Source organism: Pleurodeles waltl, chromosome 9, assembly GCF_031143425.1.
Source record: "Pleurodeles waltl isolate 20211129_DDA chromosome 9, aPleWal1.hap1.20221129, whole genome shotgun sequence".
Classification (NCBI taxonomy): Eukaryota; Metazoa; Chordata; class Amphibia; order Caudata; family Salamandridae; genus Pleurodeles; species Pleurodeles waltl.
In genome coordinates, this window is record NC_090448.1 from 950,903,082 (window position 1) to 951,047,260 (window position 144,179).

Sequence of the window (144,179 nt, forward strand, 5' to 3'; positions counted from 1 at the left end):
TTGCATTCTCATAGTTCAGCCTTGGTTGCTCTGCTACAGCTACCTCTATACAGCCTAAGCTGCTAGACACTGCCTGCATTTCACTAAGGTGGATCACTGGACCTTGTATAAGGTGTAAGTACCTCTGGTACCCACTAAAAACCAGGCCAGCTTCTCACAGCCTGCATGCCCCCTCCACCAGAAAAACCAAAACAGTCGGCCCCAGTGTAGCATTTTCCCAAGCCTGGGTACCCGCCAATGACTATGCCACACATGGAACTGGGTATATGTAGGAAAGTACCATCTTGCCTGGCATGTTACCCCCATATTTCACTGTATATATGTTATTTTAGTTGTATGTGTCACTGGGACCCTGCCAGCCAGGGCCCCAGTGCTCATAAGTGTGCCCTGTATGTGTTACCTGTGTTATGACTAACTGTCTCACTGAGGCTCTACTATTCAGAACCTCAGTGGTTATGCTCTCTCATTTCTTTCCAAAATTGTCACTTACAGGCTAGTGACCAATTTCACCAATGTACATTGGCATACTGGAACACCCTTATAATTCCCTAGTATATGGTACTGAGGTACCCTGGGTATTGGGGTTCCAGGAGATCCCTATGGGCTGCAGCATTTCTTGTGCCACCCATAGGGAGATCTGACAATTCTTACACAGGCCTGCCAGTGCAGCCACTTACCACTGCACTTAAGTAACTTATAAGTCACCTATATGTCTAACCTTTACCTGGTAAAGGTTGGGTGCTAAGTTACTTAGTGTGTGGGCACCCTGGCTCCCACATTGTTCTGGGCAAATTCCTCGGACTTTGTTAGTTCGGGGACACCATTACACGCGTGCACTATACATATGTCACGACATATGTATAGCGTCACAATGGTAACTCCGAACATGGCCATGTAACATGTCTAGGATCATGGAATTGCCACCCCAATGCCATTCTGGCATTGGGGAGACAATTCTATGTTCCCCCGAGTCTCTAGCTCAGACCCGGGTACTGCCAAACTGCCTTTCCCGGGGTTTCACTGCAGCTGCTGCTGCTGCCAACCCCTCAGACAGGTTTCTGCCCTCCTGGGGTCCAGCCAGGCCTGGCCCAGGAAGGCAGAACAAAGGACTTCCTCAGAGAGAGGGTGTTACACCCTCTCCCTTTGGAAAAAGGTGTTAGGGCTTGGGAGGAGTAGCCTCCCCCAGCCTCTGGAAATGCTTTGATGGGCACAGATGGTGCCCATCTCTGCATAAGCCAGTCTGCAGCGGTTCAGGGATCCCTCAGCCCTGCTCTGGCGCGAAACTGGACAAAGGAAAGGGGAGTGACCACTCCCCTGACCTGCACCTCCCCTGGGAGGTGCCCAGAGCTCCTCCAGTGTGCTCCAGACCTCTGCCATCTTGGAAACAGATGTGCTTCTGGCACACTGGACTGCTCTGAGTGGCCAGTGCCAGCAGGTGACGTCAGAGACTCCTTCTGATAGGCTCCTTCAGGTGTTGCTAGCCTATCCTCTCTCCTAAGTAGCCAAACCTCCTTTTCTGGCTATTTAGGGTCTCTGCTTTGGGGAATTCCTTAGATAACGAATGCAAGAGCTCATCAGAGTTCCTCTGCATCTCTCTCTTCACCTTCTGCCAAGGAATCGACTGCTGACCGCGCTGGAAGCCTGCAAAACTGCAACAAAGTAGCAAAGACGACTACTGCGACCTTGTAACGCTGATCCTGCCGCCTTCTCGACTGTTTTCCTGGTGGTGCATGCTGTGGGGGTATTCTGCCTCCTCTCTGCACTAGAAGCTCTGAAGAAATTTCCCGTGGGTTGATGGAATCTTCCCCCTGCAACCGCAGGCACCAAAGAACTGCATCACTGGTCCTCTGGGTCTCCTCTCAGCACGACGAGCGAGGTCTCTGGAACTCAGCAACTCTGTCCAAGTGACTCCCACAGTCCAGTGACTCTTCAGTCCAAGTTTGGTGGAGGTAAGTCCTTGCCTCCCCACGCTAGACTGCATTGCTGGGAACCGCGTGTTTTGCAGCTGCTCCGGCTCCTGTGCACTCTTCCAGGATTTCCTTTGTGCACATCCAAGCCTGGGTCCCCAGCACTCTAACCTACATTGCACGACCTCCTGAGTTGTCCTCCGGCTTCGTGGGACCCTCTTGTGCAACTTCGGGTGAGCTCTGGTTCACTCCACTTTGTAGTGCCTGTTCCAGCACTTCTGCGGATGCTGCTTGCTTCTGAGTGGGCTCTTTGTCTTGCTGGACACCTCCTCTGTCTCCTCACGCAATTGGCGACATCCTGGTCCCTCCTGGGCCACAGCAGCATCCAAAAAACCTAACCACGACCTTTGCAGCTAGCAAGGTTTGTTGGCGGTCTTTCTGCACGGAAACACCTCTGCACAACTCTTTATGACATGGGACATCCATCCTCCAAAGGGGAAGTTTCTAGACCTTGTCGTTCCTGCAGAATCCACAGCTTCTACCATCCGGTGGCAGCTTCTTTGCACCCACAGCTGGCATTTCCTGGGCATCTGCCCACTCCCGACTTGATCGTGACTTTTGGACTTGGTCCCCTTGTTCCACAGGTACTCTCGTCTGGAAATCCATCGTTGTTGCATTGCTGGTGTTGGTCTTTCCTGCAGAATTCCCCTATCACGACTTCTGTGCTCTTTGGGGAACTTAGGTGCACTTTGCACCCACTTTTCAGGGTCTTGGGGTGGGCTATTTTTCTAACCTTCACTGTTTTCTTACAGTCCCAGCGACCCTCTACAAGGTCACATAGGTTTGGGGTCCATTCGTGGTTCACATTCCACTTCTAGAGTATATGGTTTGTGTTGCCCCTATCCCTATGTGCCCCCATTGCATTCTATTGTGACTATACATTGTTTGCACTGTTTTCTATTGCTATTACTGCATATTTTGGTATTGTGTACATATATCTTGTGTATATTTGCTATCCTCATACTGAGGGTACTCACTGAGATACTTTGGCATATTGTCATAAATATAAAGTACATTTATTTTTAGTATATCTGTGTATTGTGTTTTCTTATGATATTGTGCATATGACACTAGTGGTACTGTAGGAGCTTCACTCGTCTCCTAGTTCAGCCTAAGCTGCTCTGCTAAGCTACCTTTTCTATCAGCCTAAGCTGCTAGACACCCCTCTACACTAATAAGGGATACCTGGACCTAGTGCAAGGTGTAAGTATCTCTTGGTACTCACTACAAGCCAGTCCAGCCTCCTACAGTATTACATGTCTTTATTCACCTGCATGTAACCGCAAATTCAACATTCTAAATTTGCATTCATTCACCATGCTCTAACACTTACGTCAAAGTTCTACATCCATCAAAAGCCAAAAGGGTTCCATCATGAATAACTCATATAACACAACATCTCCCTCTCTGTCAAATAAATAAATTAACATTTCTTACAAATATATACACAATCATAATTCTTTGAGCCTTACTGGCACTGTGATTACTCATCCGGATTGTGTCTTCAGAGACTGGGAATCTGCAATAGAAGTGTCCATGATCTGCATTGGCCATGCAGGAGCAACAGCAGTCAGGGGCTTTTTAATTGTCCTTTCAGAACCAGTCTCTAAATTGACATCAGTATCTGACGAGTGGTGTGCTACATGTCAGGAATGTGAAGAATTTCATGTAATGGACTTGCTTGGACGTTGGCCAGTCACCATGTGTCCTTTGCTGGTTACAACATGGAATGGCTCAACATTGAATGGAGCACCAGACTTATGTTTTCTTGACTGACAGACAGGCTCTCTATCTCCTCTGCTGAAAACAAAGGGGCATATTTATACTCTGTTTGTGCCAGATTTGCATAATTGTTTTTACGCAAATCCGGCACAAACTTAACTCCATGTTTATATTTTGGCGCTAGACATGTCTAGCACAAAAATATTGGAGTTAAAGTCATTTTTTTCCTGCAGAAAACGACCTTGCGTCAATGAGATGCAAGGTAGGTGTTCCCAGGCACAAAATGACTCTAAGGCCCTAACGCCTTATTTATCCTCCCATGCAAAAATCATGCACGGGTGGAGGAGGGATCAAAAAATGGTGCAAAGCTTGCTTTGCATCATTTTTGAATGCCTGGGTCACTGCAGACGTTAGGGGACGTGTGGACCTATTTCCATGGTGGAGCACCATGGAATAAGCCCACAGGTGCCCTCTCCAGGCCCCAGGGACACCCCTGTCCACACCAAAGGGACAGCGGAGGATGGGGGACCCTATCCCAGGTAAGTATAGTTAAGTATGGTTTTTTTGTGTTTTTTTTTAAAGTGCCATTGGGGGCCCTGAAATGGGCTCCCCTACGTGGCACTGGGTGCAATGGCCATGCCCAGGGACCCTGGTCCCCTGTGCTGGCCATTGGGGTGGTGGGCATGACTCCTGTCTTTTCTAAGACAGGAGTCATGTGGTAAGGATGGTCATTTTTTTACTCTAACCTGCCTAACATCATTTTTTTTGTGCACAACCCCCTTCTTCCATACTGCAATCCCCACCTGACTAACGTAATTTTATTTGTTACGCTAGCCTACCCTTTGCACCGGCTTGCACCATTCCTTAAGTATGGTGTCCACAATGGTGCACAGAAATGGTGCTAGCCGGTGCTAAACATTTTGGTGCAAAACTGCGTTATTGCAGTTTTGCACCAAAAAGTATAAATCAGGGCCAAAATCTTTTGCATGTCATTGCTTGTCTGCATAGGCCTTCATTTTTCTTTTATGATCCAAGGGGCATATTTATACTCTGTTTGCACCGGATTTGCGTCATCTTGTTTTACGCAAATCCGGCGCAAACTCAACTCCATATTTATATTTTGGGGCTAGACATGTCTAGCGCCAAAATATTGGAATTAAAGTCATTTTTTGCCTGCGGAAAACTACATTGCATCAATGAGATGCTAGCTAGGCATTCCTGGGCAAAAAATTACTCCAAGGCCCTAGCCCCTTATTTATCCTCCCTTGCAAAAATCACACATGGGGGAGGAGGGGTCAAACAATGGTGCAACGCTTGCTTTGCAGCATTTTTAAATGCCTGGGTTTAGGCAGGCGTTAGGCGACCTGTGGGCCTATTTCTTTGGTGAAACACCATGGATTAAGCCCCGGTGCCCCCCCAGGTCCCAGGGACACCCCCACCCACACCAGAGGGACATATGGATCCCATCCCAGGGAAGTATAGGTAAGTACAGGTAAGTATGTTTTTTTATTAAGTGCCATTGGGGGCCCTAAAATGGGGCCCCCCTACATGGCACTGGGTGCAATGACCATTCCCAGGGGACCCTGATACCCTGTGCTGGCCATTGGGGTGGTGGGCATGACGCCTGTCTTTTCTAAGACAGGAGTCATGTGCTATGGATGGTTTTGCATCAGAAAATTCTGTCTGGGCTGATTAGAGTCATTTTTTTACTCTAACCTGCCTAGTGTCATTTTTTGCTGCAAAACCCCCTTCTTCCATACTGCCATCCCCACCTGACTAATGTTACTTTTTTTTACGCTAGCCTACCCTTTGCACCGACTTGCACCATTCCAGAAATATGGTGCTCGGCTAGTGCATATAAATGGTGCAAGCCGGTGCTAAACCTTTTGGTGCAAAACTGCATTAGTGCACAATTTAGTTCTGCGGAGGACTCCTAAACATCCAGAGAGAATCACCTCACCAGCCCCCTGGTTTAATGATACATTAAGGCTGGAGATAAAACGCTGCAAAGCTTTAGAAAGAAGTTGGAGGAAATCTTATGACACAGGCTCAAAAGCCCTATAGAGGAAAGCGAATTCCCAGCATCATGGGCTTTGTTGGAAGGTGCACAAGTTATTTTACACTGAGAAAATTAGCAAGGCCCATAACTGCCAAAAGACTCTTTTTAATGTGGTAAAAGAGCTCTTTGATCCCAGCCAAACTTCCCTTGCACCACCACTCTCACCAGTCCAGTGTGAGGCATTAGCTTTGTTATTTTAAAAAAAGGTTTCTGATATTCAGTTTGTAGCTGATGAATGACTAAGGCTTGCTCTACTGCGCCTAAACTTGAGAAACCAGATATCGATGCTATATCCACCCATAGTCCGTCGACTAGGGTTTTCCCCTTGTCCAACTGTTTGCAGAGGAAACTGGAGTCTTGGACCCTGCTTGATGTCACCTTCCTTCTGGGCATCCCATAGTTGTTTAAATCTGTCTCGCCATTAGACACTCTACCACTTGATAAGGTCGGCTTGATTGATATGGAACTTCTAAACTTCTACACATTGTAGTGAACCTTCTCAATTCCTCTCTTCATTAGGGTGTTGTCTCAGCATTCTAGAAACATGCCATGGTGCCTCCTCCTGTAAAGAAACCTAACCTTGACCCTAACATGTGGTCAAACTATCAGCTCATATCTCTGTTGCCTTGAACTTCAAAGGTGTTTGAGAAACATGTAAATGCCTTGCTAACAGCACATGTGGAGAATTGAAAATCTCTTCAGTTTTTACAATCAGGTTTCAGATCAGGGCATAGCACAGATTCGGCCCTCCTGGGAGTTTCAGAACATCTCAGAAAGCTCCTAGATGATGGTGGAACTGGGGTGCTCATTGCTCTTGATCTGAGCGCAAAGTTTGATACAGTGTCCCACTACACTTTGAGAGACTGACAGCTTTGGGTCTGGAGGGATCTGCACTGTCTTGAAAAACCTTTTTTCTACAAATCTCTCCTTTCAGGTATGCTCAGCCAATGCTATGTTTGATAGGCAGCATCTTACTTTAGGGGTTTCGCAGGGTTCTGTACTCAGCTCCTTGCTTTTTGACATCTATATTGGCCCGCTGGCTGATGTGGCAGAGAGTTGTAGCCTGACCCTCTTTTCCGATGCAGATGATACCCAGATTGTGTTCTCATTGTTATTTGCTCAGGAGCAGGGCCCATCCAATCTTAATTGCTACCTGGATGAGTAACAACTCACTTAAGTTGAATGGAGGTGAGATGGAGGTGATGATCTTGGACAAGAACTACCATCTTTGGGGCCCTCAGCACTGGCATACTATTTTGGACCCCCTCCTACTCCATCTTCCAGAGTTAGGAATCTGGGCTTTTTACTGGATGTAAATATGTCATTAAAAACTTAGATCATGAAAGTGGCTATATCATTGATCCATTTTAGTTTACTTCGGTATAGGGTTTTAGCTTGGCTTCAGCTTGCAGGCCTGTGCCCTTTTACCTAGATAAATATGTTCTCTTTTATTATTAATTTTTATTCATTTCAGCACTACTTGCAGTTCTTGCATTTTATAAGAAATGCCTTTATTTTTTAACCAGTTGCCATTTTGTGAAAGCATCATTATCAATAATGTATCAGTAATGTACTTCTAATGAGAAAAAAGGATAAGACTTGTTGCACTGTGATTTCCCTGAGAAAATTTCAGAGTCGATGTGATAGGCTGCCAGAAATCACCTTTACTGTTTGGGTGAGGAGCTGCTAGAAAGCCTGAAGGGTTGGGCCAACGGTTACCAACTGGTGTAGGAGGGACTAAGCTCCCTACAATCAGAGGTGATGCCACCCCAAATCCAGCAGTCTTGTAGAGACACAAAAGTCCTTACGACAACTACTTGTTTTTATATACTCAAGTGGCTTAAGAAGATCATTTGGTTTCTTCCTCTGTCTGCCCAAAAGATTTTCATTCAAGCTCTAATGACTTCCAGATTGGACTATGGTAATATCCTCTATCTTGACGTGGACCAATCTTCTATTTGCCGCTTGCAGATGGTTCAGAATGCGGCGGCGCGTCTTGTTTGTCCTTTCAAAATGTATATTGGTCACCCCTCTCCTGCAAGAACTTCACTGGCTGATCTTGAAGCTGATCCACCTTAAGGTGTTGTGCTTTGTGTATGAAGCTAGAGCAGGGGCTGACCCCCATTATATACAGGAACTGATATTGCCTTACTCGCCTGCCCGCTACTTCGGATCTCAGCAGCTGGATCTGTGCACATTTCTGAGATTTTGCCAGGTTTGGGTAGCAGGTCTTTCATTCCCAGTTCTGGGTCCTAAATTCTTGAACTCTCTGCCTGTCACCATATGAAACTGCCCCACACTGCTGCCTTTCACAAGTATCTGACGATGTGGTTATTTTAACCCAGAAGTCAGACTCTCACTTTTTCGGTGGTGTAGTGGCAGGAAACCCTATCTGGTACCTGCACGCTTTACAAAATACATTGCATTACATGTCAGCAATGTGCCGATCTGGATGTCATTCGCTTTCAAATGCCTTGTTCAGTTGATGCATGTCCACACCGATGCGTGCAGCTCCTTCACCGTCCTTTTTGGGAATTACCTCTAAGGGAGAAACCATGGCGTTGGACCAGTAGAATGCTCAATGATATTATGTTTAAGAAATTATTTGAGTTTTTTATCAACAGCTTCTTGTAAATGAAATGCTATTTGTCTGTCTTTGACAACAGGCTGGACATTCTCATTAATATGCAACTGTACTTTCATAGTGTTAATTTTTTCTAACCTATGAAACGACAAAGGGAACTGACTTACTATTTCATGATGAACATTCATGTTGTTGTTCACTGAGATCAGTCCCATATCAGCAACCATGTTGAAAGTGAGCAAACAAGCACTTATCACCGTACATTCAAGCACATGAATGAGCGCTTCCACTTTTGTCGTCTTGTGTTTCAATGTCACTACGAATGAACCTTGACTTTTCAATGGTGTCAATACAGCCTCTATATATATATATATATATATATATATATATATATACACACATATATATATATATATAATATATGCATATATATATAATATACAATTATTCTATATATATATATATATATATATATATACATACTTTAGTTTCTGATGGTGTCAGTCTTGGCAAAGGAGATAGTTCATCATATTTCTCTTCAGGCACGTTTATCGATGCACCACTGTTAATGAAGCTTATTGAACAACCCTTCATTTCAGTGTAATCTTAGGACAGTGTTTGAATACCCTTGATGCTGTTTCATGTCGACTTTTCTTTGACTGGTATTTCTCCTCACATGCGGCCAGTCTAACATGTGCATATTTTTCTGAGGCAAACATCAACATTGTACAATCATATTCTTCACTTTCACTTGATATTGCCACTGAAGGACTTTTTGATGATGATTTAGATGATGATAGACTTCATTTGGTGATTATTTGTCTCAACTGGTGTTGTCGCTTGGCCTTGTGGGCATGTCCCAAATGTTGCTACATGAACGTACGGGCGCCCATTCAGTCTTCTTGCCGTAATATGTAAATCAAAAAGGTATACACAGTTCCACTAAAGGGATGGAATCCTACATATCAAGGGTCCCTGGAAATCCAACTTGTTGGAACAAGAGCCCTCACTCACCATTTGGTGACATGCTTCATCATTGGGCTATGCTCCTCGTCAGGCTGGCACTGCAATGCCTGACGGGCCCCACGAGGGGGATCTTTGCCAGAGATCTTTTGATGATGGATAATAGCCGGTCAGTGTATATAGTGTGTAGGATTGGTAAAGAAAAAAGAGTGCTGTTAAAAATGACTAGAGGTGAAACATATTTTATTGGGATATCTAACCTCTGGTATGATTAAAAACAGATGTGGGGGGAGGGAACAAGATAAGGTCTAGTCTCCCCAACAATATAAATAACTGCCATCAAATCTCTCAATTTAGAGTGTGGTGTATGTATGTACAGGATCTCCTGTACTAATATTGAATCAAGGTAACAGGTTTCTCGCTTTTTAGTCTATACGATTTCGTGCAATTTTTCAGGAGCCTTTGAATATCTGTCCAATGGCGGGACCTTTACGTATGTATGGAAATGAAAATCCACACCTGAAACACAACTTATTGTTCTGGGGAGACATCACTTTGGGGGTCATTCCAAGAACTAACCCCGTCAAATGACCCCGTCAGAAGACCGCGGCGGCCATTCCGACTTTCCCACCGGCCCGGCGGGCGCCCGCCAAGGGAGCGCCCGCCAACCCAGCGGGAAAGGCCCTGCAACATAGAAGCCGGCTCCGAATGGAGCCGGCGGTGTTGCTGGGGTGCGACGGGTGCAGTTGCACCCATCGCGATTTTCACTGTCTGCTATGCAGACAGTGAAAATCATGCTGGGGGCCTGTTAGGGGGCCCCTGCACTGCCCATGCCAGTGGCATGGGCAGTGCATGGGCCCCCAGGGGCCCCACGACACCCGTTCCCGCCATCCTGTTTCTGGCAGTGAAAACCGCCAGAAACAGGCTGGCGGGAAGGGGGTCGGAATCCCCATGGCGGCGCTGCATGCAGCGCCGCCATGGAGGATTCTCCCAGCCGGGGGAAATCCGGCGGGAAACAGCCGGACCCGGCTGGGCAACCGCGGCTTTACAGCCGCGGTCGGAATTCCACATGAAGCACCGCCAGCCTGTTGGCGGTGCTTCCGTGGACAGCCACCCTGGCGGTCAATGACCGCCAGGGTTGGAATGAGGGGCTTTGTGTCCTTCAGCCTTTTGCTTCTGCTTACTTTTCATTTTCATGACTGATTCACTTTAGACACCTCCGGCCTCCATGTCAGCAGTTTGTTGACCAGCATGCTCTTCAGTTCTGACAGTCATAAGAATTTGTTTCAGACTAAGGCCCTCATTATAAATATAGGCGGTAAACACACACCTCCAGTGTTGGTGGGAACAACCGCCAACAGACGTGCGGTCCGAACCGCCAAATAATGAACAAACTGACACACAGGCATCCTGAAAACCACTCACCGCCAGCAGAGGAGTGGTGACAACGACGGCAGAGCCCACTCACAGGCCGACGGAAAGGCCCTACCCGCCCATCAAATAATGAAGCACTAGACCACCGTCAGTTCTGGGGTGGGAACCACTGCCATGCAAAGCCAGGCGTAAATAAACTAAATATAAGGTTACACTCACCGGAGGCTCACACAACACACCGAAGCAAACATGGAGAGAGAGTTGCAGATCATGCCAGCCCTTCTCCTTGCCATATACATCCACGACTGAGACCGCCAACGAAGATGACAACGGTAAGTACCGCAACCTACTAAACAAGGGAAGAAAGGGTACAGTTACCCACCCACTCCACCCACCCTGCAACGCTCCCACAACCCTTCACAGCAGCACAAGCCATATACCCCACAGCAAGAGGTACTTACCCGACACAAGGCAAATCCAACCTGCCCAAAGTACATACATGTGGCCAACACCCCCAAACAATGAAACAAGAGACTATGGATCCAGAGTTTGTCTCAAACAACACAGGCCACACATTAACCTTTATTCTGCTCACTGAGCAACAGACAAGCATAGAAGGCCAATGGCCAGTCCAAAGTAAAAGAAGTCCGATGGGCCACAATGGCCCGAACTTGACTCCCACAAGTGCAATGGTACTCCACCTCATAGGGGCAACAATGGGGCATCCAGGCACCTCAGGGAACAGGGGCAGGGGGTGGTGGGAGTGGGGATTTACGACTGGGAGAAGGGAGGCTTAGATTTCCGTTCGGAAGGTGGAGGGGGCTTAGGTTTTGTCACAGCGGCTGGTGGAGCGGATTTGGCCTGGGGTGCAGCAGATGTTCCTGGGCCAGCACGGGATCTCTTTCTCACAGGGGAGGTAGCACGGGAATGGGAAGGTCAGACGGGGTGGGCTGTGAAATGGGAGGAGTGGACAGGGTAAGGAGGTGAGCACGTTTAGGGACAAGAAGGGGTGAGCCAGTGGGTTCAAATAGGTCAACACTGGATGGGAAAAGTTTCCTAGATGCAATTGGGGTGGACCTGGAGGAAGGCGGGGGAGTGGAGGTAGAGGGAGTGGTTGTGACAGGTGTAGGTGTGCGTGACGTGGGTGCAGTTGACTGGACAGTATGCTGAGGTTTTTGTGGATTTGTGATGGGTAGGTGTTTTTCGGTGCGTTTGTGTGTTTTGGGAGGAGGGGGGTGGACACAGTGGGACAAGACAGGCTGCCAGTATAAATGGACGTTGTCTGGGTGTCCGTAAGTCTGGTGAGTGTGCTGCATGTGTCAACTAAAGTTGTTGTGGTGAGTGCAGTTGTGGTGTCTGTGATACATGAATGGATGTGTGCTATTGTTGTGACTGCAGGAATATGGTCATCAACATAGAATGAGGGTGCAGTGCCTGTGGGTGTACTTATACAGGGGACAGACAGCGAGGTGGAAGAGGTGGACACACTGGGGGAAGTGGATGTTGGTGTGTGTGCATGTGTATGTTGGCTGTGTGTATGCTTGTGGTGTTGTGCTTGTCTTTAGAAGCGTGCTTCTTGTGTGTTGAGGTGTGTGCCTGCGTGTCAGAATGTGTGCTTTGGATGGGTGAAGGAAGTGGGGTGCTGGAAGGGGTAGAGGTGGTTGGAGGGGGACGGAATGACCAGGGGCACTGGCTGCCATCAAAGAGGAGGCCAGAGCCTGAAAAGATCTCTTTAGGCCAGACATGGCAATGTGAATGCCATCCAGATAGGCATTGGTCTGCCGCACCTCTGATGCTAGTCCCTGGATGGCATCAACAATGGTTGTCTGCCCTACAGAGATGGTTCCCAGGAGGTCAATAGCCTCCTCCATGAGGGCAGCAGGGCTGACTGGGGCAGGGGAGGAGGTGCCTGGGGAGAAGGAGGCGCCCACCCTTCTGGGAGATTGGGCACGGGCAACTCTGTGGGGAGCAACTGGGAGGGCAGTGATGGCATGTGGGTGGCAGAAGATGACACAGTAGGGGTGGGCCCACTAGGTATCAGAGTCACTACCTCCAGTGGTAGTTGCCTCCCCCATGGTACTCCCCTCGCCCTCCAACCCACTGGTCCCCTTGGTGTCAGACGACTCTGCCTCCGAGGATCTGTGGGCCGCAGCCTACCCACTCGCTGGTGTCTCAGCTCCCTCGCCAGATGATGCTTATGTACACAGACAACACAAGAGAACAGGGATGGGGAGACAAAACAGGAGAGACACTTGTAAATAGCTGAATTGAGGTACTTTAGTGGTACACACATACACCCACCCAGAAAATATTCCACCAGGCAGCACCTCCCGCTATACACATGGCTATGCCCCTGACTAGTGGCCAGAACCCTGCTCTACAGCCATTCCCCAACTAACTTAAGGACCTGATGTACTGCAGACTTGACCCAAACACCCCTATTCCCCACAGGGGCCATTATGTAGATGGACATCAGTCAGAGTCCCTGCCACTAGATAGCATTAATAAGAACGCACACACACACACACACACACACACACACACACATCCATCAAGGAGCCAAAATATGGTATATGTACTCACTCCCCTGTGACTACTGTGCAGCCTTCAATCGGCCATCCAGGTCTGGGTATGCCACCGTCAGGATGCATTGCATAAGGGGGGTCACTGCCCGAAGGGCACCCCTTCCTCGTTGGGAGGACTTCCCCAGCTGGGCCTCACACATCTTCCTCGCCCAGCGCAGCAGGTCCTCCCACCTCTTCCTGCAGTGGGTGCTCTGCCGGTTGTAAACCCCCAGGGTCCGCATCTCCTTGGCAATGGCATGCCAAAGTCCCTTCTTTTGGTGGGTGCTTACCTATAAGGGACACACAGAAAAGTAACACTGAGGTCAGACAATAGCCAATCACATACAGCTGGCTATACATCCACTATTGGATGGACATTTAAAACAGCCTAACAGCACACACACACGCAGCATGTCAGAACCCTGGCCCACACAGTGTCACAAGTGCGCACATGTATGCATTCAGTAACCACCATTACGCACATCCATGCACCCCAATCCTCCTACTCACCTGTACCTTTGGCAGACCGTAGAGCTTGGCGTACAGGGGCAGGACCCCGTCCACGAGTTTCTCCAATTCCTCGTTGGAAAAGACCGGGGCCCTATCCACTGCAACACGTGCCATTTTCATGACCAAAGGCAGGGCACAGCAGTACACTCAGTGGAGTACCTGCATGCACAAGGTCAGGGAGTCAAGTGAAGCTGGTGTGACGAGTTCGGGTACGCTCCACAGCGGTGTGCACTGTCACCACTGGCGGCGATCATGATACGCTAACAATGCCCATTGACAACCGCCTTACGTTATTACATCAACCGCTAGCGGTATGAGGTCACTTCCACCACAACACTTCTGAATAACAGGTGGCAGACATTTTGGCCTTAACTATGCAGGTGTAAAACCCTCATCAGCACAATGCTGGCCCTATTGTCCCCTAAACACACAAAGGCATGAAACAATATATATTACCTAAGCGGACCAGTCCTGATATTACATTGTGGTCATGTTGCTGTAATGTCACACACACTAAGCATTTGTGTCGTCGACAATCATGCCAGCAGTGCTGAATGCGAAACAATGTCTGCAGATGTATGTGTGTTCCTCACACGTGTTTTTAACTCCTCCTAGGTGCAGACCCTTGTGACAAGGGAGGGCCCCATCGGAGTACAGACCACTTGTTGATTTGTGGACCATGGTGGAGCGTCACATCATTATCAATTATAGACTCACTTGTGCTACTATTGATGAACTTTGGACATTACTGGATCCAGCACTGAGACTGGCTAATCGTAATCAGCATGCCATCCTTACTGAAGTGCAGGTGCTCTCTGCACTCCATTTCCTGGCCACGGGCTCATTTCAAGTGACAGTGGGCATGGGTTCAGGTTTTTCACAGCCAATGTTTAGCATTATACCGTCCAGATTCCTGAATGCATTTGTACGACACCTGCAGTCCTATATGAGGTTTCACCCAAAGTGCTGACCTCCCTGCCATCAAGTCGGACTTCTATGCCTTTATCAACATACCCCATGTGATAGGTGCCATTGATGGCACTCACATAGCTATCATCCCCCCAAGAGTCAGTGAACAGGCATACAGAAACAGGAAGAACTTTCATTCCATGAACATTCAATTGGTGTGTACTGCAGACCAGTACATCTCAAATGTGAATGCCATGTTCCCTGGATCAGCCCATGATTCCTTTGTGCTGAGGAACAGTAGTGTGCCACACAAGATGAAACAACTACAAGAGGACAGATGATGGATCATAGGTAGGTGTTTCTGACACCTACTGCCACATAGCAGACAGCCAGGCTTTCTTCCTCTGAGGGTTGTCAATGACAGTCCTGTTTTGCACCATTTTCTAGGTGATTCTGGCTATCCCAACTTGTGGTGGTTCCTGACACCAGTGAGGAATCCTGGAACAGATGCAGAGAGGAATTACAATGAGGCCCATGGATATACTAGGGTGTGATAGAGCGCACAACAGGTCTCCTGAAGGCTAGATTTCGTTGCCTACATATCTCTGCTGGTTCCCTGGCCTATGGGCCTGAAAAGGTGTGTAGAATAGTGGTGGCCTGCTGCATGCTGCACAACATGGCTGTGAGAAATTCTATCCCCCTCTTGGAGGAAGAGGGTGCTGTATATCCATACCAGCTTCCTCAGAGAGGGGATGAGAGTGATGGTGATGATGAGGAGGGGGAAGATGTAAATTCCAGGACCCAACTGATACAACTCTACTTCCAGTAACTCTGTGGGACAATTGGATGAGATTGCTGTCTGTGCAGCATACTGTCAGTTTGCCTTGTCATCTAGGGGGGTGTTAGGTCAATACTCATTGCCACTGTGACCAGGTTTGCATAGGACAGGTTACATTATAGTATAATAGTTCAACACATCTGTAGGCACAACAACATGTAATGCATGTGGTGCATTTCCTGCTACTCAGATGATAATAAATGAGTCATCATACAGTTGCATCCATACTTCACTTTGTTTCTACATAATGACAGGGGACATTAAAACAGGTGCACTGTTGTTCTATTTGGTGCCGGGGTTAAATCATGCAGATTACAATGATGGGAGTGGGCTACTCATGGTTGTACAATATGGCAACATGGTCACAGCATTTGTTGGCAGTAGTGGTAGGTCCATCTATGTTTACAGGGGTTTGTTGTAGTTTTCACACGGTTTGGTCGTTGATTCAGTGGGACCCTTGGAGGACAGTTCTTGCCAGAGTCACTTCTTTGAGGAGGCCTTGGTCTTGGCAGACATTCGAGTGCCATACCTGGGCCTGAGGGTCCATTTAGGTATCTTGTGTTGGTCTGTACAGGTTGAGATGGATGTCCCCTGTGTGTCCTGAGAGGGTGGAACATGTGCAGTTGCCGCTGATGCTGTTGTTGTCCGCTCTGTAGCCTGGCCTGTAGTAGGGGCTTCCTGGTCTGTGTGGGCCCCAGGCTGTGTTGGGACAAGGTGCAGCAGCGCACCTGCTATGCTGGCCATTGTGGCATTGTGCAGTTTCCACTGCTCCATGGCCTCTTGGTGGTGTGCTAGCTGCATCCTTTGACTCTGCTCCAGGGTGGATACTATCTGGGCCAATCTGTCCTGGGTATGGTAATATGCTCCCTGGACCTCAGAGATCACATCCTGGGCTGCAGCATCCATCCTGTGGCCTCCCCCCTGGGCCACTGATGCCCTCCCACTGGTCCTATCCCCCTGTGCCTGTGTCCCCTGCACAGGTCTGGCGGTACCCTTGTACTAGGGGCCATCATCTTCCTGCCTGTTGGTAGAGGGGGACTGGGGCCGCTGTCCATGTGTTCCACCAGTCTTTGGCCTGGATACACAGGTGTGGGGACGGTTGCCCTGGGCTGATGTTGTCGGCTGGGCAGTAGGGGTGTCAGTGGTATCCTGGGTGGGGCTGTTGGATGGTGACACTCCAGGACTGTGTGAGGGGCCAGGGTGATCGTCAGTTTCCAGGGTTCCATCCCCAGTGTCCTGGGAGGTGCCTCTGTCTCCCTGTGGGGCACTGCCACTCCTTGTCCTGTCCGTCAGGGTGGCATGGGTGGTGGTGCCTGATGGGGGAATGGACATGTCTGTTACAATTGCATGATCAGATAGGGTGCACAGGACTGGGCAGTTTTGTGCAGATGTTCACACTTTGGGGCCATGCAGGATGCTTTCATGAGGTTAGCATTGCTTTTTGCTTAGGATGTGGAGGTGCATTGTGGGTGCTGTAGGCCATTGTGATTCCTTGCAGGGGTGGGTGGCTGTGCACAGGGGGAGGGATGTGGGCCTGATAGTGGGTTTGTGGGCATGCAGGGGGACTGGATGTAGTGATTGTGGCCTGGGTGGGGTTGTGGTCGTGGTGGTAGTTGGAGGGGTGAGGTGGTGCATGCATTCCAGGTGTGATGGATATGGGGTAATTGTAGATGACTTATCCGAGTCCATTCCTACAGTGAGTCCAGTGAGCCCTCAGGGTGCAGGATGGCCGGTACTTTTTCCTCCCAGTCAAAGTAGTCGGTGGTGTTGGTGGAGGTCCTCCCCCAGTCTTCTGGACTGCAATGAGGTTCCTGGATGCCATGGACCTGACCTTCCCACGCAGGTCGTTCCATCTCTTGTGGATGTTGTCCCTGGTGCGTGGATGGTGTCCCACTGCATTGACCTTGTTGACTATTTTCTGCCATAGCTCCATCTTCCTGACGATGGGTGTGTGCTGTACCTGTGCACTGAATAATTGTGGCTCCACCTTCAGGATCTCATCCATCATGGTCCTTAGCTCCCTTTCTGTGATGCGTGGGTGTTTGTGGGGTGCCATGATGAGTGTTGTGAATGGTGTCTTGTGTGGATCTAGGTGAGCGTGCTCTTGTGTGGTTGGGTGTATGTATCCTGTTTTGTGGTGTTTGGTGTCTGCTTCTGGGGTTCTCTGTATTAGTTGGCCAAATTTCATTGCAAAGGATTGTGGGGTGTGTCTGTGAGTGTTTTATAGTGTTGTGGATGTGTGTCAGGTGTGTGGGTTTCAAAGTTGCCAATGTATGCATTTCTTGCTGTTGTGTCCACTTGCCGCCCGTGGTGGTCTGTACCGCTAATGGTCGTTCGGCTTCCACTGACCGCCACGGTGATTTGCGCTTCATTATTTGGAGGGCAGGGTGTTTGTGTGTTTGGCCGTGGCGGGGTGAGAGGTCCAGCATTTCCGCCGACAAGGTCCTGGCGGTAACTGGTGGCAGGGAGAGTTTTGTCGGTTTTGTAGGAAAGTACCATCTTGCCTGGCATGTTATCCCCATTTTTTTTCTTATAGGTATGTTTGTTTTTGCCTGTGTCACTAGGATTGTGAGTGTGGGGACACCATTACACGTGTGAACCACATATAGGTCAATACCTATGTGCAGCGTCACAATGGTAACTCCGAACATGGGCATGTAACATGTCTAGGATCATGGAATTGTCACCCCAATACCATTCTGGTACTGGGGGGACAATTCCATGCATCCCCGGTGCTCCAGCATGGACCCCGGGTACTGCCAAACTAGCTCTCTGGGGTTTTCTCTGCAGCTACCGCTGCTGCCAATCCTCAGACAAGTTTCTGCCCCCCTGGGGCATGGGCAGCCCAGTCCCAGGAAGGCAGAACAAAGGATTTCCTCTGAGAGAGGGTGATACACCCACTCCCTTTGAAAACAGGTGTTAAGGGCCTGAGAGGAATAGCCTCTCCTGGCCTCTGGCAATGCTCTGAAGGGCACAGATGGTGCCCTCCTTGCATAAACCAGTCTACACCGGTTCAGGGAGCCCCCAGCCCCTGCTCTGGTGTGAAACTGGACAAAGGAGAGGGGAGTGACCACTCCCCTGTCCATCACCACCCCAGGGGTGGTGCCCAAAGCTCCTCCAGTGTGTCCCAGACGTCTGCCATCTTGAATGCAGAGGTGTGAGGGCACAATGGAGACCTCTGAGTGGCCAGTGCCAGCAGGTGACGTCAGAGACCCCTCCTGATAGGCTCTTACCTGGTTAGGTAGCCAATCCTCCTCTGAGGGCTATTTAGGGTCTCTCCTGTGGGTTCCTCTTCAGATAACGAATGCAGGAGCTTAGCAGAGTTCCTCTGCACTTCCCTCTTCAACTTCTGCCAAGGATTGAACATTGACTGCTCCAGGATGCCTGCAAAACCGCAACAAAGTAGAAAGAAGACTACCAGCAACATTGTAGCGCCTCATCCTGCCGGCTTTCTCGACTGTTTCCTGGTGGTGCATGCTCTGAGGGCTGTCCGCCTTCACCCTGCACTGGAAGCCAAAAAGAAATCTCCTGTGGGTCGACGGAATCTTCCCCCTGCTAATGCAGGTACCAAACTTCTGCATCACCGGTCCTCTGGGTCCCCTCTCATCCTGACGAGCATGATCCCTGGAACAAAGGAGCTAGATCCAAGTGTCCCCGATAGTCCAGTGGCCCTTCTGTCCAAATTTGGTGAACATAAGTCGTTGCCTCCCCACGCCAGACAGTAATCCAGTGTACTGTGTGAACTGCAGCTGTATGGCTTCTGTGCACTTTTGCAAGACATCCTTCATGCACAGCATAGCCCAGGTCCCCAGCACTCCGTCCTGCATTGTCCAACTCGCTGAATTGATCTCCGACTTCGTGGGACCCTCTTTTGTTGTGCTGTTATGACTGCCATGCTCAGATCTTCTGAACACCAGTTCAGGCACTTCTGCAGGTGCTGCCTGCTTCTGCATGGCCTCTCTGTGTTGCTGAGCGCCCCCTCTGTCTCCTCCTCCAAGGGGCGACTTCCTGGGCACTGGCAGCATCCAAAACCTTCACCCGTAACTCTTGCAGCTAGCAAGGCTTGTTTGCAGTCTTTCGGCGTGGAAACAACTCTGCTTCCTCCAGCACACCGTGGGACATCTTCTGACCATAGGAAACGTTCCTGCCACCTTCCGTTGTTGCAGAATCTTTGGCTTCTTCCACCCGGAGACAGCCCTTTTGCACCTTCATCCGGGGTTTAGTGGACTCCTGCCCGCCCTGGACACTTGCGTGACTCTTGGGCTTGGTCCCCTTCCTTTGCAGGTCCTCAGGTCCAAGAATCCATCTTCAGTGATATGCAGTCAGTTGTTGTCTTTGCAGAATCCCCTATCTTGACTTTACTGTCTTTCTGGGGTAGTAGGGTAACTTTACTCATACTTGTCAGGGTCTTGGAGTGGGTATCTTGGACACCCTTAGTGTTTTCTTACACTCCCAGTGACCCTCTACACACTACACTAGGCCTGGGGTCCATTTGTGGTTCGCATTCCACTTTTGGAGTATAAGGTTTGTGTTGCCCCTAGGCCTATTGTCTCCTATTGCATTATATTGTGTTCTATAGTGTTTGCACTACTTTTCTAAGTGTTTTACTTACCTAATTTTGGTTTGTGTGTATATTTTGTGTATATTACTTACCTCCTAAGGGAGTATATCCCCTGAGATACTTTTGGCATGTTGTCTCTGAAATAAAGTAAATTTATTTTTAGTAACTCTGAGTATTTTGTTTCTTATGATATAGTACTATATGATATAAGTGGTATAGTAGGAGCTTTGCATGTCTCCTAGTTCAGCCTAAGCTGCTCTGCTATAGCTACTTCTATCAGCCTAAGCTGCTAGAACACTTATATTCTACTAATAAGGGATAACTGGACCTGGCACAAGGTGTAAGTACCATCAGGTACCCACTATAAGCCAGGCCAGCCTCCTACATTGGTGGTGCAGCGGTGGGATAAGTACTTGTAACTGCTTTACCACTTTGTCATTGATACATTTCATAAGAAAAACATATACCAAATACTACAGAATATACACAGTAACCTAAACAGTTTAACTTTCCTCCTCTAAAACTTTCTAAAACGTTTCTGAAAAGTTTCTGAAAACTTTTACAAGTTTTCAAAAGTTTGAAAGTTTTTCTATGTTCTTTAAAAAGTCCCCAAAACGTTTCTCTCTCTCTGTCCTAAACCTTTTCTATCATGTCTGCAGTAGAGCTTACTCCCACAGTTGTCCAGGCAACATATGGGAATCTAAGCTCTAAAAGTTTGAGGGATCTCTGCATAGAAAGAGGTTTAGCAATTGGTAAGAATCCTACAAAAGATCTTCTCCTTAGCCTTCTCCTAGAAAGTGACCAGAACCAGTCCGACCCATCCCAGGATCAGGAGGTAGATGAGTGGGGTACCCAGCCAGACTCAGAGTAGTCCCCTGAGAATGCTGGGGAGGGTGCTTCCAAGGACCTGTCAGCTAACAGGCCACCTAGTGACACTGGTAGTGGGAGGGGGTCACAAATTAGTAGGGGACCTTTCACTCCTAAAGGCCAGGTTACTAGAGTCCAGTCAGTTAGGGACAGGTCCAACTCTGCCAATTCCCACATTTTTTCTGTGTCTCACAATTCCCAAGCCTCCCACCCTGAGGATAACTTAATGGAAAGGGAACTCAGAAAGCTGAGGTTGGAAGAGGCCAGGCTGAAGCTTAAACAGCAGCATCTGACCTTAGACAGGGAATCTCTGGATGTGGAAAGGGAAATCCAGAGGTTGGTGTTAGTTCCCCATGGTGGCAGCAGCAGTGTTTTGGATAGCAACCTGTTAGAGAGCAAGATTCCAGATACCTGCATAAGATAGTTCCCCCCTTACAAGGAGGGGGTTAACATTAACAAGTGCTTTGCTGCCCTTGAGAGGGCTTGTATGGTACAGTTGGTCCCTCAAAGGCAGTGGGCTGCTATCTTGTGGCTATCTTACACTGGTAAGGGTAGGGATACGCTCCTTACTGTCAGAGAAAGTGATGCTACTAACTACAAAGTTTTGAAGGATGCCCTCTTGGATGGATTTGGCTTAACCACCAAACAATACAGGATTAAGTTCAGAGACACCAGAAAAGAGTCCTCTCCAGACTGGACAGACTTTGTAGACTGTTCAAGGAAGGCCTTGGGGGGTTGGTTACATGGCAGTAAGGTGAATGACTGTGAAAGCCTGTATAATCTAATCCTGAGAGAGCATATTTTGAACAATTGTGTGTCTGATTTGTTGCACTAGTACTTGGTAGACTCAGATCTGACCTCTCCCCAAGAATTGGGAAAAAAAGGCAGACAAATGGGTCAGAACAAGAGTGAACAGAAATGTTCATACAGGGGATGACAAGGATGGCAAGACGAAGGATGGTAAGTCTTCTGACAAGGGTGGGGACAAAGATAAAAAACATTCTGAGTCTTCATCAGGCCTACAAAAATCCTCTAGGGGTGGTGGGTCCAAAATCTCTTCTCACAATCAGAAAAAGCCATGGTGTTATTTATGTAAAGTAAAAGGCCACTGGGCAAGTGATGCCACTTGACCAAAGAAAAACACCACGGCTCCCACTACCACAACCCCAACTGCAACCTCTAGTGCCCCTAGTAATAGCTGTGGTGGTGGGAAGTCTACTACAAATAACAAATCCAAGGGTGTAGATGGGCTCACTATTGGCAGTGTAGTTGGGGTTGGTCTTGTTAGGGAGACCACAGAGGCTGCTTTAGTCTCTGATGGTGACATTGACTTTGCCACCTTGGTTGCTTGTCCCCTTAATATGGGTAAGTACAAGCAACTACCCCTAATTAATGGTGTTGACGTTGAGGCCTACAAGGACACAGGAGCCAGTGTAACTATGGTTTTGGAGAAACTGGTTCACCCTGATCAACACCTACTTGGTCAGCAGTACCAAGTGGCTGATGCACACAATAAAACATCTAGCCACCCCATGGCTGTTGTGAATCTCAACTGGGGGGTGGGGTTACTGGTCCAACGAAAGTTTTGGTAGCCACTGAATTACCTGTAGATTGCTTACTAGGCAATGATTTGGAGACATCAGCTTGGGTTGAAGTGGAGTTGGAGGCTCATGCAGCAATGCTGGGCATTCCTGGGCATATTCTTGCTTTAACCAGGGAGGAGGCCAAAAAGCAAAAAGGACAGGGAAACTTGGATCCTGGAACAAGTGCTCCCAAAAGCTAGGGGTAGGAAGGGTAAATCCTTGCCCACTATCCCTCCCTCACCAGAAGATTTCCCTTTTGAGGAAGAGGAATCCTCTCCCTGTGCAGAACCTTCACCAGAGGAGCTGGCAGCACAAACATCTGAGCTTTTGGGTGCAGGTGGGCCTGCTAGGGAAGAGCTGAGTGTGGCACAGCATACCTGTCCCACACTAGAGGGTTTAAGACAGCAAGCTGTCAAACAGCAGAATGGGGATGTCAGTGATAGCCATCAGGTGTATAGGGAAGACAACCTCCTGTATACTGAATCAAGGGACCTTAACCTGGAGCTGCCAGGAGATTGGTCATCCCTTTGCAATACAGATAGTTTCTTCTTACCTTGGCACATGACATTCCTTTGGCTGGGCATTTGGGCCAATGTAAAACTTTGGACAGGCTTGTTCCCCTGTTTCACTGGCCTCATATGTCAAAGGACACCAAAGAGTTTTGTCACTCTTGTGTGACCTGCCAAGCCAGTGGCAAGACTGGTGGCACTCCAAATGCCCCCTTAATTCCACTTCCTGTGGTTGGGGTGCCCTTTGAATGGGGAGGGGTTCACATAGTTGGCCCCCTTGACCCTCCAACAGCTTCATGCAATAGGATTATCCTGGTGGTAGTGGACAATGCCACTAGGTACCCTGAAGCAATTCCCTTAAGGACCACTACAGCTCCTGCAGTGGCAAAGGCCCTCCTGGGAATCTTTTCCAGAGTGGGCTTCCCTAAGGAAGTGGTGTCAGACAGAGGTAGTAACTTCATGTCTGCATATCTCAAGGCAATGTGGAAGGAGTGTGGTGTAACATGCAAGTTCACTACTCCTTATCATCCACAAAAAATGGTCTAGTTGAGAGGCTTAATAAAACTCTCAAAGGTATGATAATGGGACTGCCTGAAAAACTCAGAAGGAGATGGGATGTCCTGTTACCTTGCCTCCTTTTTGCTTACAGGGAGGTACCCCAAAAAGCAGTGGGCTTTAGCCCCTTTGAACTCCTCTTTGGGCACCCTGTGAGAGGTCCCCTTGAACTTGTTAAGGAGGGTTGGGAACAACGTTTAAAAGCTCCTAAAAAGCACATTGTGGATTATGTACTTGGCTTAAGATCAAGAATGGATGAGTACATGAAAAAGGCCAGTAAAAACCTTCAGGCCAGCCAGGAGCTGCAAAAGCAATGGCATGACCAGAAGGCTGCCCTGACCCAGTACCACCCAGGACAGAAGGTGTGGGTATTTGAGCCGGTGGCCCCAAGAGCACTCCAGGACAACTGGAGTAGACCCCATCTAATTGTTGAGAAAAAGGGCGAGGTTACCTACTTGGTAGACCTGGGCACTGGCAGGAGTCCCCTTAGGGTGGTTCATGTCAACCGCCTAAAACCCTACTATGACAGCGCTGATCTCACCCTGCTCATGGCAACTGATGAGGGACAGAAAGAAGAGAGTGACCCTCTTCCTGCTCTCTTTAACTGTCAAAAGTAAGATTTATAGGCAGCCTGACCATGTCAGGGACTGCATTAAACAAGAGGTTCAGAAAATGTTAGACTTAGGAGTGATTGAACCTTCAGAAAGCCCTTGGGCTAGCTCAGTGGTGCTTGTTGCAAAACATCACAGTAAGGATGGTAAAAGAGAGATGAGGTTTTGTGTTGACTATAGAGGGCTCAACCAAGTAACCAAGACAGATGTTCACCCTATACCCAGGGCAGATGAGCTGATTGATACACTGGTTTCTGCCAAGTATCTGGGCACTTTTGATTTAACTGCAGGGTATTGGCAGATTAAATGATCAGAAGATGCTAAACCCAAGACTTCATTTTCAACCATTGGAGGGCACTATCAATTCACTGTGATGCCCTTTGGTCTGAAATATGCACCTGTCACTTTTCAAAGGTTGGTGAACACAGTCCTGCAGGGGTTGAAAACTTTTAGTGCAGCATATCTGGATAATATTAAAGCAATCTTTAGCTCCACCTCGGATGATCACCTGGTCCACCTGTGGACAGTTTTGGAGGCCCTGCAAAAGCCAGGCCTCACTATCAAGGTCTCAAAGTGCCAGATAGGGCAGGGGAAAGTGGTTTATCTGGGCCACCTGGTAGGTGGGGAACAGATTGCACCACTGCAGGGGAAGATCCAGGCCATTGTGGAATGGGCTCCCCCTACAACTCAAACCCAGATGAGAGCCTTTCTATGCCTCACAGTGCACTATAGGAGGTTTATTAAGAATGATGGCTCCACTACAGCTCCTCTTAATGACGTCACTAGTGAAAAGATGCTTAAAAAGGTATTGTGGACAGCTAGCTGTCAAAAAGCTTTTGATGAACTCAAACAGGCCATGTGCTTTGCACCTGTCCTAAAAATCCCTTGCTACTCCAAAAAGTTCATAGTCCAGACTGATACTTCTGAATTGGGGTTTGGGGCAGTGCTATCACAGCTTAATACTGAGGGCCAGGATCAACCTGTTGCTTTTATCAGCAGGAGGTTGACCCCTAGAGAAAAGTGTTGGTCTGCCATAGAGAGGTAGGCCTTTGCTGTGGTCTGGGCACTGAAAATGTTGAGACCATACCTGATTGGTACTCACTTTACTGTTCAGACAGACCACAAACCTCTACTTTGGCTAAAACAAATGAAAGGTGAAAACCCTAAATTGTTGAGGTGGTCCATCTCCCTACAGGGAATGGACTATACAGTGGAACATAGACCTGGGAGTACCCACTCCAATGCAGATGGACTCTCCAGATATTTCCACTTAGACAATGTAGGTTAGATTTATTGTCCCTCGTTTGGGGGGGGGTTGTGTAGAAAAGTACCATCTTGCCTGGCATGTTACCCCCATTTTTTACTTGTATGTATGTTTGTTTTTGCCTGTGTCACTGGGATCCTGCTAGCCAGGACCCTAGTGCTCATAAAGTGTGCCCTGTATGTGTTCCCTGTGTGGTGCCTAACTGTATCACTGAGGCTGTGCTAACCAGAACCTCAGTGTTTATGCTCTCTCTACTTTTAAAATTGTCACTGCAGACTAGTGACTAATTTTACCAATTCTCATTGGTACACTGGGACACCCTTATAATTCCCTAGTATATGGTACCTGATACCTAGGCACCCAGGGTATTGGGGTTCCAGGAGATCCCTATGGGCTGCAGCATTTCTTTTGCCACCCATAGGGAGCTCAGACAATTCTTACACAGGACTGCCACTGCAGCCTGAGTGAAATAACGTCCATGTTATTTCACAGCCATTTTACACTGCACTTAAGTAACTTATAAGTCACCTATATGTCTAACCCTCACTTAATGAAGGTTAGGTGCAAAGTGACTTAGTGTGAGGGCACCCTGGCACTAGCCAAGGTGCCCCCACATTGTTCAGGGCAATTTCCCCAGACTTTGTGAGTGCGGGGACACCATTACACGTGTGAACTACATATAGGTCAATACCTATGTGTAGTGTCACAATGGTAACTCCGAACATGGCCATGTAACATGTCTAGGATCATGGAATTGTCCCCCCAATACAATTCTGGTACTGGGGGCACAATTCCATGCATCGCCGTGGCTCCAGCATAGACCCCTGGTACTGCCAAACTAGCTCTCTGGGGTTTTCTCTGCAGCTACCGCTGCTGCCAATCCTCAGAAAGGTTTCTGCCCCTCTGGGGCCTGGGCAGCCCAGTCCCAGGAAGGCAGAACAAAGGATTTCCTCTGAGAGAGGGTGTTACACCCTCTCCCTTTGGAAATAGGTGTTAAGGGCCTGAGAGGAGTAGCCTCTCCTGGCCTCTGAGAATGCTTTGAAGGGCACAGATGGTGCCCTCCTTATATAAACCAGTCTACACCGGTTCAGGGAGCCCCCACCCCCTGCTCTGGTGTGAAACTGGACAAAGGAGAGCGGAGTGACCACTCCCCTGTCCATCACCATGCCAGGGGTGGTGCCCAGAGCTCCTCCAGTGTGCCCTGGAGGTCTGCCATCTTGAGTTCAGAGGTGTGAGGGGACAATGGAGACCTCTGAGTGGCCAGTGCCAGCAGGTGACGTCAGAGACCCCTCCTGAATGGCTCTTTCCTGGTTAGGTAGTCAATCCTCCGCTGAGGGCTATTTAGGGTCTTTCCTGTGGGTTCCTCTTCAGATAACGAATGCAGGAGCTCACCAGAATTCCTCTGCACTTCGCTTTTCGACTTCTGCCAAGGATCAACAACTGACTGCTCCAGGACGCCTGCAAAACCACAACAAAGTAGCAAGAAGACTTCCGGCAACATTGTAGCGCCTCATCCTGCCGGCTTTCTCGACTGTTTACTGAAGTGCATGCTCTGAGCCTCCTACAGGTTTCTGATTTTTTTCACCATTGTATGGTAGGTTTCTGTTCACCACCAATGGCGGTCTTCTGTTTGCCATCACCACGGCGGTCAACGGTGTTTACCGCCGTTTTCATGATGAGGGCCTAAGTGTTTCTATTATCATTTGTCATCTGAATGAATCTGACAAGCATCTGTTATTAACTCTGAGACGTATTGCTTCCTCATTATTAAAGTCATTGAACTTAGTGTTTGAGAGTATCCAGTCTCAACAAATGTTTCTATGGTGTCACCAAATCTGTCGTTCTTGAGTGAAAATGTACCTTTTGTAATTTACAATCAGCCATGGACTGAACTTGAGATTCTAAGCTTCTTTAAGTTGACGCAATGTAACTTCATCAGTTTGCAGCTTTTTCTTTATGACTTCTTTTACACCCTCACCAGCAAGATTCTTAAGGTATTTGATAATCTTTTTGTTATCTGTTTCTTCTAGCGCATCAAATAAATCATCTGTTGTCTCTATCCAAGCAGTCTATCTATCTCCAATATTATGCTTTTTGGCAGTATTAAATGGTGGTGGTGATTTCAGGAAGGTGGCAGCAAAATTACTATTCATGGGATTGGCTGACACTGAGAATGGGGTTACCACCGATACTGTCTGCCGTTGACTAGGACCCACTTTGTCTGTGCCAGCTCTAAGGCCCTGTGATGTGCTGGCCTTTGGGTCATCTTGGACGGTCTGTGGAACTGTGACCTCCTTCTTGGTCTCCAGTGAAGCCCTACACTTTTCTGGAGTCCTCTGGAGTTGTTAAGAGATGCCACCCAGCAGCTCTGGTGGTGTGCCACTTTAGTTGTTGGACAGCTCAGTAAGCGCAACCCTGTGCTTTTTACTGGGTCTCTTCACCCACTGCTCAGGTCATGGAGCTCTTCTTATCGGTGCTCTAATAGGTGCAACAACAGTATGATTTATTATCAATTATTCTGGCATCTAGCACTTTTGTGTCTGACTATGTTAGTTTTCAGCGCTTCTTTTCAGTCTCTGCTTGTGTCTGCCTTTAGCATTATCACTCCATATGATGTATAGCTTTATGCTGCATGGTAGTGCAGCACTTCTCTATGGCCATGCCAGCACGTTTTTGGCCAATGACTTATAGACTTCAGTGAAGCTTTTGTTATCTTCAAGTGCTTCACACTGGCTGGAGTTGCGCTTTGACTCCACATACTCTAAACATGTATTCCACCTTTGATAGAGACACACCTGGCATGCACAGTTTTGTTTGGACCACGGAAAAGTCTCTGGGAGAGCACTATCAATCTTTGGGTTACTTATCCCCTGTTTCTCACCAGTTGTAGTGTCCAACAGCCTGGGTACCTGGCAATGACTATGTCAAACGGAGCTGTGTATTATATGTCTTTATTTGTCTGCATGTAGCCGTGAACTCAACATTCTAAACCTGCATTTACTTCCCCTGCTCTAACACTTAGGTCACAGTTCTAGGAAGTCCATCAAGAGCCAAAGGAGTTCTGTCATTACTAAAACAACACTACACCCAGGAATGGTGGTTGTGGGGCCTAAAAAAGGCTCACGGAGGGCACTGCATGCCCTCATACCAATTCTTTTTAAAGGTTGCAGCAGGGGATGGAGTCCCTAGGGGCCTAAAGTGGCTCAAGGTTGGGAGCTGCATGCCCCAGCTATTTAAATGTATAAGCACCAACGCTCCAAGCCCAGGCCCAACCCAGAGGCTTAAAATTAAAAAGGGCAGGAGCCCACCTTTTCTTTTTTCTTTTTTTTATTGGCACTGAGGATCTACAGTACAGCAAAATAAAAAATGTTGGTCCTAGGGTGTAGGAGCATCCATCCTGTACAGCACCCCCCGCCCCAACCAGGCCTATGGGTGCAGAGTAATCTTCCCTGCCTCTCTTTTTTCCCTTTTACTTTGACGGAACTGAGTTCCCTTGCCCTAAAATAGCTACTGCCACATCTCTGTTGATATCCATTCAATGAGTCACCAACGGCATGAAAAATATATATATTTTGAACCTCAGGTTTTTGTTTTTTAATTACTGAACGTATTTACATCAAACAGAAAGCATTCTTTCTGGACCAAAGTCAAGCTTTCTGCCAAGTTTGGCATAATTGTGTTCAACTATTTTGACTGTAGCTGTGTCTAATTTTACTATGAAACATTGTTTAGTAAAAGCTAGTTTTAGTGCCCCTCTTTATCTTGGCACTTGCTTGAAGGAACACCACAAACCTTTCTAGGAAGGAGCTGCAGTGGATGAGACTTGTGATTGGAAAGTTTTGTGAAAAAGGTGTGAAAGTTATAAGCAAACCATTAGTTAATATATGTGTGCACCTGTTTGTATATAAATTCCTAAAAAAAAAAAAAAATCAAGGTTACAGAGACAACATAGTTAGGTTCAGATTTTACACGCACAAAACCATTAAAATTCAGCTGTTATTGTTAGTTATTTCAAGTAACTATACCTCATGCCCTAAGGTAACTATAACTCGTGCCCTCCCCGTGCACAGTTGTCATCAATAATTTTACAGCAAATGTTACAGAGATATTATCAATGTCATAGAAAATGTCATGAGTGATGTAATATCTGGGATGATTAGCAGTGCATGGCGAGGATGCAGAACAGCTGAATTTCAACAGTTATCTGCGTGTCAAATCTGAACCTAACTAAAACGTCCTTGTAATCTTTGTTTTTTTGGTGAATTTGTAAGGTGTTTTTTTATTCTATTTCTTAAATTTATGTCCCTACAACCTTTGTTTTTTTTCCAGTGAATTTCTAGGGCTTTTAGAGAAAAGATGCCCATCACAATGCACAGTGGGGAGGGTTTGGACACAGGGCCTGGCCTGGCTTTGTGCTGCCCCCACCCAAGTTTTTTGCTCCTGAACCACTTCTCCTTGCCGTCCAAGTCCATGCCCCTGCTTTGTCATTACAGCCCTTTGTGGCTGTTGTTTTGCCGCTGACCTTCCCAACTGCCCTGAACAGTTAGCTGGCAGCCCCATCCACCTCACTGCCCTCTGTTGTCCGAGTCTGTGCACCAGCCCCCTTCCTCCTGCCCTGCATGGTCCAATGTGCTGCCAATTTCCTCCATTTAGCTTGATTTCCCTTCCCACTCCACCTGTCCTCCATTTCCCAGTTCTATGCCTCATCATTGCCCTCTTGCTTAGCCTCTGTACTCAGCTTGCTGCACCTCTCTTTACTCCCCTTGCCCTCCAGTGTCAGTGTGCATGCCCCTGCTTCCTGCTTTTTGCCCAACACTTTTCATGGACCTGCCCCTCCTATCTACTATGAAGGTTCTGTTACCCTGCCACTGCCCCTCCTACCTACCCAGCATGGTCCGATGGCAGCTGCCGTCCCTGTCACCTCCACCCTACTTGTCTAAGTTCTATATCCCTATCCTATCCCTCCTATCCTCCGGGGTCCATTTTGCTGCCACTCCCTTCTGCCCTCCATACTCTGTGTTGCAACTGCTCCTTCTGCCTGCCCTGTCTGGTCTGTGGTGAAGCCCCTTCCCCCTCTTGTCTGTGCCCAGCCCCTACCCCTCCCTTCTGCCCTCCATGGTCCTTTGTGCATGACACTGCCCCCTCCCATATACCCTATGTGGTCAGCTTCCTCATTCCCTCCCACCTTCCCTTCAGTGTCTGTGTATGCCACTATAGTCTCACTGTTGCTCTCCATGGTGTGTTGTTTCCAGTGTCCATTCCACCTGCCCTCCATGGTCAGCTTGCTGCTCCTGCCCTGTCTCCTCTTCTGTTTTCCATATGCAGGCTCATATCTCCTCTCTACTGCCCTTCATGATCTGTTATGCTGCAACTGACCCTCCTGCCTTTCCTGTATGGTCAGCATGGTGCCCTTGCCTCTTTCCTCTCTGCTCTCTGTTGTCCATGTGCATGGCCCTGTCACTTTCCTATTTCTTTCAGTGGTCTGTTGTGCTGTACTGCTGTTCTGCTTGCCCTGTGGGATGTATTGTGCTGCTGCAACCCCTGATGCCCGCTCTGTAAGGATGGTTTGAGGACTCTGCCTATCTCCCTCCTGCCCTCTGTTACCTGAGTCCATGTCCCTACTACATTCCTGCTTCCCTTCGTGATCCAATGTTTCATATTTCCCAACATTTTCAGCTTGGTCAGAGGGAGATTTTGGAAAAAAAAACACAGGAATCGATTTTTGCCATTGACTTACACTGAATTTAAAAAAAAACCTTTTGGGCTCAAAAACATCGGGAGTCTCCTACCTGAATTGGTTCTATTGGCATGTTTGGTTGTAATTCCCTGCCTCTTCCTTCTGCCCTTAACTGCATGTTATATTGCCACAGACTATCTTGCCTGTCCTGCATGATTGGTTTGTTGCCCCTGCTCCCATTCTCCCTACCCCCATTCCCACTGTCCTCTATGGTCCATTGTGCTGCCACTGTCCCTCCTGCCTGCCCAGCATGCTCAACTTGTTGCCTTCGGACCCTCCTCCCCTCCATCAATTATTCTAGTCTATGCTCCTGACCTCTGCTTCCCTACAGCATTCTAATGAACAACTGGATTGCTAACATTCTATATTTATTACAAAAGTGTGGCACGCCTGGCATCATCCTTTAGGAATTATAACAATGATAGGGTCCTTTTTCCATAGAAATTATGGTTAGTGCTCTAAAAACTAAAATGAGGGCATATTTTCATAGTTCTCAAACAATGACAAAGCACTTTTAAATGATTTGCTACCTTTATGGAATTTTTTATCCAGTTGATCACTTGATTATCTGTGACACTTAGGGAGAGGATGTAGTGTTACGGCCAGAGCTGCAGGCTTTGGAACTGGGGAACCACATTTGTGTTTTAGCATCAGCTAAGCAACCTCTGATTCTGGACAAATCACTTAGGACCTCATTACGAGTTTGGCAGTCCGTGGACTGCCATGGCCATGGTGGCAGTCCAACTGCCATCAGTTTAGGGGTTGGACTGCCGTATTAAGAGTCATGCAGGCCTATGGAGCAAAGACTGCCGTGGTTCTGCTGGCACTGCCAGGGAGCTCACATCGCTGTGCTCACGAGGCAGCACAAACAGACCAGGGGAACCTGTGTTTCCGGCTGAACATATTATGAGATTGGACACCACAAGAGTGACCGTGGCAGACCAACCACCATGTTTTGGCAGACAGAAATGGACAGTATAAAGTGAGACTCTCACCTGTAGGCAACCTTACACATCCAGTGCCGCCATGGAGCCCATCACACATGACTTCCTGCTGATCATTAAAGTTGCACAAAATCCACGCTGCAGTGAACGCAACCACCCATAAGTACACACACCTGCCGGTGTCATTACACTCCACAACAGATCATCGTGCCGTCAGCCGCATCATATGGGAGCCACACTACGGGCACAAAGTACACAAGTCATTGTGTCCCAGTTAGGAATCATTCACAAAGGACACATTCCCAGTCACAAAACACCCCTTTTGGGCAGGTCACTCACACTGCACCAAAACACTACACAAAACACGTCTGCTAATCCCAGGCACAGGGACAATAAAGTGTACGCAACATTGTGTCACACAACACCAACAACACATCAACATCAAATCTACAAGTACAACTGACACATTCACATTGCACACATGTCATGGACTATCATCACATTCAACACACGTGTATGGATGAGGCATGGAACACAAACACCACTCCCTTCAATGACCACATATCACCCACAATGCGACACAATGGAGGAACAATGGGATGCACAATAGTCAGACAAATATATCCAATGCTCACTATGAAAACAGTACCTGCAGAATAGGGATGGGGGCATCAGGAGCACTCGGGGAAGGATGCTGCACCGGGACATATCACTTTGCACATGCCCTTTAAACAACATTTGCACAGGAACTGGCCATACATGTATCTCAGGGACAAATAATACTAGAGTCAAGTGACATGCCTAGCTGCACAAGATGGAAGTGCAAGTCAACAAAGCCAATACAAATCCAACTGCATTAAACATGCATCTACATGAAGTAGTTGCAAGGTATACACAGCTAAATGGACACATGCACAGTCAAATGCAAACAATGGTAGCACAATGGAACTTACTCCTGCCTGCACAAACAGAAAACTCTAACTAACACACATTAGATGAATCTACAATCCATATCAGGGGGACCAATCTAATACCATCCATGCTCACATTGGACTACACAAGATGAAATACTTACCATACCAAACAGAACACAATGTAATGACACCATGATTGCATTATCAACCACATGTCCATACAGTCAACATCTACCTTTGTCTTGGGTGACACCAGCACTACCCATAGTGCAAACAGCAAATGGATCAACAAGCAGACAAACACCCACAAATGTAGGCTGAAAACACAAGTTACTCAGGAACAACATGAAAGTAGAAAAGGAATTGCGGGACGAATGTGTACCCATAAAAAAAAAATATTTGGGTTTATTAACTTGAAATGCTCAAAAGCAAAGGCCATTGGCCAGGCCATGTTGAAATGGCCATGCACATCATTATGCTCACACTTGACTCATTTACTGCCAGTGAACCTCCAAAGGAAGGGGCATCAAGTGGGCAGGGCAGGCACCTCAGGGATCATCCTTGGGGGTGTTTGATTTGGGATGTTTGGGTTTGGGAGGGGTGCACTGATTCTTTGGAGGGAGAGGTACGAGTGCTTGCAGGGGGGCAGGTGTGATGGGAGGACTTGGAGGTGGAAGGGATTGGTTGGGATGTGGGTCGGGAACTCTTGAGTGTGGGAGGAGGTGGAGGGAACAGGGGAAAGGGCAAGGTCAAACAAAAAACTTTCCTTAGGAACACAGGGATGGTCATCAGAAGAGTGTGGAGATTTGAAGGTTGAGGTAGTGGTTGTCTACTGCGTTGGTGTTTATGTCTTGAATGTGTGCGTGTGTGAGGTATGCTTATGTTTAGGTGGTGTCTGTTGTGTGAGTGTGGGTACTTATGGGTCTTGGGGCTGGGAGGTGGAGTTGCTGGTGATGTGGGAGTGATGGATGTATGTGTCTGTTGGAGTTGTGTCTGCAGGTTTGCTTGTAGTGGTGGATGTGTGTGTATGTTGGGGTGATGTTTGCAGATATGGTGGATGTGGCAGATGTCTGCCTCTGTTGGGGTGGTGGCTGTAGGTATGCTGGATGGGTCACTGCCTGTTGTGGTGGTGCCTGTGGATATGCTTGGTATGTTGTGTGGACCAGTGGGGTGTTGGGAAGTGCTGGCTGATATTGTGTGCATAGGTGTCTGTTGAATGCCTGCATGCTGGTGTGTCTTGTGGTGTTTGTGTTTATGCATGCTTCTTTTGTGTGTTGAAATGGGTGCATGCAGATCTGTTTGTGTGCTTGTGATAGATAGAGGAATGGGGATTTGGATTGTGAAGAGGGAGGTGAGGGGGGTACAGAACGTGGGGGGTGCCTGGATGCCATCTGTGAGGAGGGCAGAGCATGAAAAGATCTCTGTAGGCCAAACATGGCACTATAAATGCCTTCCAGGAATCCGTGCCTGCTGAAGTTGGGTGGACAACTCCTTGATGGCATTCACAATGGCAGTCTGACCCACAGATATACCACTCAGAAGTGCAATAGAGCCTCCTCATTCAAGGAAGCAGGGGTAAGGGGGGAAGAGTTGCCTGAGGCAAAAGAGATGCCCACTGCAAGAGATGCCCACCCTCTTGCGTGAGCGGGCATGGCCCTCAAGGTGGGGAGCAATAAAGAGGGTGTCTGGGGTGGCAGACAAAGATGGTACAGAAGTATGTCCCGAATGGTCCACCACCACTAGGGAGCGGCCACTGGAGGAAGAATCCTATGATGATGAGGATGTAGATCCGTTCTCCCCCGTCCCCTGTGTCGGTGGTGTCTTGACCCGAGGTCCTGTGGCCAGATGCTTTCCCACTCGGCTTTTCCTTGTCTCCTTCATTTTCCTAGGCTGATGCTGAAAATACGAGAAATAGGGTCATCACGTGTCCATGATCACACTTGAACAACTCTGATTAGCAAACATTACCATGATGTCATGTATGCTCCAGCAACAAACCCCTCATGTACCATTGTAGGAGGCTGGCCTGGTTTGCAGTGGGTACCTTGGGTACTTACACCTTATACCACGTCCAGTTATCCCCTATTAGTGAAGTGGTAGTATTCTAGCAGCTTAGGCTGATAGAGGTAGCTATAGCAGAGCAGCTTAGGCTGAACTAGGAGACATGCAAAACTCATCCAATACCACTTATAGTTACACAGCACGTATACACAAGTAAAGACAATACTCAGTGTTACCAAAAATAAAGGTAGGTTATTTGGGTGACACAGTACCAAAAATATCTTAGAGGCAATACTCGTTCTGGAGGTAAGTATTATACATAATATATACACTAGACACCAAAATAAGGTAAATAATTAGACATAGGACAGTGCAGACAATAGTAAATGCCATAGAATGCAATGGGAGAAAATAGGTCTAGGGGCAACACAAACCATATACTAAGAAAGTGGAATGCGAATCACAAGTTCTCCCCTAGACAAGTGTTGTATGTGCAAAATCGCTGGGAGAGTAAGAATACAGTAAAGGTTAGTAAATTAGCCCAACCCAGAGCCCAGAAAAGCAGGAGTAAATTACTGCAAGTTTCCTTAGGATACACCACACCTCGTTTTGGGGATTTTGCAGTAAACAACCAAGTCTGCAAACAACAACTTCTGGATTTCTGGACCTGAAGACCTGCAAAAGAAGGAGACCAAGTCCAGAAGTCGAAAGAAGTTCCAGGAAGGGCAGAAGCCCCTGCCAACCCAGTAGATGGTGCAAAAGAAGAGACCCCAGTTGGATGAAGACTGCAGGAATGCACCCTAGGAAGATGCCAGCAGGTTTCTGCATGATGCAGAAGATGTCCCACAACAGGAACATGGATGCAGACATAATTTCATGCTGGAAGCCATCAACAAGCCTTGTGTAGTGTGTTCCTTTCACCATAAAGATGGATGACACTTTTAGACAGAGAAAGAGTTTGTTTGATTTATTTATTTAAGTGTGTCTTTTTATATTTCTATGTTTACTTTTTCTATCTCATTTCAGTTTCTGCTCTTTTTGAGTCTTTCTTTGTCTTTCTGGATTCTCTTCCTTACTCTTTCTTTTCATTATTTCTCAGGTGTGGTTTCAGTTTCCCAGAGCAGAGTGGCGTTGATGGCGTTTTCGCCAGAGAGAAGAGAGAGAGAAGTAAATAAAGGTAAGGGTCTTGTCCTTCAGACCTTTTTCTTTTAGGGACAGGGGGTGGGGGATGTTTGCACCACCGGAAAACCCAATAGAAGTGTCTCTGTAGATAGGTTTCAGCAAGTATTTTTTTTAAGGGTTTGAAAAAAGAAACAAGCCTCTGACGAATCCTAGCTAGGGTTATTAGATTTTATTTAGACTTTCAACCCCGTATTATGGCTCGAATTCCTTTTCACTTTGCAGCGGTGTGGAAAGGAAAAAGGGTAAAATCAAAATGGAAACATACCCAGTGTCAGTGCGAAACAAATAAAATAAAATTCAAAAAAACAGAGCAGTGTAAGTGGTAAGGAGCTGCAAAGCCCTTTTACCAATAGTACCCCAAAGGGGTGAGCATGCAGGCACGTATCTGCAAAAGCCACGTCCCTCCAGGGACGAGGCTGGCACTGTGGCGTATGAACTGCTCCCATGGCGGTTCTTGTTCGGGAATCGCCGTGGCTGCCGGTGTTTTGGTTTCTCCCTCCTCCGCTCCACGTTCCGTTTTCTGCTCCAAAGTCTCTGTTGATCCTTGGCTCCTTGGGCGTCTCGGTCCTCTCCTCCTTTCTTCCGCATTCAGCCTCTCGCTCCGGCTTTGGATGCGCATCCCTAGATTCTGACACGCTCTGTTTGCAACGGAGCCGGAGCGGCTCCGTTACACCTTGGTCATGACAAATATGTGTTTTGCATCAAAATGGCGCTGGCCCCTAAGACGGGGATTGGCTACCTTATCAGGTAAGGCCCTATCAGGAGGGGTCCCTGACGTAACCTGCTGGCACTGGCCACTCAGAGCCCTCCAGAGTGCCCCCACACCTTGCAAAGAAAGATGGCTAAAGTCTGGGACACACTGGAGGAGCTCTGGGCACCACCCCTAGGGTGGTGATGGACAGGGGAGTGGTCACTCCCCTTTCCTTTGTCAAGTTTCATGCCAGAGCAGGAGACAAGGGGCCCCTGAACCGTTGTAGATTGGTGTATGCAAGGAGGGCACCATCTGTGCCCTTCAAAGCATTTCCAGAGGCTGGGGGAGGCTACCCCTACCCAACCTGTAACACCTATTTCCGAAGGGAGAGGGTGTAACACCCTGTTCTCAGAGGAAATGCTTTGTTCTGCCTTCCTGGGACTGAGCTGCTCAGACCCGAGGACGGCAGAACCCTGTCTGTGAGGTCACAGCAGCTTTACCTGCAGTGCAATCCTCAGAGAGCTGGTTTGGCAGTACTGGGGGTCCATGGTGCATCCCTAGGATGCTTGGAACTGGCTCCCCAATACCAGATTTGGAATTGGGGGACAATTCCATGATCTTAGGCATGTTACATGGCCATAGTCAGAGTTACCATTGTGAAGCTACATATAAGTGTTGACGTACATGTGGTACACGCATGTAATGGCATCCCTGCACTCACAAAGTCCTGGGAAATGGCCCTGAACTATGTGGGGTCACCTTTGCTAGTGGAAGGGTGCCCTCACACTTCGTACCTTTGCACCTAACCTTCAGCAAGTGAAGGTTAGACATATAGGTGACTTATAAGTTACTTGAGTGCAGTGAAAATGGCTGTGAAATAACATGTGCGTTATTTCATGAAGGCTGCAATGGCAGGTCTGTGCAAGAGTTTGTCTGAGCTCCCTATTGGTGGCAAAAGAAATGCTGCACCCCATATAGATCTCTTGGAACCCCAATGCCCTGGGTACCTAGGTACCATATACTAGGGACTTATAAATGCCAATTGAAATTGGTAAATGAAGTCACTATCCTACAGTGACAAATTTAAAAGCAGAGAGAGCATAAGCACTGAGGTTTTGATTAACAGAGCCTCAGTGACACAGTCAAGCACTATACAGACACACACATTAGGCCATAAACCATGAGCACTGGGGTCCTGACCAGCAGGACCCCCGTGAGACAGGCATACACATACTGACATACAGGTAAAACATGCCAAGGAAGATGGTACTTTCCTACAGCCATGCCATATGCATGCCTGCCATATGAACTGTCAACAATTACCCATAGGAAAAGCAGGATCTCAGACAACTACAATTGCATGGCTGAAGTTGTACAATCATAGTAACCATTGGACACGTAGATCACCTTCAATGCATTGCCTCTTGTAGCATACATTACTTACCTGTTGTAATACAATAGTAGGCCAATGGCAACTGCATTTCCACAGATCCCCCAGAATATCATGCAGACATCTGTTTGTCACAAACACAATAACACAACAATAAGAACCCCCTATGATGCTGACAACAGTACAATATCCTGGAGAAGGTGACCTTGAAATACTCATGTCACACTGAAAACATTTCAAGAGTGCACACGTCACCAAGTGAAATTTGTCCCAAAAGTGGCATGGAGGTAGTACTAATGTTGCTCAGATATGCCCCATGATAGAAATGGGGTCTTTGGTTGACAGTCAGGTTACCCCCTGTTCAAGCAAGGACCCTCACTCTAGTCAGGGTAAAAGAGAATCAACCTCAGCTAACCCCTGCTTACCCCCTTGGTAGCTTGGCAGAGCAGTAGGCTTAACTTCAGAGTGCTAGGTGTAAAGTATTTGTACCAACACACACAGTAACTTAATGAAAACACTACAAAATGACACAACACCGGTTTAGAAAAATAGGAAATATTTATCTAAACAAAACAAGACCAAAACGACAAAAATCCGACATACACAAGTCAAGTTATGAATTTTTAAAGATTAAACTCAAAAATAGCGCTTAGAAGCAAAAATGCTTCAATGAGATGTTAAAACGGCATCGTGACGGAGTCGTTCCCAACAAGCCGACACCAGCGGCGACAGACACAGAGTCGTGTAGACCCCCAAGTACAGTACCTTTGGTGAAGAGTGAAAACAAGCCGATGCGAGAAGTCGGGAATCACGGCGTCTGTGCGAAACGTTGAATCCGTGCACTTCGAGCGGCGTCGGTCACGACGTGGTCCGGCGACTTCCACGGAGTCGCGGACTTCAGCGGGGCTGCTGCGGCGTCGTGCCTGCGAAGAGCGTCGCGTTCCAGCGAAGGTCACGGCGTCGGGTGCAGGCGGCGTTACCGGATTCAGCAGCGGCGTCGGTCCGAAGTCATCCGAAGTCGATTTCCTTGGATTTCCACCAGCTTTCCTTTCAAGGGCCCAGGGACTGGATAGGGCACCACTTGTCGGGGCAGGAGTCTCTCCAGAGACTCCAGGTGCTGGCAGAGAGAAGTCTTTGCTGTCCTTGAGACTTCAAACAACAGGAGGCAAGCTCTAAATCAAGCCCTTGGAGATTTCTTCTCAAGATGGAAGGCACACAAAGTCCAGTCTTTGCCCTCTTACTCTGGCAGAAGCAGCACTGCAGGAAAGCTCCACAAAGCACAGTCACAGGCAGGGCAGCACTTCTTCCTCAGCTATCAGCTCTTCTCCAGGCAGAGGTTCCTCTTGGTTCCAGAAGTGTTTCTAAAGTCTGTAGATTTGGGTGCCCTTCTTATACCCATTTTAGTCTTTGAAGTCACCTTTTTTCAAAGGAGACTCACACCTACTTGTGAAATCCTGCCTTGCCCAGGCAAGGCATCAGACACACAGCAGGGGGCTGGAGCCGGCATTGTCAGAGGCAGGCACAGTCGTTTCAGATGAGAGTGACCACTCCACCCCTCCCTCCTAGCAGAGATGGCTAATCAGGAAATGCAGGTTACACCCCAGCCCCCTTTGTGTCACTGTCTAGTGCGAGGTGAAAAACAATCCCAACTGTCAAACTGACCCAGACAGGGAATCCACAAACAAGGCAGAGTCACAGAATGGTTTAAGCAAGAAAATGCTCACTTTCTAAAAGTGGCATTTTCAAAAGCACAATCTTAAAACCAACTTTACTAAAAGATGTATTTTTTAATTGTGAGTTCAGGGACCCCAAACTCCACATGTCCATCTACTCTCTAGGGGAATCTACACTTTAATCATATTTAAAGGTAGCCCCCATATTATCCTATGAGAGAGACAGGCCTTGCAACAGTGAAAAACGAAATTGGCAGTATTTCACTGTCAGGACATATAAACCACATTACTATATGTCCTACCTTATCCATACACTGCACCCTGCCCTTGGGGCTACCTAGGGCCTACCTTAGGGGTGCCTTACATGTAAGAAAAGGGAAGGTTTAGGCCTGGCAAGTGGGCACACTTGCCAAGTCGAATTTACAGTGTAAAAATACACTTACAGACACTGCAGCGGCAGGTCTGAGACATGATTACAGGGTTACTTGTGTGGGTGGCACAACCAGTGCTGCAGGCCCACTAGTAACATTTGATTTACAGGCCTACCATGCAACGACATGCCAAATGCCAAATGACATGCGATGATGGATGATTGTACATGTCAGCCAAGAATCATTTGAGACACACTCCAGTCTGTGACACTGTTGGACCTGGTTCTTTTTTCTGGTTCACCCCAAACTTTTTGCCTCCTTCTTCCTATTTTTTTCTGACCAGTGTTTGTTGGTTTTAGGACTCTGGGCACTTTACCACTGCTAATCAGTGCTAAAGTGCATGTGCTCTATGTAGATTGTATTGGTGATTGGTTTAGCCCTGATTTGCGTATTTGATGTATTAGTAAATCCGTAGTAAAGTGCACTAGAGGTACCCAGGGCCTGTAAATCAAATGCTATTAGTGGGCCTGTAGCACTGGTTGTGCCACCCACATGAGTAGCCCTGAAATCATGGCTCACTGCAGTGTCTGTGTGTGCAGCTTTAAACTGCCAATTCTACCTGGCAAGTGTACCCACTTGCAAGGCCCAAATATTCCCATTTTATACATGTAAGGCACCCCTAAGATAGGCCTTAGGTATCCTCATGGACAGGGTGCTGTGTATGTTAAAGGTAGGAAAAATACTAATGTTTTTTACATGTCCTTATAGTGAAATACTGCTAAATTCGGTTTTCACTATGGCAAGGCCTATCTCTCCAATAGAATAACATAAGAGCTGCCTTTAAGTAACTTAAGTGCAGGTTCCCTTTGGGGGCAGATAAAAATGTGGAGTTTGGTGTCTCTGAACTCACAATTTGAAAATACAACTTTTGGTAAAGTTGGTTTTTAGATTGTCAGTTTGAAAATGCCACTTTTAGAAAGTGGGCATTTTTTTGCTTAAACTATTCTGTGACTCTGCCTGCTTGTGTATTCCCTGTCTGGGTCAGACTGACAGGTGGGCTGTTTGTGAATCTCCACTGGACAGTGACACAAAGGGAGCTGGGGTGTAGCCTGCATATTCTGGTGGGCCATCTGGGCTAGTGTGGAGGGAGGAGCTGATATTTACACCTGAATGGGCTGTGCCTACCTTCACACAATGCAGTCTCCAACCCACTGGTGTGTGTCTGGGGCCACGCCTGAAAGAAAAGGGTATAAGTGGTAGACCCACAAACCTCACATTTTTAGATTAATGCTGGACTCAGGAGGAACCTCTGCCAAGGGGAAGAGCTGAAGAGCTGGATAAGGAGTACTGCCCCTTATCCCGTGACTGTGTTTTGCTGGGTTGGCCTGCTGTTGCTGTTTCTGCCTGAAAGAGGACAAAGACTGGACTTTGTGGTATATTCCTGCTTGTGTAATGTCTCCAAGGGCTTGGACTGAGTTTGCCTCCTGTTTAGAAGTCTCAGGGCCATCGAAGACTTCCTCTGCTGAGACTCCTATCTGCTAAGTGGTACCCACTCCAGTCCCTGGGACCGTGAAATATGAAGTTGGTGGAACAAAGACTGAAATCCATGCACAGGAGATGTGCTGAGAAAAGATTGATGCATGACCTGCATTGCGGATGAAAAAGTGATGCACTACCTGTATCATGGCTGGAAATCGCCGCATCTATTGAGTCACGACACAACACCAGCTTGCGGCTGCTGAAAACAACTCAAACCCCAGGCAGCGTGGATCCTCATCTTCGTGCTGCTGGATTTCGCATGCATCATTGCTGGGTGTCAAAATCAGCGTGAACCTGCTTGGATCCAAGGTCTCTGTTACAGTGGGCAGGTGATAGAAAGGACTCTGAGACTCAGGTAAGTGATAAGGTGTATTTATTTAAAGGTTCTTATAATTGTCACAGTGTATCGGTGTCCTCTTAGTCCGTATTCTCTCTTTGTCTTTCTCACAGCTCCCTGTTTGACTGTCGGAGATCATCTGACGCGTCTCCCGACGTACAGGAAAGGAACGAAAGGGAAGGTAAGTCAGAATAGGTATTTATAGGGAGCGTATAAATGATAGGTAAGAAGGGGAGAGAGCGAGAGAGAGAGAGAGAGATAGAGAGAGAGAGAGAGTAATCCCAGGTGCGTATGTGGACAGGAATGAATGATAGGTCGTGATGATAGTCACCCTCAGTGTCTGGCCAGAGCAATGTCAAAACGTAATATCTCTTTACTATTATAGCTATACCCCACAATAGAACTGTTCTTCTATTTCAGTCCTTCCTTGTTTCCTCACCGCCCTACCCCCTCCCAGCTGCTCCCCTCTCCAACCCCTTTCTCCACGTCCCTACCCTCTCCCCTCCTGCCATCCTTCTCCCGTTTTAAGAGCTGGATGTCCCTCAGAAAGGACCGTACCTTGGTGAGCCACGTCCCTCCTGGGACGTGGCGGCTTTTCAGCGTGTCCTCACTTGGTTCCTGGTTCTCTGCGCCTCCTGCGTCCCTCACACCGTCTGTGGTTCCTGCTCTTGTCCTGGGCTCCTCCTGGTATTTTCTCCCCGTCTCCGTGGTTCCGTTCGGTTCGAAGTCGACCGCGTCCGGCTCCTCTGACGCGCGCTCTCGTCCGTCCTCTATTTTTTTTTCCTTTCCGAACCCGGAAATCTGGGTTCACGTCACTGACGCCGGCCCCCCACGGTCGTCAGGGCAACGAGTGACGCCGATCGCGCGACCGCACGAACAGCGCCACTCGGATGCAGGAGCCGCGTCGAAAGACAACCGGCTACAGTCCCCTTCTGGAAAGCGATGCATCGCTCTCTTGCAGGAGAGAAAACGATGCATCACCTTCCTGACCGGAAAAGAAATGCCACATGTTCTCACTTGCAGGTAAGGAAGTGACGCATCGCTGACTTTTCTGACGCACCCTCATCCGTGAGGCTTTATTTTTTATGCAAACCAGGTACTTTGTGTAGCAACAACACATCCATTGTTTTCTATGGAGTAAGACTCTTTTTAATTTAAAAAATCATAGCTTTACTTGTATATGTTGGAATTTTGTCATTTTGGTCTTGTTTGATTTAGATAAATTCTGGCTATTCTAAACTGGTGTTGAGTCCTTTTGTGTTGTTTTCACTGTTATTGTGTGTATTTGTACAAATACTTTACACATTGCCTTCAAGATAAGCCTGATTGCTTGTGCCAAGCTACCAAAGGGGTGAGCAGGGGTTATCTGAACTGTGACTGAACTAGAGTGAGGATCCCTGCTTGGAGTGCAAAGTGACTGACAACCAGAGACCCCACCTCTAACATTGGTGATCACCGGGTAGGATAGAACTTGTATTAGTACTTGATATACAGTGATTGGTGTACACTACTGTTTTGTGTGGAAACCATCACGTAACCACATACTGTTTTTCCCTCTTATGTTCTCTGGTGTCCTCCTGGAGGATGTTGGGATATTTTGGACTCTGGTTTGTGGGTGCACCTGTGAAGCTTTTGCAGAATGGAAGTTAACTTCTGGCAGCTGGAGATTTATACATTGAAGGAGCTAAAAGTTTTCTGCAAGGAAAGGGGGCCGGCTGTGAAGAGAAGGTCACAAAGGTGGGTTCTTGAGACAGCCCTGTTTCAGTATGAGATTAAATGCTAGGAAGCAACCATACCAGAAAATTCTGAGGAGGAGGACTACTTTGAGAAGGGCAGTAGCCCCGAGAGGGAACAAGAAAGAGAAAAATGGAAACTAGCTTGTGAGCAGAGGCTGAGAGAGCTAGACGAAGAGCTTGATAGGGATGAGGATCAGAGATTAGCACATGAAAAGGAAATGTTGGGGGCTCTTGAACTGAGCCATGAAAAGCTGAAGCTGGAAGCCACAAGGGCCAAGTCCAGTTCAGATGGCAGTAGCAAAAGTCTTTCTGTCCAGTACTGAAGAAGTGCACATGCCCAGAGACTTGGAGCCCAACTGGAAGGAGGGGGATGATGTACACCAGGAGGTTCAGGGGTATGAGGTAGCTCAAGTGGCGTGCAGGGTCCCTGAGGTAGATTGGGAAACTGGCATGGGGAGTCATATATTCCTTGTGTTGGGAGGGATGCTCTACTGGCTCTAGGTGAGTGACAGGAATATTGGTTCCCTCCAGGTAGAGGTCCTGGTTGTGAGGTACTGAGTCACCCCAGAAGAACAGAGAAGAGTGTGGGTTGAGTGGGTGGCAGAGACAGTGAGATACTGTCTCACCAGTCTCAGGAGGGTGATGTGGGGTACTTTTTCAAGGCACTGGATGGTGAGGTGGAGGGTAGTTTGGTCAACCCATGTAAGGGGCTGTGTGACGTGATTGCTGGAGAGCATACGTCCAGTCCTTATTTTCCAGAGCTAAGCCACCACCAGGTGAAGTGTGAGTTCTCTGACCCCAGGGAACTTGCACTGGAGGGAGACCTCTGGGTGAGTACCAGTGGGTCTGAAGAGGCAGTTGTGGGTGCTCCTGAAGGGAGTGGCTTAGGTATTTCCCATCCAGGTGAGGTGGGGAAGGCTTTCAGTGTCCCAGGTAGGTTCCAGTTTAGTAGGATGGGTGAGGGATCCCATGTCCAGTCTCAGAGGAGAGGGAATGGGGGTGGGCTGAGTCCCAGAATAACCAAAATCCAGTCCCAGAGCCTGGAGGGTTCCATGATGGAACACCAGGAGGGGTTCCTAGCCTGTACCATGGGGCTGAGGGGGGCCTCATAGTGTCAGAAGAACTTGGGGTGAGCCGGCTGTCACCAGCATCCCACCAGTTGCGGTGTCTGGCAGTACCACTCCTAGTGTGGGGATGCAGTAGTCCAGAGGAAGGGGTGAGGGGGGAATGACACCCCCAGAGGAGAACATATAGGGGCAGGGGTCTGCTCTGAGGTCAGGAATGACCCTGGTGATACCACTTCTGGTCTGAGGGGACTCCATGCCCTGCCAGGAGAAAAATGACACATCACCTACCCGACCAGAGAAGAAACAATGCACGGCCTCACTTGCGAGTAAGGAATCAATGCAAAGCTGATTTTTCCAATGCACGCTCGCCCTTGCAGCATTATTTTGGACGTTAACCAGGTACTTTATGTAACAACAATGCATCCATTGTTTTCTATGCAGTAAGACTCTTTTAGATTAAAAATACATGTCTTTACTTGTGTATGTTAGATTTTTGTCGTTTTCGCCTGGTTTGATTTAGATAAGTATTTGCTATTTTTCTAAACTGGTGTTGAGTCGTTTTGGGGTCTTTTCACTGTTACTGTATCTGCATGTACAAATACTTTACACATTGCCTCTGAGATAAGCCTGACTGCTTGTGCCAAACTACCAAGGGGGTGAGCTTTGTATCTCCCTTATCCTGACTAGAGTGAGGGTCTCTGCTTGGACAGAGTGCAAACTGACTGCCAAACAGAGACATAGGTCCTCATTATGAACATGGCGGCAATCACGGCCGACCGCCGTGGCGACAGTGACCAGAAGACTGCCAGTGGCGGAATACTGGACACCGCCGAATTATGATGCCAAAAAGACAAACGTCCAAAAATTCTGCATCCTCTACCCACCGCCAGGGCCTACGATGGTGGAAAGGCAGTACACCCTACCCCACCCTGCCAATGCCATGCAGACAAATCCTCCGTCTACCAAATAATGATGCACAAATCAGCGTGGCATATAGAGGATGCCGAATGACCATTGGCGGTACGAACCACCAAGGTCAGCAATGGGACCCAAAAAAACCAAATGCACACATTGGCAACTTTGAAAGCCACACACCTGACACACGTCCACAAAACTATAAAACACTCACATGCACACCCCACAATTTTTGCATCGCCAATAGCACGAATGAGACTGACAACGCAACACACACACACACAGGCCTATCCATCGGGGTGGCTTGGGTGGTGCTGCCTGTGGGGGGGAATGGACATGCATGTGTCATGTACTATTTCGGAAATTGATGCAGAGCTCTGTCCTATTTTGTGCTTTCATTCCCCTGTTGTGGCATGCAGAGTCCTTTTGTGTACTTATCTTTGCATTTTTTGTGGGGCGTGGAGGTGCATAGTGGGTGCTGTAGTGCCACCGTGAATCCTTGCAGGGGTAGGTGACTATGCACAGGGGGAGGATGGGGGCCTGTTGTTGGATTGTGGGCATGCAGGATAACTGGATGTGGGTGTTGTGGACTGGGTGTGGATGGGGTCCAGGTGGTAGTGAGAGGGGTGGGGTGCTGCATGCCTTATAGGTGTGGTGACTGTTAAGGTATTGTAGTTGACTTACCCAAGTCCAGTCTTCCAGTGAGTCCAGTGAGGCCCTCTGGGTGCAGAATAGCCAGTACCTTCTCCTCCCAGTCGGTGTAGTCGGGGTGTAGGTGTAGGTCCTCCACTAGTCTTTTGTACAGCGATGTTGTGTCTGGATGCCATTGACTTCACCTTACCATGCAGGTCGTTCCATCTCTTCTGGATGTCCTCCCTTGTGAGTGGATGGTTTCCTACTGTGTTGACCTTTTGGAAAATCGTCTACCATAGCTCCATCTTCCTGGCGATGGGTATCTGCTGCACTTGTGCCCCGAATAGTTGTGGCTCGACCCTGAGTATTTCGTCCACCATGGTCCTTAGCTTCCTATCTGTGAAGCGGCGGTGCTTAGGGGTTGTCATGGTGTGTGTTGTGGGTGGGGTGTTGTGGGTGTATTGGTGAGGGTGCTGTCACATGGTTATGTGTGTGGCTTATGAGGGTGTTTGGGGTTTGTGTGTGTTTTGTTGGTGTATTTGTGCGTGGGACTTTTGTTCTGTTGTGTTCAGTGTGTGTGTGTGCGTTGTCACCCTCCAGCAGCCCCAACCAGGATACCCCTGACAGCCCTACCCCCCAGTCACCAACATCAGCTCTGGCCGAACAACCCCACACCAGTGTCTCCTGGACACAGACTGGCGGCCCACATGTACAGAGGCCCAAGTCTCCACCCACCAACAGGCAGGATGATGAAGGCCCCAGTGCAAGTGGGACTGCCAGACCTGTGCAGGGGACACAGGCACAGGGGGCAAGGGCCAGTGGGAGGACATCAGTAGCCCAGGGAGGAAGCCAAAGGATGGATGCTGCAGCCCAGGATGTTATTTCTGAGGTCCTGGAAGCATACCACCATACTCAGGACAGGATGGGCCAGTTCCTGGCCACCTTGGAGCAGAATCTAAGGCTGCAGATAGCGTACCACCAAGAAGCCATGGAGCAATGTAAACAGCTCAATGCCACCATGGCCACCATTGCAATGGTGCTGCAGCACCTCTACCCTAGCCAGCCTGAGACCTCAACCCACGTGCAAGCCCCTACCACTAGCAAGGACACTTTCCTGCCACGTACATCTGCAGCAGCTACTGGATTGGTGGCACTGCTAGAGGACACACAGGAGACCAGCACCCCTAGCCCTGCAGCCCAGCTCCAGTCACTCAAACGTGCCTTCAGACCCAGAGATGCCACTGGAACACCAGCCACGACCAAGGCCACCGCTAAGAAGTGACTCTGCCCTGAACTGTCTCCCTTGTGTGGCACTATGCTACCTTGTTGACTTGCCACTACCAACACACCATCTACAAAAGGACACATGGAACAAAACCCAGTGCCACCAACAGATGAGCACCTGCACCAGAGTATGGAAATACACCATGAGCCGAATCCCTATCACTGTACAACGATATACAAAATTTGTGTCACTTAATAAAAACACCTATGCACTCAAATCATATGTCCCTCGTCAGTATGAGATAAAAATTGTTAGTGTGTATGCATTAGCCAGTCAATTTCATATTCATACTTTTATTGCAGGAGGGGATCCCACGCACTGTAGTATCCGAAGTAAGTCACAATGTACACAATATTGGGTTCCCTGGCACATCCCACTTCAGTCTTCAGTTAACAGTGTCAATGACTATAGACACCACATTACCAATTACATGAGGCAGACTGAAACTATGCAGTGAAGACAACAGCATAATTGAACAGTACCTTAGGGTCACTGGTAGTATAGGCGGATCAGCTGGGTCCTGGAGTTAAGATCTTCCACCTCTTCTTCCTCACCATCACTCTCATTCCCTCTCTGAGGTTGCTGGGCTGGTTGGACAGCACCCTCCTCTTCTAGAAGATAGTTTTCTAGGGATAGTTTTCCTCACACCCAAGTGCAGCATGCAGCATGCCACCACTATCTTACACACCTTGTCAGGGACATAGCACAGGGATCCCCCAGAGAGATGGCGGCAACAAAATCTAGCCTTCAGGAGACCTCTGTCACCCTCCTAGTACTTCCATGGGCCTCATTATAATTCCCCTCTGCATCTGTCCTGGGATTACTCACTGGTGTCAGGAGCCATTGCAAGTTGGGGTAGCCAGAATCACCTGCAAAAGTGGACATAAACAGGACTATAATTATCTGACTGCACATGCATATTGGCTGGCTGTCACCTATGTACAGAACCATTGTCGTACACACTCACCTATGAACCATCCTCTGTCCCCTTGTAGTGTTCCCATCAAGTGTGGTGCTCCGCTGTTTCTCAGGACAAAGGAATCATGGACTGAGCCTGGGAACCTGGCATTTACAAGTGACGTGTACTGGTCAGCAGTACACACCAATTGCATATTCATGGAGTGGAAGTTCTTTTGATTCCTGTACACCTGTTCATTCGCTCCTGGGGGTATGAGAGCTATGTGGGTTCCATCAATGGCACCTAGCACATGTGGGATGTTAACAAAGGCATAAAATCCAGATTTTATGGCAGGAAGTGCAGCCCTTTGGGGGAACTGCACATATGTCTGCAGGTGCTGGACGAATGTATCCAGGAATTTTGACAGGATGAAGCTAAACATTGGCTGTGAGACTCCTGCACCCATGCCCACTGTCGCCGGAAATGAGCCTGTAGCCAAAAAATGGAGTATAGATAGCACTTGCACTTCAGTAGGAATGGCATGCTGATTCCGATTAGCCAGTCTCAGTACAGAATCCAGTAAAGCACAGAGGTCATGGATTGTAGCACGATTGAGTCTGTAGGTGACAATGATGTGACGTTCATCCATGGTTTCCAAATCAACCAGAGGTCTGTACACAGATAGGGCCCTCCCTCACCACATGGGTCTGTACCTATGGGAGAGGAAAGAACACATAGGAAGGGCACACATACACCTGCAACACATGATGTTACTGTATCAATTAATGTGTGACACGTAGGTTATACACAAAGACGCTAATTATTAAGTACACCTTCAGGCAAATGTGTGCAGGGACAACTCTGTTGTAATGGCATCCCAGTGTGAACACATTTCCAAAGATGGGTGCTTGTGAGGATCAGAAACTCATGTCAGCAAGCGACTAAGGTTGGAGATTAGGAGGCCCTGAATGAGGCCCCTGGCCAGGCTACGATGACGTGGTGGTAGCAAGATGGCAGCCTCCTGTCCTCCAGGTATGATGGAGTGGAAGTGACATCATTCTGCTGGTGGTAGTCATCATTGCGAAAGGCGGTGTTTCCCGCCATGCACCCAATCATTGGAATACATGGTTGTCAATGGGGATCCTGGGCCTATCATGATCACCGCTGGGGGTGACAGAGCACACCAACGCAAAATGTACGCCATGTCATCAACCCCTTGATACTTGACTCCTGATTCCCGTGCAGGGCAATACTCTACTGTGTGTGCTGCTGTGTCCTGACTCTGGTCCTTGAGATGGCGTGGGTCACAGGGGAACGGGCCTCGGCCTTCACCACCGAGGAACTGGAGAGGCTGGTGGATGGTGTCCTACCCCTGTATGCCAAGTTGTATGGGCGACCAGAGGAGCAGGTGAGTTGGCGGCTGTCATCCTTGGATGTGTGTGATTGCGGTGGATGCATGTATGCATGTGTGTTCAATTTGTGACTGCCCAGCCGTAGACTGTCTGACATGTATGTGAGTTGATAACATGGCTTTCAATAATGGCCGTTCAATGGCGGACGTCATGTCATCTGTATTCGGCGCACACACACTAACATCTGTTTCTTGGCTCTGTGTGTCCCATGCAGGTCAGCGCCCATCAGAAGAGGCGACTGTGGCAAGCCATCGCCAAGGAAGTGCTGGACCCTGGGGTCTACAACCAGTGGAGCACCCACTGCAGGAAGCAGTGGGAGGACCTGAGGCGCTGGGCCAGGAAGACCGGAGAGGCCCAGCTGGGGAAGGCCTCACTACGAGGAAGGGGTGCCCATCGGACCCTGACCCTCCTAATGGCCTGCATTCTGGCGGCGGCCTATCCGGATTTGGATGGGTGCTTGAATGTAGCACAGCAGCCACAAGGGGGTGAGTACCAACACTGTTGTGATACCGCTTTGATGGATGTGTTTGTGTGCTGTGGTATGTATGCTGTCTAGTGCCAGGCACTTGGACAGGTGTGTTCCTACAGTCATGCCCCCTCAAAGACTCGGGGTTGGTGTGAGGGCATGTTTGGGAGGTCCGAATAGGCCCATGGGGGGTCCCCTTTCTGTAATCTGGGATGCTTTGTGGGCTCATTGACTAGTGAGTGCATTCGCTGGCCATGGTCTCCCATGTGTGTACTCCACACAGTTTATCGGGTCCGTGTTTCCTCTGGGTAATGTGGTGTAATCCGGGGCAGTGGCCACTAGTCAGGTGCACAGTTATGACTATTATTGTAGGTGCTGCGTGTAGGTGTGTGACCTGGATGGGACTGTGTGAGAGCCAGGGATGTCCATTCATTCAGGTATTTACAAAGTTCTCCCATGTTTTGTCTCTCCACCCCTGTACTCTTGTGTCCTTTGTGTACATCAGCATCATCTGGCGAGGGAGCAGTGGCACTTGTGAGTGGGGATGCAGCAGCCCACGGTTCCAAGGAGGCAGAGTCGGCAGACGCCAAGGGGCCAAGTGGGTTGGAGGGCGAGGAGAGTACCACAGGGGAGGTAACTACCACTGGTGGTAGTGACTCTGATACTTCCTCCGATGGCAGCTCCCTGGTGGTGGCAGACCCTACTGGGCACACCCATTGTATGTCATCTTCCGCCACCCCATGCCATCTTCGCCCTCCCAGTTGCTCCCCACTCAGTTGCCCATGCCCGCTCACCCAGGAGGGTGGGCGTCTCCTTCACCCCAGGCACCTCATCGCCTGCCCCAGTCAGCACTGCTGCCCTCACGGGGAGGCTACTGACCTTCATCGTGAATGCCATCAGGGGCTAGCCTCCCAGATGCATCAATGCAATGCATACCTGGAAAGCATTCACTGTGCCATGTCTGGCCTACAGATATCTTTTCAGGCTCTGGCTTCCTCTTTGATGGCAGCCAGTGTCCCTGGTCTTTCCGTCCCCCCTCCCACCCCCTCTTCGCCTTCCAGCACCCCACTCCCTTCACCCATTCCAAGTACATGTCCAGACAGCCATGCACACAGATCAACACACAAGAAGCACTGAGAAACACAATCACCACACTTCCCACCACAGGCATGCACACACCCAACATACCAACATACCAAGGCAGATACAACATCCTCTTAGCGCTGTGTGTCAACCTCCCCCACCACCCTGTCTGTCACCTCACCATGCACACCCACACATACTTCACCCTCAGTAACTGCTGCTGCCCCTATTCTTGCAGTCACCACAACATCTGACATCCAGACATGCAACCCAGACACCACACCTGCACTCACCACAACTACATTGACAGACACTTGCAGCACACTCACCAGACCTGCAGACACCCAGACAACATCCTTGTACACTGGCAGCCTGTCTTGTCCCATTGTGTCCACCGCCTCCTCCCAAGACACTCAAACATTTATAGACATCCACACCACACACATCCACCACACATCAGCATACTTTACAGTTGAGTACCCTGTGCACATGTGGGAGTCAAGTCTGACCTATTTTGGCCCTTTAGGGTATTTACAAAGGACTGACCAATGGCCTTATTGGTCAATACTATTTTTTAGTTTTAATAAACTTTGAGTGCCCAGTAGTGTTGTTGGCACAATATGGTGATGTTGTTCATTGTTTCACTGTGGGGGTGTGGTGTGCACATATGTGTAATTTGGTGCAGCTCTTTGTTGCCTTGTGTCGGGTAAGTACATCTTGTTCTGGTGTGTATAGTGTGGGATGGTGGGAGGGGTTGGGAGTGCGTTGCAGGGTGGGTGGGGTTGGCAGTTGTAAATGTGCCCTTCCTTCCCATGTATACTAGGTTGCGGTACTTACCATTGTCATCTTCGTAAACGGTCACGGTGGTGGAGGTATATGGCAAGGAGCAGCACTGGCATTATTTCCAACTCTCTCTCCATGTCTGCATCAGTGTGTTGTGTGTTCCTTCGGTGAATGTTTATTTTTAATTTTTTTTGTTTATGCCACGCTTTGCGTGGCGGTGATTCCCGCCCCGGAACTGCTGGCGATGTTGTGCTTCATTATTTGGTGGGCGGGTAGGTCCTTTCCGCTGGCCTGTGGGTGGCCTCCTCCATCCTCGTCAGCACTACAAAGATGGCAGTGTGTAGATTGGCCGCTACTTGTTTCTCATGTGCTTCATTATTTGGCGGTCCGGATCACAAGCTTGTTGGCGGTAATAACCACCAGTGGGATGGCATTTACGGCCATGTTCATATTGACCACCATAATTTCTCACATTCACCACATGAAATGTACTCCTGTTGAAAATGTCCTACTCCACACAAAGGTTAGCATGCACATATATGTGAGGGAATACAGAAATTATCCCATCACAACAGGTAGATCATGCATGACACAGCAGCTTACAAATGTTTTTCGAAAGAGAAAGGGACACATGCTGAAATGTAGACACAAGGAAGGTTGGCAACAGTGATGGTACATAAAACATGTTAATGGACATTCCTCACTTACCAAAGGAAAGTACTGATCTATAGCTGCAACACAAAAAAAAAAGTATGCTCTGTCAAATGTTTGCTGGCCATCTTCACATTGTAGACAGAAGGGAGGCACCAGCACTCATCATACGTGGAAGACAAGTATCCTCTAGATGGCAGATGCCAATATACTCATTTTACGAGGCACATGGCTGATGACAGTGATCATCACTACTTTTCTTTTGACCTATAACACTGCTGAGTAGTGATCTGTTGCATAGAATTCACACCCACTACAACAACAAACAGTACTTAATTGATCAATGTACACAGCCATTTGTTGTCTCTGGAGAGCAAATTGCTTGTGGACTGTACACAGTTGTGTCCTAGGTCCCTGGGCCAATAGGCAAGGCACATCAGTGTGCATCTCATAACATATCTACACAATCGCTCATCCACTGTGTTACATATGGCTCATCCCTAAACATCAGGGGAAGCCATCAGAACCTGACATAATCACTTTGCAATGTGACAGGAAGGAATATGCCCTGTATTCACCCCTTTGTGGCTGCCATGCTGTCCTCAAACGCCCATAAAGTTCTGGGTATGCCATCCCCAGAATATAGGCTAATAGGGGTGGGGTCATGGTCCGACGTGAGCCCCAACCACATTGGGAGGACAGCCCCAGCTGGACGTCAGCGATCTTGTGTGCCCAGTGTCTCAGGTCCTCCCACCGCTTGCAACAGTGGGCGCTCTGACAGCTGTGGACCCCCAGGGTCTGCACCTTCTGGGCGATGGCTCCGAATAGCTTCTTCTTCTGATGGGAGTTTACCTGCATGGATGCAAATGACAAACCAAGAGATTACAGTCACAAGTTTTGGCACAAATGTTTGAGTCACATACATGTTAGAAATAGCAAGCTAGAACTTTTCATTTTGTGAACACTCCACAATTTGAAACACACAAGTCAATGAGCACAGGGACATGACTAAAGACATATGTATTTCCATCTGCAGACTTACCCACTATCCTGCTCAGGGCATACAACGATTAAGCACGCTTACTGATATCAGGTAGACCATGCCCCAGCAACGTGTAGTGTGATGTGAGCCACAATGAAACATTACACACCTATGTGGCTTCTAAAGGGTAAACTGTATAAGCCTGAATGGACCAACACATTCACATTCTGTGAGATTGACTCACTGCATACAGTCCCTACTGGCAACCTCAATAGTACAAACTTCACCATTACACTTGAGCGACAATCAAGGGGCTAGCATGGTGGGTGTAGAAAGGGTCTTCCTTGTCCATGTGTGGACATGTGGCCTACCAAATGCAGACTCATGCCACTTCATGAAATGGGTTATATGGTACGTACCTGTAAAACAAAACTGCCATTTGGACATATGTCTATCTTACAGAGATGGCATCCAACATTTAAAGGTATGCATTGTACAATTTCTGCAATGTGACCAAGCTATTGGCTCACATATCATGGCCTCTCGGAAATCAACATACTTTCTGCACTGTGAGACTGTTTTTTGTGCAATAAGCCTGTACAGGACAAATATGATCTATGTAATGGTGACAAAAGAGCTGTGGGAGTAAGGTACCTGTCATGACTCAAAGACACACATTAACGATGATGCAAAATGCACATATGGACTAGTTTTGATTTACCTCTGTACACATCCCTAATATAGTTAAAGGACTGAGGCATTCAGGTCAGGTTTTGCCACTAGAGCATCATATTGATAGTATTGTCCACATGTCAGGGTCTGCTGGTGTACAGGGAGTGGGCAAAGTGCCACCATTGCATAGCCATAGTGACTTCCCCACAGCCTGGATTAGGTCCCAAATTGGGAGACACATTTGACAGGTCCTGGACTCTGCAGGCTAAGCAGACAGAACCTACATGGCACTCCATTTCCATCACTTCCATGACAGTACATTATGTGGCCATCAGCAATTTGGCATGCAGTTTGTGTGTCAACCTGAAGGGCAGAGTGAGTCATGATATGCCTTCCACACAACAGATTTGTCAGGCCAGATGTGGGTTGAAAGATATGTGGCACTATGCACATTGCTTACATGATTCTCAAATGACTCATACAAGATGCATACACAGCTCATGCCGTCATGCACATACAAACTGTCCAACATTTACAACAATCATGGAGAAAGAAGTGTCATTGGATGGCAGTAATATCTCCTTACCTAGTTATGTTCATCCAACACAAGGAGGATCTAGGACTCCAAAAGCCTCACGAAACACAATGAGACTGAACTTAACATATGGTACTGGCCACCAACACCTGCACATTGTACATCCCATTGATGCCACACAGACTGCAACAACAGGTGGGCAAGAAGTCTAACTGGCACACAGGGGCACATTGTAGCCTGTGAGGAGGAAAAGTATTTTGAAGTACAGATAAAATTGTGCTAATGAGGTACTTATCTGCTCCTCTGGTGAGCCATAGAGTGCTCAGACAGGGGTAGGACCGCATTAAGAAGCCTCTCCAGCTGCTCTGGAGAGAAGGCAGGGGCCCTATCAACTGCTGAATGTGGCATGATTGCTCCCAGAGGTGGCAGACATCAGCTCAGGTCATGGAGGTGTTGCAGACAGCAGTGTCAGGAGTTAAGTGAGTGAATCTGCTGAACATGGCGGCCACGTCCTCAACGTACGTGGTCATCACCACCGGCAGACACACCCATTGGGCTGTCGCCACCACTGGCAACAACATTAGCCTATGGCTGTGTCAGTCGTGGGCGGTTTCTAATGTCCAGTAGTAGTGAGTCAGGCATCTGCCATTTTGGTGGCCTGAAATGCTGTATTGTGCTTTCTAAACTGTGTTACACCTACAAAACATGTTTTGTTACCTCACAAACATCCTTATCCTGCCTTGTTATGTAGGTCCTCCTTCCAAACCACCATTGTAGTATACTGCAGTGCACAGATGGCATTTAACAGGTGTGCACAATCCACTACTGCCGACAGTCATTTTTGCGGTCGGAATTTACAGACACATTTCGAGGGGCAATTGTGTTGCACACCTTTGAGTTTGGTCCAAATCCATGTTGTGGACATGTGTCAAACCATCGGGTTCACATGTGATCCTTTTGTAGCTGCCAGCTGTAATGTGTGCTGCGTGCCATGCCTACACAGTCAGAAATGCTTTGCCACAAGATATAATTGGCATGCATTGTGTATGATGATGTGGACACACTGGCCCTCATTACAATCCTGGCGGTCAGTGATAAAGTGGCGGTAATACCATCAACAGGCTGGCAGTAAATACTGCCAAATTATGACCATGGCAGAAAGCGCTCAGACAGACAGTCACTTTAACACACGGACCGCCAGGGTGGAATCAACAGGCACCACGGCGATAGCCACCTACAGCCAAGGCAGACGTCAATGTTCCGCCCACCGTATTAAGACCCTGCAATCTGCCACCATTTCCGGGGAGGTACTTACGACATCAAAAGCTTGGAGGAAACACTGCGCAGAAGGGAAACGACTCACCTGTAGAGACTCAGGGAAGAACCACAACGTCATGGAGCCTGAACTGCATATATTCCCAATGCTGTTCTACGTCCTGCTCCACCACGAACACCAATGACGGCGAAGATGGCCACAGTGAGTACAGCAGCCTAGCACACAGGGGAGGAGGAGGAAAAAGAGAGTGACACACACACGCAACCCACACACCCCAACACCATACACACAATCAGATGCAGTAATAAAACATATACACCCCGTACCCCTCTGGGAAAATGCAAGTACAACACGAAAAGATAAAAGTGAGTGTAATAAGATAAATAAAGTAGTAATACATGCATCTAATCTAAAAGCATATACATATTTACAAATCAAGGAACACTGCCCAGTCCTCATTGCTCTTGGGCCACAGGGCCACATCACAAAGTCCAAGGCCCCACTTGACTCCTGCAACAATACGGAGAGAACACTGCACTGGTATCAGTTTGAAAATAGGCAGGCACCTCAGGGGGATGGGGAACGGGGGGCACCTCAGCTGGCAGATGGAACAACACCACTGGTCCTGGAGGGGGCAACATGCCCTGTGCTTGGTCCTGGGGAGAGCAAGGCCACAGTCTCTCAAGTGGGTGACTTGCCAACATGCTCTGGAGGTGTCAACATGCCCTGTGCTTGGTCCTGGGGAGTGCAAGGCCACAGTCTATCAAGTGGGTAACTTGCCCACATGCTCTGGAGGGGGCAACATGCCCAGTGCCCTTCATCCTGGGGAGGATGGGGTGAGTGGATGGCTGCTCCACTGGTCTGGAGGGGGCTTCGTGCCCTGTGATCTTCATCCTGGGGAGGATAGGGTGAGTGGATGGCTTCTCCACTGGTTCTGGTTGGGGCATTGTACCCTGTGATCTTCATCCTGAGTAGGATGGGGTGAGTGGATGGCTTCTCCATTGGTTCTGGAGGGGGCATCGTGCCCTGTGCTCTTCATCCTTGGAGGATGGGGTAAGTGGATGGCCCTCCACTGGTTCTGGAGGGGGCTTCGTGCCCTGTGATCTTCATCCTTGGGAGGATGGGGTGATTGGATGGCTTCTCCCCTGGTTCTGGAGGGGGCATCGTGCCCTGTGCTCTTCATCTTGGGAGGATGGGGTGAGTGGATAGCTTCTCCACTGGTTCTAGAGGGGGCGTTGTGCCCTGTGATCTTCATCCTGGGGAGGATGGGGTGAGTGGACGGCTTCTCCACTGGTTCTGGTGGGTGCATTGTACCCTGTGATCTTCATCCTCGGGAGGATGGGGTGAGTGGATGGCTTCTCCATTGGTTTTGGAGGGGGCATCATGCCCTGTGATGCAGGTCTTGGGGAGTGCAAGTCACAGTCTCTCAGGTGGGTGTCAATCCCACAGGATTTGAAGAGGCAGCCCGCACAATAGCCCCTGGACGCAGGACTACAAACTGTCTGCTGGCGGTGACGGCTGCTCAGTGGTGGTGATGGTGATGGTGATGTTGCTGCTGCTGGTGGGGGGAAGCTCCTGCCCATCCCCTGCAGCCTCAGATGGCTGCCCACTGGTGCTGCTGCTGCTGGTGGTGGTGGTTGTGGGGGGAAGCTCCTGCCCATCCCCTACAGCCTTGGACGGCTGCACACTGGTGCTGCTGCTGCTGCTGGTGGTGCTGGTGGTGGTGGGAGTGGGGGGAGGCTCCAGCCCATCCCCTGCAGCCTCAGATGGCTGCACCACCATGGTTGGTGGTGGGGGCTTCGACTGAATCCCAGCACAAGGCCCCTTGTCCTTTCTGCCTGCGGGTGCTAGCCCCTTGCCGTTCCTGGCAGAAGCTGGGGATGGCTCCTTGCTCATCTTGGCAGCAACTGGGGATGGCTCCTTGCTCCTCTTGGCAGCAGATGGGGTTGGCACCTTTACCTTCTTGGTAGAAGCTGGGGGTGGCAACTTGACCTTCCAGGCAGCACTTGTGGCAGGCACTCTTTCCGTGTGGCTGCCTGGTGCCCGGGATCCCTTCCCAGCACGAGTTGCTGTGGACACTACTGGGCCCGCGGACTGGGTGGCTGAGGTGCTTGCCTGGGTTTTACACACCCTGGCCAGATGTGAAGGACAGGGGGAGGGGTAGGGAAGAGGTCAATGGAGGAGAGGAAAAGCTTCTTAGGGACATTGGGTGCGGGAAGAGGGAGAAGGTCTGGGAGTGGAGGAAAAGGGAGTGGTTGTAGGAGGTGTCTGTCTGCTGTGTTTGGGTGCAGGTGCATGAGCTGGATGCTGTTCTGAGGTGGATGGCGGTTGGGTGTCTGAGTGCTTGCGTTTGTGTACTTTGGGATGAGGGGGCACAGACACAGTGGGAGAGGACACAGGGGACGTGTGCATGGCTATTGGGGTGGTGACTGCCGGTGAGGTGTGTGTTCTGATAGGTATGCTGGTGATGGGAGTAGTGGATGAGGATGTAGTGCATGTAGGTGTGAGTGTAGACACAACTGGGAGGGAGGTGGAGGAGGAGGAGGGGGCCACAGTGGAGGCAGTAGATGTTTGTATGTCTACATCTGGATGGTGATTGTGTGAGTGCCTGTGGGATGATGTGTGGTGCCTGTGTTTGCCAGTGCCACTCTTGTGTGTTGTCTTGTGTGCATGCTCGTCTGCCCGTGTGCTTGGGATAGGTTGAGGGGGACGGGATTGGGTAGAGGAAGTTGGAGGGGGAGGGTGGAAACAGGGACAATGGCTGCCTTCAGCGAGTATCCCAGAACCTGGATTGATCTCTGTTGGGCCGCCAAGCCAGTGTGAATGCCCTCCAGAAATGCATTGGACTGATGCATTTGGGTTGCCAGCCCCTGGATGGCATTCACAATGGTTGACTTCCCAACAGAGATGGATCGCAGGAGGTCAATAGCCTCCTCACTCAGGGCTGCAGGGCTAACTGGGGCAGGGCCTGAGGTGCCTGGGGCGAAGGAGATGCCCACCCTCCTGGGTGAGCGGGCACGGGCTACTCGCTGAGGGGCTGCTGGGAGGGCAGTGCTGATATGGGTGGCGGCTGTACCTGTAGATGGGGTGGGCACAGAGGTGTCAGCCACCACCAGGGAGCTTCCATCGGAGGAGGTATCCGTGTCTGAACTATCCCCTCCAGTCTCCGGAGTGGTGCTCCCCTCTCCCTCCGTCCCACTGGTGCCCTCACCGTCGGTGGACTCTGCCTTCTGGGTCCTGTGGGATGCAGCTCCCTCCATTGCCGGTGCCTCTGCTTCTCTGCCAGATGATGCTAATGCACATAAGGAAGGGTGACAAAACAAGAAAGGGGGGGAGAAAGACAAAGGATACACTTGGTCAATGGCTGCACCAACACTACCGTTGGCGTACACAGCACCCTCACACACAGGGAACAGACCTACGCACTATGCAATGCACTACCAGTAATAATGCTAGTCACCAGGGCATGGGGAGGGACACATACCGCCCACTGCAGCATACCTGGGACCCACACACCCCTGCCCAGTAGTGGTTGCCTACTAGCTAGGTTGGAGGAATATCACATCAGAACCCTGCCCAACATGGGACCTACACTGCAATGTCAGCCCTGGCCTAGGGACACCCACAGGCACACTTCCCCCACCCGGATACCACACCACCAGGCGTAATTAGTAATGATGGGCACAGTAGTCACCCCCTGTTGCTGCTGTGATGCCCATCCAACTCCGGATAGGCCACGCCAGTATGCAGGCCATCAGGGGGTCAGGGTTTGACGGGCACCCCTTCCTCGTTGGTAGGCCATTCCGAGCTGGGCTTCCGCCGTCTTCCATGCCCAGCGTCTCTGGTCCTTCCACCGTTTCTTGCAGTGGGAGCTCCACCTGCCATAGACCCCCAGGGTCCGCACGTCCTTGGCGGTGACACGCCATATACCTTTCTTTTGATGGGCGCTGACCTGCAGAGGACTTATACACAGGGAAAGGTATTAGTTAGACCATCCTGCCTGTTACACTCATGGCCCACCATAGCCCTCCCACCCCCTTACGCACAGACATGGCCCAGCATACATGCTGAATGCTGCCCAGGGCCATCCACCAACCCCCACTACACAAGGCCTTCACACACACCACTCCATGCATTCATTCCCCATGCATTGTGCTCACAGTGTACTCACCTGCAGTAGGACCCCATCCACCAGTCGCTCTAACTCAGCCGAGGTGAAGGCAGGAGCCCTTTCCCCAGTCACACGGGCCATTATAGGTTCTAGACACAAGTCACAGCAGCACATACAGTGTAGGTCCTCTCCTGTTGAAGGTCAGGTAGCAAGTGAGTGACAGATAGAAAATGTCTGTCACGTCCCCGGCGGTGCACACTGTCACCGCCGGCTTACATCACCATTGGCCTCTGTACCCCATAGGGCCCAATAATACCCAACGAGGAGTTGCACGGCGGTTCCTGACCGCCTCCTGCAACAGCACACAACGTCAACGGAATTACCTCACTTCCTCCTGTCCCTCCATACAGGACAGGAGGACCCCATTTCAAGGGGGGTAGACCATGGATCTTAACTGCATCACAGATCAAAATTGTACATTCAAGACATATGCCACTAATACATTAAAAAATCGCATCATGCATTGAACTATAGTGGTAACCATGTACAGATTATGACCGGCTCCTCACTCTTTTGCTCCAAAGATTGCAACCGCTGCGGATGAATAGGAGATGGAGACATCTCCCCGTGTGAAGACCTCTGGTGGACTTGGCAACAATGGAGGACAGGCACATTATCCTCACCTACAGACTAGACAGGGCCACAATCTCAGAGCTGTGTGCCCAATTGGAGCCTGACTTGACATCTGCTATCCATCACCCCACTGGGATCCCCCCTCTTGTGCAAGTGCTATCAGTGCTCCATTTCTAGGCAACTGGTTCTTTCCACGTGACAGTGGGCTTGGCAGCAGGAATGTCTCAGCCAATGTTCTCTGAAGGTCAGGTTTCAGTGCCTCCATCTAACAAGTGGATCCTTGTGCTACTCACCCAAGAAGGTCTGCCAGATAATCGTGGCATGCTACATGTTGCACAACCTTGCCTTGAGACTCCATGTGCATTTTCGGCAGGAGGAGGAGGCTGGAGATGGCTGTGTGGCAGCAGTGGACCCTGTGGACAGTGAAGATGAGGAGGCAGAGGATGAGGACAACAGAACTGCAGTGATACGTCAATACTTCCAATGACACACAATAAGACAGTGTAACTTCACATTTCATTGACAGTTTTGTGTTTGACATTGTCACTGGCAGGCTGTGAATTCCCACTTCTATGCCTACTCACTGTACCCTTTGGCAACTCTTTTTACACATGTTGGTGCCCCACTATCGCTCCAGGTGTGTTCACTGCAGCCAACTACAGGTCTTTCATATGTGTACATTACTGTACAGTTGAATTGCAATGTTTAAACCTTGTTAAACGAAAACATACTTACATCTTTTGGCATACTCCATACTTATATGTTTTCAAAGTGTGTTTATTGCAGTGCTCTGAAGAAAAGTGGAAAGTGCAATGAGCTGGGATGATGATGGAGGAAAGTCCAGGGTAGAGTCCAGTCTATTGTTAGCACAGGTGCAGTGTCCAAGTGGACATAGGAAGGGGAGCAATGGCAGTTCAAGGAGGACAGGGTGACAGAGTGGGGCACAAGGGTGACATTCAGGAGAGTCTTATTTCCTGGCGGGGTCTTGGCAACAGTCTCTGGCTTCTGCCTGGATCACAGGGAACGTTTGCAGGGATGGTTCTCCTTCTGCAGCGGGAGGGGTGCTTGTGGCCCTGTGGCGGGGCCTACTGTCCGCTAGTGGCAGCGAAGGTGGTGGGCTGTTCAGAAGTCTGGCTAGTGTCAGGGGCCTGCTGGTATGACACTGACTCCCTCATAATGTTGTCCATGTCTGCCAGCACCCCCGCAATGGAGACCAGGGTGGTGTTAATGGACTTCAAGTCCTCCCTGATCCCGTGGTACTGTGCATGTTCTCCTGCAACTTGACCATGATCTGGCCCTGCGTATCCTGGGAATGTTAGTATGCTCCCAGGAACACGGTGAGTCCTTCTAACACAAGGTGACCCTATCTGCTGTTACGCCCCAACCTATGTTCAGTCTGGTGTTGAAGGATGTCCTCACAGCAATGTTGAAACACCTTGACAGCCATATACGTTTTGCCGACGTGAGGATTTGGCTAATGTGAAGGCTGACTTTTATGATTTTGCTTGTCTTCCAGGTGTGGTTGGGTCCATTGATGGCACACATGTTGGTTTGGTGCCACTGCAGGCCAAGGAACAAGTTTATCATAACAGAAAGAACTTGCCTTTCAACTCGCAAGTTGTCTGTTTGATGGATCTCTACATTTCACATGTCTGTTCCCATTTTCCTGGTTTAGCTCATGATTCCTTCATAAATCAGAACAGCACCTTACCCCAGCCTATATCACAATTGAACCCACAGAGGGCCTGGCTGGTTGGTGAGGCACATCTGTCCTGATTGTGTGTGTGTGTGTTTGTGTGTGTGTGTGTGTGGGCAATGTCAGGTGCTACAATCATGAACTGAGTGACTCATTGTTACACATATGTCCAGTTCCTCAAAAGGAGACTCTGCATATCCAAACCACCCTTGATTGTTGACACCACTGAGGAATCCAACTAATCTAGGGGAAGTCATCTTTAGTGAGGACCATGAAAAAACACAGCAGGTAGTGGAGCGGGCTGTTGGACTTCTGAAGGCCAGATTTAGGTGTCCGGACAGGACTGGGGAAGACCCCCTCTACTCAGATTACTGTGGCATGCTGCATGCTCCACAACATCGCCCTGCAGAGGAATATCCCACACGTCTCAGAGGAGGGGGAGCCTGCAGTGCCACACGGTGAGTCTCCTGAAATGTCAAGTGAGGATGACAGTGATGAGGAGCAAGCTGTTGACTTTCAGGAAGATCTCATCAACAGCTACTTTTCACGAGTGTAAGTATGACATGTGATGTAATGACTGACTGAACCATGAATTGTAGTTGTGAGAATGTGTAGAGTTTATTGTTTTAGAAACAGCTAGGGAGCTGATACTCTGCAATATTCTGCAGCTTTTGACACATCCCCACCTTGATGTTGCTTTGTTTGGGTCAGTTTCCTTGCAATGTAATTTAATTTCCAGATGCTTGCCATGTGATTTGTGTGACAGATATGTTTTCAAGCCTATACTCCTTGTTTTGTCTTTGTCTTATAGGTGCCTTCACAATGACCTCCTTATGTGGGCATTTCAGAGTTGTGACATTAGCAGGTATCTGATGCTGTTCGGATCTACAAAGTGGATATAGATTGTTCCATATAATGTAGGTGTCAGAATTTGGATGTATGAGACCTGTTCCAAGACAGCTTGTACAGTGTTTGGGTGGAAGGTCAGAAGTGCCCATTGGGCTTGTTTTGTGTGCTGAGGTGGGCCGATTGCATCATGTGCCATCATGTGGACATGAAGTATGGAGTCATAGATTGTGACCAAGTAATTTTACCTTCACATTGGCTAAACACTTTCTGTATGACCGGTGTGTAGCTTTATTTGTGTTTAATCATTTCAGGCCACAGTGCCTGCCACAACACTGACATATGTTTGTGTCATACCAACAGATGCATTTTACTTGGACTATGATGGGATTGTTGTTGTGCCATCCGTCTCTATCTTGGATTATATGATGTTGGATTACTTTAGTGTTGTAAGTGAAAAGGCTCAAGCTGGTGACGTTATCCACTTTAATGTTTTCCTAGTCTACAAGACAATGGCGGTCATTATGAACATGGCGGGAAAGACCGCCGACCACCGTGGCAGCGGTGAACAGAATTCCGCCGGCGGCAGCAAATGGAAACCCGCCGTATAATGAACAAAAAACCTAACCCCGCCAAACCTTCCCACACACCTGACACACATCCAGAACACCATAAAACACCCCCAGACACACCCCACAATCCCTTGCAACAAAACCAGGACCAGAAGACGGAGAGCACCAGAGCCAGCCAGAGAACGCCAGCAGACAGGACACACACATCGACCCACACATGTGCACCCAAACAACGTCCCCAGTCCCAACACCATCCACTACCCTCACCATCTCCCCCCCCAAAAATCCACAATTCACGGAAAGGGAGCTAAGGACCATGGTGGACGAGATTCTAAAAGTGGAGCCACATATATTCAGCTCCGAGGTGCAGCACACACCCATCGCCCAGAAAATGGAGCTGTGGCAGACCATCTTCAACTGGGTGAATGCAGTGGGACACCATCCACGCACCAGGGACGACATCCGCAAGAGATGGAACGACCTGCGGGGAAAGGTCCGGGCCATGGCATCCAGGCACCACATCGCAGTGCAGAAAACTGGGAGAAGGCCGCCACCAACACTATCCGACTACACCGACTGGGAGGAGAAGGTACTCGCCATCCTGCACCCAGAGGGACTCACTGGACTCACTGGAGGAATGGACTTGGGTAAGTCATCTACATTTACCCCAGATACACTATACCTGTAATGCATGCACCAGCCCACCCTACCCACACCCACCTAGACCCACACCCCTCCCAGCCATTACCCACCACATCCACCACACTGCATCACCCACAACTCACTACCAGGACCACATCACTCCCGCTGTGCACAGCCACCTACCCCTGCACGTTCCCACAATGGAATAATAACCCCCACCACAATGTAACGCCACCACTGCCACTAGATTCTATGTACACCTCACAAAGGCACCCCTGAAGGCCACAGAAAGGCACACTAGGACTAAATTGTACAGTACTGCCCACCTCAGACCCTCCTGCATATGTAACAATCAATTCCATGTCCCCCAACAGGCACCACCACCCATGCAACCCTAATGGAGGGGACAAGGAGTGCCACAGCATTCCAGGGAGACAGAGGCACATCACAGGACACTGGTGAAGGATCCCTGGACACAGATGAGCAGGCAGTCCCTTCACACAGCCCTGGATGCTCACCATGCAGCAGCCCCACCCAGGAAAACACTGTCACCCCTAACACCCAGTCAAGACCAGCAGGACAGGGGAGGCGTGCCCACACCACCAGTGGACCCAGGGCACAAACAGGTAGAACACAGCAACAGAGGCCACAGTCTCCCACCCCCAACATGCAGGAAGACGAGGGCCCCAGTACTAGTGGCACGTCCAGACCTGTGCAGGGGACACAGGCACAGGGGGCCATGGCAAGGTCAAGTGCCTCAGTGGGTCAGGTGGTAGGGCACTGGATAGATGTAGCAGCCCAGGACTTCATTGCAGAGGTATTGGGTGCATACCAACATACCCAAGACAGGTTGGCACAGATTGTAACCACCCTGGAGCAAAGTCAGAGGATACAGCTGGAACACCACCAACAGGCCATGGAGCAGTGGAAAGAACACAATGCCACAATGGCCACCATTGCTGGTGCACTGCTGCAGTTGGTCAAAAAACCCTCAGACCCCCACACCGGACAAGAGCCCCCCACAACAGCCCTGGACAACCAGCAACAGTTGTCCCAAGCAGCTGAAACTGCACAGGAAAAACCCTCCCAGGAATCACCAGGGCTGACCATGTCACCCCAAGTAGCTCCACAGTAGGCCCCCAAAAGTAGCCTTGGGCCAAGATATGGAACTGGAAACCCAGCCAAGAACAAGCCCCCTACCATTGGCACTGCTGCTACTGCCAAGCAACCAACACACCCATACACAAACTGCACTTAGCTGAGGGCTCAATGATGAACAGAACTGCAAATAGGACCACCTATGAAATCAAACAGGCCTGCCACCAAGTCGATTTTGAGGACAACCAACCATAATGACTTCCATCACTGTACATAGCACATTTCACTGTATTCCACCAATAAACACCATATCACACCTGTAACACCGTCCCCTGTCTTCAATGTTGAACAAAGTGGAATAATGATGCAACAGGCAGGGACAAACTTTATTGTCAAATTGTGCATGCTGCTGGTACAGTGTGTTTCTAAAAAGTCAAGAAGGGAATGCTTATGTTGTCTGTCTGTACCATGCAGAAGAGGTCCATGAATCGCATATCATGACCAATTCCCCCTAGTTGACATGGCACACTTACAGTATCTGTCACTAACCACATATACAGGCTGAAGTCCCAGAGAGTTATTGTATGTAGAGTTGTATCAGTTGGTTTCTGAAATTTACATCTTCCCCTTCCTCATCCTCACCATCACTCTCCTCACCTCTCTGAGGTAACAGATCAGGACCTATAGCACCCTCCACCTCCAAAAGGGGGATTGAATGTCTCACTGCCACATTGTGCAGCATGCAGCAGGCCACCACTATCTTACACACCTTATCAGGCCCATAGGCCAGGGAACCCCCAGAGATATGTAGGTACCGAAATCTAGCCTTCAGGAGACCTATAGTATGCTCTATCACCCTCCTAGTACATCCATGGGCCTGATTGTATTTCCTCTCTGCATCCATCCTGGGATTCCTCACTGGTGTCAGGAGCCAACGCGAGTTTGGATAGCCAGAATCACCTAGAGAAATGGTCAATACAGAGTCGTCATTGGAATGTCCTTAGTCTGACAGGCTGTTTTTCAGCACACTTACCTATGATCCACCCTCTGTCCTCTTGGAGTTGTTCTATCTTTTGTGCCACGCTACTGTTCCTCAAAACAAATGAATCATGGACTGAACCAGGAAACATGGCATTCACATGGGATATGTACTGGTCTGCTGTACCTACCAATTGGATGTTCATGGAGTGAACATTCTTCCTGTTTCTGTACACCTGTTCACTCACTCTTGGGGTGATGATGGGTATGTGGGTTCCATCGATGGCACCAATTACATGGGGAATGTTTGCAAAGGCTTAGAAGTCTGACTTGATGGCAGGGAGATCAGCACTTTGGGGGAATCGCACATAAGATGGCAGATGTTGTACAAATGCATTTAGAAATCTTGTAAGCACCTGGCTGAACATTGGCTGTGAGAAACCAGCACCCATGCCCACTGTCACTTGAAAGGAGCCTGTGGCCAGGAAATTGAGTGTGGAGAGCGCCTGCACCTCAGTTGGAATGGCATGCTGATTACGATTTCTGGTCAGTGCAGGATCCAGTAATGCACATAGGTCCTGAATAGTTGCACGTGTGAGTCTGTAAGTGATAATGATCTGATGCTCCACCATGGTCCCCATATCCACAAGTGGTCTCTACACAGAAAGTGCCCTTCCTCGCCACAAGGGTCTGTACCTGTGAGGGGTAAGAATAAGGAGTCATGTGCATACATACACAGGCATATTTGCTAAACACATTCACTGCATTCTTCATAGTAGTGTCTGTACAATAACTTCAGACAGATGTACATTGTCACCACTGAGAGGAAACGGAGTAAATCATGTGTGATAATATACTCTATGGCTAGAGACATATGTGAATCATATGGCTAGTAAGGCCAGCATTGTGACTAAATTGAATTTCAAGATGCGTAGGTGATGTCAAAATGTCTGCCCACTGTAGTTCTGCCTCTTCGTTGTGGAAGTGACCCAAGACCGCTAGCGGTTGACGTCACAGCGTTCAGCAGTGTGTACCACTCTTTGCACCCTCATTGGTTAACATGGATGCCAATGGGGAATCTTGGCGTAACATGATCGCCGCCGACGGTGACGGTGCATTCTGCCGCGGAACGTACGCACGTTCGTCATCGTGTGCTCACTTGACTCCCTAATCTTGTGTGGCGAAGTACTCCACACCGTGTACTGCTGTGGCCTGCCTCTGGCTATGGATGTTCCACGTGGTGCAGGGGAAAGGGCCCCGGCCTTCACCCAAGAAGAACTGGAGAAACTGGTGGAAGGGGTCCTGCCCCTGTACGGCAGAATCTACGGCCAGCCAGAGGTACAGGTGAGTCCGGGTTTGGGGGGCACTGTGTGTGTAATGGAAGGAGTGGATTGCTCTGATGTGCATTCCTGTGAGCCAGGATGGGGCTTGGTGCATGGAATGCTGTGTGCCACTGTCCTGCATTTCTGGGAGTACTGTCTGTCCTATGTCTAACAATCAGCCAGCTATTGCCATTGTGCCTGACCTCTGTGTTTCTTCTCTGTATCTCCCTACTAAGTCAGCGCCCACCAGAAGAGGGCACATTGGCATGCCTTCGCCAAGGAGGTATGGACCCTGGGGGTCTACAACCGGCGGAGCACCCACTGTCCGAAGAGGTGGGAGGACCTGCGGCGCTGGGCATGGAAGATCAGTGAGGCCCAGCTGGGGAAGTCCTCCCAACATGGTAGGGGTGCCCGTCAGGCCCGGACCCGCTTAATGCGAAGGATCCTGGCGGTGGCGTACCCAGACCTGGATGGGCGCTTGAAGGCTGCACAGCAGTCACAAAGGGGTGAGTACTTACAGCCCATACTTCAGCCTGGAAGGATGAGTGTGTGTGCGATAGGGTCATGGGGCTTAGAGCAGGGTTTTGACTGGTGTCCAGCTACTGTCTGCTCCCCAAAGGGTGTAGGGGTGTCCCTGTCAGGTTTCACCTACCTCAGCCTCAATGCAATGACAGGATATGGGTGTAGTTCACTTTACTGCTCAGTAGTCAGGGCCATGGTCATGGGCCTAGTGCACAGTGCAGCCTGTTGGGTGTGTCTGCTGGGTAGGTGTATGTCTGGCCATTGTGTGTCAGCATTCAGCTACTTACAAGTGTATCTCCTGTTTTGTCTCCCCATCCCTGTTCTCTTGTGTTTGTCTGGTACAGCATCAACATCAGGCGAGGGAGCTGAGACACTGGCTAGTGGGGAGACAGTGGCCCACAGATCCTCGGAAGCAGAGACAACAGACGCCCAGGGGACCAGTGGGTGGGAGGGTGAGGGGACTTCCACGGGGGAGGCTACTATCAGCGGTGGTAGTGACTCTGAAACCTCCTCCGATGGGGGTCCTCCGGCGGTGACACTAGTGGACTAATCACGACTGTGACATCTTCCCCCACCACCCATACCATCAGTGCCCTCCCTTCTGCTCCCCACTGAGTTGGCCGTGCCCACCCACCCAGAAAGGTGGGAGTCTCCTTCGGCCCAGGCACCTCCTCCCCAGCCCCAGTCAGCCCTGCTGCCCTCACAGCGGAGGCTATTGACCTCATGAGAACCATCTCTGTAGGGCAGACAACCATTGTCAATGCCATCCAGGGGCTATCATCAGAGGTGCAGCAGACTAATGCCTATCTGGATGGCATTCACAGTGCAGCGTCTGCGTTACAGAGACCTTTTCAGGCTCTGACCTCCTCTTGGACGGCAGCCAGTTTCCCTGGCCATTCCGTCCCCCTCCAACCTCCTCTACCCCTTCCAGCACCCCACTCCCTTCACCCATCCAAGGCACACATTCAGACATGCAGTCAAGCACTTCAACACACAGAAAACACACTTCCAAACACAAGCACCACACCTCCCACCAGAAGCATTCACACAGCCAACATAAACCTGCACACAACAACGTCCACTTCCGCCAGTGTGCCCACCTCTTCCGCCTTCATGTCTGTCCCATCTACATGCACACCCTCATGCACTGCACCATCACTCACTGTTACTGCTCCTCTTCCTGCACTCACCACAATAGCAGACATCCATACATGCACCCCTTACACCCTGTCTCCAGACTCAAAGAACCTGCACAGCGACGCATCCAATGGGACCAGCGACCTCTTAGGACTCAGAGGACTGACCTGCACCCAAAGGACCAAGAAACTCCTGTGGAAAGCGGCTCCGTCCGACAAACCAGGAACCAACCATCTTTAAAGGGACTCCAACCTCACTCCGGAAGCGTGAGTCACCAACACTCTGCACCCGAGGCCCCCAGCTTGTGTCAAGAAGAATTAGCACTGCAGAGAGGACCCCCAGGTGACTCCAACAATGTGGACCCCTGTGACGACCTCCCTGCACCCCCACAGCGACGCCTGCGGAGAGGATCCAGAGGTTCCCCCTGACCGCGACTGCCCGGTAACAAAGGAACGAGACGCCTGGAAAAAGCACTGCACCCGCAGCCCCCAGGCCCAAGAGGAACCAACTACTGGTGCAGGAATGACCAGCAGGCGGCCCTCTTCCTTGCCCAGTCGGTGGCTGGCCTGAGAAGCCACTCTGAGCCCTGCCTGCATTGCCAGAGTTACCCCCGGGTCTCCCCATTGATTCCTACCTGAATCCCGACATCTACTTCACACACTGCACCCGGCCGCCGCTGTGCCACTAAAGGTGTATTTTGTGTGCCTGTTTGGGACACCCCCCTCAGTGCTCTACCAAACCCCCCTGGTGTGCTCCCCGAGGATGCAGGTACTTGCCTGCTAGCAGACTGGAACCGGAGCACCCCTATTCTCAATAGCTGCCTTTGCTGTTTGGGCCCTACTTTGACCTCTGAACCTGGTAGGCCCTGTATTGCTGGTGCTGGGTGTTTGGGGTTAACTTGAACCCCCCCACCATGGGCTGCATATGCCTAGGAGACTGAACTTGTAAATGCTTTACGTACCTGAAAAACTATCCAATACTTACCTCCCCCAGGAACTGTTGATTTTTGCATTGTGTCCACTTTTAAAATAGCTATTTGCCGTTTTTGCCCAAACTGTGTACATTACTGTTTTAGTTCAAAGTCCCATATTTACCTATGCCAAGTACTTTACAATTTATGTACTCCCCACCTGTGGCATAGTATGCCCTGCCTTGGGGCTTTGAGGCCTGCTAAAGAGGTGGCTTGCCTGTGCCGCGGGCAGTGGGTTGTGGGCGTGGCGCTCTGGGGAGAGTGCCGTGTCGGCTTGGTCTTTTTTTCCCTACCAGCACTCGCGGGCTGTGAGGCGCTGTGCAGTTGCAGAGTGGGCTGTCCCTAGTGTGGCATGGTGCATGCTGTACCCCTTGGGGACCTTCCCTGGCCACAGGCCAGGGGATTTGTCTGTGTACCAGGGCTGTGCCGATTGTGTAGACGGAGGTGCAGTTGGGGGAGATAGCCCTGGTGCTGGGGCCTGGTTGGCCGGGTCCCAGCACACTTTCAGTCGTGGCTGGCATCAACGGAGGGCAGAAGGTTGGGGGGTGGCCATGCCAGGAGAGGCATTTTCCTAAAGTGAGCATAACCAATCTAGAAAGAGGCTACTTTCCTACACACCCTCCAGGGTCACAAGGACTCTGCACCTGGAAGCACGAAGGTGTAGGAAGCCGGCCTGGTGTGTGGTGGGTACCCAAAGTACTTAACCCTTATACCAGATCAACTTATCCCCTCTTAGTGAAGTGTGGGTAGTGTCTAGAAGCCAGGCACTCTAGAGGTAGCTGTGAATGAACAGCCAAGGCTTATCTAGGGGACATGCAAATGGCATGCAGTACCACTAGTCACACAGCACTAACACATGAAAGGAAATACTCAGTTGTACAAAAATAAAGGTAGTTTATTTTTGGTCACACAATACCACATAATACTAGAAGGTTACCCCTCCAATATGAGCCAAGCAATACACTAATCATGTACACTAGTAAACAATAACTGGCCTAGTCGCATTGAACCTACATCATAGTGTACACAATCCCACACACATCGCTGGACACAACCTAGATGTCATTTTTGCTAAGGCTGGACTAGTTACTATTCATAGCATCACTTGGTCAGACCACCATTTGATAACTTTCTGACATACAACTCAACAAATCAACACACCCCACAACTACCTATAATTCATGCACCTATCGACCATGGAGCAAACTCAATTTGGATGACTTAGAAACACAACTAACAGCCAACACAGATCTAGATACAATTAATTCTGTGCCAAAACTTTATGAGTGGCTACAGGAAGCTTTTGATATCCTAATACCACTCAGAAAAACTAAACACGACAAAAGAAAACCAACACCTTGGAGAAACACAGAACTTAAAAGGCTAAAGCAACAAATCAGAAAGTTGCAGCGGACCTGGCTCAAAACAAACAACAGTCAAGACAAACTGCAGCTACACAAACTTAACTTAATATACAAATCATCAATCAAAAAAGCTAAAAAAACGGTACTACTCAGACAGAATTCAAAATGCTCAATCTACAACCAAGGAATTTTATAAAATTCTCAATGAATTTCAAAAACCTACATGCATGGAAGGAAGTTATCCCACTACTCAAGATTTCACAAACAAATTGGCAACTCACTACACAACCAAGGCAGACACATTGGACTCCTATTTAAAACAGAAGAAAACCACCAGCACCAACCCCTTTCCTAAGATACCCTCTAAGAATAAACAAACCCAACCTCCACAGTCCATCCAACAAATATCCCAAGGTGAATTTATGGATTTGGTCAAAGCAAGCAGACCTTCCGGTTGCCCTTCTGACCCTTGCCCATCACAAATCTTCAAGAACATTCTTCTATCTACTTTTGCTGCCACACCTGTAAGAAAAATCAACAACTCTTTAACTACAGGAACTTTTCCTGTAGACCTGAAAAAGGCATACATACGACCGTTATTAAAGAAAACAAACCTAGACCCGCAAGACCCCAACAACTACAGACCAATCACAAATGGACCTTTCCTGGGCAAATTGATAGAAAGAGCAGCATTCGCCCATATGTCACAATTCATTGAAGACAATTCTATAATTTCAGACTTCCAAACTGGATTCCGCCCAGGAAGAAGCACTGAATCGGCACTCATAGAAATCTGGGATGATCTTAAAAACACATTTGACCGCAATGGAGTTGCTGCACTACTTCTCTTGGACCTCTCTGCTGCCTTTCATACGGTTGTCCATGACACCCTAATTCAAAGACTCCACGAAGACGGCATACAAGGGATTGCTCTCGACTGGATTACTTCCTACCTTCAAAAAAGATCTAATATCATCCACTCGCCCCCCTTCTCGTCAGAACCCTACCTCACAAAAGCAGGGGTCCCCCAAGGGTCAATCATCTCACCTTTGCTTTTCAACATCTACATGATATCTTTACCAGAACTGATCAATGATTTCCATCTCACATGCTACAACTATGCAGATGACACACAAATACTACTTAAATTAGAATGCCCCAAAAACATTGAAAACTCACAAATCTTCAGTTGCCTCAGAGCCGTTGATCAGTGGATGACCTGGAGCCATCCCAAACTAAGGCCCATATTTATACTTTTTTAGCGCTGCATTTGCGCCGCTTTTTAAGAGGCGCAAACTTACAAAAGCCAATTGTATTTTGTAAGTTTGCGCCGCTTTTGCATCAAAAAGCAGCGCAAATGCGGTGCAAAAAAGTATAAATATGGGCCTAAATACCTCCAAAACAGAAATACTCATATGTGGTGACTGGAAAAATTATGACCCTCTGTACGTCTGGCCTGACGATCTCGGACCACCTCCTCAATTATCCAAGGAAGTTAAAAACCTTGGAATCACTATGGATTCCAAGTTAACTATGAATGCCCAAGTGGACAAATTAGCACGAACAAGCTTCATCACCTTGAAGAATTTACGACGCATCTTCCCCTACCTCGGATTCCCACACAAGGTGCAAGCTACTATCTCGCTTGTACTATCCAAACTGGATTATGCCAATGGCCTCCACCATAGATCATCTCTATTATGAAAAAACTACAACATATCCAGAACTCCGCAGCCAGGCTACTATTCCATGTAAAGCCGCAAGCCCACATCTCCCCTGCCTTGAGAGCACTACACTGGTTACCCGTTGCCAGAAAATGCACTTTCAAGCTACTTTGTACCACCCACAAAGCTATACATGGAACAGGACCGCTTTTTATCAGAAACAAAATAACCAAATACATCCAAGAAAGAAACCTCCGCTCAAGATTGGCACCCCACCTTAGAACACCACCATACAAGAAAAAGACTATAGGTGGTACATTCTTCTCCGTTCAAGCAGCCAAAGTATTGAGTTCATTACCCCCAACTATAAGAGCCACAGATAACTTTCTTGTCTTCAGAAAACTACTCAAGAGTTGGTCTTTCCTTCATAACCACCATATTCAAACAACTATGGACTGCATATGCCTATGTTGATAAATATTTTTTCTGATTATGTGTCTATTTCTAGTTATGTATAGTTCTTTAAAAAATATGTATCGCTACTATGTCATAGCAATAAAATACACACACTCTTTAAACCTGTTTGACTAAGTATATTTACCGATGGTTCTAATTATGTATTGTATGTACATATATGTGTGCATATGTGTGTGTATTCATGTGTGTATTCATGTGTGTTTGTATGTGTGTGTGTATGTGTGTATGTATATATAAATATATATGTATGTATGTATGTATGTATGTGTATGTGTTGTTTCTGTACATGGCATGTTCGTGGGTCATTGCATGGCTCCTGGGTGGGTTGTTATACTAGATATCTATGAATCCCTGCTCTCATCTTATCACACTTATCTACCCATCATCATATGTCATGTCTCTATCAAACTATCCTCCATTCCCACTCTGACTCACCCCAAATCCTTTCTACTACTTTCATCTCCTAAATAACTCCACATCTAACTCACCAAACCTCAATCTACTACCATGACCTCCCACACAACCGTACTAAATTCTTCCTCATTTATCTCACCCTACTACTATGATCTCCCTAACCCTTCCACAGACTCTTCCCTCCTCCATCCCCCTTTACTCATCCCAAGCCTTTGGGTTGTGTAAATTAGGGATATACTCCCAATTAACACTTCTAGATTTATTTCCTCCTCCACCCCTCCATTACTCCAGTCAATCTCACTAACAAACTCGCATATCCGCAGCTCAAATTAACTCATAATAATACTAAAACTGTACTCATATTTCCCGATACTAATCCATCACTAATTCTTGTTGGGTTCCAGAGTAGCGTGCTACTCGCCGAAAAGTGTTTCGACGCCTCGTCAGGGGTAGTAAGCGCTATATAAATACTATTACAATACAATACAATACAATACTCCACGACTGCACTCACCACCTCCACTGTAGTAGACACCTGCAGCACACTCACCCGACTTGCAAACACACACCCAACATACATCCACACTAGCTGTCTGTCTTCTCCCACTGTGTCCACCCCCCACCTCCCAAAACCACAAACGCAGCAAGTCACCCACCCATCAGAAATCCACCACACCACAGCATACTGTACAGTCACAGGCACCCACTACACGCACACCTACACCCCATACATCAACTCCCTCTGCCTCCACTCCCACGCCCTCATCCACTTCCACCCCACTTGCTCCCAAGAAACGTTTCCTCTCCCGTGTAGACCTGTTTGACCCCACTGGCCCACCCCGTCTTGTCCCGAAATGTGCCCACCTCCTTGACCTTTCTGCACCTTCCACATCTCAGCCCACCCCGGTCCAGCCTTCCCATTCCCGTACCCCTTCTCCAGTGAAGAAGAAGGCCCGCTCGGAGCCTAAGGCATCCAGCTCCACCCGAGCCAAACAGCCCCCACCCCCTTCAAAGGAGAAGCCCACCCCCCTCCAACCTCCTCCCGCAAGTCTAAGTCCCACCCCGTCGTAAATCTCCACCTCCACCCCCCCTGCCCCCATTCCGTGAGGTGCCTGGATCCCCCTATGGTGCCCCGTTTTGTGGAGTACCCAGCACTTGTGGGAGCCAGGTGTGGCCAGTTGTGGCCCTGTTTGCTTCATCTAACTCACTGAGCGAGTTAATAAACTTTCGGTGTGGCCTGTGTTTGGGCTGCACGCAGTTCCACCCTGGTGTTTGTTTAAATGAGTTATGTGTATGGGGCTATTGTATGTCCTATGGCCACGTTGCAGTGGCCTCCGGTCGGGTACGTCCCTCTTGGTGTGGGGTGCCTGACTAGTGCTGCTGGGAATGGGTGGGGGGCTTTGCTGGGTGGGTGTAGTGGGTGGGTCTGTAAGTTTGCCCTTTCCTCCCTTGTGTCGTAGGTTGCGGTACTTACTGTCGTCGTCTTCGTCGGCGGTCTCAGTCGTGTAGATATATGGCAAGGAGCAAGGCTGGCATAATCTGCAGCTCTCTGTCCATGGCTGCCGCTGCAAGTTGTGTGGTACTCTGGTGAGTGTTTCCTTCTATTTGTTTAATTTCCGCCTGGCTTTGTGTGTCAGTGGTTCCCGCCCCGGAACTGGTGGTGGAATGGTGTTTATAATTTGATGGGCCGGTTGATCCTCTCCGACGGCCTGTGGGCGGACTCTGCCGTCGTCAGCGGGACTACTTTCCTGGCGGTGGGTGGTGCGCGGGATGCAAGAGTTTCGTTTGGTTCATTATTTGGTGGTCCGGACTGCTCCTCTGTTGGCGGTTTCTTCCGCCGGCGGTGCAGAAGGGACCGCCATGTTCATAATGAGGGCCAATGACTGACATGTCCCTTGTTTCTGTGGTCTGGGCGGCTGTAACTTAGAATGTGTACTTTGACTCAGTATGAGTCACACATTCTTGTTTCTAAAGGTTCAGACATATGGGCAGCCTATGTGCTTACACTGGAATAAGATTTTTGGTGTGACCAGACACTTGTACTAATGTGTTGGTGTGTAATGTTTGTAATCATGAGGAGGACACAGTGTACCTGTAACATATCTCTCCTTCCACAAGTAGCTTGTATCTTCATCCTATGGTTCACATGGTCTTCTATTTCTACATAGCAAAATGTGGAAATTAAGCAAGCAGTTTGTGATGGGTGCATTTATTACAATGCTAATGGAGAGAAAACATTTGAATAGAAAGGGAAAACAATTGAAGGGGGTCAGTCATGGCGAATGAAATCATTGGAGTAGATGCCACACCATTAGGAGTTCAAAGTTCAGAGTACTTCTCCCATTGGAACTAGTAGGTGGTTGAGGATCAGGAAACAGAGTTAATGTGTGGCACACAATTGAGGTCCTTTAGGAAGAGGTCCCTTGCTGGCAGTGGTGGGTGTCTTGCCATCTGCACCTCCTTGATTCTTTGCTTGACGTCCCCGCTTGCGTGGGGAGGTGGATCTGCTGCTACAGAGGCAGGGGTGTCTGCGTCTGGATGTTCCTCTGGCAGAGCATCTCTTCCAGTGGGTGGCACCGATGTTGATGGGCCTGCTGTTGATGAGCCAAAGGAAAGGGAAGATTGGTTTTGAAAAGCCATCCTTAGGGCTGTGTAAATGTCCCTCAGCACACCTGTTAGGATGCCATATTAATACTGTGGTCCTCCATATGTTTTTGCATGTCCCTCTGTAGCGGCTTGATTTCCCGGGGTTTGGTTAAGACCTGGCCCATCATACCTTGGGTTTCCTGATAGACCCCCCAAGAGATGGCTGATGGTCTCCTGGCCAAGATTAGCCCAAGTGGCCTCAGCCTGCTGGCCCACATCATCCCTCCACGCACCCTCCCCCCATGCGCCTGTGCCCTTGCCAAAGGGTGCCCTCTCCAACTGGGTCCTGGACCCTTATTGTGAGAAGTACTCAACTCATGATGTAGGACTGGGGAGCATGAGATGGTAGGCACTGTGCTTGGTACACAGGCTGGGGGGTGAATGGCTACCTGTGATGTAGAGATGACCGGGCTGGCAGGTGTTGATGTGGCCACAGTGAAACTTACTGTTGGTGTCTGACAAGGAAGCCCAGATGGGCCAGAATCATCCTTCATATCCAGACATTCAGGCGCATTTTCTTCGCTGATGGCTTCATCCAGGGGGCTAGTGGAAGTCTCTTCTGTGGCCTGTGTGTGCCCAGTGGCAGCTCAACCTGTTGATGTGAAACATACAGTGTTACTGGTTGTACTGTGACATCTACCTCCAACAGTGTTACTGTAAGCAGAGACTTTGTACAAAGTTAAGTTGCGGTTAATCCTATTATGGCAAGTGCCCATGGTATTGGTTGTATTGGCATGACATTTGTGGAGCATGTCAGATCTGCTCTGCTAAAATGTGCAGATCATTAGCACTTGGGAGGATGGGCTGAGAATGACATCTTGCCACCAGTGCATGCAAATCAGTGGCTCTGCAAGATATGGCTTTTGTGGTTTTGAGGCCTAGTTGATTGTGATGCAGGCCACTGAATGAGAGACGAGAGCAGCCGCAATCACTAAGTTAGCACCTACACACTAGAGGCACATATATACTTCACACTCCCCACCCACCACACAACTGCACCACAAACACAATACACACATCACAACCATACACAAGCACCACAACCTACCAGCACTCACAAACACCCCAACACCACAAAGCAGCCTACACTGCACTCTACACACACAACCCCATCCACAACACAACCACAACCACCATGTTACGTCAAAAGCACCCACGCTTCACTGATGATGAGTTGAGGGTCATGGTGGATGAAATCATCAGGGTAGAGCCACAACTATTAGGGGCATAAGTCCAGTAAACATCCTAAGCCAGGAAAATTGAGTTATGGCAGAGAATTGTTGACAGGGTCAACTCAGTGGACAACCATCCACGCAGAAGGGAGGGAATCAGGAAGAGGTAGAACGACCTCCGGGGAAGATGTGTTCCATGGTGTCCAGGCACCAGCTGGCCGTAGTGAAGACTGGCAGGGGGCCCCCACTTCCTCTCCCCCAGAGTTCACATCGTGGGAGGAAAAGGTCTTGGACATTCTGCATCCTGAATGCCTGACTGGAATACCTTGAGGACTGGAATCTGGTGAGTAACTAACACTCCCCTGGCATTGATGTGAGCTGTCCAGATGCTTCCTCACCACCCAAATACCCGTCAAGTCAGCCCATCTCCCACAACACCTCCCATCTAGTCACCTAATGCCCCTCTCCTGCATGCCACACCACCACCCATCCCCCAATGCCCACACACTCCCTGCCAAGTGCACCGATAGCAGTGCCAAGTACAATCACCACAAATCCCACAATGCACCAGCCCATCCACAACAAAACCTGCAATGTGCATGTCACATCACACCTCTTGCATGTATGACTATTGCACTAGCTACAACAACTGGAGGCTCGGACTGAGGACCACGTAATGGCAATAACAGCAATGCAATGGCACTAAACAATGCCAAACTAACCCAAACACAGACACAGCACTGTCACCAACCCTAGGGCCAGTAACACAGGCCTGCTACCCTCAAATAGACTAATCCTGGCCTTGAAAGTAAGACGGTATATTCCATGCACAACAGGCACAGACGGGAGAATCAACCTTGCACACACATACCCCCCCAACCCACCCATTTGGACACAATTCTGCTATGGACAGCCATTTCCACTCGCATATCCCAATCCAGAATGCTCACCAGCTAACAGGGCAAACCTGTCAAGTGAACCATCACACAGGAACAGAACACACCCACCCAGCTAAAGTGAGCAAGCTAGATTAACAACAACCCCAAGGGGCATGGTACACAGGACACTATCCACCATCCACAGAGTTAGCTGTGCTGCACGTGTCAATTCCATTGCTGGAAATCAAGTCAAGCCACTGTATGCATTTGACTAACAGACAACCATACATGCCTCCAACATTTAACTCTCTCACTCCATCCACAGGTAACTTTGACACAGCCTCCACAGAGAGGTTACCAGAGACTGCCAGCCCTCCTCAGGATGAAGGCCCCAGTGAGGACAACGCTGCTGGAAGTCTGGACGCTGATGACCTTCCTGACCCATCTGGAACCCCTAGTCAGGCTACCCCCGAAACCCTGTGGCCTCAACATCACACCCTACCCTTCGTCCCCAAACCTGAGCCCCAAGGACTGTTTAATTGTGTGCCCCACAGTTCAGGGACCTGAGTCGACCTTCTCACACCCAAGACAGTGAAGGTCCTGTTGAAACTGGAAAAGGGCACATCATGTTAGGGAGAGAGGCACATGGGAGCAGGGGGAGTGGAAGGGAACCTGTGGGTCAGAGGACGGGGCAGCCAAGGGAGGCCTCTGACCAGGAAGCCATCTCCCAAGTCCTGGGAACATATCAACTATCCCATGACAGGAGGGGCCAGATCATTAACACGTTGGGGGAAAACCAGAGGCTGCAGAGGGAATACCACCTGGCTGTCATGCAGCAGTGGCTGGCCCGAATGCCACCATGGCTTCCATTACAGGGGTGCTCAGGGCCCTCACCACCATCATGAGTGCTTTCTCCACCCACCAGCAGGCACCTTCCACTAGCCACATCACACCTGAGCCATCTACATCTGCAGCTGCTAGTGGAATGGAGGCCCTGCCAGGGAAACCACAGGCCTCAGCACCCCTCCCTCTGTAGCTGAGGAAGCCCCCATCCGTAAACGTGGACGTCCATCCAGACATCCTGTTGCAGCAGATGCCAAGGGAAAACCCACTGCCAGAAGTGACCCTCTCCTAATTACTCTCCCTTGTGTGCCACTGAGACACCCGGTTGATTATTCAATTATATTACTCCATTTTCCAATGGCCCATGGACACTGGACCTGTGCTAACTAAGCTGTGCCACGTACTCTGAGAATTCCATTTACCATGACCCCACTCATCAGCTATTTGCAACTCTATTCACAATAAACACTATAGCTCCCAGCTACTGCTTTTGTGTATTTATTTGTACATATAGAAAAGTTTGGGCTGCAAAATGTCATGTGGGTATGGTGCCATAATCCAACAGCCAGTGGAACGGACTGCAGAGGGGGGCATCCTCTGCAGGAGACATAGTACAACAGATATGTTCAGGGGTAGAAGTAAGGTAGTTACTGGTACGACCACAAACCAGAGTACATCCAAATATACAACCTGCAAAAAGAACATGACAGAGACTAGGATTGAAGGTATGGCACCACACAGAGCACATGTGCAGTTCAGAGTTGTCATGTCCAGTGTAGGTGGCCATCTAAACTGGCCACAACAGATGTGACCTGAGAACAGGAGAATGCAGGACACATAGCACAATACAGGCCCGTCCATTGGAGATATGAATCTGGCAACCTGCTGAGAGAACACATGGTAGAGATGATACATTTAAAGACAGCACCTTACATGCATTCCATCACCCCCACGATGCACACATAGAGATAGGTACACAGTACACCACCACTGATGAACTTAATAAGAAAGACCATTGACAACAAACTATGCTTGAATAGTACACATGCAAATACACACACAGTATACCTATATGTTCATGGAAGAAGTGATTGATGAGCTCTGCCCTGGAGTCAGCTGTACATTCCTCATCTGCCTCATCAGTTTCCATTTCTTCATCACCAGCCACTAGTCCAGCTGCCTCATCAGCTAGTAAGTGTATCTGATATCTCAGGGCCAAATTCAGGAGCATGCAGCAGGCAACTATGATCTGACATAACTTTTGGGGATTGTAGAGGAGGGCACATCCAGAGACGTGCAGGCTCCTGAATCTGGCCTTCAATACGCCAAACGTCCTTTCTGTTACATGCCTTGTCCTACCATAGATCTCATTGAAACGTAGTTACTCTTCAGTGGCAGGGTACCTCACTGGTGTCAACAGCCAGGGAAGGTTAGGATAGCCAGTCACCTGTGTGCACAGAGGTTGGACCTGTTACAATACAGGTAAAGACACAGGGAAGAATGTGATGACAGTTGCCATAACAGACAAACATCCAAAAGCATAAATACAAATGAGCCAAGCCCTCTCTCTGTAGATGTGCCATCAAATGGGGGGCATTGCTGTTCCTCAGAATGTAGAGTCATGCACTGATCCAGGAACTTGGCTGTCACTTGGGAAATGTATTGGTCTGCCACACACCACCTGCACATTGATGGAGTAGTAGTTTTTGCAGTTCCTATACACCTGTTCATTGGCACTGGGAGAGACCAAGGAAATATGGGTGCCATCTCTAGCCCCCATCACATGAGGGATGTGTCCCATATCATAAAGGTCTGCCTTCAAATAGGCCACATCCCCTCATTGGGGGAGCCTGATGTAGCTGTCCAGGTGTTTCAGAAAAGCACACAGTACATCCCTCAACACAAGACTGAACATAGGCTGTGGCATCCCCACTATAAGCTGAAAGGATCCTGTGACAAGAAAGTGTTGCACTGACAGGAACTGAACTGTGGAAGGGATGGCACAGGGATTACAAATGAAGGCAATAGATGAGGATCCAACTGGGTACATAGATCCATGATGGCCTGACGATTCAGATGATATGGACACCACACATGTTAGCAGAACAAATCAAAATAGCACACACCTAACACTGTAGACATGCCGCACACTGCTGACACATACTACATTGGGCATGCTGGTGTGGCATGGACTGATTCACATTGCTGCCCCGATCTATGGTGTTTGACATACATCATATGTGTTATGTTCCATATGTGGTACACTGACCTGTCCTGCACTGAGCATGCATGTAGTCATGACATTTACCTATACGGTGACAGGGCCAATCACCCGACTTATAACTGGATATGTTGGTCATTAGACAGGCAGCCACGTAAGGACACTGTGTCATGCATGTCACATATATGTGCCAAACCATGATGGTACAACTGAGGCCCCCATACAGTTGGAAAAGGTGTATGGCGCACTCATTTTGCTGCATCAAGGCATGATATGTGCCGAAAATGGCAGCTGCCTGTCCTGCTGCACAGGACAGGTGGCAGTTACCTAAATCCGCCATGGCGGTAGACGGTGGCAACTGCCATGCAACTCCTTATTGGTTTCACATTGCTGCCTATGGGGGACTGGGGCCAATGGCAATCACTGCTTGTGGTGACGGTGCTCTACGCGGTGACTGTGACCGCCATTTTCTGCCGCCTTGCACACTTGACTCCTGACACTCATGCAAGCAAGACCTTCACTACGTGAGCTGCTGTGTACTGTCTCTGGGAGCCATCATGCCATGTCCTGCAGGTGAAAGGGCCCCTGTCTTCACCCAAGAACTGGAGAAGCTGGTAGAAGGGTTCCTACCCCTGTATGAACAACTGTATGGGGCACCAGAGGAGCGGGTGAGCCCAGTGCCATAGTTATGTGTGATGGGGGTGTATGAGGGTGAATGGCGTATGTGAACTGATCAGGGTTTATAAATGCAGAGGGCATGGAGTTTAGGCATGTGGACCAAAAAGTATGTGTGGGCATGTGATAGTGCACTGCTGTTGGTATGGGGCCAGTGTACATGACTTTCTTCTTCTGTCTGTGTCACAAAATCAGGTCAACGCCTATCAGAAGAAAGAGATATGACGTGCCATCGCGAAGCAAGTGCGGACCCTGGGGGTCCATGCCCAGCAGAGCATCGATTGTCGCAAGTGGTGGGAGGCCCGTAGATGCTGGGCCCAGAAGACCACAGAGGCCAAGCTGGGGATGTCCTCCCAATAAGGGAGGGGTGCCCGTCAGACCCTGACTCACCTCCTAATGGCCCGCATTTTGGCAGTGGCCTACCCCGAGGTGGATGGGTGTTTGAGGGCAGCACAGCAGCACCACGGGGTAGGTACTGACTGGATCCTGGCACTTGGATGGCCTTAATTTGGATTGGGTGCCTCAGTGCTGGCAAAGTGTCATTGTTGTTTACACAACGTGTGCATCAACATTTGGAAATTGGCATGAGGCACCCTGGCAGAGTATATTTTGGAGATGTTTCCTCATGCTTACTGTCAGTGGATTAACATCTCCCTGTTCCATACCTCCAAAAAATTATAATGTGGAGAAGCACAAATGGCATAGGCATGTGTGACTCCATCCTGCCAATACAATGGATGTGAGTTTCAGTAGAACCCAAGCACTGTGTAGGAGCAGCTCCCACCATCTGCATTAGTGGCTCTGAGGTGTCAGTCCACTGCCATCTGTGTAGGCTACCTGTATGTGCGACTGTCCTTTCATTACTGGGACTATGTAAATCATGTAGTGGTTGTGGAATGGACAGATTGTGGGGCTGGCATTACAGTTCCACCACAGAACAGGCCTTCGTGGGATAGGGTTACTGGCCTGAGAACTGACTAGGCATATATGGGTGATCTTCTGACTGTAGGGTATGTGTAGGTAGGAAACCTGGAATACGGAGGCATGTAGATTTGATGTGGTCTGATTGCACTGATGTTGAATTCCTAGGAGCAATACATGTGGGGATGTGGCCTTCCTAACTATGGGTTGGTACTGTTGGCGGTAAGTACCCTAGGAGATCCCTGATATGTCACGATGGTATGCATATGACATTTGTGACAAAGCCCTAGCTTGTCCTCTGCTGCATTGCTGACTGACAGCCTACATCATGTCGACATGGATAGTTGGGGCACTTCAGATGGCCTGTGACTCTTACTGCTTGCCTTGGCTAATAGGTTGTGGCAGACTAAGGAAAGGTTTGTGTATTGCATGACACATGGCGTGCTGATGTAACTGAACTGTTGCAATCAGTCTCCTCAGGCTGTTCATGTGGTAGTGGGATGTATACTAGGGATACTGGCAGTGGTGTTTGTCCATATGTTCCTCATGCATGCAAAAGATTTGCCACAGTGGATGTGTCTTGTCTGGCCTTAGTGACAGGGTTTACCAATTATTGTATGGTGTGTGAGGGTGGAGTTGTCATGGTGCGTAGTTCAACTGGTGTGACTGCATGTCTGGTGGCATGGGAAGTGGTCTGTGATGTGGTATGTGTGTTCCAGAGGTACATCTGTTATGACACTTCACTCAGTGGATGTGGTAGTTTGTTTAACATGTGGTACATGGCAGTTTGCTGACGGATGAGATAAGTGTTTTGTGCCAGCAGCACTGGCTGTGATGGGGGTCTGACTGCTCACCTGGCTAAACCACACATTCACATAGTACACATCTGATGTGGAGTGTTTGGGTGTCTGACTGGCATTGGCAATATCTGTGTTGTCCTTCATAATGGCAGCACCATACTGAGTGGCCAGCCATGTGTCAGGAGAGGTAGGTGGTGTGTGTTCGGTGGTTGGTTTGTCTTAACTGTCATGGACATATTCCAGGGGACATGGACTAATTAGGTGTTACTGCAGAGGCTGGCACATACAATGGGTGATAGGTGAATTGGGAGGTAACGTATATTCAGGCATAGTATTGATGGTGCATCCTGGGCATGCTGTGGCAGCTTAAGAGGCCATTTGTGGCATCATGGGGATGCGTCTAGTAGTGCAGTCCAACATAGGTGTTGCTGTAGGTGTGAGGGTTGGCAGACAGGTGTAGGTAGTAGTGACATGTCATGATGTGATATAGGTAATGTGTCCTTGCAAATGAGATTGCCTAGCCATGATATGTATAGTGACAGATGTACATGTTTAGCTGTGTCAATGGGAAGTGTATGTTAATCATTTTGCCCCCTATACCTCCCCCTCCCTCTTTCATTGTGTGCATCAACATCATGTGGTGGAGGAGAAGGGACATAAGTGAGTGGGGACGCAGCAGCCCACGGTTCCCAGGAAGGTGGCACCACTGACAGCAAGGGACCAAGTGGGACAGAGGGCGAGGGGAGTGCCACTGGGGACCACCCCAGCAACATCTTTGTCTGCTACCCCCCTTACTAGCACTGCCCTCTCTGTGGCTCCCCACCCAGTTGCCCGTGCCTGCTCACCCAGGAGGATGGGCATCTCCTTTGTGGCAGGCACCTCTGCCCCTGTCAGCCCTGCTGCCCTCAGTGAGGAGGCTTTTGACCGCCTGAGGTCCATCTCTGTAGGCCAGTCAACCACTGTGAATGCCATCCAGGAACTGGCAGCTCAAGTACAACAGAGAAATGCATTCCTGGAAGGCATTCACCGTGCCATAGCTGGCCTCCAGAGATCCTTTCAGGCTCTGGCCTCCTCACTGACGGCAGCCAGTATCCCTTTGTCAACCATCCCTCCTCCCCCTTCCTCTTCTCAATCACAAATCCCTCTCTCCACACCCATCCAGAGCACACATTCTCACAGCCATGCATCGACCTCTACAGACAAGGTTGGCACTGACAAACACAAGCACCACAAGACCCACCACCGGCATGCACACAGACAACACCCACCTGCAGACACAACATCCACTCCCTGCACAGACTCCCTTACACCACCTGCTCCTTCACAGACACTACATCTGACACTCCAGCAGCCAGCACATAATTTGCAGATCCAGCCATCAGTCCCATCTTAGCCACAGTCACTACAATATTAGACCCTCAGACATCCATTCCAGTCACCACATTTGCATTCACCACAACCATCGGCACCCCCACTTGTAGCACATGTACCACACCTGCAGACACTACTCCAACAGTCACCCATCCAGCATGGCATCTCCCAGCACCTCTTCTACCCCTCTTCCAAAACACCTGCACTCACCTACCCAACAGACAACCACAAGCATTCCATGCACACACCTGTACCCAAAACACCCACAAAGACACATCTTACCACCACTCCCTCCTGTCCCAAACCTTTTTGCCATGACTGCCCTTGTGTGCCAAAGAAACATTTCCTATGGGTTCCCCTGTTACCTACCTCTCTCCCACCCTGTGAGACCCCTGAGTGCTCTGTGTCCCTCCCCAAGTCCAGCCCTCCCACCTCCAAGTCCTCCCCTGTCACCCCTGCTAGTACCTATGCCCCTCCCCCTGCCAAAAAGTCAAACCCCCAAGGCCAAGGACACCCCCCACCAACACCCAAACCCAAGGACCCTCCTCCCAAACCCAAGGACCCCCTCCCAAGCCCTAATCCCCCCTCTAACTTCCCCTCACCACTGAGGTGCCTGCCTGCCCCCTTGATGTCCCTACTCGTTGGAGGTCAGTTTGCAGCCAGGAGTCAAGTTAGGGCACAGTGAGGTGCCTTATCTGCCTTTGGCACCAATGACATTGGACTGGCCAATGGCCTTGTATTGTATATAGTTATATTTTTAATTTGAATTCCACTATTTAATACATCTGGGTCAACAAGATGTTGGCATCCATCGTACACTACTTGTCCTACCTTTGTTTTTCCATGTCGGACTTGTGTTTGTGGTCCTTATTTTGTGTGTGTGACATGTGTGCGTTGGTTGTGCATGCTATTGGGCATGGACTCTATGAGTGTCTGTTTGTGAGGCCCTACCATTTAGTCCCGCTGTGATGGGTGAGTATTGTGTGTGGGATAGGATTGTGCAGTTACATGCATGTGTGTAGGTATATTATGTATTGTTTGCGGTGCGTTGTGTTGTAGTGGTGTGTGCCGTTGTGTGTGCGCATCTGTGTGTGTGGTGATGGTTATGCCATATGTGTTGTGTGGGCGTGGTGCAACATATGGTACATTGCATGGGTGTGTGATGGCGTTGATTAGTTGTAGATCATGGTTCCGTGCTGTCAATATGTGTTGTCATGTGTAGGTGTGCAGTGCATTGGCTTGCCAACTTGTTTGTGTAGTTGTGGTTGTGATGTCGTTTTGTGGCTCTGTGGTGGGGTTTGTGTGGGTTAGCTAGTGACAGTGATGTGTGTGTGTGTGTGCAGGGTGGTGTGTGGTTGGCACGTGTGTGTTGGCCATAGTGTGCGTATTTTTTGTGTGCATGTGCGTTTATAGCTGCATGTTGGTATGTGTGTGTGGCCTTCGCTGGCCGTCCCAGCTGTGTGTTGTGTGTGTATCCTAATGGCTTTCCCGCAAGTGTGTGTTAGATGAGTGTACTTATTGTTGTTGTCTTCGTTGTCACTGGTTCCGGAGAAGTAGTGCAAGCAGGAGCAGTAGGAGGACCTAGAGTTCTGGTTCCATGGCAGCTCCAAATGTGTCTGTGTTTCTGAAGGTGCGTGTTTACTTTTACACAGTTGGTTTCCACAAGGGTTTTGGTGGCAATGTGACTGCGGTGGAAACCTTGGCAGTGTGCAGCCTCGTAATGTGTCTGGCTGTAGCATGGTCCCCACCTGTCTGAAGGTGCCTGCCTCCATCCACGACGGCCTGACCGCACTGGCGGTACTGGCAATGTATTGGCTGTAAACTGTTGGGAAGACCACCATGGTCATAATTTGATGGTCTTCACCGCTGGGCCGTCGGCGATACTTCTGCCACTGCCAACATGGGGGTCCGAGTACCACCAAACTCATAATGAGGCTCATATGTGGTTATTCACTCGCAACATCAAACTTGAGGATCCAAAGAAATTTCAACCATGATTCAGCGGGGGGCAAGCTGTGCATCGATTCTGGCAGACTGTGCATCGATTGTCGTTGCACAAGGAGTTTCCTTGAAGAATCAAAGTCTTTTTGGCCCTGAGACTTCAGAAAGAGGAGTCAAGCTCAATCCAAGCCCTTGGAGAGCACATCTCAGCAGAGCCAGAGGCCAGCAAGGCAGCAGGGCAACAGCAAGACAGCAGTCCTTCACTGCAAAGCAGTCCAAGTAAGTCCCATGGACAGCCAGGCAGCTCCTTTTGGCAGGTTGCAGGATCGGATTCAGAGTGTCTGTCTCAGGAAGTGTCTGAATTGGTGGGGTCAGGGACCCAGTTTATATACCCAAAAGTGTCTTTGAAGTTGGGGAGACTTCAAAGAGTGGTTTTGAAATGCACAAGGTCCTCTTTCAGTACAGGTCTGTCTGCCAGTGCCCTAGTACCGGGTTTGCCAGTCCATTGTGTGAGGGCAGGCCACTAGACTTCGAAATATAAGTGTCAGGCCCCTCTACCCTTCCAGCCCAGGAATACCCATACAGTATGCAGATGTGATTGAGTATCCTGTTTCTGTGGTTGCCTGTGTGAAATCACACGGGATCTGTGAACCAGCCCAGCCCAGACATGCATGGGAGACAGGCTGTAAGGCGCAGATGGATTTTAAGTGCAGAGAAATGCTCACTTTCTAAAAGTGGCATTTCTAAAATAGTAATATAAAATCGAACCTCACCAATAAGCAGGATTTTGTATTACCATTCTTGCCATACTAAATATGACCTGTTTACCCCTTTCTGATCAGAATCTACCACTCAAACAATACATGAGGTTGGCCATAATGTTAGCCTATGAAAAAAGCAGACCTCACAGCAGTGGAAAACGAATTTATGAGTTTTCCACTACCAGGACATATAAAACACACAGGTATGTCCTGCCTTTTACTTGCACAGCACCCTGCCCTATGGGTTACTAGGGCCTACCTTGGAGGTAACATATGTGGAAAAAGGGGAGTTTAATGTTTGGCAAGTACTTTTAAATGCCAACTCGAAGTAGCAATGGAACTGCACACACAGGCCTTGCAATGACAGACCTGAGACATGGTTAGAGGGTTACTTATGTGGGTGGCACAACCAGTGCTGCAGACCCACTAGTATCTTTCAATCTAAAGGCCCTGGGCACATGTAGCACACTTTACTAGGGGCAAAGAAGTAGATCAAATATGCCAATTGGGTATGAACCAATGTTACCATGTGTTGAGGGATACAGCAGGTGCAGTTTAGCACTCGTTAGCAGTCCTAAAGTGCACAGAGTCCTAAAACTGGCAAAAACAATGTTAGAAAAGTGGAAGGAGGCAAGCACAACGTTGGGGGATGGCCACCCTAAGGCTGTCAGGTCTAACATTGGTGTTCTAAGGACTTTTGGGACAATTGAGAGTTATAATCTGATTGCCATTGCATATTTGCATATGAATCTTGAACTCTTGAGACTCTTGAACTACTAAAGAATTTGAAGTAGTTTTGTTGTAATTAACCCAGTTATTTTCTCTCAGAGAAAATCCTTGAACATGATAATTCCAGTTCATGATAATTCCTGGATTCTTAAATTACACTTGTGAATGTTTCTTGTGTGAATTAATGGTATGCGGATTTGGTGTTAGTTAATGCCAAAGATGTGTTTAGTTTTCCAATTTTAAAGTGTGTTTCATTGCATGGAAATTAGAGTCCAGACTCTTCTATCTGAATAATCCTGATTGACAGTATCCTGAATCCAGAGGCAAAATCCAGATATCCTTGATCCCAGCAGTGCCGGGATAGAAATCTGAATACACAGAAGTGCGGGTATTTCTCTTTCATCCCAACCTCCCCCCCTTGGACATTCCTAGGGTAGCAGTGTGTACTTCATTTCTGCCCCGTCAGTTCTCATTGAGATTCGGGGATTATTATTACCCTATTGAACCCACCTGGAGTTCAGGCGAGTGGCTCACAACAGAAAGTCATACTCGGACACTCCCAACTTGCATCCACAAACTGGATTTAGCACTGTAAGTTAACTGATGGTGCATGAAAGACACATCTTGAGCTTCAAGTAGCTTGGGATGGAAGGCATTAGTATAGGTTCACTTGGTAATTATACAGTATTAGTCAGGACTCTGAGGACAGAGACATGAATGGGTAAGAAAAGCTTACGCTAGGTGTGCTTTCCCAAGGATATTGTACACGTGAAAGGTAGATAGTAAAGGTAGTGCACATGCCAGGACTTCATGTTCACCTGTGGATTCAAACCCATTGGTACCACACTTGCCCAATACTGAATTTCAGTGACACGTATGGGTAAATGCTTGACCTGCTTGCCATGTTCATCCTCCGTAAGAACTTAATAGATTTTCAGTTTGTTATATGATATGTGCATTAGTCATAGCACTGCATGTAATGGTGGATGGGACACATGCTACATTCTCACAGACTACTCTGTGTGTCAAAAACTACTGTTCTTTATAGTTCATGATGTTCTCTTTAGGGAACTTCAGAAAATTTTCCAGCATGTTTGCCTTAGTTTCAAAGGTAAATATGCTGACTCCGTTTGAGAAATGACGCCTCAGAAGCATACTCATACACCCCAACTTGCATCCGCAAACTGAAGGAGTTGGATTTGGCACAGTGAGTGTGCAAAAGATGTATGAAAGACACGTCTTCCTGAGACTAATGAGACTGTCATGGGAGCCATTAGGAAAGGTTAACTAGGAATGCTTTCGGTAATATCAGAAAGAAGCAGGTGGTTACTTCACAGGGGATCAAATATAGTCAAATTTATTCCCTCCTGTGGCGTATGAATGTGATGGGCCCTTGCACGCTGGCAGTAAGTTGATGTGAGTGCACTGATCAGTTGGATTGGGCATGTGGCCACCAGTATGAAAGTCTTGTGTTTGGTGCACAAATGGCATATGAATTGACCATAAAGTGGCTGGTGCCGTGAAGTGGCTTTATGGCACGCCTTCAGAAGGCTTGGTTTCAATACTGAGATACGTTGATATGTATTTATGCTTTGAAGACAGTATTTCTGGAGGTGCTAAAGCCAACAAGTGTAAGTGGTGGATCAACTTTAAGAAATTAGTACCAGATTTATATCTGTGACGGTAACATTGCCCTTACTTAGGAGGCCATTTTAAAATTATTTTTTTAATCAGCAGGAACCCACAAAATTCCTACCACCCAGCATTCCTCCACTTGTCCCAGTAGAAATGCTACCCTACATGTGTGCCTGGGCCTAGTTCCCGCTTCAGGAATGGATCACACCAGGGTCAACAATAGTTCTAATACAAGGCCTCAGCTTCTTTGAACTTCTGTATGCACATCCTGCTAGAGGCCCCATAAGTCTTGTGAGAGAAGAATGGGAGTAGCCACTAACACAAGCAACCAAATCAACCCAAACTTACATTTTGATTTCAGTTTTCAAAGAGCTGAATCTTTCTGGATCACCGATGGGTTTTACACTGGTTTCCACCACAAACTGGAAGTAGGTTGAGTGCACAAAAAATAGGGAAAATAGGCTACCTTGTAGAAAAATGGCAATACAGTGGTCAAAATTAGGTTTTTTGATTCAGCTCTGCATGTTCCTGAAAGCTGGGAAGATGGTGACTTTATTACAGCAAACCGTTTGTGGATGCCATTTTAAGGAAAAAATATACACTTTAATGTGGAGCACTTTTTTCCCAATTTTTTAAAAAAAAGTAAAGACTAACAATTCTGCTATATTTTACCAATTTTCTCAGTCCGCTCCAGGGGAATCTACATACCCTGGGTACCTTTAGAATCAGCAGGATGTAGGGAAAAAGGGACGCACATTTGGCGTAGATATCTTATGTGGAAAAACAGTAATGGAGCCCTAAGCACGAACTACCCCAACTAGCCAAATAAGGGCTCAGCACTGGCATGGAAAACACCCAGCAGCAATGGGGTCAATATTCCAAATAGTATATCTTCTTGTTCTTCACTCTCTCTATTGCACACCTCAAAGTGCCCTCTCTGTATCCACATGTTTTTAACCTCTTTAATGTATTACCTCTAGATGCCACATACTTTGCCACAAGTGTATTATATCCTTTCACATGCTTTCTTTCAGCGGAATAGGGTTCCTTGCTTGCAGCACCCTGCTCACAGCTGTGGGTTTTCTATACATGCTGGTACATATCTTATTATCCGCATTTGTTATTTGTACATCCAAAAACATTTGTATCCTCACTAATCTTACTGGTCAAGTACAGATTCAAATCCTTGCTATTAATCGTGCTCACACATTCCTCACAATCAATTTAGCAGACAGAGTCCCAAACAATAAAACAGTAAAACAACAACACAATAAAATGATTAAGAAATCTTAATAAAATTTACAAAAAAAGCAAGGAAATGGAGAAATGTATTTATAACCCTAAGCCTCTAACATCCAAAGAACGTGAAAACATTAGCCCTTAATACGACTTAATCCCACAAGGACCCCTCCCCCTGACTTCAGGCTATCCAACAACATACAAAAAGAAAACAAAACCACAAAGGAGCAAAAATATTAGTGCTGTTCTACCTCAAACAACAAACATGTTGCAAAGTAATGGATTAAGCTCACTTTATTTTTCCCAAAAAATAAGAATTCCAACTGTGTGGATGCAACAAAGATTTTATACAAAAACAGTGGTGCTTTCCCTACAAAATCCTAAATGACCAAGCAGAGGGAGGATTCTTCACGATAGACAGGACATAGGTACTCTATATACAGTGGCCTCCCATTCTCTCTGGTAATTTTTTTCCCATTAAAAATTTGCTCTTGTAAATTTACCTGAACAATTAGTTCTTTTAAAACTGAAGTAAAAATTAAGTTTGGGTTGATTTGGTTGCTTGTGTTAGTGGCTTCTCTCATCCTTTTCTCACAAGACTAAAGGGCCTCTAGAAGGATGTGCTTACTTGCTGCCTTCTGCAGTACCTACTTGTAAGCAAACAGAGGGCATGTTAACAATACTTCCTATTTACACCTGAGTTTTTCTGTTAAACCCATGATCATATCTTTTAGAGTCCTGTTGGATTTTTTTATAAGCCCGTTGATTCGGGGCTGATCAGATGTGGTAAACTTGTAAGTCATCCCACACTCATACTATATGGTCTTCAGGTACACCAACATGAAGTTTGTCTTTCTGTCTGAAAGTATCTCTTTGTGGAATTCCACTCTGGTAAACACACCAAGAAGGGCCCTAGTCACTGCAGGTGCAGTTACCGTCCTCAAAGATATGGCCTCAGGGTATCTTTGGCATGGTCCACTGTATAGGACACCATCCTCCCAGCAGATCCTGTGGGTTCCACTGGTATCCCATTGCTCTTGTGTCTCAGGCTGGCACCAAAAGTCTTCAAGAGCAAGACAATCTCTTTGTGGTTTTCAGAACTCCTGAGAGCCCCCCTTCCCTTGCAACTCTGAGAATTTAGACAGGCCTCCTATGACAGTTTCTTCTTCCCCTCTGGGATCCAAGTACTCCCACTGCAGGACAAACACCTTTTGGGCCGTAGGAGGTTGTGAGTCTAGTTTTCAACACCCCTTTCCCTTCCTCTTGACTGCAGGAATCTGGCCATTGTTCCACAGTCCAGGCTCTCCTGACTTACCTTCTAAGCTGCCATGACCAATGTGGCTACACACACCGACTCGGACAGACCCAGTATTTCAACTTGGGTCTTTCACTTCACCTCTGTCCAGTCATTGCCCTAAAGACACTACACTATAATGACAGGAATACATCTACCTTCTTTGTGCCAGTAACCCCACCTCACTCAAAGATGATCATCATATTTGGTTGGAATGTCATCTCATTGTCAGCACTGACTACCCTAAGAAGGACATCTAAGATGATGTTCTCTGGGGTAACCTGCTTGTCTATCACCATAGTCAAGCTGACCCCTGTGTCTCTCAAAAGCTTTTACTCTGGTCCCATTGGTGGTTGACTGCTGCCTATGCTTCTACATGTAGGGGGGTAAGGTGGCCGGGGCTTCAACATCCACCCAATTAACAGAGACTAATCTAGTTTAAGCCTAGCCCTTGGTTTTCCCTGAGCCTACTTCCAACCCAATTCCTACACTCATAATTCCTTAGAACTGTCCACAGGTGGGGGAACTACTTTGAACAGTCAGTCTCCCTTCTTGTGCCTGATCTGATGATAGTCAGGTTTTGAGGGGGTCAAAGGATTTCCCCTTATACCCACCTACTTCTTTTTAGTAGTGGTTATTATTTCTAAGACTTTTGGAGCCCTTGAAGGAACTCCTTCTCTTTATTCTTGCTGCTCCTCACCTTTCCCTGGAGACGACTGGACCACCTTTCTTGGGATCGAACCCCTGTCACTTTTTAAGACATTCTAGTGTTTCACCACACATCAGCTGCTGTACCGCACTGCCAAGGGTCAATAATTTAGGAATCCACTAATGATGGTGTAACCCCAAAGAATAATTACTGAAGATATTATCTTGCATAATCAAACTGTATAGTCCAACTTATATGTTCACTGTAGTACCCTTCACCAAGCCTTCCAGTACATTCAATGTGATGTCTACATAAATAACTCAGGAATGATAGGACCCCTTGTGCGTCTTGAAATATCAAATCGTATTCTTCTAGGATGAGACCAAATTTCTGCACTAGCACATCCTTCATATAGATATATAAATCCGCTACCTCTTCTATAGTAAGGAGTGTATACCATGTGAGATAGTAGCTTCTTTCTAGAATGGTAACCCCCACTTTTTTCCTATTTGTGAGTGTGGCAGTGTGTATTTACTGTCTCACTGGGATCCTGCTAGCCAGAACCCTAGTGCTCATAGTGAAAACCCTAGTTGTCTGTGTGCTTTGCCTGTCTCACTGGGATCCTGCTAGCCAGGACCCCAGTGCTCATAGTTTGTGGCCTAATGTATGTGTTGTCAGTAGTGCTTAACTCTGTCACTGAAGTTCTGCTAACCAGAACTTCATTGCTTATGCTCTCTCTGCTTCCAAATTAGTCACTATAGTGTAGTGACTTCATTTACCAATTCCAATTGGCACATTGGACCCCCCTTATGATTCCCTAGTATATGGTACCTAGGTACCCAGGGCATTGGGGTTGCAGGAGATCCTTACGGGCTGCAGCATTTCTTTTGCCACCCATAAGGAGCTCAGACAAACCCTTTACATGACTGCCACTGCAGCCTGCGTAAAATAGTGCACACACTACTTCACGGCCATTTTCACAGCACTAAAGCAACTCATAAGTCATCTATGTGTCTAACCTTCATTTACTGATGGCTAGATGCAAAGTTACTAAGTATGAGGGCACCCTTGCACTAGCAAAGGTGCCCCTACGCTGTACTTCTGTACTTTTCTTCCAACCGTAGAATCCACTTTTGCACCTTCTTCCAGGTGGGGAGGGGCTTCTGTTCTTCCTGGAATCTTCTTCAACTTCTGGACTTTGTCTCCTCTCTTCACAGGTCTTCAGGTCTAGGAAACCATTGTTGGTTGCTTGCAGTCTTGCTTGGTTCTTGCATCATTTTTCATCACGACTTGTAGTGTTTTCTGAGGAAACTTTCTGTACTTTACTCCTGCTTTCCTGGGCTCTGGGGTGGGGTACTTTACTTACCTTTGGTGTTTTCTTACACTTCCAGCACCCCTCTACCCACTACACTTGCCTTCGGAGGGAATTTGACATTCGCATTCCACTATTTTAGTATATGGTTTGTGTTGCCCCTAGGCCTATTGCACTCTATTGTATTCTTCACTGTTTGCACTATTTTAATACTGTTTACTTACCTGATTTTGGTTATTAGTGTATATATTGTGTATAATACTTACTTCCACTAGTAGTGTTGCCTCTAAGATATTTTTGGCCTTGTGTCTCTAAACTAAAGTACCTTTATTTTTGGTAACACTGAGTATTGTATTTTATTGAGTATAAGTACTGTGTAACTGTAGTGGTATTGCAAGAGCTTTGCATGTCTCCTAGTTCAGCCTTGGCTGGTCTGCTACAGCTACCCCTACATAGCCTAAGCTGCTAGACAGTGCCTACATTTCACTAATCAGGGATAACTGGACCTGGTATAAGGTGTAAGCACCTTAGGTACCCTCTACATACCCACTTGACAAATATGTAGTGCACGCTTATAATTGTGTCCCCGCACTCATGAAGACCGGGAATTTGGGCCTGGACAATGTGGGGGCACCTTTGCTAGTGCACGGGTGCCCTCACCCTCAGTACCTTTGCACCTAGCCTTCAGCAACTGAAGGTTAGACATATAGGTGACTTATAAGTTACCTGGTGCAGTGAAAAATGGCTGTGAAATAGTGTGTGCACTGTTTCACTCAGGCTGCAATGGCAGTCCTGAAGGAGTGTTTGTATGAGCTCCTTATGGGTGGCAAAAGAAATGCTGCAGCCCATAAGGATCTCCTGGAACCCCAATGCCCTGGGTACCTAGGTACCATATACTAAGGACTTATACGGGGGGACCAGTGTGCCAATTAGAATTGGTATTTGGAGTCACTGAACTATAGTGACAAATTTGGTAAACAGAAAGAGCATAAGCACTGGGGCCTGGTTAGCAGGATCCAGTGCACTCACAGTCATAACCATCAGCATTGGAAACAAAATGTAGGTTTGACCCTACACAAAGGGGAACTGTCCTACATGCATGACATAGTTTAACTATGTCATTGTTAGAGGACGGTTCTGACCATCAGGTCTGCCATGATTTTTCGATTTTTGACCACCTGGTTTTTTACTTTTTACTGTGAGGAAGCCTCCTATGAGGTGACTCATGCACAGTAAACACATGGTGAAATGGACTGCGCATGTTTACCGCCGGTGCCGCCGTGCTAAGGAAAGGCTGCTGTGGCGCAGCAAGGGCAGGAGGCCCCGGGCAGGTTACATGTGATCATGTGTGCGTATGGATGTGCACCCATGTGGGGGCTGTGGGAGGAGGATTCCTGGTGTGCGCAGCCAGGAACTGCGCTTGGATAATCCTGGTGCAGGAGGAACTATGCAGAGTGGGTGGTGACCTGAAGTAGGTCTCATGAGGGGTGTATACATGTGAGGGAGAGTCAGTGTGCTTACTATCTTTTCACTGTAGGGACACTCAGTTCAATGCCAATGTCAGTGTGCTTAAGGTATTTGCATTGTAGGGATACACCATTAAATGTCAATGGGAAAGGAGGGCCTAGGGTGCAACTCCAGTTCTCTGGGGTCCACCGAGACCAGAGTCACACCAAATTACACTGTAACATGTAAGAAAAGAATGATGCAGTAGGTTACAAAAGCATAGTTGTACAACTTATGGGTCATCCATGGATGTCATCTTTCTCTGACTCAGCTCAGGATCAGGGCCAATTACTGCTCTGTCCAGTTGCTTAAGCAGGGCCTTGCATCAATCAGCCAGCTGTCATTCCGTGCCAGGAGCAGGCTGGAGAGGCCCTGCGAGGAATGTCAGGGAGGAGGGGCTGAGACTTTCAGAGCACATGTGGCAACTAACTCCTGGAGGATGCCCTTTTGCGCTATCCCAGAAGACTGTACAAGAAGGAGGGGACGGGGGCAAGGAAGTGATGTGGCACATCTGGATAGACCAGAGGTACAGACCTGCTGGACACTTCCGCCCCCACTTAAAAGGTCCTGCACAGGGGAGAGCTCTCTCTCTTGGCTGTGTTTCACTGCTGGACACTGGGACTGCAGACGGCCGTCATGGATAACTGGAAGGAAGAACCTCCTGACTGCCCTGGGGGAAGGGACTCTGCCCCTGAAGGATTCCAGGCCAGCGAGGCGAATGCCAGGGCCAGGCAAGCTGGCCCCCTTAACCCCCGAGAGGACTAGTTGGGGGAAGGACTGGGCTAGCGCAAGGAGAGCGCGCTGCCCAGAAGGAAAAGAGGGAACCCAGAGGAAAGGTTGGCGCAGGGAGTCAGTGGGACTGGCTCCCTTAGATCTGGGACTCTTCAAGGTCAGAAGGCCTGAGGAGAGTGCTCCTGGTGGCAAGGGCTTGTCACCAGGAGCAAAACAAAACAAAACTGATGAAAATTGGCCCTTGGGGGCCCGAGATATCACAGGAAAAAGGAGTGTGACCTTTGACCTTTGACCTTTGGGAAAGCAGCTACGAAGCACTGGAGCTCCGCAGCTGCTCGAGACTGTGCCCCCAGGGTGGGCCAGGGCCTGGGGGCTGCCCCAGGAGGAAGAGGAGCAGGGGCCCTGGACCCCATCTCGGGGCCCCGTGAGGCCTGGCCCATTTTTATCTGATGGGGGGTGCCGTCGCGCACCCCCCCTGCCGCGGTGTGAAGGGACCCCATCCCGGGGCCCCCTGCAGCAAAGCCAAGTCGGGGAGCGCCGTCGTGCTCCCCACGAAGATGTGAGGAGGAGCCCCGGACCCCATCCCGGGGCCCCCTGGAGATCGAGGAGTGGGAGGGAGCGCCGTCACACGCCTCCAGCAGAAGCGGAAGCAGGGGAGCGCCGCCGCGCTCTCCGTGAAGGAATGCTAGGGGGGGGGGGGGGCCAGACCGCATCCTGGGGCCCCCAGCAGAAGTTAAGTTGGGGGGCGCCGTTGTGCCCCCATGAAGAATGCCCCAAAAAGAGGAGGACCTCGGGGAGCACCGTCGCACTCCCCGCTAAAACGAGGAGGGGCCCAGGACCCCATCCCAGGGCTCCAAGAAGAGGAGGGCCTCGAGGAGTGCCGTTGCGCTCCCCGCCATGACAAGGAGGTGCCCCGGACCCCATCCCGGGGCCCCGAAGATGCTGGGAGGAAGGGGGGAGTGCTGCTGCACTCCCCCGAGCGGCCCATCCGGCCGCAAGCCTTACCACGTCTGCCCGCTGGAGCGGGCAGACCTCAGCAAGCAGGCCAGCTCCCACGGCAGCACCCGCAGGTGCTGGCCGTGCGGGGAGCCGGTGGGGGCGACCAGGGGTGGGCTCCCTGGGCTGCCCTCCAACGAGGGAGACAAGGTGTGATGCGGGGGTGTCCGGGTGGGACTGGCACCCCCTGGGAGGAATGTCAGCGCGGCACAGCGGCTCTGCCCAACAGGAGAGCCGCTCATCATCTATGCGGCTGCCCCAGCATGCTTTGCGGGGCAGGGGCCACAGTTTGAACCCCTAAAACAGCGTGTGGTGGTCCCAGGGAGATGGGGCCACCACCAAGTGAATGCCCAGAGACAGGGGGAGGTGCAGGAGCAGCGCAGCCTCCCCCCAACATCGGTTGATGTCCGCACCCTAGGTAGGGTGGGACGCATGAAAGATAACCCCTCAAGGGTTGGACTGGTGTTTGAAGCACAAGCTTCTGTGAACTTTTGTTTCTGCTAGTGGATGGGTGCCTACTATAGGTGTAAGCTGCTATTACTCCATGTATTGAGCTGTTATTTTATGGTCAATTAGGAGTAATCCAAAAGTAATCCTAATGGTTATAGTGCTAGAATTTGGTCCCATGTGTTTCTTGATTAGGCTAATTTGAATAATGACACTGACAGCCACTTCTGGGCAAGATGGAAGTATTTAATTACAAATGTAGGTGTATTCATTTCACTGTACTGTCAAAATGTTGAATACTGTCAAATGTTCTAATGTCGCAAGGGGGACACTGGGATTGTTTTGCTATGTGGATTGTTGGATTATATTCTCCCTTGAGGACACCTGAGAGATTACATACTGTTTGCCCAGAGTGATTCCATCACTTTGTATATATTTGTAGATTGTTGCATAGTATTGAGTAGTGTGTGAATAATGAATGTACTTTTACTTTATCAAACGAAAAAGCACAGACTGGACAATTATTTATTGAGAGTCATGCTTGTGTGCTCGTGAATGGGGATTACTAGCCCACACCACCTCCCTTGAGTAAGCCTTGGACTGCTCTGCAGCGCTACACTATGAGAGTGAAGCGCTACAATGGGGTGTTTGGTTCCCAGTGGCAGTCGTGTGCAGACTCGTTACTTGTGCAGGCCACACAACTAATGACCCACCTTCCAACATTTGGGTGGCAGTGGTGACACTCATGGACACTTAAATATAAATGAATTTGTTTCAGATGCAAATGATAGACATCAGTAAGTAACAAGTTTTCCAATTCTTTGAGTAATATCCCTTCTTGCAATGCTTACCTATTATACTTTAAGTACGTACCCACAAGGACATATTGGGTTGCCCTTTTATATTACTGAACTTTCTGAAAGTGGGGTTTTTAGAATTACATTTAAATCTGACTTTATCATAAATTGTGATTTTAAATTGTTAATCTAGAGTCACCAAACTTTGGAGGGTCCCACCACTTCCCTTTTGGAAATTGCACTTTCAAAATGTAATAAGGCAATCCCAGTGTTATCCTATGGGAGAGATAGGCCTTGCAGTACTGAAAAATGAATGTAAGAGTTTTTCACTACTAGGACAAGTAAAACCTAAAAGTATGTGCTCTATTTTTTCAGTAGACTGCAATCTGCCCTTGGGGGTTTCCAGGCCTACCTTGGGGGTGACATATATGTGTTAAAAAGGAAGGTTTGTGCCTGGCAAGAAGGTTACTTTGCCAGCTTGACATGGCATTTTATTACTGCACATATAGGCTCTGCAATGGCAGGCCTGAAAGATGTTGAAGGGCTACTTAAGTGGGTGGCACAATCAGTGCTGCAGGGCCACTAGTAGCATTTAATTTACAGGCCCTAAGCACAGGTAGTACACTTTTTAGAGACTTATAAGTAAATTAAATATGCCAATTGTAGATAGTCCAACGTTACCATGTTGTAAGCAGAGAGCTCATGCACATTTGCGCAGGTTAGCAGTGGTAAAGTGCCCAAAGCCCTAAAGCCAGCAAAAGTGAGGTCAGCAAAACAGGAGCTTTGAAGGTAAAAAGTCAGGAGAAACCACACCAAGGATGCCAGGTGTAACATTGTCAAGCCTAGCTCTGAGATCCAGGCTTGATTTGAGGATGGATACACCAAGCGAGTTTATCCAGGTGAAGCAATTTACTCTCTGACTTAAGGCCGGACGGATTAACCAAGTAAACTTACACTTTTGATTAAGTTTACAATGTTTTGCAATTGACAAAGCAATTTTGCAAGGAGTATATTTACAAATGCAGATTCTCCACACTCGTGGTGGAAACTATACACATAAAAAGAAAGGTAGTTGTAAAGACCCTACTCATAAAATTGCTTTGGGAATTGCAAAAAATCATAAACTTCCATAAGTGTGAGTTTACCTTTCTGAGTCAGGCCTTTCAGTCTCTGAAATGCAAGTTGGAATCTTCCAGAAGGACAAGATTGCAGACAGAATCTACTGAAGTGCTTTCAAAGTCAGATAGTAACTGCATGAGGTCCCACAAAAGCAGTTGGTTATGGAGGGAAAAGTTCAAAGAAGGAGAAATTTAAATTTTGTGGCTGTGTTGGGCAGGATTGTTGAAGACATTAGCCCAGTCAAGATTTTTACCTTCGGACTTAGTGTTTTTATGAAGTTCACAATGCTCCAAAGGAAGAAGGCCGAGCCTTGATCCAATAAATTCCCTTTTAATTTGGACACCTTTGCTGTGCAGCCCTTAGGATGCTACAGATGTCTTGGAAGTCCAAAAATGTTCTAAGTCGCAACTTGTAAGTTTGTGGAGCACCTTTTCTTTGTCACTTCTAAGATCCCTGTGAACTCAAAGCAAGCACTTAAGGGCCAGAACTCACTCCACCTGAGGCCACCAGAAGGGTCCAATTCGGGTCCGCTTGCTACTAATCAGCCATGAACTTCAAGAAAAGGGCCTCTTGCAAATTGTATCCATGTAGCTACAAAGGAGGCCAGCCAACATGGATTCCAATTCTTAGTCCTGGGTACAGGTAAGAGAAGGTCCACCCCTTCAGGTTTCTACACAGGTCTCAAATAGTAGGTACAGTTATCTCCTGTTTTCCCAAAGCTCCAGAGCCTATTCTGATCAGATGTGGGTGAGGAGTCGGCTTTGTAGGTTTCACTAGCCAGAGTCGGGGGCTGAGATCCTGAACATTCACTAATGAATGAGAAAAGTTCCCAAGATGACCCGCCCTACTTTTGAAAGTCATCCTATTTGTCTCGCTACAAACTATTCCACAGTACACTCTTCTGAGGCAAATCCAACACGTCAGACTCTTTCTGTCCCTGAAAGGAACTTGTGTGCCAGCCATGGTCCTGTTTAGAGAAATGAGCAATCCCTTCTTCCTCACAATAACTAAACTAGAGCCTCCTCGACTTTCTAGTGAGCTGGTATCAAGCTGTCTACAGTTGGTCCAGGGAACAAAAGCATTTTTTCCTCAGCCCTTCCATTTACACTGAATTATGAATGGCCTGCCGCTTTCAAATTAATTAAGTTCCTGAACCCTTCCAACTGCCCTGTCTGAGCTGTTATCTCATATACCTCACACCAACGTCTTTTGTGAAAAAAAAAACAATTGTTTCTGCTACAGGGAAGTTTTTACACCTCATTAAAAGGAACCACTACCAGTAGACTAATGCTAATTAGCCTCCTGTGGGCTCAGACAGACTAGGTCTAACTTTTAAAAGTCATTTTCCCTAAATATTTATTAAAAATCTAACTTCACCTTTAATAAACATTAAACATAGTGTTTGAGTTATTCAAGTACCTTGTCTTAAACTCTGGATTACAGGTATATGATTTTAATCTGCAATCTTGTTTGTCCTAATAGGACAGCTACATCCCTTTATCTTGAATATAGATTTTAGGGGCTAGTCACTGTACTTACCAGCCAGATTTAAATTCTTGCATGTACCATTTTTAAATACTAGGTGCCCTACCTGGTGGACTGCAGGCCTTCTTTAGGATGACATATTTACTATTTAAAAGTAAGTTATTTCTGTGAAAAGGGCTATTTTGACAGGTTTGCCTGAAGGTTTAAAAGTTGTAAGAGCCATGGTACACAGGTATGCCTAAAGTAATGTTTTCTTTGTTAGCCTAACGTACAGCACAGCATATGCTGGAGTCCGAGGGTGACATTTAACTTTCCGTGTTATTGGTGTATGTATGGCACCATGCACAGTGGCCTTTCTGGGAATTTAAATATACCAATTAGGAGTTAGCTAATTTTGCCATGTTTCAGGGATCAGAGTACATACACTAGGTACTTGACAGCAATATCCCAGTGTATAGAGCTCCAAAACCAGCAGCATAAGTCTATAAGATCCCACAAGAAGAGGTGCTTTCTCACACCCGTAGAATGAAAGAGCAATTGTTACTTCTGCCTCTGATCTAGTATTAGATGCAAGCCTGAACAATTGGAGCTCAAGATGTAGGCAACTCTCTACTAGAGGTACATGATTTACTGAGGCGTCACATCATCATGTATACATTGTTTGGGAGATGGTTGCAGGCTCCTATGTTATCCAAAGATTGGTCAAAGAAAAATAATAAGCTGTGCTATTCTTCTTTGGATGAACAACTTAACCGTTGGCAAATAAATAAACGATTTAAGAAAATGAAATCCAGACTACTTGTAGACCTTGGCAAGAGATTCTGGGCCTTTTGTCACCAAAGCGAAATCTCAGACCAAGCAGAATGTCTTCCAGGCAATCTAAATATAATAGAAAACGGATTTCCAGACATCTCCTATACTTTGTTGAATGCCATGTACATCCTTGCATTTTCCAAAAATATTTTTACTGATTGGGGTGCATTATCAATGGACCATTGTGCTTGCCATCTCAGAGGTGCGAACTTCATCTGTCAATATTGGGCACCAGGTACCTCTAAATGTACTGATTGGGTTGGTTAGTCTGGGCTGGTTCTGGGCTGGTTAGTGTTTGGCCAAATGGGCCAATCCCCTATCAGTTGGTGCGACTCTTGCAGTATACTCTTTAGCTACAATGGTAAGTCAAGACAAAATATGTAGAACTGTTAACACCACCTACGATTCAGTAACTTGAGGCAATCATATCTCAGTTGATGGAAGACCCATTGGTGAACATACATTTGTTTGTCATCTTTTAAGAGGGTATATTTTTCCAATCCTCCTGATCCAAAGTATAACACATTGTGGGCTATTATTTTGGTTTTCGACATGTTTATCTCATGGCTTTTTTAGCTAAAAATTTTAACTGACAAATTGGCAACGCCAGTGTGTTAAACATCTGTCAAACAGCTCACTGGTGTCAAACCTTTTGAATTTCCTAACAAACAATATCCTCCAACTAGCCCCTAGTTTAATATTTCTAAGAAAACAAAGATTAGTTTGACAATTGTACATTATGCTTACTTTGCCAGTCATCCTTTTCCAAAGCATTACAAGTGGTGTTGTCTCAGTTAGTGTGTCCAACTCAATTTCTCTCAATCAGGATCTTCAGAGGACCACTCCAACTGCCAATTATTGACTCTACGGCGTAGGTAGAGTGTTGCAGATGCAATGTTTGAGTTCATCAAGTTATCTCAAGTGCTCTTTTCATTGTATATATTGTTTATTACTAATCTTGCCCTATTCTTGCAGGAAAATATGACATATTCTTCAACGTCAACTATTTTGTTGGGACTCACTTACTCTGATTGACCTACTACTGTTCTCTGTTTAACAGTTATACTTCGCAGGCTTTCTTGGGGACTGTATTTTTGTGTCTTGATCTTGGCTGATGTTTAATAAAAGCAATGAAAAACGTTATGTGACTGGCTTTAATTAAATCAAGACTTTTCTTTCATTAGCACTAGGAAAATCTGCCTTTTCACCAAAAAATCCATCAGCAAGTACTCTTTATTCAACTGTTTTTATATGAGTGTGGCAAGTGCGGAATCAAGGTGAGACATTCGAAGGAATGTGACAAGAGTGCTGGGATAGGAATTTTGGGGCAGTTATCCTTAAAGTACAGAAATTAATGATGGCATACACATTCACATATAACATATGTGGTAATGCTGCAGTAGTAATAGTGATTTTCTTAGCTATTGAATTCGAGAGTATCATCTAGAACCTTTACTTTGGATGCAGAAACTTCTCTTTGTTAACACAAACATGAAGCACACTTGGTCTGTGGTTCACTTACACACGATCAGGAGCCAAGCTAAAGCCAAAATTAAGTGTCTCAGAAAAAAATGTACGAAAGGGCTACAGCAGACGATTGTCCCACTTAGTGCAAAGCAACAACTTTCAGTAAACGACAGCCTATATTACATCACATGGTGTGCTATACAGATTAGTAGAGTAAGGAATGAATATGAAAAGCATTACCTCCTCACCAGTGCACTTGAGTATGACAAACCAAGGAAGAGCAATGCAGGACGAATGTTGAGCATAAAACCTAAACATTCTGGACCTGATTCACAATGGTAATGTATACTTTTGAGTAAATTTACTAATTTTCGGTATTCTCAAACTGCACTTTCGGAGTAATTTACACTTTTGTAGTAAAACCAGCACTACACGTGGCTAACCAGACCTCTTGATTTAAAATAAAACCCCATAGGAAATAATGTTAAATTAAATTCATATATTTAAATAGTTAAAATGTAAATAAATATAAATTAATGTTGAAAATGTATTAAAAAAATATGTTTATTACTTCATTGTAAAATATGTAATACCATTTTGAATATTTTGAAATTAATCTATATGTACAACTATTTTAAACAATGAAACTAAATGTTATTTCAGATAGGGTTTTATTTTAAGTTTCTGATTCTGTTATTTTCTCTGGTACAGTGTTGCAGTACATGTGGTTGGCCATATTTAGGGTGGGTTTATCACAAAAGTATAAATTACTAAAAAAAAAAGTGCAGTTTGGGACTACCGAAAAGTAGTAAACCTAATCAACATTGAAAACGTATTCAAAAGTGCAGTTTGTAAATCATTTCCTTCCTGCATCAATAAGTGGACTTCAGCACTGACAAAGAAAATTATTAAGTATCTGCAAGGCCCGGGCGCATGCACGTTTACCACACATCTCTCCTGCTAATTCATAATATTTTAATTCTAATTTCTTTTATAAGTGGAGGCCGATCAGGGTGCCATAAAATGAGATTCTTGGCTATTTTAATGACAAAAGTCTATGTCCAATTAGGATTGCAAAACCAAGTTATTTGTACTGGAGCCCAACAGTTTTAACCACAATCGTCAGCACGGAAATGAGTTTGTTCAACATGGCGAGTCACATTACTTGGCTAATTCAAGAATTCTTCGAATATGAGGTTGCTCGGGAAAGAACGAAGTGTTACTGGAATTGTTAGTTTGTCAAGCATTTAAATATTTGCAGCTGAGGGGTGAATGAGTGTTTGTATGTGTGTGCGCGGTGCTAACGGAACAACACCCGAATGTTCTTGTCCTCAAGTGCTTCTTTGCAATCCACAACCTCCTGTGTTTTCCAAAAAGAGATTGGTAAACCAAGGATAAGCCTCTGCTCGGTCAGATGAAGCCTCCAAATTGCGTGTCATTTGAGGACACCGGTTCGGGCTTTTGACTCCATACGCTGCACGAGCGCTGTGAGTGTTTGGTTGCTCAGCAGATATTTAATCTTCAAATGCAATAAATGCCATGTCTGCTTCCCCTGCCACACACAAAGGCCTGGTAATCATGTGTGCCAGAATATATAGTATGAGCTTTCTGAAAAAAACAAACACGCCGCTTGCTGCAAAAATCTATTTTTGGAACAGGGGACACACACCAACACTACCCCCCCCCCCCCCAACCTCCCTCCACGGGGGATACATACAAACACGATCTTACACCCCCCCCCCACACACACTACGCTGTTCACGCTCCAAAGAAGAAACCGCATGAACAGCAGTGCAGATGGAATTTGGTATTGTCACGTAAGCCTACCAATTGGAGTAAATTGAACGTTTGCATAGACCTACTGGCGCAAATTGCGCTCAATGGCAGCGTAACGTAAATGTCGTTTTCGCACAATTTATGTAACTCATGGCTACTGTGGATTGCGACGAACTCGGGGCATGCTAATTAATTTCATGCTATCCTTTTGTAGCAGCACATATGAGTGGCCATAGTGAACTAAAGAGTGAAATTGACGCTAAAATACTGTTCTGTGATTTATCTAGAAGTGTCACTCACTGTTACCAAGAAAGAGAGCGACCGCGCTTGTTCTTTCTCGTAAATGGACGAGCAGGTGCCGTTTGGACACAAAGGAATAGCCAGGCCAGGTGGAGCCCAAATTACATTCACTCCTCAACTTTAAAAGACGCGATACGTCTGGGTCACTGGCTCCAACCCCAGCTGGCAGAAAGAAAACCCGCCCTCGTAAACAGCTAGTGCTTCGGACACAGCGTGCTCTTGTGAAAGCAGCTCTGAAATCTGAATGCGATTTTGTTCCCTGAAAGATAGGCTATTGCGCAATTTAGATTCCTCCAAGTTAGTATGTCAGACATACACCCCCGATCGGGGCTCCACAGGGCATAAATGATTCGCCGCTTTATGTACTTGGTCCTCTGAAGTTCAGAACGTTATTCGCTGCAGTTGAACAGCCACTAAGGCCTTGCTCCAAAGCCGCGGTGCAAGATTGGTCTCTGCTGATTTCAGTTTGTAATATTCGTACAAAACTTATGGTGTTCGGGGATAAATTTATATTACCGACTTGCTTTCGCAAACACGCATGATGTGATTTAAAAAATATTTATGCACAATGTGTATTGCCAACATGTTGCTTCAAAGGAGCATCTGTGGAACTTCCAACACAAATACCGTTTTGTTTTTTAAGAAAAAACAATCATTTCTGAATGGTTCATTTAATGTAATTGTACTTTTGAAGAGATGACCATTCAAAAGGTAATTTTGCTTAGAAAACGAACAGTTGGGTGGTGCATTAAAAAAAAAAAAATCGTTTAACTAACTACCCTGTTTGAGTTTATACATACTGTTGCATTAAAGGAAAAACGTGGTTGAACACTTTTATCACACTTCATCTAGTGACTTATATTGCAGTTGCATTCCCGTAGAGTCCATACCGCAAACAATGCGTCGAAGCACACAGGTAGCGTTCAACATCCTGTTTGGAGGGAAGAGTGCCGCATTGTAGTTTAACCTACGTGGGAAGTGTGTATATGTAGATGCCTAAGGAATATGAAGTGCTAACAGGAGGCTTGGAAAGAAACGATGTCATGAAGGAAAGCAAGGTTGCCAGAGAAGGAACGTTTCCAGTGTTTATCGTGTGTGCCTTAGGGCTGACTGCCTACTAACCGTGTGTTCAGACCTGAGTTCCTGTCAGGAAAGCTCATTGCTTGAATGATCCCGGAGGTCTGCTTAATGTTCAATGAGTTTGTGAGGCTTTGAAATGCAGTGCATATTTAGCTGTGGAGCTTGGCTCAGCAATCTACATAGCTATGGCCCGTGTTTTATGTTTTTTAAATAGCAGATACATTTATTCACCTTGCAGATCTGGCATCCAATGTTCAGTGCTACACTGTTCAAGAAGTGCGGCATGCCAGGGGGCTGAGTACAATTTTTCATTTATTCTTTTTCTGCTGCATAAGTTATTTGCAGTGCTACTCTTGTTTCGTTATTTTTTCTTTGCATTCTGGGAATCGTAGTTCACCTTTTTAATGTGATACTCAAACAAGTACCAGCATGCAAAAATAATAAAGAAAAAAATCAGGACTTGAAATTCTTTTCATGCAAGGCTACTGCTACTACTGCCAGTATTTAGCCAGCAATAATTTGTATAGCAGCAGTAACAAGTACACTTCAAATGGGTCAAGAAAAGCCACACTTTTCAGAATACAAAATGGCATTGTTTACAAGGGCAGCTTCTCCATAATAGCAGAGGAGCGTCTCTCCCCCTGCTCAGTCAGGCAGAGAAAAATACAAATTATAATAAAACAATTTAATTATAATTTTATTCATCACTGTCTCTCTGACAGCCATGGAATCTAGAGCGGGGCAGGGCCATGACAGGGAGGAGGAGTGGTGGGAACTGTAAAGTGTGCATGTTGGTTTGGCTGGCCATCTTAAAACGGCCAAACCAACATGTGCACTTACATTTCTCAAACCCAGCTGTGTTGCACAGTCGGGTGGAGAAATGGCACAGGCTCTCTGTGCCTGAATGTAGGAGGCTGGCCTGGCTTGTAGTGGGTTCCAAAGGTACTTACACCTTGTGCCAGGTCCAGTTATCCCTTATTAGTAGAATAGAGGTGTTTCTAGCAGCTTAGGCTGATAGAAGGTAGCTATGTCAAAGCAGCTTAGGCTGAACTGGGAGACATGCAAAGCTCCTACAATACCACTTATATCATATGCACAATATCATAAGAAAACACAATACACAGAGTTACTAAAAATAAAGGTACTTTATTTTTATGACAATATGCCACAAGTATCTCAGTGAGTACCCTCAGTAAGAAGGTAAGTAATATACACAAGTTATATGAACACAAACCACTAATAGGTAAGTGAGAGTCAGAAAAGTAATGCAAACAGTGTAGAATTACAATAGGTTGCAATAGGCAATCATAGGTCTAGGGGAAACACAAACCATATACTCCAAAAGTGGAATGCAAATCACAAATGGACCTCAGACCTATGGGAGCTTGTAGAGGGTCACTGGGTCTGTAAGAAAACAGTCAGGGTGTCCAAGAAACCCCACCCCAAGACCCTGAAAAGTAGGAGTAAAGTACACCCACTACACCAAAATATCATAATAGTTGTGATAGGGGGATTCTGCAAGAACAACAAACACCAGCAGTGCACTGAAAATGGATTCCTGGACCCGAGGACCTGCAAAGCAAGTGGACCAAGTCCAATAGTCACGACAGTGTCCGGGGGGGCAGGAGCCCAGGAAACCCCGGATGAAGGTGCAAGGAAGCTGCCTCCAGATGGAAGAAGCTTGGAATTCTGCAAGAACGAAGAGGACTAGGAACTTCTCCTTTGGATGGAAGATGTCCCACATCACGATGAAGGTTGCAGAAGTGTTCCCACGCAGAAATACCGCAAACAAGCCTTGCTAGCTGCAAGGGTCGCAGTAGAGGTTTTTGGGTGCTGCTGAGGACCAGGAAGGACCAGGATGTCGCCCCTTGGAGGAGGAGACAGAGGGGTGCTCAGCAACTCAGAGAGCCCTCACAGAAGCAGGCATTACCTGCAGAAGTACCAGAACAGGCACTTGGAAGATTTGTGAACCAGAGTCCACGCAGAGTTACATAAGAGGATCCCACGACGTCGGAGGCCAACTCAGCGGGTTGAGCACTGCGGGACGGAGTGTTGGGTACCCAGACTAGGCTGTGAACGAAGGAAATCCTGGAAGAGTGCACGGACGCCGGAGCAGCTGCAAATCATGCAGTACACAGGTTTGCAGTCTAGCGTGGGCAGGCAAGGACTTACCTCCACCAACTTGGACTGAAGGATCACTGGACTGTGGGAGTCACTTGGATAGAGTTCCTGTGTTCCAGGGACCACACTCGTTGGGATGAGAGGGGACCCAGAGGACCGGAGATGCAGTCTTTTGGTGCCTGCGTTAACAGGGGGAAGATTCCGTCGACACCTGGGAGATTTCTTCTTGGCTTCTGGTGCAGGGCGACCCCCAGAGCATGCACCACCAGGAAACCATTGAGAAAGCTGGCAGGATGAGGCGCTACAATGTTGCTAGTAGTCGTCTTGCTTTTTGTTAGGGTTTTGCAGGCGTCCTGGAGCAGTCAGCGTTTGATCCTTGGTAGAAGTCGAAGAGGGAGATGCAGAGGAACTCTGGTGAGCTATTGCATTCGTTATCTGAAGAATTCCCCAAAGCAGAGACCCTAAATAGCCAGAAAAGGAGATTTGGCTACCAAGAAAGGAGGATTGGCTACCAAGAAAGATGAGAGCCTATCAGAGGGGGTCTCTGACGTCACCTGCTGCCACTCGCCACTCAGTGCAGTCCAGTGTGCCCCCAACACCTCTGTTTCCATGATGGCAGAGATCTGGGACACACTGGAGGAGCTCTGGGCACCTCCCCTGGAAGGTACTGGTCATGGGAGTGGTCCCTCCCCTTTCCTTTGTCCAGTTTCCCGCCAGAGCAGGGCTGGGGGATCCCTGAACCAGTGTAGACTGCCTTTTGCAGAGATGGGCACCATCTGTGCGCATCAAAGCATTTCCAGAGGCTACTCCTCCCCAGCCCTTCACACCTATTTCCAAAGGGAGAGGGTGTAACACCCTCTCTCAGAGGAAATCCTTTGTTCTGCCTTCCTGGGCCAGGGCTGCCTGGACCCCAGGAGGGCAGAAACCTGTCTGAGGGGTTGGCACAAGCAGCAGCTGCAGTGGAAACCCCGGAAAGGTAGTTTGGCAGTACCCGGGTTCTGTGCTAGAGACCCGGGGGATCATGGAATTGTCTCCCCAATACCAGAATTCCATGATCTTAGACATGTTACATGGTCATGTTCGGAGTTACCATTGTGACGATATACATAGGTAGTGACCTATGTATAGTGCATGCGTGTAATGGTGTCCCCGCACTCACAAAGTCCGGGTAATTTACCCTGAACGATGTGGGGGCACCTTGGCTAGTGCCAGGGTGCCCACACACTAAGTAACTTTGCACCCAACCTTCATCAGGTGAAGGTTGGACATATAAGTGACTTATACATTACTTATATGCAGTGTAAAATGGCTGTGAAATAACGTGGACGTTATTTCACGCGGGCTGCAGTGGCAGGCCTGTGTAAGAATTGTCTGAGCTCCCTATGGGTGGCAAAAGAAATGGTGCAGCCTATAGGGATCTCCTGGAACCCCAATACCCTGGTTACCTAAGTACCATATACAAGGGAATTATATGGGTGTACCAGTGTGCCAATGAGAATTGGTCAACTTAGTGACTAGCCTGCAGTGACAAATTTAGAGAGCAGAGGGAGCATAAACACTGAGGTTCTGGTTAGCAGAGCCTCAGTGATACAGTTAGGCACCACACAGGGAACACACACAGGGCACATACTATGAGCACTGGGGTCCTGCCTGGCAGGATCCCAGTGACACAAGGGCTAAAATAACATACATACAGTGAAATATGGGGGTAACATGCCAGGCAAGATGGTACTTTCCTAAACTGAACAAGCAGCAGACCAGCCCACTCAGGCCAATCTTGGTGCTGCTCTCATGCTTTGTTTAGCATGAAAGTAGCATCTGGATTGGGAGCCTGTGCTTTTATTCCACAGTGTTGGAAAGTACCCTCTTTCTTGGCATGGTTACCCCCCTTTTTCTGCCTGATGTCAGTGAGTTTGACTGTGTTCACTGGGAACCTGCTAACCAGGACCTCAGTGATTATACCCTGTCTCCCAAAACTCTGTATCTCATCCCACAATTGGCATACTGGTTCCCAATTATAATTCCCTAGTATAGTGTACCCAGGGCATTGTCGTTCCAGGGGATTCCTATGGGCTACAGCAAATATTTTGCCACCCATAGGGAGCAAAAGCAAAGGGTTCTGCAGGACTGCCATTGCAGTCTGCGTTAAAGGGTGCAAGTACCATTTCACTGCCACTTTTCACTGCACCAGGTCACTTATAAGTAACCCCATGACAAGCCTTCTAGCCCAGAAGGCAGGGTGCTAAGTAACTGTGCGTGAGGGCACCCCTGCACTAGCAGAGGTGCCCCCACGAACTCCAGGCCCATTGTCCTGGACTTCATGAGTGCAGGGATGCCATTTAATGCATGTACTAGGCATACGTCAACACTTATGTCCAGCTACATAATCTTAACTTCGAACATAGGCATGTTTGGTATCAAATGTGGGAATCATACACCCAATGCTTTTGCAAGCATTGGTTGTATGATTCCGTGCACTGTGGGGGCTCCTTAAAGGACCCTCAGTACTGCCATTACAGCGTTCTGAGGGTTTCCAGGCAGCCCAAGCTGCTGCCACCTCTCAGACAGGTTTCTGCCCTCCTCCTGCTTCAGAAGCTCAAACCCAGGAAGGCAGAACAAAGGATTTCCTTTGGGAGAGGAATGGTACATCCTTTCCCTTTGGAAATAGGTGTTACAGGCTTGGGAGGTGTAGCCTCCCCAGTCCACTGGCAATGCTTTGAAGAGGACATTTGGTGCCCTCCTTACATGAACCAGTCTACACCAGTTCAGGGACCCCCAGTCCCTGCTCTGGCACGAAACTTGACAAAGGAAAGGAAAATGACCACTCCCCTGTCCATCACCACCCCGGGGTGGTGCTGAGAGCTCCTCCAGAGGGTCCCTGGGTTTTGCCATCTTGGATTCCAGTTTGTCAGGAGTTTGTCATGAGAACATGTGAGTGGATAGTGCCAGCAGGTGACATCAGAGCCCTCTGCTCATAGGTGGTCACCCAGCTATGAGACCAATGCCCCTTTCACGGCTATTTAGGGTCTCTCTCTTGGGTGGTTCCTCAGATTTGGATTGCAAGACTCCAGCAGGATTCCTCTGCAACCTCTACTTCGACTTCTAACCGAAGAAACTGCATCTGAACTCTCCAGGACCCAACAAGCTGCAACAAAGAAGCAAGATGCCTCCTGCAATATTGTATCCACAGCTCCTTCCAGCAACTGCAACATTTCCCCGGTCATGCATCCTCTGAGGACAGCCTGTCTTCAACCTGCATCAGAAGGAATCTCCCTTGAAATAAAGAAGTCACTCCCCTGCTTCTGCAGGCAGCAACTGCAATGACGACCGGCTGAATGGATCCTCTCTTCTGCTGAGCTGTGTGGATCCTGCATCACTGGTGGTGGACTGAAGTGGTCCAAATGGTCCTCTCTTACAGCTTTCCAACTTGGGTGGAGGTAAGCCCTTGCCTGCCCACACAGGACAGTACCCCTGTGCACCACATCCTTTGCAACTGCCAAGGCTTGTTGGCATCTTTTCCATGAGATCTTCAGACATCCTGAAGCTCCATCCCCCAGCATTCCACCCTACGACGCACAGCCCAGTGATTGGTTTTCCAGCGGCGTGAGAGCCCTTTTCGTAGTGCTGGGTGAGCCTATTCCTTGACTTTCATGTCCCCGTCCTGTGGGACTCCTGTGGGTGCTGCCTGGGCTTCTGTGGGCTCTCATCTTGCTGAGGGTCCCCTCTGACTTCCCTTCCTGGGTAGAGTCCACCTGGCCCTTCCAGGTTGCTGGCAGTTCCACTTTACGCTAACCGTGAGTTTTGCGTGTGCCAAGGATTGTTTGCCGTACCCGAATACGCAAACCCAACTGCAATCCTCCTTCCGGCGTGTGACATCACCTGCATCCTCCAGGAACTTCATCTTCTTGGTTGCAGTGCTACCTCTCTTCCTTCATCGCCAACTCACCTCTTGCACCATCAGGCTGGTAGGTAGGGGGTCCTGCCCTTCCTGGTCTCTGCTCAGCTTGTTGGACTTGGTCCCCTTCTTCCACATGTCCTGTTGTCTAGGAATCCACTGTTGGTGTCTTACAGTCTCCTCTGGGTTTTGCATTATTCTTTTATTCTATGTGGGTGTTCTGGGGAGTTTACAGTGATTTACTCCTGCTTTCCTGGTCACTGGGGTGGGTTGTGGTACTTACCTTTTGGCTTTCCTAGTACTCCAAGCTCCCCTCTACACACTCCACTTACCTCGGTGGGGGACCGACATTTGCATTCCACTTTTTTAGCATATGGTTTGTGCAGCCCTAGGGCTAATTCTCTCTATTGTGATTTTCACTAATTGCACTGTTTTCTAACTGCTTTTATGCCTATTTATGCATACTAGTGTATATAATTTGTGTATTACTTACCTCCTAAGGGTGTATAGCCTCTATAGTATTTTGGTAATTGTGTCACCCAAAGTACCTTTATTTTGGTAGCACTTAGGCCCTCATTCCTACTCTGGCGGGCGGCGTGCGCCGCCCGCCAGGGGGGAACCGCCATTTGGCCGCTCCGCAGTCAAAAGACCGCTGGGGCCATTCCGACCTTCCCGCTGGACCGGCGGGCGCTAACATTGTTAGCACCCGCTGGCCCAGCGGGAAGGTGGCCTGCAACACTGAGGCCGGCTCCGAATGGAGCCGGCGGTGTTGCAGGTGTGCGACGGGTGCAGTTGCACCCATCGCGCTTTTCACTGTCTGCTAGGCAGACAGTGAAAAGCAGGCTGGGGCCCTGTTAGGACACCCGTTCCCGCCAGCCTCTTCCTGGCGGTGTACACCGCCAGAAACAGGCCGGCGGGAAGGGGGTCGGAATCCCCAGGGCAGCGCTGCTTGCAGCGCTGCCCTGGCGGATTCGCCCAGCCGGGGCAAAAACGGCGGGAAACCGCCGGCCCCGGTTTTCCGTAAAGCCGCGGTCAGAATGGGCATTGAAGCACTGCCAGCCTGTTGGCGGTGCTTCCGTCGTTCTGCCCCCTGAGTATTGTCTTTTATTTTGTATAAGTACTGTGTGATTGCAGTGGTATTGCATCAGCTTTGCATGTCTCCTATATAAGCCTTGGCTGCTCATCCACAGCTACCTCTAGAGAGCCTGGCTTCTAGACACTGACTGCACTACACTAATAAGGAGTAAGTACCATAGGTACCTACCACACACTAGGCCAGCCTCCTACACCCAGTGACTGCCGGGAAAAAGGAGCACTGACGCAGGGGGACGGGGAGTGACAGTTAAGTTTTTTTTGGGGGGGGGTTTGTTTTGCTATTATTCCCCTAACATCGCCCACCACCACTTTAGATTGTTTAGAAAGCAAGTAAGCTCTTATGCAGATAGTTAGCAGTCTTAGCATGGAATTAGGAATGATGTCCAATGAGTTACATATGTAATGTGAGTCTTGATCTGACAAGCCAACAGCTGTTTTCAGATTACACCGCCCCCTGAACATGATCGATTAAATAGTACAATAGGGCCATAATCTGAGCTACCCATAATCAAATTTAGAACAAACGGAGGCTTCATGACTTAAAGCCCGGACCTTGTGTTGCCTGTCCCACCCATTCTCTGATGGATGGTGCACCTTAGAAATTTAGTTTTTCAGAGCTTATTTTATTTTTCTTTTGATTTTTGCATTTGTTTTAGGTATCGATGCAGCAAGTCTGAAATTGGAATACCATATGGATCGTAGGCCTTTACGCTGCCTTTTTTCTCGCACCTCTAGCTCACTCCTCCTTTATCTGTCTTTTTAAAATATTTACATCTTCATATTCCTCAAATATCCTTCATTTTCACAAACTCCAATATTCTGTTGTACAAAGGAGTTCATCGGCAACTGTAACCCTCCCAAGTACACCCCTAATTACCTTGAATCTCATTTAGAGAATCGAGGCACGAGGTAGATCAAATGAGTCTGAAAACTTCATGAAAGATGGAAATTCAGCCCAGGCCAATACAGGACCATCGTTTGAAGCCTGACTGAGACAATCGGCCTCAGAACCTGGGCTTCCAAAATCAGAAATGAAAGATGCTCTTTGAATGGACCATTAATTTTTATCTAAATGGGGGTATATCTATCTTTTTTTTCTTTTTTAAGGACAACAATACAGCATTGTAGCCCACTGCCTAGAGCCAGACAGAGACAGAGTTATGAGACTGAGCTGCATGGTACAGCTTATAACATCAAGGGGACTTAAACAACATCATAGCTACTTAGCTGCTCTGTTGGCTATTTCAGTGAAGGTTAAGTTAGTTGTAAATGAGCAGCTTTCCTCTAGGATTTACACAAGTAGCAGCCTCTAAGAGTAATGTATCCCAGCTCATCTGCTGTTCAATTTTTACATCGCTGGCTTGAGGTTCCAACTCGATGCTGCCGAGACCCACCCACTCATCCTAGGACCCTGATCGATTACCTCTCTGCTTTATGCCTATGACGTTGTACTATTAAACCACACGTGTGTCGTCCCCCAGAAATAACTCTGTGCTAGCTTCCTTCTGCCATGCAAAGTATATTTCAATCAATTTTGACAAAATCAAAAATTGTTTTTAGCAGAAGGCTACATAAGCTATTTAGGCAATACACCAGTGTAGGAAAGTACCATCTTGCCTGGCATGTTACCCCCATTTTTCACTGTATATATGTTGTTTTAGTTGTATGTGTCACTGGGACCCTGGTAACCCAGGGCCCCAGTGCTCATAAGTGTGCCTGAATGTGTTACCTGTGTAGTGACTAACTGTCTCACTGAGGCTCTGCTAATCAGAACCTCAGTGGTTATGCTCTCTCATTTCTTTCCAAATTGTCACTGACAGGCTAGTGACCATTTTTACCAATTTACATTGGCTTACTGGAACACCCTTATAATTCCCTAGTATATGGTACTGATGTACCCAGGGTATTGGGGTTCCAGGAGATCCCTATGGGCTGCAGCAATTCTTTTGCCACCCATAGGGAGCTCTGACAATTCTTACACAGGCCTGCCACTGCAGCCTGAGTGAAATAACGTCCACGTTATTTCACAGCCATTTTACACTGCACTTAAGTAACTTATAAGTCACCTATATGTCTAACCTTTACCTGGTAAAGGTTGGGTGCAAAGTTACTTAGTGTGAGGGCACCCTGGCACTAGCCAAGGTGCCCCCACATTGTTCAGAGCCAATTCCCTGAACTTTGTGAGTGCGGGGACACCATTACACGCGTGCACTACATATAGGTCACTACCTATATGTAGCTTCACCATGGTAACTCCGAATATGGCCATGTAACATGTCTATGATCATGGAATTGCCCCCTCTATACCATCCTGGCATAGTTGGCACAATCCCATGATCCCAGTGGTCTGTAGCACAGACCCTGGTACTGCCAAACTGCCCTTCCTGGGGTTTCACTGCAGCTGCTGCTGCTGCCAACCCCTCAGAGAGGCAGCTGCCCTCCTGGGGTCCAGCCAGGCCTGGCCCAGGATGGCAGAACAAAGAACTTCCTCTGAGAGAGGGTGTGACACCCTCTCCCTTTGGAAAATGGTGTGAAGGCAGGGGAGGAGTAGCCTCCCCCAGCCTCTGGAAATGCTTTGTTGGGCACAGATGTGCCCAATTCTGCATAAGCCAGTCTACACCGGTTCAGGGACCCCTTAGCCCCTGCTCTGGCGCGAAACTGGACAAAGGAAAGGGGACTGACCACTCCCCTGACCTGCACCTCCCCTGGGAGGTGTCCAGAGCTCCTCCAGTGTGCTCCAGACCTCTGCCATCTTGGAAACAGAGGTGCTGCTGGCACACTGGACTGCTCTGAGTGGCCAGTGCCACCAGGTGACGTCAGAGACTCCTGCTGATAGGCTCCTTCAGGTGTTAGTAGCCTTTCCTCTCTCCTAGGTAGCCAAACCCTCTTTTCTGGCTATTTAGGGTCTCTGTCTCTGGGGAAACTTTAGATAACGAATGCATGAGCTCAGCCGAGTTCCTCTGCATCTCCCTCTTCACCTTCTGATAAGGAATCGACCGCTGACCGCGCTGGAAGCCTGCAAACCTGCAACATAGTAGCAAAGACGACTACTGCAACTCTGTAACGCTGATCCTGCCGCCTTCTCGACTGTTTTCCTGCTTGTGCATGCTGTGGGGGTAGTCTGCCTCCTCTCTGCACCAGAAGCTCCGAAGAAATCTCCCGTGGGTCGACGGAATCTTCCCCCTGCAACCGCAGGCACCAAAAAGCTGCATTACCGGTCCCTTGGGTCTCCTCTCAGCATGACGAGCGAGGTCCCTCGAATCCAGCGACACCGTCCAAGTGACCCCCACAGTCCAGTGACTCTTCAGCCCAAGTTTGGTGGAGGTAAGTCCTTGCCTCACCTCGCTGGGCTGCATTGCTGGGAACCGCGACTTTGCAAGCTACTCTGGCCCCTGTGCACTTCCAGCGGAAATCCTTCGTGCACAGCCAAGCCTGGGTCCACGGCACTCTAACCTGCATTGCACGACTTTCTAAGTTGGTCTCCGGCGACGTGGGACTCCTTTGTGCAACTTCGGCGAGCACCGTTTCACGCATCCTCGTAGTGCCTGTTTCTGGCACTTCTCCGGGTGCTACCTGCTTCAGTGAGAGCTCTTTGTCTTGCTCGACGTCCCCTCTCTCTGCAGGTCCAATTTGCGACCTCCTGGTCCCTCCTCGGCCCCAGCAGCGTCCATAAACGCCAAACGCACGATTTGCGTGTAGCAAGGCTTGTTGGCGTTCGTCCGGCGGGAAAACACTTTTGCACGACTCTCCAAGGCGTGGGGGATTCATCCTCCAAAGGGAAAGTCTCTAACCCTTGTCGTTCCTGCAGTATTCACAGTTCTTCAGCCTAGTAAGAGCTTCTTTGCACCAACCGCTGGCATTTCTTCGGCATCTGCCCATCTCCGAGTTGCTTGTGACTTTTGGACTTGGTCCCCTTGTTCCACAGGTACCCTCAGTCAGGAATCCATCGTTGTTGCATTGCTGATTTGTGTTTTCCTTGCATTTTCCCTCTAACACGACTATTTTGTCCTTAGGGGAACTTTAGTGCACTTTGCACTCACTTTTCAGGGTCTTGGGGAGGGTTATTTTTCTAACTCTCACTATTTTCTAATAGTCCCAGCGACCCTCTACAAGGTCACATAGGTTTGGGGTCCATTCGTGGTTCGCATTCCACTTTTGGAGTATATGGTTTGTGTTGCCCCTATCCCTATGTTTCCCCATTGCATCCTATTGTAACTATACATTGTTTGCACTGTTTTCTAAGACTATACTGCATATTTTTGCTATTGTGTATATATATCTTGTGTATATTTCCTATCCTCTCACTGAGGGTACACTCTAAGATACTTTGGCATATTGTCATAAAAATAAAGTACCTTTATTTTTAGTATAACTGTGTATTGTGTTTTCTTATGATATTGTGCATATGACACTAAGTGGTACTGTAGTAGCTTCACACGTCTCCTAGTTCAGCCTAAGCTGCTCTGCTAAGCTACCATTATCTATCAGCCTAAGCTGCTAGACACCCTATACACTAATAAGGGATAACTGGGCCTGGTGCAAGGTGCAAGTACCCCTTGGTACTCACTACAAGCCAGTCCAGCCTCCTACATTGGTTGTGCAGAGGTGGGATAAGTGCTTGAGACTACTTACCACTCTTGTCATTGTACTTTTCATAAGAGAAAAATATACAAAACAATGTCAGTGTATATACACATAGCCAAAAAGTTTTGCATTTCCTCTTTTCACTCTTTTCTAAGTGCTGAAAAGTACTTCTAAACTTTCAAAAAGTTCTTAAAAGTTTAAAAAGTTTTTTTCTGTCTTTCCAAAAAGTTATGAAAACTTTTTTCTCTTTGTCTATCACTTTAACTCTCTCTAAAAATGTCTGGCACAGGCCAAAATGTTGAACTGTCCAAACTTGCATATGATCACCTTAGCTGGAAAGGAGCAAGGAGTCTCTGCATAGAGAGAGGTTTGAGTGTAGGGAAGAATCCTTCTTTAGAACTGTTAATTAATATGCTTAGAGTACAGGATAAGGCCATAAGTGCCCAATCTGTAGAAAAAGTAGCTAATGGTTCTCAATCTGATCCAGGGACTCCCCCAGGAAAAGGTTCAGGAAAGAAACTTCTCAGCCTGCCCATTACTAGACAGTCTAGCATAGTTGGTACAGAGGTTGAATCACACCATACTAATGGTGTGCTCTCACATTATACTGGTAGCCAAGCTGTTAGGGTGCCCTCTGTAAGGGACAGGTCTCCTTCTGTTCATTCCCATCATACCTCTGTATCTAGAAATGTCCCTCCCACCCACCCTGATGACAGATTGTTAGAAAGGGAGCTCAATAGATTGAGAGTGGAGCAAACCAGACTGAAGCTCAAGAAGCAACAGCTGGATTTGGATAGACAGTCTTTAGAAATAGAGAGGGAAAGACAGAAGATGGGTTTAGATACCCATGGTGGCAGCAGCAGTATTCCCCATAGTCATCCTGCAAAAGAGCATGATTTCAGGAATCTGCACAAGATAGTTCCCCCTTATAAGGAGGGGGATGACATTAACAAGTGGTTTGCTGCACTTGAGAGGGCCTGTGCTGTACAGGATGTCCCTCAAAAGCAGTGGGCTGCTATCCTATGGCTATCATTTACTGGAAAAGGTAGGGATAGGCTCCTTACTGTAAAAGAAAATGATGCTAACAATTTCCAAGTTCTTAAGAATGCACTCCTGGATGGTTATGGCTTAACCACTGAACAGTACAGGATAAAGTTCAGAGATACCAAAAAGGAGTCTTCACAAGACTGGGTTGATTTCATTGACCAGGCAGTGAAGGCCTTGGAGGGGTGGTTACATGGCAGTAAAGTTACTGATTATGACAGCCTGTATAACTTGATCCTGAGAGAGCATATTCTTAATAATTGTCTGTCTGATTTGTTGCACCAGTACTTGGTGGACTCTGATCTGACCTCTCCCCAAGAATTGGGAAAGAAGGCAGACAAATGGGTCAGAACAAGAGTGAACAGAAAAGTTCATACAGGGGGTGACAAAGATGGCAACAAAAAGAAGGATGGTAAGTCTTCTGACAAGGGTGGGGACAAATCTAAAAATGAGTCTTCATCAGGCCCACAAAAACACTCTGGTGGGGGTGGTGGGTCCAAATCCTCCTTTAATCAGAACAAGGAAAAGAAACCATGGTGCTATTTATGTAAAATAAAAGGCCATTGGACAACAGATCCCAGTTGTCCAAAGAAAGGCACCACAGCTCCTACCACTACAACCCCTACTGCTACACCTAGTGTCCCTACTAATAGCAGTGGTGGTGGGAGCAAACCTACTAATAGCCAATCCAAGGGAGTAGCTGGGCTCACTTTTGGTAATTTAGTTGGGGTTGGTCTGATTAGGGAGACCACAGAGGCTACTTTAGTCTCTGAAGGGGCTATTGATTTAGCCACTTTGGTTGCTTGCCCCCATAACTTGGAGAAGTACAAGCAACTAACCCTAATAAATGGTGTTGAGGTCCAGGCCTACAGGGACACAGGTGCCAGTGTCACAATGGTGATTGAGAAACTGGTGCACCCTGAACAACACATACTTGGACACCAGTACCAAGTAACCGATGCTCACAACATAACACAAAGCCACCCCATGGCTGTTGTAAATCTCAACTGGGGGGGGGTATCTGGTCCAAAGAAAGTTGTGGTAGCTTCAGATTTACCTGTAGACTGTCTATTAGGGAATGATTTGGAGACATCAGCTTGGTCAGATGTGGAGTTGGAGGCCCATGCAGCAATGCTGGGCATCCCAGGGCATATTTTTGCTTTGACAAGGGCTCAGGCCAAAAAGCAAAAAGGACAGGGAAGCTTGGATCCTGGAACAATGGACCAAGTGCTCCCTAAAGCTAGGGCTAGTAGAAGCAAACCACTTCCTACTATCCCTCCCTCTACAGTGGATTCTACTTCTGAGGAAGAAGAATTCCCTCCCTGTGCAGAACCTACACCAGAGGAGCTGGAAGCAGACACTGCTGAGCTTTTGGGTGAAGGGGGGCCTGCCAGGGACGAGCTGAGTGTGGCACAGCAAACCTGTCCCACATTAGAGAGTCTCAGACAGCAAGCTGTCAAACAAGCTAATGGGGATGTCAGTGACTCTCACAGAGTTTACTGGGAGGACAACCTCTTGTACACTGAGCATAGGGATCCTAAACCTGGAGCTGCCAGGAGATTAGTGATTCCTCAGGAGTACAGAAAGTTCCTCCTAACACTGGCACATGACATTCCCCTAGCTGGGCACCTGGGTCAAATGAAAACTTGGGACAGATTGGTTCCATTGTTTCATTGGCCTAGGATGTCTGAGGACACAAAAGAATTTTGTAAGTCCTGTGAAACCTGTCAAGCCAGTGGCAAGACAGGTGGCACTCCAAAGGCACCCCTTATCCCACTGCCTGTGGTTGGGGTTCCCTTTGAAAGGGTAGGGGTTGACATAGTTGGCCCCCTTGACCCTCCTACTGCTTCAGGCAATAGGTTTATCTTAGTGGTAGTGGACCATGCCACTAGATATCCTGAAGCTATTCCTTTAAGGACCACTACAGCTCCTGCAGTGGCAAAGGCCCTCCTGGGAATATTTTCCAGGGTGGGCTTCCCAAAGGAAGTGGTATCAGACAGGGGAAGCAATTTCATGTCTGCATACTTAAAGGCCATGTGGAAGGAGTGTGGTGTAACGTACAAGTTCACAACACCCTATCATCCACAAACAAATGGACTGGTGGAGAGATTTAATAAAACTCTCAAAGGCATGATTATGGGTCTCCCTGAAAAACTCCGCAGGAGATGGGATATCCTTCTACCATGCCTCCTTTTTGCCTACAGGGAGGTACCCCAGAAAGGAGTGGGCTTCAGCCCCTTTGAACTTCTTTTTGGACACCCTGTTAGGGGTCCACTCACACTTGTAAAGGAGGGTTGGGAACAACCTTTAAAAGCTCCTAAGCAGGATATTGTGGATTATGTACTTGGCCTCAGATCAAGGATGGCTGAGTACATGAAAAAGGCCAGTAAAAACCTTCAGGCCAGCCAAGAGCTCCAGAAGCAATGGCATGATCAGAAGGCTGTTTTGGTGCAGTACCAACCAGGGCAGAAAGTGTGGGTCTTGGAGCCTGTGGCCCCAAGAGCACTCCAAGATAAATGGAGTGGACCCCACACAATTGTTGAAAAGAAGGGTGAAGTCACCTACTTGGTTGACTTAGGCACTGCCAGGAGTCCCCTTAGGGTGCTCCATGTCAACCGCCTGAAACCCTACTATGACAGGGCTGATCTCACCCTGCTCATGGCAACAGATGAGGGACAGGAAGAAGACAGTGATCCTCTACCTGATCTCTTCTCTTCCACAGAACAAGATGCTCTTGTGGAAGGTGTAGTTTTGGCTGATTGTCTTACTGCTGAGCAGAAAGATAATTGCATAAATCTCCTAGGACAATTTTCAGAACTCTTCTCTACTGTGCCAGGCACCACTTCTTGGTGTGAGCACACTATAGATACTGGAGACAGTTTACCTATCAAAAGTAAGATCTATAGGCAGCCTGACCATGTCAGGGACTGCATAAAGCAAGAAGTTCAGAAAATGTTAGAACTAGGAGTGGTTGAGCACTCTGACAGTCCATGGGCTTCTCCTGTGGTACTGGTACCAAAACCCAATTCTAAAGATGGAAAGAAGGAAATGAGGTTTTGTGTAGACTATAGAGGTCTCAACTTGGTAACCAAAACTGATGCTCACCCTATACCCAGGGCAGATGAGCTTATAGATACACTGGCATCTGCCAAGTATCTAAGCACTTTTGATTTGACTGCAGGGTATTGGCAGATCAAATTGTCAGAAGATGCTAAACCTAAGACTGCATTTTCTACCATTGGAGGACATTACCAGTTTACTGTAATGCCTTTTGGTTTGAAAAATGCACCTGCCACTTTTCAGAGGTTGGTGAACACAGTCCTGCAAGGGCTGGAAGCTTTCAGTGCAGCATATTTGGACGATATAGCTGTCTTTAGCTCCAGCTGGGATGATCACCTGGTCCACCTTTGGAAAGTTTTGGAGGCCCTGCAAAAGGCAGGCCTCACTATCAAGGCCTCAAAGTGCCAGATAGGGCAGGGTAAGGTGGTTTATCTGGGACACCTTGTTGGTGGGGAACAGATTGCACCACTTCAGGGGAAAATCCAAACTATCATTGATTGGGTTCCCCCTACCACTCAGACTCAGGTGAGAGCCTTCCTAGGCCTCACTGGGTATTACAGGAGGTTCATTAAGAACTATGGCTCCATTGCAGCCCCTCTTAATGACCTCACATCAAAGAAAGTGCCTAAAAAGGTATTATGGACAGCAAACTGTCAGAAAGCTTTTGAGGAGCTGAAGCAGGCCATGTGCTCTGCACCTGTCCTGAAAAGCCCTTGTTACTCTAAAAAATTCTATGTCCAAACTGATGCATCTGAATTAGGAGTAGGGGCAGTCCTATCACAACTTAATTCTGAGGGCCAGGATCAACCTGTTGCTTTTATTAGTAGAAGGTTGACCCCTAGAGAAAAGCGTTGGTCTGCCATTGAGAGGGAGGCCTTTGCTGTGGTCTGGGCTCTGAAGAAGTTGAGGCCATACCTGTTTGGCACTCACTTCATTGTTCAGACAGACCACAAACCTCTACTTTGGCTAAAACAAATGAAAGGTGAAAATCCTAAATTGTTGAGGTGGTCCATATCCCTACAGGGAATGGACTATACAGTGGAACATAGACCTGGGAGTAGCCACTCCAATGCAGATGGACTCTCCAGATATTTCCACTTAGACAATGAAGACTCATCAGGTAATGGCTAGTCTTATTGTCCTTCGTTTGGGGGGGGGTTGTGTAGGAAAGTACCATCTTGCCTGGCATGTTACCCCCATTTTTCACTGTATATATGTTGTTTTAGTTGTATGTGTCACTGGGACCCTGGTAACCCAGGGCCCCAGTGCTCATAAGTGTGCCTGAATGTGTTACCTGTGTAGTGACTAACTGTCTCACTGAGGCTCTGCTAATCAGAACCTCAGTGGTTATGCTCTCTCATTTCTTTCCAAATTGTCACTGACAGGCTAGTGACCATTTTTACCAATTTACATTGGCTTACTGGAACACCCTTATAATTCCCTAGTATATGGTACTGATGTACCCAGGGTATTGGGGTTCCAGGAGATCCCTATGGGCTGCAGCAATTCTTTTGCCACCCATAGGGAGCTCTGACAATTCTTACACAGGCCTGCCACTGCAGCCTGAGTGAAATAACGTCCACGTTATTTCACAGCCATTTTACACTGCACTTAAGTAACTTATAAGTCACCTATATGTCTAACCTTTACCTGGTAAAGGTTGGGTGCAAAGTTACTTAGTGTGAGGGCACCCTGGCACTAGCCAAGGTGCCCCCACATTGTTCAGAGCCAATTCCCTGAACTTTGTGAGTGCGGGGACACCATTACACGCGTGCACTACATATAGGTCACTACCTATATGTAGCTTCACCATGGTAACTCCGAATATGGCCATGTAACATGTCTATGATCATGGAATTGCCCCCTCTATACCATCCTGGCATAGTTGGCACAATCCCATGATCCCAGTGGTCTGTAGCACAGACCCTGGTACTGCCAAACTGCCCTTCCTGGGGTTTCACTGCAGCTGCTGCTGCTGCCAACCCCTCAGACAGGCAGCTGCCCTCCTGGGGTCCAGCCAGGCCTGGCCCAGGATGGCAGAAATAAAGAACTTCCTCTGAGAGAGGGTGTGACACCCTCTCCCTTTGGAAAATGGTGTGAAGGCAGGGGAGGAGTAGCCTCCCCCAGCCTCTGGAAATGCTTTGTTGGGCACAGATGTGCCCAATTCTGCATAAGCCAGTCTACACCGGTTCAGGGACCCCTTAGCCCCTGCTCTGGCGCGAAACTGGACAAAGGAAAGGGGAGTGACCACTCCCCTGACCTACACCTCCCCTGGGAGGTGTCCAGAGCTCCTCCAGTGTGCTCCAGACCTCTGCCATCTTGGAAACAGAGGTGCTGCTGGCACACTGGACTGCTCTGAGTGGCCAGTGCCACCAGGTGACGTCAGAGACTCCTGCTGATAGGCTCCTTCAGGTGTTAGTAGCCTTTCCTCTCTCCTAGGTAGCCAAACCCTCTTTTCTGGCTATTTAGGGTCTCTGTCTCTGGGGAAACTTTAGATAACGAATGCATGAGCTCAGCCGAGTTCCTCTGCATCTCCCTCTTCACCTTCTGATAAGGAATCGACCGCTGACCGCGCTGGAAGCCTGCAAACCTGCAACATAGTAGCAAAGACGACTACTGCAACTCTGTAACGCTGATCCTGCCGCCTTCTCGACTGTTTTCCTGCTTGTGCATGCTGTGGGGGTAGTCTGCCTCCTCTCTGCACCAGAAGCTCCGAAGAAATCTCCCGTGGGTCGACGGAATCTTCCCCCTGCAACCGCAGGCACCAAAAAGCTGCATTACCGGTCCCTTGGGTCTCCTCTCAGCACGACGAGCGAGGTCCCTCGAATCCAGCAACACCGTCCAAGTGACCCCCACAGTCCAGTGACTCTTCAGCCCAAGTTTGGTGGAGGTAAGTCCTTGCCTCACCTCGCTGGGCTGCATTGCTGGGAACCGCGACTTTGCAAGCTACTCCGGCCCCTGTGCACTTCCGGCAGAAATCCTTTGTGCACAGCCAAGCCTGGGTCCACGGCACTCTAACCTGCATTGCACGACTTTCTAAGTTGGTCTCCGGCGACGTGGGACTCCTTTGTGCAACTTCGGCGAGCACCGTTTCACGCATCCTCGTAGTGCCTGTTTCTGGCACTTCTCCGGGTGCTACCTGCTTCAGTGAGGGCTCTTTGTCTTGCTCAACGTCCCCTCTCTCTGCAGGTCCAATTTGCGACCTCCTGGTCCCTCCTGGGCCCCAGCAGCGTCCAAAAACGCCAAACGCACGATTTGCATGTAGCAAGGCTTGTTGGCGTCCATCCGGCGGGACAACACTTTTGCACGACTCTCCAAGGCGTGGGGGATCCATCCTCCAAAGGGGAAGTCTCTAACCCTTGTCGTTCCTGCAGTATTCACAGTTCTTCAGCCTAGTAAGAGCTTCTTTGCACCAACCGCTGGCATTTCTTGGGCATCTGCCCATCTCCGAGTTGCTTGTGACTTTTGGACTTGGTCCCCTTGTTCCACAGGTACCCTCAGTCAGGAATCCATCGTTGTTGCATTGCTGATTTGTGTTTTCCTTGCATTTTCCCTCTAACACGACTATTTTGTCCTTAGGGGAACTTTAGTGCACTTTGCACTCACTTTTCAGGGTCTTGGGGAGGGTTATTTTTCTAACTCTCACTATTTTCTAATAGTCCCAGCGACCCTCTACAAGGTCACATAGGTTTGGGGTCCATTCGTGGTTCGCATTCCACTTTTGGAGTATATGGTTTGTGTTGCCCCTATCCCTATGTTTCCCCATTGCATCCTATTGTAACTATACATTGTTTGCACTGTTTTCTAAGACTATACTGCATATTTTTGCTATTGTGTATATATATCTTGTGTATATTTCCTATCCTCTCACTGAGGGTACACTCTAAGATACTTTGGCATATTGTCATAAAAATAAAGTACCTTTATTTTTAGTATAACTGTGTATTGTGTTTTCTTATGATATTGTGCATATGACACTAAGTGGTACTGTAGTAGCTTCACACGTCTCCTAGTTCAGCCTAAGCTGCTCTGCTAAGCTACCATTATCTATCAGCCTAAGCTGCTAGACACCCTATACACTAATAAGGGATAACTGGGCCTGGTGCAAGGTGCAAGTACCCCTTGGTACTCACTACAAGCCAGTCCAGCCTCCTACAACCAGTTGAAAAACTTTCGAAATACAAATACTTAGGAGTCGGGTTTGAAGAAAAAGATGGCCACTGACATCATCTGAATTCGTTGAAACCCAAAGTGTTGTCATTATATTTTGCCTTTAATACTCGGCTGACAACAACACAAATATATCATCACATTTACTTAAAATTAAAGCCAAACTAATTTAAACACTCGCATACGGCAGCGAACCTTTCAATGGCAAAGTCAGTCAATTATTTAACACCTTGCACAGCAGAAGATATAGACTGTTATTCTAGTACCGGCAGAATGCTTCTCGCTCTCAAATAGGAAGGGAGTTGTGCCTAACGGTTCAGCGCCAGGCTCTGAAATCAGTGTTTATTAAACATTTATAAACTTAAAATGCTAAAAAAATCTTTAAAATCTCACATTTGGAGAGAAATTAACTTAAATTTTCATCATGAAACAAAATCCTGACACACTTACCTAACCTCTGCCCTAACAATCGGACAGACGCATGAGCTTTGGAGCATTGATATTCAGTTTTCCACATTAAAAAAATGATAAACAGAAACACGTACCAAATTTCTTTCCATGGAGACAAAGTAACATTCCGAAGGACAAGCCACACCGCTAATTTTTGTTGGCTATAAAAAGCCACGCCCAAAAAACATCCTTGGCTGACATTTACCCGGCTTCTTGTAAATTAAAATAATGCAGCTATGTATGTATCGGCCTCCTCTAAACTCTAGATTTCCTTCTGATACGGGCTCGGTGTTTGAGGACGCAGGAAAGTAGACTACAAATTCAAAAGTGAGACTTTGACCCACAGTTATCTGCACTTGTCCTGCTTTAATTACAGAGCTCAGGAAACTGTAACATGTTCCTTCTAACTGGGTTAGTATACTTAGTTGTTGACATTCTGATACTTTCTTCCTGAAAGGAGACCATCCACAGATGGCTACCAGATTCATAAAATACATGACATAAATCCAATCACTTTGAGAAAATCTAAACCATCAGTTTCCACAAATTAAAGTAGAAGCGTGCCTTTTAACCTGTTTTTATTGTTACAGCAGAATATCAACGACTGTCATTTAATTGTGCCCAGAGCATAATCCATAGATACGATTTTTAAATCCGCACAATGGCCTCTTCTTCTTTACACTTTATATACCTCGTATGTCCAGCCCTTTCGATATTTTTAACATTTCATATACGTGCTTTTGCTTTATCGTATGCTTAATTCTACTAAGACCCATGACAGCCTGGCCCTGATAAAGGTGCAACGTCAAATCCATTACACTCACACCCGATTTATACTTGTACAATGTAATCTTTATTATGTTGGCCAACCACAACACACCCATCCTGGTGTTGCGGGAACCAGTTGTATTTGTGTGCTCCTGCCCGGCAAGAGCAGCTTTTCTCTCTACTCCTGACGGGGTGCGAGTAAACCTGTGTTCTCTGCCCACAGGAGCATAGGCAGGGAGTTGAAATTATCCCTGTCTGTGCTGTCGAGAATAGGAAACTGCAGTGCCTTGGGGAATGGGGGTTCATGTCCCTGGGGCCCTTTCGTGGCTCAAGGAGGAAGGGCACATATCCCATCTCCATTAAAAATGAATATCAGCCGCGGGGATGGGTTTCCCTGGCCATGAAATGGCTCAGGGATAGGGATATAGGGCCATATGTACGAACACATTTTCCCATAGACACAAAATGGGTAAAACCCTTTGCTACATCTGGCCCATAGTGCCCTGCAAGGGCTTTTTAAAAATATTTGTTGATGCTAGAGGTGCCTCTAGAAAGGGCAGAGGCACCTCCAAGCCTTTTTTTGTTTTTTTAATGTTGTGGGGTGCTGCAGGGCGCACAGTAGCCACTGTAACTAGGCCTGTGCAGAAATATAATTCCGCTCGTGGAATTGACAACATTTTGTAATTAGTTCCTACCAAGTTCCGCCAATCAGTGCATGGACGACTTGAGGCTCCACAATGCACGATTGTGAGCAAGATTTGCTGGCTTCTGGACAAGAAGTCGGGCTGCTTCTTGAGTAGATTTTTTACTCAAGAAGCACCTAAATCAAATCGAAATAAATGTATATTCAAATGAATATTCTACTCAAATAGACGGTTGATGTATTTTTGTAGTTCAAAAAGCAGTTTTTGTTTAACTTTTTACTCAACAGGAAGGAAGCGCCACAGTGACTCCAACTTCATCTTCCCGATCAGAGGAATCCTCAAAGTACTTAGTCCATCTCCTGTTCCCTTTTCATTTGGATTTCCTGGTCAACGTATCACTCTGTTTGTCTTCAATTCCTACTGCATATATAGCATTGTATTTCAAGAACTTGTTTTTCTGACATCACAATAGGTAAGTTAAAAAAAACTTTGGCATGCCCAAGTATATATTTTTGTACCTTTTATTCATTTTTTCAATTTGTTTGTGATTGCAGTGGGTGGCCTGGAATTACAATAGTGGCCTCTTTTGCATTCAGTTGTTAAGATTTTATAAGAGATAATGGTTGTACAGTTAAATACATGTTTGTGAAATTTGACCTATTCGTTTATTTTACCATGTGGTCTAGTCTGCCCATGGGCCATCCAGCAGTGTTAGGCATTGGGTACATAAAAACAACTGTTTCTGTGGTATATGTTGTTTTAAAACATAATATTTAGGCTAAGGATGGCATTGGATCAATGCAAAATGTGTGTTCTTTTGTACTTGTTTTTTTCCTGCAAAAAGTGTATTTTGGTGGGGGAATAACGTTTTGATGCCTTGGGAGGATGTGTGTTGTTGAATCATTTTTATAGCTGTATAAAAGTACCATCCTTCTTGGCATGTTACCCCAAATTTCTACCTGGTTGTCAGTGTGTTTTTACTGTCTCACTGGGATCCTGCTAGCCAGGAAACCCAAGTGCTCATAGTTTGTGGCCTACATGTCATTATGTTTTACTGTGTTGTCAGTATGCTTGACTGTGTCACTGGAGTCCTGCTAACCAGAAACCAGAAATCTTTTGCCACCCATAAGGAACTCATACAAACACTCCTTCAGGACTGCCATTGTAGCCTGAGTGAAATACTCTAAGCACTATTTCACAGCCATTTTCACTGCAACAGGTAACTTATAAGTCACCTATATGTCTAACCTTCAGTTCCTGAAGGCCAGGGGAAAAGTTACTGTGTGTGAAAACACCCCTGCACTAGCGGAGGTGGCCCCACATTGTCTAGCACCAATATCCTGGACATCGTGAGTGCGGGACACCATTATAGCGTGTACTACATATATGTCAATACATATATGTAGCTTCACAATGGTAACTTTGAATATGGCCATTGAGGTGTCTAAGATTGAGAAATTGTACCCCAATCTGATTCTGGTATTGGGTGAGCAATTCCATGCACCCTGGGGGCTCCCCTATGGACCCCCAGTACAGCCAAACCATCTCTCTGAGGTTTCCACTGCAGCCGCAGCTGCTGCCACCTCACAGACAGGTTTCTACCCTCCTGGGGATTGAGCAGCTCAATCCCAGGAAGGCAGAACAATGCATTTCCTTTAGGATATGGGTGTTACACCCTCTCCCATTGGAAATAGGTGTTACAGGCATGGGAGGGGTATCCTCCCAGAACCTCTGGAAATGCTTTGAAGGGCACAAACAGTGCCCTCCTTGCATAATACAGTCTACAATGGTTCGGGGACCCCCAGTCCCTGCTCTGGCGCTAAACTGGACAAAGGAAAGGGGAGTTACCTCTCCCCTGTCCATCACCACCACTGGGGTGGTGCCCAGTGCTCCCCCAGAGTGTCCCTGAGTTCTGCCATCTTGTTTTCAGGATGGTCAGGGAACTCTGGGAGCATCTGAGTGGCCAGTCCCAGCAGGTGACATCAGCGACCCCACCTGATAGATGCTTACCTGGTTAGGTGACCATTCCCCTCTCTCAGGGCTATTTAGGGTCTCTCCTCTGGGTGTTTCCTCAGATTCGGTTTTGCAAGATTCCAGCAGGACTCCTCTGCAACCTCTGCTTCACTTTCTACTGTGGGATCAACTGCAGAACTGCTCCAGGAACTCTGCTACAGCAACAAAGTATCCAAGAAGGCTACTGCATCTCTGTAACTCCAGCGCTGCTGCTAGCAACTGCAACAGTTACCAGGTTGTACAATCTCTGAGGACTGCCCGTCTTCATCCTGCACTGGAAGGACCTAAGGAATCTCCTGTGGAGTGTTGGAGTCACTTCCCTGCTTCAGCAGGCACCTCTCTGCAGCATCAATAGGTACTCTGGGACTCCTCTCTGTCGATGTGTGTGATCCCTGGAACACAGGTGGTGGACCAAAGTGATCCTGACTGTCCAAAGGTCTAACTGTCCAAATTTGGAGGAGGTAAGGGCTTGTCTCCCCAAGCCGGACAGTACCCCTGTGCACCACCTGTTTTGCAGCTCCCAGGGCTTCTGTGCACTTCTTCCAGAAATCCTTTGTGCACAGCGTAGCCCAGGTTCTTAGCACTCTATCCTGCGACAACTCAGCTCCCTGAGTTGTTTTCTAGTGCAGTGCGATCCCTTTGTGTAATGCTGCAACAACTGCATTTTGCAACTCCATTGTCCCTGTGTCCTGGGACTCCTGTGGGTGCTGCCTGGTCTTCTGAGGGCTCTCTAAAGTGCTGAGAGCCCCCTCAGTCTGAGTTGAGACTTCCAGGTCCCTCCTGGGCCCAGGTAACAACTTTTCCCACCAACCATAACATTTCCGTGAGCCAAGGCTTGTTGGCGGAATCCAATGACGAAAACCAGCCTGCATCCAACGACTCGAAGTGGGACATCTCTTGCACCAAGCAGGAACCCGCAGCTGTCTTCTTTGGTGCATTTCTGACTTTTTCTTCCAACCGGAGAATCTAATTTTGCACTTTCATCCGGGTTAGCTGGGGCTTCTGTTCTTCCTGGACTCTCCATCTGTTTTTGGACTTGGGCTTCTCTCTCCACAGTTCCTCAGGTCCAGGAATCCATCGTTGATGTCTTGCTTGTTTTTTTGTATAATCCTTTACCACGTCTCTTAGTGTGTTCTGAGGAAACTTGCTGTACTTTACTCTTGTTTTCCTGGGCTCTGGGGTGGGGTACTTTACTTACCTTTAGTGGTCTCTTACACTCCCAGCGCCCCTCTATACACTACTCTTGCCTAGATGGGGATCCGACTTTCGCATTCCACTATTTTAATATATGGTTTGTGTTGCCCCAGGCTCATTCTAGCCTATGGTGATTTTCACTATTTTCACTATTTTGTGACTGTGTACCTATCTGATTATGGTTACTAAGGTATATTTTATGTGTATCACTTACCTCCTAAGGGACTATAGTCTCTAAGATATTTTTGGCCTTGTGTCACTAAAATGAGGTAACTTTATTTTTGGTAACACTTAGGGCCTGATTCTAACTTTGGAGGACGGTGTTAAACCGTCCCAAAAGTGGCGGATATACCACCTACCGTATTACGAGTTCCATAGGATATAATGGACTCGTAATACGGTAGGTGGTATATCCGCCACTTTTGGGACGGTTTAACACCGTCCTCCAAAGTTAGAATCAGGCCCTTAGTATTGTCTTTCTTGTGTGTAAGTACTGTGTGACTACAGTGACATCGCAAGAGCTTTGCATGTCTTCTTGTTCAGCCTTAGCTGCTCTGCCTACAGCGACATCTAGGCAGCCTGGCTTCTAGACACTGCCTACAATTCACTAATATGGGTTAACTGGACCTGGTATAAGGTGTAAGTACTCTAGGTACCTACTACAAACCAGGCTCACCTCCTACAATAGCTGCCGTAAGTTTTGTTTTTGGTACTAATTTTTTAATAGTATTTCCTTAATTGTTTACCAAGCCTCCTTTGTCTGGTCTGTGTGGTATGTGTCTGTTTTTGCCGTAGGACACCATTTTGTCTTTAAACAGAGATAACGTTGCACCATCTAGTATTAGAAAATCAATCAATTATGAATGTCCAATATTCTTGTTCATCTTTTTTGACTTCCAATCTTCAACATATTAAAAACATTAATTTTCTTTTCACTAATTTCAGCATAAAAGCACAGACTGGCAACCTGTTTCATTTACTTTAATAAACCTCGTCAGAGATGAACAAACAATTCTACAAATGTGATGCACAACCTTAAAATACATTACACAATACAAAAACAATTACTCTGTAAAACACATATTAAAAAAAACATATCTTGGATAATGCATTTGATATCCACGCCATCACTCAAAAAAGGGAAATTGATACATCTTGTAACAACGATGCAGTCCAATATAGCAAACTGGTGAAAACTTAAATTTGCACACAAATTATGAATGATGCTACCACAAAAGACAGCAAGGATAAATCCTAACAAAATGACAATAATATTAACTGGACATAAATAACTGTACTACATTTGATCAAAGTCCACTTTTCATCTACCAGGGACATAGGCTCTCATTTTAACCTTAATGTGACAGTAGTACCACCAACAGGCTGGTGGTGCATACCACCACATTATGAGTGTGGCAGGTTGGCTGCAGCCAACCTGCCACTTCACCACTAATACCGCCATGGCGGTATGACCTGCCAGGCCGGAGATGTCAATCTCCGACCTGGTGGCCCACAGACTACCGCCGGCTGCATTGTGAGCCGGTCTATCACCATGATTTCCGTGGTGTTAGCAACGCCATGGAAACCATAGCTGTAAGGCCTATCGGTGACAAGGAATTTCTTCCCTGTCACTGGAAGGCGGCTCCCCCCATGAAAACCATGGCGGTAAGGCCTATCTGTGAAAGGGAATTTCTTCCCTGTCACCAGTAGGCGGCTCTCCCACCCCCGAACACTTTACACCCCCTCCACCCAAACACCCCCTGATTCGAATACCCCCACCCCTTTGATACACGCATTCACCCCCCATAAACACACACACACATCACCCCCCACCTCCACTACAGTCACAGCACCTCTCACCCCCCACCCCCCTCCCCGCATACACTCACACCTATACCCACAGGCACCTCGCATACACCATTCACTCATTCACTGGTATACACGCATTCAGATATGCATTTCTCCAGACTTTCTCACTGACATGCTTACACACAGACATACTGACATGCAGACATGCATTCACTTTACCAATCTTACACTCATTCACTCACACGCATACAACACAACACAACACACAGACACATTCACACATGCACTAACACACTCAGACACACACACACACACAACACCCCACCCCCTACCCTGTCGGATGCCGGACGCTGGACTTACCTTGGGCGAGTAGGTCATCTGGCAGGGAACGGGAAGGTAGCAGCGCCCGCCAGCAGAACACTGCCAGGCCATATTGCAGCTCAAAATACGGCTGATGGCGTTCTACTGGCAGGGCAGTGCTGGTGTTAGCAGCACCAGGTCACCCACGTCCGCCAGTGTGAACACTGCCGGATTTCTGCCCTTACTGTAGCAGAAGTCAGGCAGTGCTCATAATCTGGCAGAAGGATGGTCACCGCAGCAGTGGTATGGTGAAGGCCCTCACCGTGGCTGTAGGTGGTTCTTACCACCATTGTTAAAATGAGGGCCATGATGTTCTGCAATTTTGCTTATTGAACATGCCCTATTATCAAATGGTATTTCTAACATTTAAAATGTATGGTTTATACATACCATATGAGTCACCAATTATAAGTTCAAGCAAAAAGTCTACTCAGAGTATCCGCACGGATAGTCATATTGGTTTGTGGGGTTTATTCCTTGGAGCATCAGGTGTATGTAATGTATGAACATCATATGTTGGATTAATAATTGAGGGGGATAGGGTGGTGGTGCTGTGTATAGGATCGCGGCTCATTTTGTTTTGGGTCACGATTTTGTCTTTGTTCTCCATGCAATGTGACCGGCAGCTATTTTGTATAGTCAGTGCCTGTAAGCCTGCATGTGTTCTTTGTTGCCCATACCTCTCTGCTTGTGCTTGTGTCCAGCAGACATTGTGCGTAGCCAGCCAGTGTGCTTTTGCTATGGCCCTGCATGTGGTCTTTGTTGTTCCTGCTTCCTTGCTTGTTGCTGTTTGACCATGTAACCAACGCCCATTTTGTGTAGCCAGCCAGTGTCCTTTAGTTATAGGCCTGCACGTGTTCTTTTTTGTTCATGCCTGCTCACTTGTTGTTGTTTGACTATGTGGCCAGCAGCCTTTTTGTATAGCCAGTTAGTGTGCTTTTGCAATAGACTTTCATTTATTCTTTGTTGTCCATGCATTCATGCTTGTTGTTAATTGACCATGTGGTTTAGGGTCATTTTGTGTAGTCAGCCAGGGTGCTTTTACCATAGGCCTGCATGTGTTCTTGCTGACCATTCCTTCTTGCTTGTTGTTGTTTGACCATTTTGTGTAGTCAGCAAGTGTGTTTTTGCCATAGGCCTGCATGCGTTCTTTGTTATCCATGCCTCCTTGCTTGTTGTTGTTTGACCAAGTGGCCAGCGGCCATTTTACAGCCAGCCAGTGTGTTAAATAATTTTAACAGTTCTCAAATCAATTTTCTAGGGACATTGATAAAAGACGCCTATGCCCTTTAGTTGTTTGTTCATTTGTTTACTTTTTTTCCCTGATATCAGTTTAATGTGCTTGAGGATCATTTTATTATGTATGCCCAGTGTTTATATGATATTATATGCATTTTTCCATTTTCCACTGCATCTCCTTGCCTACCAAATGATTTCTCACTGTCCCTAGTGGGACACCAGCAATTACTTTTTTAACATTTTTTATTTTTCCCTGTACCCACCTGCCTGGCACAGGTCTCTTAGGACATAGGCACACAACAACATCCACTTTTTTGAGGATAATTAAATTTTTCCCAGCACCCCCAGCCTTCTGCATTTCTCTTAGCCCATAGGGCACACCATCAATCACCTTTTTAAGGGTTGTCATTTTCCTCTGCACCCCGCCTGTGATAGGTCTCTTAGGCCATACACACACCAGCACTCCCTTTTTTAAAAAGATTACGTCATTTTCCCCTGTACACCCTGCCTGTCACAGATCTCATAGAACATAGGCACACACCAAAATTTGCTTTTTCAAGGATTATTCCATTCTTCCCTCCACACCCTGTCAGAGTCTGAGACCCTTCACGAGAGACAAGAAAAGTACCTGAAAGCCTTACTTATTGTTAGACCTGGCATCTTTTGGCATGTCCCCCCTGTCATTTTGCCTTCTGACCTCCTGTTTTTCATGGTATGCTCAACTTTGTTTTTACTGGTTTATTGTCTCTGCGCACTTTACCACTGCAGATCAGTGCTAAAGTACAAGTTCTCCCTGTGTAAATTGTACTGGTGATTGGTTTATCCATGATTGGCATATTGGATTTACTGGCAAGTCCCTAGTAAAGTGCACCAGGGGTGCCCAGGACCTGTAAATCAAATGCTACTAGTGGGCCTGCAGCACTGATTGTGCTACCCACATGAGTAGCCCTGTAAGCATGTCTCAGACCTGCCACTGCAGTGTCTGTATGTGCCGTGTCTGTATGTGTACCCACATGCCAGGCCCAAACCTTCTCTTTTACTACATGTAAGTCACCCCTAAGGTAGTCCCCAGGTAGCCCCATGGGCAGGTGCAGTGTATTTAAAAGGTGGGACAAGTACGTTTGTGATTTACATATATTGATAGTGAAATACTGCCAAATTCGTTTTTCACTATTGCAAGGCATATCTCTCCCATAGGTTAACATAGGGACTGCCTTTAAATATCTTTTAAGTGCAGTATCCCATTGGGAGGAGATAGGGGTATGGAGTTTGGGTTCTCTGAACTCACAATTTAAAACTATATCTTTTGGTAGAGTAGGTTTTTACATTGTCTGTTTGAAAATGCCACTTTTAGAAAGTGGGCATTTTCTTGCTTAACCATTCTGAGCCTCTGCCAGCCTGTGGAATCCACGTCTGGGTCAGACTGACAGTTGGGCTGTTGTGAATTCCCTCTAGACAGTGACACAAATGGAGCTTGGGTGTAGTTTGCATATCCTGATGAGCTAGAGTGCGGGGGAGGAGTGGTCACTTACACCTGAAAGGGCTGTGCCAGTCTTCACATAATGCGGTCTCCAACTCCTAGAGTGTGTCTGGGGCCAGTCTTGGGCAAAGCAGGATCTTGTTAACAACAGAGACTTTGCTTTGAAGTTTGCCTACTTTAGAGACAGAAATGAGTAGACCCAAACCCCCGACATGGAGAACACTTCTAGATCAAGAGGAACCTCTGCCGAGGAGAGGAGCTGGAGGGGAAGTACTGCCTCTTTTCTGTGTGTGCTTTGCTGAGTTGGCCTGCAGTTGCTGCTTCTGCCTTAAAGAGGACAAAGAATGAACTTTGCTGTGTATCCAGCTTGTGAAGTTTCTCCAAGGGCTTGAAGTAGAGCTCGCCATCTGTTGGAAGTCTCAGGGATTTCAAAGATTTAAGCTTCATCTGCCTACAGCAATGGGAACTGTGTGTTTTGTGCTGCAACAGAAGAAAAACCACCACAACGTCATCAACGACGCCGCTGGCTGCACCGTGACCTGACTATGCCGCACAGAGCTGTGCCCCACTTCACACCGCAACCCTGGTCTCACTGATGCTTTCACTGAGTCGCTGCATGCACCCCCACCTGTGGGTCCCACAGTCCGCATCACCTTGCTCACACCGCAGCATTGGTAATCCACTGCTGCCTGTTTACGCGGACACCAAAACCGCTGCCTGCACTGTGGCCTCAGATCACCGCTCGTAAGGTACACGAAGCACTGTCTCGTCCTGCACCGCAGCCCCTGTCCACTGATGCCATTGTCTCCAGCATCATCAACTGACGCCCCCATCTGCACCGCAACCCGTGGGTGCCGCACAGAGTCCCCCCTGCGTTGTACTGCCACCTTGGGCCTACCAATGACAGTGCTTCAGCGATGACAACGCAGCCTGTTCTGTGACCTGGAGAAACCACACCTCGCACTGCCCTGCTTCACACCACCCTGCTTCACATTGCAGCCCTGATCTCACCGAGGCCAGAGGACGCCATCAACGAGCCACTGCCTGCACCGTGACCTGTGGGCACTGCAACTCACATCACCCGCTTTGCACCGCACCCCCAACGCCAGCACTCCTGACTTCATCATCAACCCAGAGTTCAGCCTGCAATGCAAGGGCTCCGGAACCGAAGTGACCCCACATTCTGGATCTCATCACCGGGATTGCATTGCCCTATATTTCCCAGATACTGTTTGCGGGTCCTCCCGACACCGTAACTGGCCCGTGATGCCGCGGTCGGCCTGACCTGTTTGATTTATTGTTCACGATGCCGTGATAGTCCCAGATGGAGCTATAGACTTCAAGGAACTGTATTTTTAAGTAATTCTTGCGAAATTCATATCTTTATTACTGTATGTTGGATTTTTTTCATTTGCTCTTGTTTTACACAGATAAACATTAGCTATTTTTCTAAAACTGGTGTGGTGTCCTTTTGTAGTATTTTCACTGTATTACTGTGTTTTATGTGGAAATGCTTCACGAGCTGGGTATCTCCCCTGCCCTAACTAGAGTGAGGGTCTGTATTTGGACAGGGTGTAAACAAACCGCCAACTAGAGACCCCATTTCTAGCCGTTATGGAAGTGACAGTGATTAATTTGAGACAGTGATTGTCAGATGGAAGGTGATTCAGAGGACACTGGGACTTTCTCTCCTCTTCAACTTGCTCAGAGGGGTGTGGCACTGGTTCCACCACCACCACAAGCTTCTATATTTGTAAGGCCCCCGCCGAGACCTGCATTCACCACTACCTCAGTCAAAGTACACCCTGCAGAGAGGCAAACAACACACCCACCTACCTCCAGTTCTTCAGGCATTGGCACACTAAAAAAAGTTCCCTTTCCTAGTTTGGGACTTATTTGCAATTAACAAGCAGAAGGATATTATTGCAATATGCTCCGTTTGCCACACAAGTGTTTGCCGAGGTTAATCCTGGTCCAGACTATGGCACTGGAGGCCACTCATCCTATATGAAAAAATATAACGGAATCCAGTAGGAGGAGCACCTTAAAAAGGCAGCAGCTTGTAGTGATAAGATAGGTGGATCAGCTCTGATCACAGTTATTGAAGTAGGTGATGAGGAAGAAGAGGATTACAGCTTTATACAAAGCAGCCCTTTCTCCCGCAGTGTGCCAGTATCACCCGCATCAGCAACCTCCAAATGGCACAAGACTCAGATACAGACACCACCACATATAGCAACTCCCCCAAGATGCACATTGACTCTACCACCTCCGGGATCTCTCCAGAAGCCAACTGTGGCACCACAAGAGAATACAACCCTGCTACTATTGCAGGCATGTTTAGGCAGGGAGGCCCAACAAACTTACCCACCCAGTGGCACGTTTGTACAGCGGAAAGTTGGGTACAATTTTTGCGTTGGACCTCCCCCATTTTTTTTTATAGAAGGAGTGAGATTTATAGAATATGTGGCAACCATCTGCCCAAAATGAAAGGTTCTCAGCTGGATCTATTTTACCAGGGTTGCTGTTCCTGTGCTCCGTCATGATGTGCTGCGAGTGGTTGGACAAGCTTTGCAGCAGGGTGCAGTTCACACTATCCACCTGACGACAGACATGTGGACCAGTTGTTAAGCAACTGATTACATGTGTATCACTGCACACTGTGGCCCAAATTTAAGAAAAGTGGTGCCGCATTATATACAGTGCCACTTTTCTTTCACCCCTTAGCGCCCCCTAATGCCACCATGTGTGCGCAATATTTATTATACGGTGCATCGTGGCACAGGTTAGGGACAATAGCATCATAATTTTTTGACGCTATTGTAGTACATTGCAGGATTAGTGCCAAAAATGTTGGTGCTAATCCTGTAAAGTACATAGGGGCCCTTTAAGATTAATGGTGTGCACCCTTTTAGCGCCTGCTCTGTGCAGGTATTAAAATTTGCTGCTAAAAATGGGGCAGTGGAATCTCATAGATTCCACTGTGCCATTTTTGTGGTCCCCCTAAAAAGGGAACGCCCCCCCTTGCATACATTATGCCAGGTGCAGGCTTAACGCAGCGCAAGGGGTAGTTACAAAGTGGCGCAATGCATGCATTGCACCACTTTGTAAAGGTGGTGCGTCGAATTTGGCCTTGTTGAGCCACATTAGCGTCATAAAAAATCATACTAATGTGATGCAAGGAGGGGGCTAGGCCTTCTAAAATTTGGGCCTGTATCTCTATTGTGGGGTTAAGCAACAGTCTTCTGCAGGTCTCGGCACAGAAGAAAATTTTGAGGGCGTTCGGCAGTATGCAACAGTAGCGATGTTCCCCATGGAGAAATCATATACAACTGCAAACATCTTGGAAGACTTTAACAGCAAGGTGTTTGAATGGTTGCCACTGAGAGGTCTCAGAATTGGATTTGTTGCCATGGACAATATCAGTAATATAGCCAAGCCCATGGCAGATGGTAGATAATTCAGTGTCCCTGTGTTTAGCACATTGCATCAACTTGATTGTGCAGGACTTTGTCTAAAAAGAAGGCCTAGTCAAGGCAACATACCGGTCACCTGCAAAAGAACTTGCACTCATTTCTGTCATTCTTTTAAAGCTTGGACGCAATTGAGGATCATCCAATGTGCTAATAGAGTACTAGTAAATGCCCAACTCGTTCAAACTCGACCTACTTCATGTCTGTTTGAGCAGTACAGACCGATCACTGACTATGTCCTTCAAAAAGGATGTGATGCAACTGGGAAAAGCATGACCATGGAGATGGGCAAATGGGGACTCGTCAAATGCCTGACACAAATGCTATTTCTTTTTGAGATTTTCACACAGGACGTCAGCAAGGAGGACAGTGATGATCCAAGCAATCCCTTTGTTGCATCTGCAACAGATTTAGTAAAAAAAAGTTTCAGCAAAGTTTAACCGATGTGAACAAAAAAGCGTATAAGTTGGTTCAGAGCTTGATCCTTTGCTTGGCTGTTAGTCCAAAGCTGCAAAGGGAGATCATGTCCTCCAAATAGTACACCTGTGCCACAATACTTCATCCATGGTACATAAAACGCTGGTCAGTATCATTCCTTTTTCAGAAGGGGATTTTTCACAATACGAAGACTTCGATTGTTCAGCAAGTGAGAGATCTGGAAGAAAAAAGGCTGGAAGTTAGAGTCCTGGGCAGAAGTTCTGGAATGCAGCCTTCAACTTCCAGAGAGAGCAATGCTGTAGTCTCACAGCAACAACAACACCAGCAATAACAACACCAGTAACAGAACAATTTGTTCTAACCTCTGCAATGGCTTGGTTTCAAGTGGCATGGCTTAAGAAGTGCAGAGGTGAAGACAACAGAGGCTGAGCAAGTGGCAGCATCAATGACCATTCAGAGGATGGTACAAGACTATCTGGATGACCCAAAAGAGGTCTACCTGGATCCAATTCTATTAGTCTATTGGTATGGGAAGATGTGCCAATGGCCAGAGCTCAGCAGGCTGGTAATAAACTATCTGGCTTTTCTGGTAGCAAGAGTTTTTGCTAAACGTGTGCTCAGGGCAGCTGGCACTATTGTCACTGTCAGAAGGACCAGTCTTTCACCTCAAGACATGGAGAGATTGACCATGATTAAAATTAACCAATACTTCATAACATAAGCTTACACTGTTCCTGAAACTTCACAGGAGGAGGTCGAGGGCGATTGGTCAGACTCAAGTGTGTTAGCTGACCAACTTCTGGGTGAACCTCCTGAGTTTGAAGACGCACACAGCTTTTCTGACCGAGTAGATCACAATAGAAATTTCACATTATTGTCTAACTACTTTGCAAAAAAAAAAAACAATAGATATAGCTAGAGGAACATTTATATATTTGGTGTCTGACTTCTGCAGCACCACATATTTACATGTATGCACTGGACTGTAGTTGGACCAGTGTGCACAGAAGAAACCTCCCCATACACATAAAGGATTTGAAGGCAATGCCTCTATCCCTGTTCTTCTTTTATTCATTCCCTATCTAGACTGTCACAGTAAAGAAGATTAATTTACAAGACTTCCATTGTTTATTGTTTCCATGGGAAAAGAGGAGATAAAATAAAAGAATGTGTACCACCATGCTTGGATCGTAACAGGCAACTGTTGCACCAATGAATGATATTATTAAGTGAATGTGAGCGTTGATGATTCATGTGGTAGCAGACAGGGTGTTTTTAAACTAATTTGTAAACTTAATTTTGAAGATTTGCAATGTTTGGTGGCTGATGGGTGATTCTGTCTGAATGTGATTGCTTCTTTCACAGTTAACTAGATTTACTTGCACGGTCAACTCATTGATGTACTTTTTGTGGGCGGGGGGTATTCAGAGACCCGACTAGTCAATTTAGTTAACAAATCTATGAAAAATGCTCACTTTAGTTTACTCTTTTTGTTCATCAACATAAGTGCACCACATGCCTCATTTAGGTTGAGAGTCAGACCGAGCCAGGACTCAGTCAGGACTGAGTGCTGGACTACCTCAACAGCCAGAAGAAGGAAGTTATAAACAATACTTATCTATTTCAAAGGGAAACCAGCATGACTCAAAAAGGTCTACTCTGCCCTGTGGACTGGAGA